The 144,179-nt window shown below is 42.9% G+C and overlaps 1 protein-coding gene and 1 non-coding gene across 2 annotated transcripts; one reads left to right on the top strand and one right to left on the bottom strand.

The window, feature by feature from the left end:
* Positions 1–27,145: 27,145 nt before the first annotated feature.
* Trnas-cga (transfer RNA serine (anticodon CGA)) lies at positions 27,146–27,220 on the bottom strand. The gene has a single exon. It is a non-coding gene; the product is annotated as a tRNA-Ser (tRNA).
* Positions 27,221–52,901: 25,681 nt separating this feature from the next.
* Positions 52,902–141,223, top strand: LOC126195288 (threonine-rich protein-like). The gene is made up of 5 exons (XM_049933836.1): positions 52,902–52,997; positions 79,732–79,872; positions 97,459–97,742; positions 125,139–125,327; positions 140,830–141,223. The coding sequence occupies exons 1-5, from the start codon at positions 52,962–52,964 to the stop codon at positions 141,134–141,136; spliced, it is 957 nt and encodes a 318-aa protein (XP_049789793.1). The 5' UTR covers positions 52,902–52,961; the 3' UTR covers positions 141,137–141,223.
* The last annotated feature ends 2,956 nt before the right edge of the window (positions 141,224–144,179 follow it).

Raw genomic sequence — 144,179 nt, 5'->3', positions numbered from 1 at the left:
CTGAGATTGAGGTCGCACGTCTGTGTGGCCATGTCCATGAAGGAGATAGGGGTAACGATAACAGAACTATAGGTGCCAGACGGGAGAATGCAGGGTTTGTGACTAACCAGTCTAGCGAGCTACTGGGTAATGCACCTTTTCCTTTATCTGGATCTCTTGGACAGCCCACTCATCAAAGTACGCAGGACAAACCAGAGAGGAGGCGGCATGGCCGCCATTGCAGTTGATACAGCGGGGAGAAGGAGGCAGGCAATCGCCCTCGTGCACATTCCTGCCACAGGTGACACATTTGGCTGTCTGTCGACAAGACGTTCTAGTGTGGTTGAAACGATGACACTGGTAGCAGCGCATCAGGTTCGGAATGTATGGCCGACTGTGATAATTTCATAGCCTGCTTTGATCTTGGATGGAAGCACCATCCTATCAAAGGTGAGAAAAAGAGTGTGGGTGGACACTAAGGAGGAATCTACATTTTTCATTACACAATGGACAGCAATGACACTGATCAGAGAGGTAAGATTGGATTTTGGCCTCGGTTAAACCGTCGAGCAGCCTGGTGTAAATTACACCGCGGGAAGAATTCAGAGTTCTATGGGCCTCGACACGAACAGGGTAGCCGTGGAGAAGCGAGGCAGCAAGTAGTTGTTGTGCTTAAGAATCAGAAGTAGTCTCTAAAAGCAAAGTGCCATTCCGTAAACGAGAGCAGGATTTCACACGGCCGGCAATTGCATCAACACCTTTCTGAATAATAAACGGATTTACCGTGCAAAGGACTGACCGTCTTCAGTATGTGAGAACATGAGGTGCTGCAGGAAGGGTCTTTGAATCAGTAGCCTCATTACGTTTACGATTTGTTGACGTTGATTGGGAAGATGACTGACTCAGTGCGAGAAAATCCCCCATAATTGCCAGCGTCTCCGATGCTGCACTCCTTCCAACTGGGGCCCCCCTCACAAGGGGGCGCACCCGCCTTAGGTAATTGTTCACACCTCTTGAACGCCTGACAGAGGACCAATCGTCAGTTTGGGAAGGTTGCAACTCAGGCAGTCACCCCTCCCTGGGCCTGGCCTGTATCAAAGGGTACGTGCGAACCCTACCTGTCGATCCGGGGTTGAGAATTACCCATTACCCAGTCACCTGTTACATGTCAAACGCGTGGGCCGGCTTTCAGGAGCGCACAGGGAGGAAGAAGAGAAAGAAGAACCTCAAACGCCGAAGCGGAGGAACGAGAGGAGAAGGGAAACAAAGAAAGGAAAAGGGAGCGAGAAACAAAGGCGAGACTGTTCTTACGTCAGTGACAGACATTCCAGAACATTCGCAATAACATCAAAGACATGTTCCCCAAGTGAGGGGAAGAAGAATATAAAGGGGATAGACATGCAGCACAGAAGGGAAAAAATGCTGCAAAGGCTCCCGTGGTAGCCAAGCACGAACTCGCCGAAGAGTGGCGAGCCCCCTGGGGGCTTGGTCTCTGTGGTTGGGCTATGACGCGACCAGCATAGTCGGCCACTTCGGAAATATTATTAATTTGAGCGTACTCGTGAGGTTAATGAACGAAAAATGACTTTTGTAAGCGTTACGCAAAAACTAATTACTTTGACAATTCGATCCAAACTTAATCCTCACAATGACAGTGGTTATGTAGTCAGAGGGCCTGGCGAATACACGAAATTGTTTGGTAAAATTTATACAAATGTCAAGTTTACAGTCTTTAAGTGCTCGACTAAGCCGGTGGCGTAATAAGGCCAGTCAATGAAGACAAAAACAGGTAGAATGTGAGAAATACGTTGTGCAGTCGCAAATTTTTATACAGGGGTAGGACGGAATGTCATGAACAACATACTGTGTAGAAATCCTGACTCATGCGGGCTGCGTGTGGAATGGGTGTGCACCTGAAGGTCACTTTTGTATGTTTTTGTTGAATAAGTCGAAAAATACGGCCTCTAGCGAAAACGTGCGAATCGTGCAGAGTACGAACGGAGGAGATCTCTTCCGAACAGCAGGTTGCAAGGCATCCTAGATATACTCAATAATGTTCAATTCTGGGGAGTTTGGTGGCCAGCGGAAGTGTTTAAACTCAGAAGTGTGGAGCCACTCTATAGCAATTGTGACCCTGTGTGGCGTCGCATTGTCCTGCTGGAATTGCCCAAGTCCGTCGGAATGCACAATGGACATGAATGGATGCAGGTGATCAGACAGGATGCTTATGTACGTGTCACCTGTCAGAGTCGTACCTAGACGTATCAGGGGTCCCATATCACTCCAACTGCATACGCCCACACAATTAAAGAGCTTCCACCAGCTTGAACAGTCCCCCTGCTGACATGGAGGGTCCATAGATTCATGAGGTTGTCTCCACACCCGTACAAGTCCATCCGCTCGATACTATTTGAAACGAGACTCGCCCGGCCAGGCAACATGTTTCCAGTCATCAACAGTCCAATGTCGATGTTGACGGGTCCAGGCGAGACGTAAAGCTTTGTGTCGTGCAGTCATCAAGGGTATACGAGTGGGCCTTCGGCTACGAAAGCCAATATCGATGATGTTTCGTTGAATGGTTCGCATGCTAACACTTGTTGACGGCCCGGCACTGAAATCTGCAGCAATTTGCGGATTGCAATTGTGTCAGGCTGAACGATTCTCTTCAGTTGTCGTTGGGTCGCAGGGTCTTTTTCCGGTCGCAGCGATGTCGGAGGTTTGATGTTTTACTGGATTCCTGATATTCACGGTATACTCGTGAAATGGTCGTACGGGAAAATCCCCACTTCATCGCAATCTCGGAGATGCTGTGTCCCAACGCTCGTGCGCCGACTGTAACACCACGTTCAAACTCACTTAAATCTTGATAACCTGCCATTGCAGCAGCAGTAACCCATCTAACAACTGCGCCAGACAGTTGTCTTATATAGGTGTTGCCGACCGCAGCGCCGTATTCTGCCTGTTTAAATATTTCTGTGTTTGAATACGCATGCCTATACCAGTTTCTTTGGCAGTTCAGTGTAGAACTGCGGATTGCATAAAACGACATTGGCAGGGACAGTTGATTTGCAGTCCATCCTGGTGTTGCAGATATAACGGCCAGCAGTATAGTATGGGAAGGCTACTTAATGAAAAGTGTGAGCAAGATCGGTTAGAGAAAAGTTTCCACACGTGTGACTTACCATTCATTAGGTACGCCACCCCCACCTGCCCTCTCCTTCCCTTCCCTCGTACACCTTCCCCAAATCTTGCACTTAGGTGGCCCTGATGCCCATCAGCTTGCGGCGTCAGGCGGCCTCTACTAATATTGCAATAGTTAACAGAGAATGGTTATACACTTTATAGAAATCTTTACAGCTGTGGCCCTCTCAATTTGGCGCCCCAAGCGACGGCTTCTGTCGCTTGGGCCTTCAAGCTGCACTGTTTGTGAGTAGCCGTGACCCTGAAAACTTCACACTTCTTTATTTACATTCGATTTGTACCGAAATAAAACTTCGTTAATCTGATATTGTTAGGCAGGGATAATACCACGGTTCTGGAAAGTATTGCGGGAAAGCAATTAACTGCGTAGTTCAACGACTGGTCATTTACTAGAAAAGAAGACTGACAGTTTTTCGATCGACTGTTTCCGTATTTCTCTCTGTCTCACGACTGTCTTACTGCGACTTACAAACTGTCACACGCGCTTACCGCGCACACTTCGCACCAGAATGCGTAGTTTGTTGCTTGCGTTCGCACTAAATCTGGTTATGTAATATTTGGTGTTGTTGTTGCATATTGATATTTGTAACACTTGAGCTAAACGATTCTTTCTTTGTGACGGTTAGGAAAAAATTTCTCTACCATTTTACATTAAACTTATTTTTGTATCCAATATTTTCAAATGTACAGGGTGTTACAAAAAGGTGCGGCCAAACTTTCAGGAAACATTCCTCACACACAAAGAAAGAAAATATGTTATGTGGACATGTGTCCGGAAACGCTTAATTTCCATGTTAGAGCTCATTTTATTACTTATCTTCAAATCACATTAATCATGGAATGGAAACACACAGCAACAGAACGTACCAGCGTGACTTCACTTTGTTACAGGAAATGTTCAAAATGTCCTCCGTTAGCGAAGATACATGCATCCACCCTCCGTCGCATGGAATCCCTGATGCGCTGATGCAGCCCTGGATAATGGCGTATTGTATCACAGCCGTCCACAATACGAGCACGAAGAGTCTCTACATTTGGTACCGGGGTTGTGTAGACAAGAGCTTTCAAATGCCCCCATAAACGAAAGTCAAGAGGGTTGAGGTCAGGAGAGCGTGGAGGCCATGGAATTGGTCCGCATCTACCAATCCATCGGTCACCGAATCAGTTGTTAAGAAGCGTACGAACACTTCGACTGAAATGTGCAGGAGCTCCATCGTGCATGAACCACATGTTGTGTCGTACTTGTAAAGGCACATGTTCTAGCAGCACAGGTAGAGTATCCCGTATGAAATCATGATAACGTGCTCCATTGAGCGTAGGTGGAAGAACATGGGGCCCAATCAAGACATCACCAACAATGCCTGCCCAAACGTTCACGGAAAATCTGTGTTGAAGACGTGATTGCACAATTGCGTGCGGATTCTTGTCAGCCCACACATGTTGATTGTGAAAATTTACAATTTGATCACGTTGGAATGAAGCCTCATCCGTAAAGAGAACATTTGCATTGAAATGAGGATTGACACATTGTTGGATGAACCATTCGCAGAAGTGTACCCGTGGAGGCCAATCAGCTGCTGATAGTGCCTGCACACGCTGTACATGGTACGGAAACAACTGGTTCTCCCGTAGCACTCTCCATACAGTGACGTGGTCAACGTTACCTTGTACAGCAGCAACTTCTCTGACGCTGACATTAGGGTTATCGTCAACTGCACGAAGAATTGCCTCGTCCATTGCAGGTGTCCTCGTCGTTCTAGGTCTTCCCCAGTCGCGAGTCATAGGCTGGAATGTTCCGTGCTCCCTAAGACGCCGATCAATTGCTTCGAACGTCTTCCTGTCGGGACACCTTCGTTCTGGAATTCTGTCTCGATACAAACGTACCGCGCCACGGCTACTGCCCCGTGCTAATCCATACATCAAATAGGCATCTGCCAACTCCGAATTTGTAAACATTGCACTGACTGCAAAACCACGTTCGTGATGAACAATAACCTGTTGATGCTACGTATTGATGTGCTTGATGCTAGTACTGTAGAGCAATGAGTCGCATGTCAACACAAGCACCAAAGTCAACATTACCTTCCTTCAATTGGGCCAACTGGCGGTGATTCGAGGAAGTACAGTACAGTACATACTGACGAAACTAAAATGAGCTCTAACATGGAAATTAAGCTTGTCCACGTAACATCTTTTCTTTATTTGTGTGTGAGGAATGTTTCCTGAAAGTTTGGCCGTACCTTTTTGTAACACCCTGTATAATCAACAGATTTTGCGTATCTTATCATGGTTCATCGACATGATATCATTTAAATGAGATGTATAGCTCTGTAAGTTGCTGATTGTAGTATCCATGTTATCAGTGCAGCTACAAGGCCACTAACGAATGAAAATTAAAAACATATGCATGATTAAATTAAAATTGTTGTGTAATGTTGACGTCGTTGGTACGTTTTTACGCACTTCTGGTGTGTCTCAATATCTGGACAAATATCCTCACTGGAATGACGCACTTGGTTGTGTTCCGTTAACAATACCAGGTGAAGTTACCTAATCAATCATACTGTCGTTGAAAAAAAAAAAAAAAAAGGTTGTGCATTCTACATCAGTAAGACTGCACTGCGATTCACGTTTAAGTGCCTAGCAGAAGGTTAATCGAACCAGCTTCAGGCTGCTTCGTCACCGTTCCACTCCCAGCGCGCGAGAAAAACGAACACTTACATCTTTCCGTTAGAGCTCTGAATTCTCTTATTTTAAAAGATGGTGACTGAAATTTAGTGAAAAGATCTCGTCACGACGAAACAAATTTTTGATGACGGTCATCCCATGTCGCGTATCACATCAGTGACAGTCCCCATTCGCGATAACACAAAACGACCTGCCCTTCTTTGTGCTTTTCCGATGTCCACCGTCAAACCTACTTGTTAAGGATCCCATACCGCGCAGTAATACTCCAGAAGGCTTTTGGTTCCTCGAGTAACTAATAATTGTAAGTAATACACAATAAAAAGTCGAGATGTTTCATAGACAAAGTTCACAACAAATATTTAGGTTATAATGTCTTATACGGTATTGCCAGCTGTTTAAAAATAAATTTTCTCCGTCATCTTGATGAATGATTATTTTATGACCTCCAATATATTAGACAATGAACGCATCGGGGCAACGACAGAGATGAAATTATACAGCCAGAATGCGTTCGAAACTATTCAGCGTAACCAGCAGAGTTTTTGGAAATTATCACTCATGTTAATAGTGGTTTAAATTCATACAGTTCTCATGCTGCGAGATTAGTTCTCGCGTGAGCGATTCTAATGTTAATGAGATTAAGTTGTTACTTCACGTTCCACGCCTAGAAAAGGAAGGATATATTCATTATTTGCTTCCCCATCCATAGATTTGTTCACTAGACAAAGCCAATGAATACAATCTTGCTTGCGCTGCACGCTTGGCAATGTGTTACGTCTTTTTTGTTCGATACCCTGCCTAGTATGACAGGGACTATGCCACGATGTTAGTCATTGGGAGATAAAATTCTTTAAGTTACATAGCAATCTTCCATTACGGGTTCGCAGCAGCTACTAGCGCTTGAGTTTACATTTGGCTATACGCTACCAATCATAAACGTAATTTGCATTTACTGCTGGCTGTGAAAAACCCAATTCACTTGGTCTTTAATTTCATTTGTTTTCTGAAAATATTACAGATGTACGCAGTTTCTTTTGGTTCTATCGTATGAATATCATTCGCTCTGCCCCTTATTTTGGCGTGTATATCAACTACAGACTGTTGAAATAATTGCCGGAAACTCGTGCTATGATAAGATCCCTACTTGTCCCAGAGAATTATGCAATACGCACAAAATTCCTTCGAAGTTACTTTTCTATTTGTTTCTGCACCTGTATTGGATTAACTTTTTTTAGACTAAAGTGGTAATGCCTTCTCCTATAATAAAAATTGATCTATAGTGAAGTGCATCGTAAAAACGGTGTCATTCTGCGATACGCTGTAATCCTTCTCTTATTCGTTTAAACATTGTATCATGATCTGTGTACTCACTGGCCATAATTAAAACGTCAGTTTCACTGACTTGAGGGTGCATTCAGTGGACATTCGTGTTCGCCATCTGGTCTTTCGTCGGCTCGAGTCACAGGTTTATACTCATCGGATACAACTTTATCTAGTGCTGCTCTAAATGCGTGAATCAATTGATTGTACTTGAGTAAAATCCTTTGCAGTTTATTATGATCTCCCACCTCACTCCGAAAAATGTTTGACTTCAGTTTGTTCGTCGCCAATGAAATACAGTTGCAACAATTTGTGAGATTAGTTTGGCACAGTGGCGGCTCGCGAGTATACATATTCACAAATTTTTAGATTCAGAAAAATCTATGCTTGTTTAATTAATAGCATCTGATGTATAATAATTGTGCTTATCAACAAGTTTATACAACTAAAGCCGCTGCAATAATAATAATAAGATTCATAACTTACCTGACAAAAGATCATCATCATCATACAAGGTCCCTAATAAATGTATTAGTTCACGAATACTTCCGGGCTGAAAATCAGATATTCTTATGCTGGAACCTAACAACAGCTTGTGCCAACTGTACACTTCTTTCTTAAATGTTCACTTGTAGTCAAGCTAATTTGATTTCGTCACTCTCTCAATCAAAGGATCTGTTCCTTTGCAGCTAATTTTTCCCGCTAATTTATTTTTCTCTTCCCAGAATAAGATATTTCACTCTACAGCGGAGTGTGCGCTGATATGAAACTTCCTGGCAGATTAAAGGTGTGCTCGAACTCGGGACCTTTGCCTTTCGCGGGCAAGTGCTCTACCGATTGAGACATTGAAACACGACGCACCACTCGTCCTCACGGCTTAACTTTTCTGTTAACATTTAAAACGGAATCAACATAGTTCATGTTTACATTGCCCACGAAAGCCGATACCCGCACAGTAAACAACCAGCTCCAAACACAAAGTGCCGTTTGTGGAAATGATTAAACACAATTAGTAATGTCTACCAGCACGGTCACTTGACTAGAATACAAATGAGGCTCTGAGATCCATGAGGGCCTGAAGCACATGGCGTCGATTCCACAATTTAGTGACTGTCAGACAAACCAGTGAAAACAGCTTTTAGTGAATTTTCATATAATACATTGTGGGCCTACAGCACAGGTAAACCTGACTCACCATAAGATCAATAGATTTCAGAAGCATGAATAATTGCAAGTGTTTCACAATCGACAGTGATGTGCTTTAGGCCCTTGTTGTTGTTGTGGTCTTCAGTCCTGAGACTGGTTTGATGCAGCTCTCCATGCTACTCTATCCTGTGCAAGCTTCTTCATCTCCCAGTACCTACTGCAACCTACATCCTTCTGAATCTGCTTAGTGTATTGATCTCTTGGTCTCCCTCTACGATTTTTACCCTCCACGCTGCCCTCCAATACTAAATTTGTGATCCCTTGATGCCTCAAAACATGTCCTACCAACCGATCCCTTCTTCTGGTCAAGTTGTGCCACAAACTTCTCTTCTCCCCAATCCTATTCAATACCTCCTCATTAGTTACGTGATCTACCCACCTTATCTTCAGCATTCTTCTATAGCACCACATTTCGAAAGCTTCTATTCTCTTCTTGTCCAAACTGGTTATCGTCCATGTTTCACTTCCATACATGGCTACACTCTATACAAATACTTTCAGAAACGACTTCCTGACACTTAAATCTATACTCGATGTTAACAAATTTCTCTTCTTCAGAAATGCTTTCCTTGCCATTGCCAGCCTACATTTTATATCCTCTCTACTTCGACCATCAACAGTTATTTTGCTCCCCAAATAGCAAAACTCCTTTACTACTTTAAGTGTCTCATTTCCTAATCTAATCCCCTCAGCATCCCCCGATTTAATTTGACTACATTCCATTATCCTCGTTTTGTTTTTGTTGATGTTCATCTTATATCCTCCTTTCAAGACACTGTCCATTCCGTTCAACTGCTCTTCCAAGTCCTTTGCTGTCTCTGACAGAATTACAATGTCATCGGCGAACCTCAAAGTTTTTACTTCTTCTCCATGAATTTTAATACCTACTCCGAATTTTTCTTTTGTTTCCTTTACTGCTTGCTCAATATACAGATTGAATAACATCGGGGAGAGGCTACAACCCTGTCTCACTCCTTTCCCAACCCCTGCTTCCCTTTCATGCCCCTCGACCCTTATAACTGCCATCTGGTTTCTGTACAAATTGTAAATAGCCTTTCGCTCCCTGTATTTTACCCCTGCCACCTTCAGAATTTGAAAGAGAGTATTCCAGTTAACGTTGTCAAAAGCTTTCTCTAAGTCTACAAATGCTAGAAACGTAGGTTTGCCTTTTCTTAATCTTTCTTCTAAGATAAGTCGTAAGGTTAGTATTGCCTCACGAGTTCCAACATTTCTACGGAATCCAAACTGATCTTCCCCGAGGTTCGCTTCTACCAGTTTTTCCATTCGTCTGTAAAGAATTCGCGTTAGTATTTTGCAGCTGTGACTTATTAAACTGATAGTTCGGTAATTTTCACATTTGTCAACACCTGCTTTCTTTGGGATTGGAATTATTATATTCTTCTTGAAGTCTGTGGGTATTTCGGCTGTCTCATACATCTTGCTCACCAGATGGTAGAGTTTTGTCATGACTGGCTCTCCCAAGGCCATCAGTAGTTCTAATGGAATGTTGTCTACTCCCGGGGCCTTGTTTCGACTCAGGTCTTTCAGTGTTCTGTCAAACTCTTCACGCAGTATCTTATCTCCCATTTCATCTTCATCTACATCCTCTTCCATTTCCATAATACTGTCCTCAAGTACATCGCCCTTGTATAGACCCTCTATATACTCCTTCCACCTTTCTGCCTTCCCTTCTTTGCTTAGAACTGGGTTTCCATCCGAGCTCTTGATATTCATACAAGTGGTTCTCTTCTCTCCAAAGGTCTCTTTAATTTTCCTGTAGGCAGTATCTATCTTACCCCTAGTGAGACAAGCCTCTACATCCTTACATTTGTCCTCTAGCCATCCCTGCTTAGCCATTTTGCACTTTCTGTTGATCTCATTTTTGAGACGTTTGTATTCCCTTTTGCCTGCTTCATTTACTGCATTTTTATATTTTCTCCTTTCATCAATTAAATTCAATATTTCTTCTGTTACCCAAGGATTTCTACTAGCCCTCGTCTTTTTACCTACTTGATCCTCTGCTGCCTTCACTACTTCATCCCTCAAAGCTACCCATTCTTCTTCTACTGTATTTCTTTCCCCCATTCCTGTCAATTGTTCCCTTATGCTCTCCCTGAAACTCTGTACAACCTCTGGTTCTTTCAGTTTATCCAGGTCCCATCTCCTTAAATTCCCACCTTTTTGCAGTTTCTTCAGTTTGAATCTGCAGTTCATAACCAATAGATTGTGGTCAGAATCCGCATCTGCCCCTGGAAATGTCTTACAATTTAAAACCTGGTTCCTAAATCTCTGTCTTACCATTATATAATCTATCTGATACCTATTAGTATCTCCAGGATTCTTCCAGGTATACAACCTTATGATTCTCAAAAGGGAAACGCTCCATCGCATCCCCCTCAGATTTAGCGGTAAGAGGCCCCAGTAGACAGCCCTTCAAAAACTGAACACAGATTAAGCATGAAAACAGGAAGAAGGTGTGTCGAACTGTGAAAAACCAAAGTAGAAACAGTGAACTGTCCAATTTTAGTAAGTGCAACATCGAGCGACGTAGATCAGCCACGGCGCCATGATTATGTGGTCACGGTGTTGGACTGCAAAGTGGGCGAGCTGTGTTCAAAGTTCCCTCGTGCCATTTCTTTTTTTCCCCCTGTCGCTGTATTCAAATTTGTGTCTGTGTCGTGGTGTAACGTCCTTTTGAATAAAGAAATTTGATTCTGCACAACTAGTCTATTAGCAGTCGAAAGGAAGTGGCTTTCGAAAGGAAACTGCAAATGTTTGATGACAAGGTGACAAGTCAACCGAATCCTTCACCTGGAAACACGTCTGGTGTGTTATACAAGGCATTAGTGACAATGCGTGTGTCATATGACAGAAATTGCTTATCGACGCAACTAATTTGTACGCCTGGTGAGTGAGTGAGATATGCCTCGTTGCCCGATTTAGGTGTTCATACGAATGTGATGACTGCCAGGGAAATGATGAAGACATAATAGTTTGTCATCTAAGCTGCAACAAATGAAGGCAAGAGTTTCACGATCACACAGTTTTCCCCGTTTCTATCAAAATACGTGTTTTTAACGTTTTTAAAGTTGCCTATTGGAAGTTTTGACTCTTGAATTCGTTTGTTCAAATGGTTCAAATGGCTCTGAGCACTGTGGGACTTTAATATCTTAGGATCTGAGGTCATCAGTCCCCTAGAACTTAGAACTACTTAAATCTAACTAACCTAAGCATATCACACACATCCATGCCCGAAGCAGGAATCGAACCTGCGACCGTAGCGGTCGCGCAGTTCCAGACTAAAGCGCCTAGAACCGCTCGGCCACTCTGGCCGGCCGAATTCCTTTGTTTTAACATAGTCCACATCCGTTTATTTGTTGTTTTCATTTCTGTGGGACGTCTATGTGGTGTCTCACCTGCTCTCACTATTAATCACATTTACTTGCAACGGTAATACGTTCTTACTACATGACTCATATTCTACAACCAATGGATAGTATGACAACTGCCAAGACTACATAAAGAGAAAAAAAATTTTCAATGACCGGATGAACAGTTCATCATGTTGTGAATAAATAGCAGTAGTGAATTTTGAACGCAGCTCATCCACTTTGCAGTCTAACATGAGGACCACTTAACCAGGACGCCATTGCTGTTCCAGTTTGCTCAATGTTGCACTTGTTGCGCTGAGCTTGGACCGTTCACTGTTTCTATTTTGCTTTTTTCCACAGTTCAGTACACCTTCTTCCTGTTTTCATGCCTGATCTGTGTTCAGTTTTTGACAGGCTATACACTCGGCCATCTTACCACTAAATCTGAGCGGGGTGCGATGGGGAATTTCCCTTGTCAGCGCCTCAAATGGACTACTGTATGATAATATTCACAACTTAATATACTATAACTCCTTCAGAAACCCACAAAATAGGTTTACTGCCAGTACAAGTTTAACGTATACTGACGTCCGATTTAATTTTACTACAGTATATAGTGAATGAATTAGCATGTCTGTACATCTAGCAGGATTTACTCCGAGCGAACGGGGATAGAAGTCTTGCGCAGTGTGCTACCATCTGGCAGCTCTGACGTAAACTTCTAGTTGAGTGGCTAGGGGTAGCTGTGCACATCATGAACCATGCACGTTGTTTATCGAATCCGTATGTATTTGGCCCGTAAGGCAATTACGTCATGCGAGTTGCACAAGGGCAAAAGCACCTTGAAACGTGCTCAACTGAAACTGTACTCACGACCATGATGCCAAGTTTCACAGAGTCTAGCGGAGCAGTAGCGCGGTAGATTTAAGTGCCACATCTTACAGATTGCAGCATGTATGTTATGTCTAATAGGATTCAAAGTAAAATAAACAATAAATCCGCAATGTGTCGAACGTTAGGGTGTTCTCATGCTCTTGCGCTCTTATGCATCAGCCACCACTGGTTTGGTAATTGTAACAATGGGCACTCTATGATAGACATGTCCTTTGATGGAAAACACAGGACTGAATTGATGCCCTTCATTTCGTTATCTTATTTATTCGGAAATTTCTTTGTGCTTGGATGTTGAGTGTCTCATTGGTCCCTCTTCTCTAACTTCATTTCGATCTTCGTCTGTTAAATTTTCTCTCAGTCTATTTATTCTCTTCCTTTATGAAGCTAAATTGCTTCTCACTGCTCATCTGTTTCATTTCTTCGTTGTTGTTTCTGCTTTGACCTTTCAGTTCACCACTGTAAGATCCTTTTAAATGTTAATACTACTTAACACACTGAAATTACCCTTAATACACTGTTTAGTATCTTCAGCAATCCACTTTCACTTCAGTTTTTTTCAGTTTCTATCTGTTTCACTTTTCCCTGATCCACTCTAATCGATTCCCGAAAGTTTGCTGACAAGTGCATTCGATATTTCGCTGGATAATATCTCCACGCCAACAGGGCAATGAAACAATCTAGAAACTTCTGGAAGATTCTGCAATGTTCTGGAACATTCTACAACATTCTCCAGTATTCTAGAAGGAAGACTCTGGCTAGTCTCTTGCACATCGCCATTCTATTTGTAATATCAAATGTCTCAGAAAGTGTTTTGTATCAATATTATTACAGTGTTTTACCTAACATAAAAAACGCCCTTGCAGTTCACTTAATGATATAGCCTCGTTAGTGTAATTTAATGAGTCTTCTTTTTTATCAATACATTGGAACTTTCTCCTTGTCCCTGATCGTCTTCCACCGGGATATTTCATTATAGTTGGACGCAAACACGACGGCTCTCTCTGAAGTAGTATTTAATAGAAAATATGCATTGCGATTCGTATTATTGTGTAGGCTCAGGAGGCGTAGAGACTATTGTACTTCGGCTGAATAATTAAACTGGTAAGCTTTCTTTGCAGTACTCATCATTTGTAGTTTAGATTACCGTCTGTCATTATTAATATATTTTGTTGAAGTCCCTCAATCATAGATGTCCCCCGTACAATATGAATTACGAAGCTGCGAGAAAAAACTGAGTAACGTATTTCGGCAGCACGCTTGCTTACCCGAAGAATGCGTTGTTTCTATAATGATTCTGCATTTATTACGTGATAACCCGAAATGGATAACGCATATGGAATTAGAAACAATTGTCATGTGTTTTAATTACATTTCTGCAGCTTGTTTGCTACTATTGTGAATACGGCTGCCCACACTAACGCGCATTACTTTAAGTAATCCGTCTGATTGTATTCTGATTCACTCAGGTGCACAATTTGTAAATAACAAATGAACTGTCAATAAGATCTCCCAATTTGTAAAGGGGAAATCACCGATTTACTGCCTCAGTCACTATTATTTTGAGTACTACTACACGTCTCAATGGACTTGTTGTCGTCATCATCAGATGAATTACGACATTTTTACACAGTGAACTTTACTTGTCACATGCACGTGTTTATTTCGTTGTTAAACATTCCAAATCCAGAATATTTTACAAATGTTACAATGCAAAAATGCCTCACGTTATCCAAGTTGGAGAGCGAATAAAGCGATCTTCACAAAAATCTTACCCTAGCTGTACTGATTGAAGTACCTACCCTTGCAGCAAGATAAGTGTGCTCAGAGGCATACGTTTTGATTCTAGACTGCTACAGGGACCTATTTTCCTATGAATGTCTTCGCTACTGTCACAAGACGAGTGTCGAACTGAGTTGAACTGTTCTATTGTATCTGCGGGGTTGCATTAAAAACGATGTTCTTTTAGACAGCCCTAAGATAATTCCTCAAAAGTTTTGCTTAATAGATCTGCTGCTACGAAACGTGAGATATGCGTTATCAAAGAAATCGTGAACTATTGCTACCTAGCAGGGCTTTACCAAATAAGAAACTGCTTTCCTCAAAACAATAATAATAATAATAATAATAATAGTAATAATGAAACGTGTGTCACTCGCAGGCACTTATTCTAAACAGTACGGATTTAATATTGTAAATAATCGCCACAGAATTGAAATGGTATCGTTCATGTCTACAGTTAGAGTCATTATTCATATATACATGCCGGTTTCGTTCAGCTTTGCATTGTTGGTTATGCACTATGGTAGAAGAAATGAGAAATGACAGAAGTACGCTCGAACATGAATTTCACATAAAAAGTAGGAATACTGTTGCGTGAAACTCTTACTGTCAACGACAAATACACTGTGTAAGTGCAGCAAGTTGCTAAATTTACTTGTAAACAAATACACTTTCACATACACCAGGCTTTCAGTCTTTTGCGTGACACATTTTAATCCAGAATTAAATCAAAAATATCTCCCACCCCTCGGTTATGACGAAGGTTTTCGGGAAGTCTCCCCTGACTGTATGGCAAATGGCGGAATCTAAACCTCTTCCCTCATTTCGCAACTGGGTCTTCGCGCCCTCACCATCACGTCTCCTAGTATTTGCCTGAAGAGTCCCTCACTCTGCGATGGGTCATTACTCAAACAGCCGCTCTGTCTAGAGAATGAAAAAAATAAAAAAAAGATCCAAGAAAAAGGGTGACCACCTGGATGGGAAGATTCTCTTCTTGGTTCTAACCGGCATCTTTCCTTCGAAAAGCCCATACGCCGTTTTCTGCAGATGACCGACTGGTGGGTGTGGTCTGATGTAGTGTTTATATCGTTGCTGACAATGGGAAAGTAGTGTCTAAGTGAATCTCAGTACAGGCGCATAGCTCACCCCTCGTCATTAGCACCAAACAGGCCGTCGAGTTTAAGAACCCCATTCGATGGACGGATCAGCACAACAGCTTCACAGTCTCACAATCCGCTAGACACTGCCTGGAACTCAACATACAGCATGGGCGTTCAATTTGCGGACCAGTAGGTACGCCACCACTTCTGCTGCTGTTGCTGGCCAAATTCCATCGGGTGAAAACATCCTCCGGCGCCAAGAATCGAACCACATGCCTCCCAGATAAGCGCAACACGAGGGTAGCATGACTTCAGAGGTGAGTGACAGCAGAGGGCAAGGCCTGTCACGGTTTTACGCGGGAGACACCACGGTAGTAAAAGCCCGTAGCTCTGACAAACGTTGGGGTCTACCATTCAGAAATGTTGTTGCGTTGTGGTCTTCAGACCAGATACTTGTTTGATGCAGCTCTCCATGCTATTCCATCCTGTGCAAGCTTCTTCATCTTTGAGTAACTACTGCAACTTACAGCCTTCTGAATCTGTTTAATTTATTCACCTCTTGGTCTCCCTCTACGATTTTTACCCTCCACGCTTCACTCCAGTACTAATTGGTGATCCCTTGACGCTTCAGAACGTGTCCTACCAATCAATCCTGTCTTCTAGCCAAGTTGTGCCACAAATTCCTCTTCTCCCCAATTCTATTCAGTACGTCCTCTTTAGTTACATGACCTACACGTCTAATCTTCAGCATTCTTCTGTAGCATCATGTTTCGAAAGCTTCTATTTTCTTCTTGTCTAAACTTTTATCGTCTATGTTTCACTTCCATACATAGTTACACTCCATACAAATACTTTCAGAAAGGACTTCCTGACACTTAAATCTATTTCGATGCAAACAAATTCCTCTTCTTCAGAAATGCTTTACTTGCCATAGCCGGTTTATATTTTATATCCTCTCTACTTCGACCATCATCAGTTATTTTGCTTCCAAGATAGCAAAGCTCATCTACTACTTTAAGTGTCTCATTTCGTAATCTAATTCCCTCAGCCTTGCCTGATTTAATTCGGATACATTCCATTATCCTTGTTTTGCTTTTGTTGATGTTCATCTTACATACTCCTTTCAAGACACTGTCCATTCCTTTCAGCTGCTCTTCCAGGTCCTTTTCTGTTCCTGACAGTATTACAATATCGTTGGTAAACCTCAAAGATTTTATATCTTCTCCATGGACTTTAATTCCTACTGCAAATCTTTCTTATGTTTTGTTTACTGCTTCCTCAATATACAGATTGTCTCACTCCCTTTGCAATCACTGCTTCCCTTTGTTGCCCCTAACTGCCATTTGGTTTCTGTAAAAATTGTAAATAGCCTTTCGCTCCCTGTACTTTAGCCCTGCCACCTTCAGTATTTGAAAGAGAGTATTCCAGTCAACATTTTCAAAAGCTTTCGCTGTTCTACAAATGCTAGAAACGTAGGTCTGCCTTTCCTTAACCCATTTTCTAAAATAAGTCGTAGGGTCAGTATTGTCTCGCGTCATCCAACATATCTACGGAATACAGAACGAACTTCCCTGAGGTCGGCTTCTACCAGTTTTTCAATTCGTCTGTAAATAATTCGTGTTAGTATTTTGCAACCGTGACTTATTAAACTGATAGTTTGGTAATTTTCACACCTGTCAACACCTGCTTTCTTTGGGATTGGAATAATTATATTCTTCTTGAAGTCTGAGGGTATTTCGCCTGTCTCATACATCTTGCTCACCAAATGGAAGAGTTTTGTCATAGCTGGCTATCCCAAGGCTGTCAGTAGTTCTAATGGAATGTTGTCTACTCTTAGGGCCTTGTTTCGACTTAGATGTTTCAGTGCTATGTCAAATTCTTCACGCAGTATCATATCTCCCATTTCATCTTCATCTACATCCTCTTCCATTTCAATAATATTGTCCTCAAGTACATTGCCCTTGTATAGACCCTCTATATACTCCTTCCACCTTTCTGCTTTCCCTTCTTTGCTTAGAACTGGGTTTCCATCTGAGTTCTTGATATTCATACAAGTGGTTCTCTTTTCTCCAGAGATCTCGTTAATTTTCATGTACTTTCGGTGTTATATTTGAAGGAGACGTAAAATTTTTTGTGCAACTCACTTTATTAGACAAACAGATGCTGTACGTTGTGGTCTTTGATTTCTGAAATCTTACAGCAACAACATAATAAGCGTTAGTGAAGGCATTGAAACTACTGGCCCTAGTTGTTGTTAATGGTAACATTCACGTAGTACGGAAATGCGCTGTTTAGACAATTACACAGTCAAATGTGATACCGTGTTTTGTGTCCTTTCCCAGTGGGAAAATTGGTAACGCGCTGAGGTAGTGAAAAAATAATATGTCAAGACCTTCAGACGGTGGGGGCGAACGCTGTCTCGATTCGAACCCAGGTCGTTCCGAGTCGTTTCCGTTGATCAGCCTCAATTACCCGCACTCTGATAGGTACTGGCAGATCGGGTAAGCTTTAATAGACTTTATACAAAGAGGACAAATACAAAAAAAATCACGTGTACTTAAGAACACTAATATTGTTTTCAACAATTATCATCATCCTGCAGATTTAATCATCAATTATCCTGTTTTGAAAAAAAAAAAAAAAAGAAAGAAGGACATTTGTAAAGAGGAGAGAGGAATATGTCAGATTCTGCATCTCTGCAATTAGAGTCATGAATATCAGTGTACTTATAAGGTATCAGCTCCTGCCTACAAATAAAAACTTATTCCGCCGCCTCTCACCCAAAACATAACTTGAAATTAAAATTTAAAAATTAAAAAAATGAACAAGCCTCTGCGTCATTCTTACGGCAAACAGTATTAAGTGAAAAATTATGACGGAGACCTAGACGACAGACTTTCTTAGAAAAAAAGCGCAAATAAAATTACCTCATCGTTCTTAGAAATGATTGGTTGGTTACAAAATTGTTAAGGCTTTCGTGGCCACTTGTTGACAAACTGCCTATTGGCTTCTGTCTCGGGTTCTTCGGCCGACGTTCATCTAATGATTTTTCTGACGTTTCGCCAGCACGAGTGGCTGGCATTGTCAAAGCTTCACCCTCCATTGGAGGCGAGCTCGCGGCCGCAGACTATATGTACCTGGCGCGCCAACGTCCGAGGGCTTCTCCGCGGTCATTTCCGGTGCGGTTCTCCTCTTGCTACCTGCGACGACCGTCATTGGTTGGTTAGTTGGTTTGGCGGGAGGGGACTAGACAGCGAAGTCATCGGTCTCGTAGGATTAGCAAAGGACGGGAAAGGAAGTCGGTCGTGCCCTTTCAAAGGAACCACCCTTCCTAAAAATGAAATCGTTCGCCAGCTAAGTAGATATCACTCTGTTGTCTACATTGCACAAGAATGATGTGTTTTCTGCTACGGTCGCAGGTTCGAATCCTGCCTCGGGCATGGATGTGTGTGATGGTGTCCTTAGGTTAGTTAGGTTTAAGTAGTTCTAAGTTCTAGGGGACTGATGACCACAGATGTTAAGTCCCATAGTGCTCAGAGCCATTTGAACCATTTTTTGAATGGTGTGTTTCCAGAAAACTGACAGTTTGCGTCGGGCCAAAGTGCAAAACTGTCATTCATTCTCTTGTCGAATACATGTGCCCAAAAGCAATGCTATGAAAACTTATTTATCTGAAAATATTTTAACTACACCGCGTATGTTTCATTTAGGAAGAGGTGATCGGGCAGAGTGACTGCAGGGACCTCAACTACACAGAGCCCTTAGCTTGTGGTGCTTCGATGAAGTGCCTCTGAAAGTGCAAAGTTGCATACAGTAGCTTTTATCGGACAAGGAAAGGCGGTTTAGAGCCAAACGTCTCCTAGGACAGTACTTGTTAAAAGATGATAATGGTAATGATGATGATGATGATGATGACAGATTTAGGGTGCTCAAAAGCCTGGTCATCAGCATCCTTACCACGTGGTTCAAAAGCGAATTTGCTGAGACGATTCCTCAACAACACACATTAGCATGTTTCTCTGGAGGGTTCGAGCCCTGATCTCAAGAGCTGATTGGCCTCCTCTTCCAGCGTTTCAGGTAGGAGGTCAGACGCCTCACAAAATTTGAAATGCTTATGACACAGGTCCCATTGTCAGCTAGGATTATAGACAGCTGAACGGTTCAAAGAAAACTTGAATCTCATTACAATAAGTGGAGACTTCAATCTACCCTCGATTTGTTGGCGAAAATACATGTTCAAAGCCAGTGGTAGACAGAAAACATCTTCCGAAATTGTGCTAAATGCTTTCTCTGAGAATTACTTTGAACGATTAGTTCACGAGACCACACGAATTGTAAATGGTTGCGAAAACACACTTGACCTCTTAGCCACAAATAATCCTGTTCTAATAGAGAACGTCATGACGGATACAGGGATTAGTGAACTCAAGGTCATTGTAGCGAGCCTCAAAACCATATCAACCAAAACCACTAAAAATAAACGCAAAATATATCTATTTAAAACAGCAGATAAAAATTCACTTGATGCCTTCCTAAGAGAGAGTCTCCATTCCTTCCAAGCTAATTATGTAAGTGTAGACCAGATATGACTCAAATTCAGAGATACAGTATCGACAGCAATAGATAGATTCATACTGCATAAGTTATAAGAGACGGGATTGATCCACCATGGTACACAAAATACGTCAGAACACTGTTGCAGGAGCAACGAAAAAAGCATGCCAAATTCAGAAGAACGTAAAATCCCCAAGACTGGCTAAGTTTCACGGAAGCTCAAAATTTAGTTCGGACGTCAATGCGAGATGCTTTTAATAGTTTCCACAACGAAACATTGTCTCAAAATATGGTAGAAAACCCAAAGGGATTCTGGTCGTATGTAAAGTACACCAGTGGTAAAACACAGTCAATACCGTCACTGCGCGATAGCTATGGAAATGTTACCGATGATGGTGCCACTAAAGCGGAGTTACTAAATACAGTTTTCCGTAATTCCTTCGCGAAAGAAGATGAAGCAAATATTCCAGGATTGGAAACCAGAACAGCTGTTAGCATGAGTGACATAAAAGTAGATATCTTAGGTGTTGCCAAACAACTCAAATCACTTAAGAAAGACAAGTCTTCCGGTCCAGATGGTATACCAATCAGGTTCGTCTCTGAGTATGCAGACACAATAGCGCCTTTCTTAGCAACCATATACAACTGCTCACTTGACGAAAGGTCTGTTCCTAAAGACTGGGAAGTAGCACAGGTCACACCAATATTCAATGAAGGAAATAGGAGTAACCCATTGAATTACAGATCCATATCACTGACCTCAATTTGCTGTAGGATTTTGGAGCATATACTGTACTCGAACATTATAAATCACCTTGAAGAAAATGACTTGTTGATACATAACCAACACGGATTCAGAAAATATCGTTCTTGTGCAACGCAGCTAGCTCTTTATTCCCATGAAGTAATCAGTGCTGTCGACAACGGATCTCAGATCGATTCCATATTCCTAGATTTCCAGAAGGCTTTTGATACCGTTCCTCACAAACGACTATTAATCAACTTGCGTCCATATGGAGTATCGTCTCAGTTGTGTGACTGGATTCGTGGTTTCCTCTCAGAGAGGTCACCGTTCGCAGTGATAGACGGCAAATCATCGAGTAGAAAAGAAGTGATATCTGACGTCCCTCAAGGTAGTGTCATAGGCCCTCTGCTGTTCCTGATTTACATAAATGATCTAGATGATAATCTGAGCAGCCCCCTTAGATTGTTTGCAGATGACGCTGTCATTTACCGACTATTAAAATCATCAGACGATTAATTCCAATTACAAAATGATCTAGACAGAATTTGTGTATGGTGCGAAAAGTGGCAATTGGCACTAAACAAAGAAAAGTGCGAGGTCATCCTCATGGGTACTAAAAGAAATTCGATAAATTTTGGGTATACGATAAATCGTACAAATCTAAGGGCTGTCAATTCGACTAAATACCTAAGAATTACAATTGCGAGCAACTTAAATTGGAAAGACCACATAGATAATATTGTGGGGAAGGCGAAACAAAGACTGCGCTTTGCTGGCAGAACACTTAGAAGGTGCGACAAACCCACTAAAGAGACATCCTACATTACACTTGTCCGTCCTCTGCTGGTATGGGATCCTTACCAGGAAGGACTGACGGAGGACATCGGAAAAGTACAAAGAAGGGCAGCTCGTTTCGTGTTACCGCGCACTAGGGGTGAGTGTGTCACTAATATGATACGCGAGTTGGGGTGGCAGTCACTCAAACAAAGGTGGTTTTCTTTGCGGCGAGATCTATTTACAAAATTTCAATCACCAACTTTCTCTTACGAATGCGAAAATGTTTTGTTGACACCGACCTACGTAGAGAGAAATGATCATCGTAATAAAATAAGAGAAATCAGAGCTTGAACGGAATGATTTAAGTGTTCCTTTTTCCCACGCGCCATTCGAGAGTGGAATGGTAGAGACGTGGTATGAAAATGGTTCGATGAACCCTCTGCCAGGCACTTAAGTGTGAATTGCAGAGTAACCCTGTACATGTAGATGCAGATGTAGATTTCCAGCCAAGCAGAAGTTTGCCCTTTTGTCAGCATATGAAATACAAGTTGTTCAGATATGTTGTGTTGACAGTGGTACTGCATCGATACATATTGGTGGGATACCCCGCTGCAGAAGGATTCTGTCTATCTGTGGATACTTTCTTATTTTCAACCTGGTACTGCATCGATACATATTGGTGGGATACCCCGCTGCAGAAGGATTCTGTCTATCTGTGGATACTTTCTTATTTTCAACCTGGTGAGGATCGCTTTCTTCCGTGTGTATGGCTGCCTTGAGGTTCGCCATGCCCGGGTGGTCGTTTTGATTGACTGCGACGTCTAAAATTTCAAACCTTCTTGGATTAGTGAAGGAAGATTCGTTATTGCAGATAACGCGTGGAACCCTGTCATTTCCTCAATCTGCTTCAGGAGAAAATGACAGAATCAGCCGATGGTCAGAGCCAAACCTGTGGACAGCTGTGTACCGCAGTTCCACCATCGAGGTTGTAAGGTGACTATAATTTCGCACCTTAAAAGCACTCATCCACATACTTTGCCGTGATCTACAACCACATTAGGTATTATTTGATGGGTAGTGCATCGTATATATGAATATTTAAAGTAGACTGACAGTGCCACATATGCCTTGTAAATAATTGTTAACGCTCATTGCAGGAAAGGTGACGGAGTGTCTTCATTATAAAAATGGCGTAATGAATGATTACCTATACTAGTAGAGGTTGGAACGCCAGTGGAGATGAAATGGAAGGCAGAACTCAAGCTCTGGGTGGAAGGCCCGCACAGGTGTTGGGCCTGCTTAAACACAGGAAGTAGCTAGACGGGCATCGTGACACCTGAGCTCTGGAGCACAATAGAGTCGCGACCGGCCGGCTGTGTAGCCGGACGGGAAGGTTTATACTTCGGAAACTACGAAAATCTTGGACGCAGCTGAGAGGAACGAGGAAGCGTCACCTCGGAAACCACGCGTGCTGATTTATTTCCAACGATTTTTACTCAGAAGTGTACCATTGTACGAGTATAGGTTTTTCCTTTCAAACTTTCCGCGTTGGACGACAAAAAGCTAAAATATGGTTGGTCAGCGTTCGGAAGAATCTGTAGAGAGGGAGAATATTCCGTGGTTTCGGGTGTATGATTCGTTTTCGGAGTTACAATGGTGGGGAGCCGAGCCTTGCTGGGAGGCCAGCGGTGGAGAGACGAGGTCTTCCGTTGTGAGCGCCCGTGTGTGACGGCCGCTCGATATCAGCTTTGTTGGTACAGACGGTCTTGCAGTCTTTGCTCTCAGGAGAGTTTATAGTTAGAACAGTTAGGCGCTGTACTGTTGCGAACCTATATTATTCTGGACTTCACCTCTGGGTTGGAAGACGTCGTTGAGTACTGTAATGGTACTTGAATTACGTAACCATTTCGGCACCTCACCTCAACCTCTCGATACCAGCAATATTCTACTGTGTTTCTGTAAAATAGTTAACATATTTCTGTGACAACATTCAGATTTCATGTCATTAATGTAGAGGTACTTTGATACATCGATATGTTTATATTGCAATGATTGTATTCTTATGTGTATTCTTTCTTTTGTCACTATGATCATTGACGTACTTGTAACTCTGAATTTTGGGCGCGCAAGCGGTTATTAGAGAGTCAAGTCTTGGTCATCATGTTGAAAAGATGCAGATTATAGTCAGTTTATGAAATGTGAACTTTAACAGTGGGGAAGATATTTTCAAGTATGTTTTATATTGTGAAGTGATGTTGCAACAAAAGTAATAAAAAAGAAGTGTAACTTAAATTCGGAGCGCTGATTACTTTTTTACATCACCATTGTCCTAACTTGCAAAAGTTTAATCTTCAAGAATGGCTTATGAAACACATCTATAAAACTTTTGAATATCGCAGAATAACACCTAGGCCTCTTTGCATCCGAGCTTGGAATCTTCACCACTTAGATTTTCGACGATTGAGCCATGAGTTCACAACGAGACCAGCGTGAGAAACACGAAAAGATGAGTGCCTAGTTTATCCATTATTTCATGAAATGACTTTATTAACTGTGCTCTAATGACACCTGCCACATAATATAACTTTGATGTTGCCCGAAAATGCAATATTTAGTAGCGTGAGCAACACTACAATCATAATTAATTTTTGACCTTTGTTGTGGTAGGGTTATTAGAGTACGCAGCGTTCAGTAATTGAGAGCACTTCCTCTGCCTATACTTACGTTGAGACGTTATCTGAACTAAGTCCTTGTGGCTGGGAGTTCGCGTTTCTCGTCTGTAGAACACAGAGAGGAGAAGACGCTATTAGAGTATATTAGTGAGATGACCGCCTTTTGCAGTCCTAGCGTTTAATAGAGTTTATTTGTGGCTGGAGCTCTTCTATCGTCGCAGACAAGTACGAGAACCATTACTTCAACGTACCGGACGCAGTACATACAGTGATATCGCAAATTGCTTCGGATTAATAGGACTATAAAAGCTAAACAGCTGTGATCACGTTAGTTTATTTCCACTGAGGTTTCACACCACCACAGATCATCTTTGAAAGTAGTGTCTTCTAGTGTTTGGTACGCAGATGATGTCAGTCATTTCGCGTTATTGAAATTAGATCGCGCAGTCATAATTAGGGGCAGAGTTGGGCAACTGATCAGTAATTTTACTTAGGAAATGTAAACTTTGCAATATAAAGGTTTTTTTTTTTTTTAAAATCTGCAATAAATATGTAAGCAGGAACAACGTTTATCATGTAGTAGGATTAGTTGCCTTCATCATTCATTTATGTTTAGATTGTAATTTATAGAATTAAGAGATCCTAAGATCTGCTTCAGGGGGTATTCAGACAGAGCCAGATCTTCATTTTACACCCGCCTGGAGTAGCATCTTGGAAGGTGCTGCCTGCAGTAATAATAATAATAATAATAATGTCGTGTGACGAGGGCCTCCCGTCGTGTAGACCGCTCGCCTGGTGCAAGTCTGTCGATTTGACGCCACTTCGGCGACTTGCGCCTCGATGGGGATGAAATGATGATGATTAGGACAACACAACACCCAGTCCCTGAGCGGAGAAAATCTCCGACCCAGCCGGGAATCGAGCCTGAGCCCTTAGGATTGACAGTCTGTCACACTGACCACATTTTTTTTTTTTTTCACTCAGCTACCGGGGGCGGACGCCGCCTGCTGTGTAGTGCGGTCAATCTGCCATCACTATCTTGACACATGCGTGGTATACACACAGGGCGGGACAGGGGAAGACTTCAGTCTTCGACGGTTCACTTGAAGATTACTCGCAGATTCCAGTCGACGTATTGTGGACTGTAGTTAACGACGACCGGCAGCAAACTGCACACTTCTTCATGGCCTTAAATTTTCGAGAAGTCGAGAACTAACACGATAAGAGAACGAAAACTTCTAAGTCCTTTAAACTTTTTATTGAGGTGTGCAGACCTCTTCACCTACGTCCATACTCCGTAGATCACCACAAGGTGCATGGTAGAGGGAACGTTACATTGTACCAGTTATTTTCCGTTCCATTCGCGTATGAAGCGCGGGAAGAGTGATTGCTTGAATGCCTTTGTGCGTGCTGTAATTATTCTATCCTAGTCCTTTCGATCCCTATGTGAGCAATAGGTATACTATTCCTAGAGTCATCATATAAAGCCGGTTCTTGAAAATTGGCACAACGCTAACACTTGCCAAAGTGACATATTTTATTACGCCTGCTGCTGCACAGAATATTGCGAAGAAGGCGAGTCACGCTATTGTGAAAGAAAGTATTTGTTATACGAGAAGATGGTTTTAGAAGAAACGAACTACTAACATCTACATGCTGCAGTACATGTCACTCCTGTCTCACACCGGGCGAGGTGGCGCAGTGGTTAGCACACTGGACTCGCATTCGGGAGGACGACGGTTCAATCCCGCGCATGGTTTAGGTTTTCCGTGATTTCCCTAGATCACTTCAGGCAAATGCCGGGATGGTTCCTTTGAAAGGGCACGGCCGATCTCCTTCCCCATCCTTCCCTAATCCGAGCTTGTGCTCTGTCTCTAATGACCTCGTTGTCGACGGGACGTTAAACACTAATCTCCTCCTCCTCTTCCTGTTTCACAGGACTGAGTTGGTGGAGTGACATCGGGCAAATTCGACGGGATCCATAAGGATGAAACGTCTCAGTAGATGACAAAATTTGATCGCCTGTTATCACAGCAGCCGGCGCCAAAGGAAGTAACTGCGCCATCAACTTCACGGAAAAAAAATTGGAAATTTTGATGATGAAAATGCACCTTTTATGAACTCTCAAAGTGATTACCACATATGGTGAGGTCTGGACTTCGTGGTAGCCTGAACACAGTACATGTGATATTCACTTTGGAGGTTCGTAAGAGGTGCAGGTTCAGAAAACGGTTGCAGAACCACCGACGACCCAAAAGTCACTGCAAAAAGAGCTCTTAATATCAATCCTCCGCAAAGCGTCGTTCAGAACCTGTCGGCGTATTATCTTTTGCCATGAGGGTTACAGTGCACAGACTGATCTTCTGGACAACAAAACTACTCTAAAGAACTGTTGTTATTCTTCTTTAGGGGTTTATGTTGATTACTACGGGGTGTTCAAAGCGTCTCACCGCTGTGCCGTATGTTTGTTAGCCGCGGGTGCCGTATGATTGTTCGCCTGCCTGGGTTACTTCCCTTCAAGTGGACTCACCCAACATTCCACTGCTTCGCTTATCTCACCCAGCGTCAGTAGTACCGTCGGTGTGTGTCGTTACGTGTAGACGTGAACGTTTAAGTTTAGTTCCTTTGTTTCGTTTTTGTCACTGTTAAAATGTTAACCATTGAAGAACGTGTGTTTTTAGTCGAACAAGTGTTCAAAGCTGGGGGTAAATACACAGTTTCAGTTCGCCGAACATTTAATTCAGTTTTCCCGGAGACAACACTTCCACATCGCGAAACTGTGCGAGACTTCCAGAATGAGATTTTCACTCTGCAGCGGAGTGTCCGCTGATATGAAACTTCCTGGCAGATTAAAACTGTGTGCCGGGCCGAGACTCGAACTCGGGACCTTTGCCTTTCGCGGGCAAGTGCTCTACCAACTGAGCTACCCAAGCACGACTCACGCCCCGTCCTCACAGCTTTACTTCTGCCAGTACCTCGTCTCCTACCTTCCAAACTTAACAGAAGCTCTTCTGCGAACCTTGCAGAAGTAGCACTCCTGAAAGAAAGGATATTGCGGAGACATGGCTTAGCCACAGCCCGGGGGATGTTTCCAGAATGAGATTTTCACTCTGCAGCGGAGTGTGCGCTGATATGAAACTTCCTGGCAGAGCACTTGTCCGCAAGGCAAAGGTCCCGAGTTCGAGCCTCGGCCCGGTACACAGCTGTAAGGAAAAAATTAGAACTTTTCCCATACAAAGTGACAGTCGTGCAAGAACTGAAAAATACTGATCATGGCAAGAATAAGTCAGTCAATGGTTCAAAAATTTCGTTCAACAAAATGGGATATTCTTAATGAAACGTTTTTCAGTGATGAGGCTTGGTTTCATTTATCCGGGTACGTGAACTCGCATAATTATCGTATATAGAGCACTGTAAATCCATTTTGTATTCATGAAGAACTACTTCATTCTGTGAAAATAGGAGTTTGGATTGCAATTTCCTAGACGTTGGATTGTGGGTCCCATATTTTTCAACGAAACGATAAATGCACAACGATACTGCAGTGATATTCTGTACCCATTCATAGGAGAACTTATGTTAAGTGAAATACTGAACGGTTATCTTCAACAAGATGGTGCAACCGAGCATACAGCTCGTATTTCAATGTCACTGCTTGCTGACGTTTTTGGTGATCGCGTAATTTCACAGGGACTTTGGCCTCCACGTTCGCCTGACCTAACACCACGTGACTTCTTCTTCTGGGGTGCAGCGAAAGCAACTGTCTATAAAAACAATCCAAAATCCATCGATGAATTTAAAACTGCAATATCCACTTTCACTGCTTCTGTTACAGAAGAAATGTTACAGCTTGTGTTTGGAAACATGATTAGACGAATTGAATTGTGTATTCATCAACAAGGGGGGACACTTTCAGTATTTAATGTGAAAATTTGTAAGTAAAAATGAATATTCAATAAATTAATAACGTGTATTTCACTGAATTTCAATTCGGCATATTCACTGCGGCATACGGCACGCGCGGCTAACAATCATACGGCACTGCGGAGAGTTTTTGAACACCCCGTATATGGGGTAACAGGACTTTGTGGCCACCCTGTATATTACTATACGGCTTGCAGCGGCCACAAAAATTTTGTTTATACCATTCCATACACTTATTAAAAATTTAAAATGTTATCATAATCTGCCCATTAAGACATATAATCTTCCGTTAAAGGCTTAGCAATAAAGCACATGTTAAAGCTTTTCTTGTGTATGATTTCAGGCAGTGTAACTACCAGCGCACAAATTACCCAGATTATCCGCACCCAGTATTTAATAATGAGAGCAACTTTCAACAGACATTAAACATAACTTCAAAACTTTTTGAAAATTTTTCTCGATGATCTGCTGCACAAAAAAGGGAAAAACTTACTCGCTTACTGCATTTTCGCTGTTCATGCAGTAAAATTTCAGCATCAGATACGAAATTTTAATGTACTGCTTCTTCACTACTAACTCTGTATGCAACACATTTTGCAGACGGTATCCACACATACTGCTGAATATACGTGCAAAATTACGTCGTTGCACAACACTAGTTCGGGAGATATGGCGTCATGAAATTGAGATGCTAGAAAAACTAACTTTTCTTAAAAAGGTGTGCAAATTACCCAGACTATATTCGTACAGACTTTGACAATGAGAGCACTAAGCGACTTCCAACAAGTTTCAAACATAATTTCAAACATTTTCTAAATTTTCATTGCTTTACAGCTGAATAACCCGAAACTAATGAGATCAACATACACTGGGGCCATAAAAGTCATGGGATACCTCCTAATACCGTGTCGGATCTCCATTTGCAGCAACTCGACGTGAAATGGACTCGCCAAGTCGTTGTGAATACTGATTGTAGAAATACTGATTGATTCTGCGTCTATAAGCTTCAATTATTGCGAAACTGTTGCCGGTGCAGAATTCCGTGCACGAACTGACCTCCCGAATATGTCCCATAAATGTTCGATGGAATTCATGTCGGGCGATCTGGATGGCCAAATAATTCGCTCGAACTGTATAGAATGTTCTTCGAGCCAGTCGCGAACAATTGTGGCGTGATACATGGCGCACTGTCATCCGTAAAAATTCCATTGTTGAATGGCTGCAAATGGTCCCCAAGCAGGCGAACAAACTCTTTCCAGTCAATAATCGGTTCAGTTGGACCAGAGGACCCAGTCGATTTCATGAAACACTGTCCACACCATTACGGAGCCACCACCAGCTTGCACAGTGCCTTGTTGACAATTTGAGTCCATGGCTTCGCAGAGTCTGCACCACACTCGAACCCTTCCATCAGCTCTTAGCAGCTGAAACTGGGACTCATCTGACCAGGCGACGAGCCCAGGAGAGGCGTTACGTCGGTCGTCGGCTGCAATATCCCATTAACTCCAAATTTCGCCGCACTGTCCTAACGGATACGTCCGTCGTGCGTCCCACATTGCTTGTCTGTTATCACTGACAACTCTACGCAAACGCCACTGCTCTCAGTCGTTAAGTGAAGCCCGTCGGCCACTGCGTTGTCCGCGGTGAGAGATAATGCTTGAAATTTGGTATTCTTGCCACTCTTTTGACACTTGGAATACTAAATTCCCCAACGATTTCCGAAATAAAGTGTCCCATGCATCTACAGGGTGTTTCAAAAATGACCGGTATATTTGAAACGGCAATAAAAACTAAACGAGCAGCGATAGAAATACACCGTTTGTTGCAATATGCTTGGGACAACAGTACATTTTCAGGTGGACAAACTTTCGAAATTACAGTAGTTACAATTTTCAACAACAGATGGCGCTGCAAGTGATGTGAAAGATATAGACGACAACGCAGTCTGTGGGTGCGCCATTCTGTACGTCGTCTTTCTGCTGTAAGCGTGTGCTGTTCACAATGTGCAAGTGTGCTGTAGACAACATGGTTTATTCCTTAGAACAGAGGATTTTTCTGGTGTTGGAATTCCACCGCCTAGAACACAGTGTTGTTGCAACAAGACGAAGTTTTCAACCGAGGTTTAATGTAACCAAAGGACCGAAAAGCGATACAATAAAGGATCTGTTTGAAAAATTTCAACGGACTGGGAACGTGACGGATGAACGTGCTGGAAAGGTAGGGCGACCGCGTACGGCAACCACAGAGGGCAACGCGCAGCTAGTGCAGCAGGTGATCCAACAGCGGCCTCGGCTTTCCGTTCGCCGTGTTGCAGCTGCGGTCCAAATGACGCCAACGTCCACGTATCGTCTCATGTGCCAGAGTTTACACCTCTATCCATACAAAATTCAAACGCGGCAACCCCTCAGCGCCGCTACCATTGCTGCACGAGAGACATTCGCTAACGATATAGTGCACAGGATTGATGACGGCGATATGCATGTGGGCAGCATTTGGTTTACTGACGAAGCTTATTTTTACCTGGACGGCTTCGTCAATAAACAGAACTGGCGCATATGGGGAACCGAAAAGCCCCATGTTGCAGTCCCATCGTCCCTGCATCCTCAAGAAGTACTGGTCTGGGCCTCCATTTCTTCCAAAGGAATCATTGGCCCATTTTTCAGATCCGAAACGATTACTGCATCACGCTATCTGGACATTCTTCGTGAATTTGTGGCGGTACAAACTGCCTTAGACGACACTGCGAACACCTCGTGGTTTATGCAAGATGGTGCCCGGCCACATCGCATGGCCGACGTCTTTAATTTCCTGAATGAATATTTCGATGATCGTGTGATTGCTTTGGGCTATCCGAAACATACAGGAGGCGGCGTGGATTGGCTTCCCTATTCGCCAGACATGAACCCCTGTGACTTCTTTCTGTGGGGACACTTGAAAGACCAGGTGTACCGCCAGAATCCAGAAACAATTGAACAGCTGAAGCAGTACATCTCATCTGCATGTGAAGCCATTCCGCCAGACACGTTGTCAAAGGTTTCGGGGAATTTCATTCAGAGACTACGCCATATTATTGCTACGCATGGTGGATGTGTGGAAAATATCGTACTATAGAGTTTCCCAGACTGCAGCACCATCTGTTGTTGAAAATTGTAACTACTGTAATTTCGAAAGTTTGTCTGCCTGAAAATGTACTGTTGTCCCAAGCATATTGCAACAAACGGTGTATTTCTATCGCTGCTCGTTTAGTTTTTATTGCCGTTTCAAATATACCGGTCATTTTTGAAACACCCTGTAGCTGCAACTACCATTCCGAGTTGAAAGTCGTTACTTCCCGTCGTGCGGCCATAATCACGTCGGAAACCTCTTCACATGAATCATCTCAGTGCAAATGACAGCTTCGCCAATGCACTATCCTTTCATAGCCTATATACACGATACTACTGCCATGTGTATATTTGCATATCGCTATTCCCTGAGTTTTTTTCACCCCAGTGTATACCATATACCATTCCATAAACCATAATATGATCGCGGACTCATTTACAGACGTCATGCCTTTAATTGATAAAACCAACATAATTACAGGTATACTGGCGCTGGTTCCAAGATGGCGTAAGGCAGTTGAGAGGGATGGAAATTATGTGGAGGAATGAAAATATTGTGCCTCCAACCGTAAAGGTTTTACACCTTGACGTCAAATATTTAACACAATAACTCATTTGCAAAGTAATCAGACGTTTGAAGCTATTTGGTACTTGGGAGTTCGAGTATGTAATCGCCGGATAGGGTAGAGGGCGGGGCGTCCATACGAAGTCTGTAGTAATTATGAGGGTCACTCCAAAAGAAATGCACACTGTTTTTGTAAAAATATAGTTTTCATTCTGCATGTGTGAAAGTTTTACAGTGTGTAGATGCATCCTTCCCGCTTCTTTTCAAACTTAGTTCAACCTGTTTCCGTGAGTGGCGCCGTCACAGCATGTCTTCAAGATGGCTGCTACACTTGACGTTCGTCAGAAGCAACGTGCTGTCATAGAATTCCTGTGCTGTGAAAACGAGGCAGTGGGAAACATCCACAAGAGGTTGAAAAAGGTGTATGGAGATCCTGCTGTCGATCGCAGCACAGTTAGGCGGTGGGCAAGCAGGTTACGTGGTGAAAGCGGGCACGGAAATATTGAGGATTGTCTTCGCAGCGGCGGGCCTCGTACTGCACACACTCCAGACAATGTGCAGAGAGTTAACGAACTGGTGACTGATGACAGACGCATCACAGTGAACGAATTGTCACGCTACGTTGGGATAGGGGAAGGAAGTGTTTGCAGAATACTGACAGTGTTGACTTTAAAAAAGGTTTGTGCCAGGTGGGTTCCCAGGATGTTGACAGTGGCTCACAAAGAAAAAAGAAAAACGGTATGCAGCGAACTTTTGGAACAGTACGAGAATGGTGGAGATGAATATCTTGGAAGAATTGTGACAGGTGATAAAACATGGCTCCATCATTTTTCACCAGAGATGAAGAGGCAATCAATGGAGTGGCATTGTGCAAATTCACCCAAGAAAAAAAATTCAAAACCACGCCTTCTGCTGGAAAAGTTACGGCTACGGTGTTTTTCGATTCCGAAGGACTCTTGCTTGTGGACATTTTACCAAGTGGAACCACCGTAAATTCTGATGCATATGTGACGACATCGAAGAAACTTCAAGCTCGACTGAGTCGTGTTCGACCACATCAGCAAATGGAAGCTATCACAAAACTGGGATGGACAACACTGAAACACCTGCCTTACAGTCCTGAACTGGCTCCATGTGACTATCATCTCTTTGGGAAACCGAAAGACTCTCTTCGTGGAACAAGGTTTGAAGACGATGACTCCCTTGTGCACGCTGCCAAACAGTGGCTCCAACAGGTTGGTCCAGAATTTTACCGTGCGGGTATACAGGCGCTGGTTCCAAGATGGCGTAAGGCAGTTGAGAGGGATGGACATTATGTGGAGGAATGAAAATATTGTTCCTAAAGGATGTATTTTCATACCGTACAACTTTCAAACATGTAGAATAAAAGATGGATTAAAAAAAATAGTGTGCATTTCTTTAGGAGTGACCTTCGTACATGCTGTGTGCTTATTGACAATGCAAAAACAACAGTAATAATAAACAACTTAAAAAACCAATGTCTTTTATTTACAAAGCAGTATGACGGAAAAAGAAGAAAACTGCATTGGTGCGAGTGTGAATGCTAAATCGGCCAGACCTAGAAGGCACAGGCCCATGGCAACGTACACTGAAGGACCAAAGAAACTGGTGTAGACATGCGTTATCAAATACAGAGATATGTAAACAGGCAGAATACGGCGCTGCTGTAGGCAACGCCTATATAAGACAACAAGTGTTGTGTGCAGTTGTTAGATTGGTTACTGCTGCGACAATGGCAGGTTATCGAGATTTAAGTGAGTCTGAACGTGGTGTTATAGTCGGCACACGACCGATGGTACACAGCATCTCCGAGGTAGCGATGAATTGGGGATTTTCCCGAACGACCATTTCAAAAGTGTGCCGTAATTATCAGGAATCCGGTAAAACATCGAATCTGTGACATCGCTGCGGACGGAAAAAGATCCGGCAAGATAGGGACCAACGACGACTGAAGAGAAACGTTCAACGTGTCAGAAGTGCAACTCTTCCGCAAATTGCTGCAGATTTCAGCGCTGTGCCATGAACAAGTGTCAGCGTGCGAACCATTCAACGAAACATCATCGCTATTGGCTTTTGGAGCCGAAGGCCCACTCATGTACCCTTTATGACTGGACCACACAAAGCTTTACGTCTCGCCTGGGCCCCTCAACGCCCACATTGGACTGTTGATGACTGGAAACATACTGCCTTGTCGGACGAGTCTCTTTTGAAATTGTATCGAGCGGATGGCCGTGTTTGGGTACGGAGACAGCCTCATAAATCCGTGGACCCTGCATGTCAGCAGGGGTCTGTTCAAGCTGGTGGATGCTCTGTAATGACGCTGGGCAGTTGGAGTGATATGGGGTCCCTGAAACGTCTAGGTACGACTCTGATAGGTGACACGTGCGTAAGCATCCTGTCTGAATACCTACATCCATTCATGTCCATTGTGCATTCCGATGAACCTCAGCAATTTCAGCAGGACAGTGCGGCTCCCCACATGTCCAGTATTGTGACAGAGTGGCTCCAGGAACACTCTTCTGAGTTTAAACACTTCTGCTGGCCACCAAACTTCCCAGATATGAACATTATTGAGCATATCTGGCAAGCCTTCCAACGTGCTGTTCAGAAGAGATCTCCATCCCCCTCGGACACTTACATATTTATGGAGAGCCCTGTAGGATTCATGGTGTCTATTCTCTCCAGCACTGCTTCAGACATTAGTCATGTCCATGCCATGTCATGTTGCGGCACTTCTGCGTGCTCGCGGGGGTCCTACACGATATTAGATAGGTGTACCAGTTTCTTTGGCTCTTCAGTGAATATGTATGACCTTGTGGCATTCCTAATTGTTATATTGAGCACTCTGAAAAATCATGCTTGCTTTCTGGTGCACCGCTATTCATTACTGGTAACCATACTATGTGGTCATTTAGCGTGTACGAATCGCACCATCCAGCGGCGAGACAGATAAGTTGATAGCTAACTTCCTGGCAGATTAAAACTGTATGCCGGACCGAGACTTGAACTCGGGACCTCCGTCTTTCGCGGGCAAGTGCTCTACCAACTTAGCTACCCAAGCACGTCTCACGCCCCGTCCTCACAGCTTTACATCTGCCAGTACCTCGCCTCCTACCTTCCAAATGTTTCAGAAGCTCTTCTGCGAAACTTGCAGAAGTAGCACTCCTGAAAGAAAGGATATTGCGGAGACATGGCTTAGCCATAGCCTGGGGGATGTTTCCAGAATGAGGACGGGCCGTGAGTCGTGCTTGGGTAGCTCATTTGATAGAGCACTTGCCCGCGAAAGGCAGAGGTCCCGAGTTCGAGTCCCGGTCCGGCACACAGTTTTAATCTGCCAGGAAGTTTCATATCAGCGCACACTCCGCTGCAGAGTGAAAATCTCATTCTGGAAACTTGGTAGCAGGTGCCGCCTCTACGTCACACTCCGCCAGCAGCATGGTGTTGTGTGGCAAGCTTTTGAGAATCGTATTCGGCACCAGCTTGTATGGATGGTACGATGATTTTGGCCGTGTGCTTTTTTATCATTTGTATGCACTTTACCAACTGTGTGTATCTTATCGACTGGACACTTATCAAGCCATGTACACATATCGTGTGCCTTTCATACTTTGACTTCGTATAACGTGACAATTTTATAGCAAGTTCCAGAAGATGCGTGGAATAATGTATATTTAAGGTATCTGTCATATGAATTATAGTCTCCCTCCACCTCCATTATTATCTTTGTCTTCCCAACAGATCAGATGATGGTAGCATAAGATTGTCGAAAATGGTCAACTTGGAGCAGTAAAATATCTACACTACGATCGTGGCGTATGAAATGGACTCGTTTTCTACCACACTCATCGCCCTACAGCACAGCATCTGTGCCTTAAAAAACCTTTAGATTACATTTACGAGCAACTTAAATTGGAACCATCACACAGAGAATGTCGTGGGAAAGGCAAATCAAAGACTGTTTTTTTGGCAGAACACTTAGAAGAGAAACATATCTACCAAAAACATTGCTTACATTACACGTATTCCTCCTCTTATTGACTATTGCTGCGCTGTCTGCGATCCTTCCCAGATAGGATTGACGGAGGACATTGACAAGTTCAAAGAAGGTTCAAATGGCTCTGAGCACTATGGGACTTAACAGCTGTGGTCATCAGTCCCCCAGAACTTGGAACTACTTAAACCTAACTAACCTAAGGACACCACACACATCCATGCCCGAGGCAGGATTCGAACCTGCGACCGTAGCAGTCGCGCGGTTCCGGACTGCGCGCCTAGAACCGCGAGACCACCGCGGCCGGCTTCAAAGAAGGGCAGCTTGTTTTGTATTATCGTGAATTTTGGGAGGTAGTTTCACAGGTATGATACGCAACTCGGTGTCGCAGTCAATATAACAAAGACGTCTTTCGTTGCAGCGAGATCTTTTCACAAAATTTCAATCGCCAGCTTTCTGCTCCAAACGCGAAAATATTTTTTCACATCCACCTACATAAAGAGGAATCTTCATTGTAATAAAATAAGAGAAATCAGAGGTCGAACGACAAGACTGAGGCGTTCATTTTTCTAAAGTGCTACTCGAGAGTAGAATGGTCAAGAAATTGTTTGAAAGTGGATCTAGGAAACCTCTGTCAATCGCTTAAGTATGAACTGCAGATTAGTAATCAGCTGGTTTAGAAGGCTAGTCGAGTTGCGATTGCTTGTCTGAGTTTTTGTGTATGTGTACAGTGTTATGAACAAGTTTGTTATCCGCATCGATACACCAACAACTTGGGCATCTTCACTCATCGTGAGGTCAAGGACTCGTGTCCTCTGCTCCTCGACTCATCATACTGCGTTGACCGCATAGAACCCAGCTGGCACACACACACACACACCGCCTTCACAGCATTCAGAAAGGAAAGCAGAAGGCGGCTCACTTGACTTGTATCAAGTCAAGCATTGTGTTCGATGCCATATTTAAACCGAGTAAGCGCGAAACGTTAGCTGTTTACTGCTGTGATGGTGATGATGTTTGGTTTGTGGGGCGCTCAACTGCACGGTCATCAGCGTCCGTACCAAGTCCCAATTTTTTCACAGTCCAATTTGTTTCACAGTGTAATCTAGCCACTGTCACGAATGATGAGGATGATGATATGATGAGGACAACACAAACACCCAGTCCCCAGGTAGAGGAAACTCCAACCCGGCCGGGAATTGAACCCGGGACCCCGTGATCCAGAGGTAGCAACGCTAGCCACTAGACCACGAGCTGCGGACGTTTACTGCTGTGGATCGCAATGGACGTTCTTGCGACACGGAGGTAATCTAACCAACTAAAGGAAAACTTTTACGAAAAAACACTCAAATCAAACAAGCTGTGCCAAATATTTAGTAAAAAAATTATAGCATAAGTTTGTACATCCTGTGAAGCTACTTTGTTTTGTAAATATCGTTTTATTCCTTGCAGTAATTTTATTTTACTTCTTAAGTTTTCTTTTATGGGACTTTGAGCTGATAAATCAGTTTCACTTGAGACCGATGCAGCTGTTATGGGACACCGCAGGAGTCAGTATTTGTATCAGTGCTGGAATTTTCATTCGTGTTTTCAACATGAAATTAACACTTGCACTTCTGGATGAACAGTCATTCGTGGCGATTGACAGCTATCCGAAAGCAATTCGAAAAAGAGTGGCGTGTATGGATGACCGAATTCTGGGCGTTTCTCCAGGATCGTCTCACTGCTTTAATGAGCCATTCGAGATATCGTCAATATTACGACAACTTTTTGGGTAGTGTCTTCCTGGATTCTCCCCGCATCTGGGGCTTGTCAGGTACGAGAAGATGAATTCTAGTTTGGTGTTATTCCGGAACTTCAATTGTGGAATATTAATTGCGGCGATGTGCCAGAATCACGCCCACTGGGACTACGGGGATCAACGTCAACCTACTCAACTCTCATTGGTATGTGGTCGCTGTTTTGTTTTGCCAGGAGGATGTTCCTATGTTAACTATTGTTATTTCTTGTTTTGATGATGTTCACAGTTCTTGATTGAACCCATTACATGTTGATAGCCCGATAAAAAAAGTAATACTGTTAATGGCATTGTAATAAATTCTGCAGTCATATGTGTGTGTGTGTGTGTGTGTGTGTGTGTGTGTGTGTGTGTGTGTGTGTGTGTGTGTGTGTATGTATGTATGTATGTATGTATGTATATGTGTGTCTGAGTGGTTAAGGCAATGGCTTGTGATAAGCGGGAAATCCGGGTTCGAGTCCGAGTTCAGCACAAATTTTCACGTCACTAAAAGGTAGATTATGTGTACCTAATAGGTATTACTGGTACCTTAAATGAAGTGTAGTGGACTGACAAGGCAGCCAGTCCACAGAGACGGGTAGCCGAAAGGCCACACGTACACACACGCCGACTGGCGCGAAGTCTGGAACAGGATACGTGATGAATGTGATAAAGAAAAGAACGTAGCTACTAGAACACTTAACTTTTATATCGTCCTTTGGTATACAGCATTCTTGATGATACAAGTGAGACTATCTTGAGATACATGCAATGGTACAAATGGCGCCTTGCTAGGTCGTAGCCATTAACTTAGCTGAAGGCTATTCTAACTGTCTCTCGGCAAATGAGAGAAAGGCTTCGATCAGTGTAGTCGCTAGCAATGTCGTCGTACAACTGGGGCGAGTGCTAGTCAGTCTCTCGAGACCTGCCTTGTGGTGGCGCTCGGTCTGCGATCCTGACAGTGGCGACACGCGGGTCCTACATGTACTAATGGACTGCGGCCGATTTAAGCTACCACCTAGCAAGTGTGGTGTCTGGCGGTGACACCACATGAAGGCTGCATTGAAATGTAACTTGTACAAATGTTCTGAATTAGATCCAAATCTATAAATTCGCTCTAACGTATTATGTAATATGAATTATATTTGTTTAATAAATGGTGATTAATAAGTTTTGCAAACAAACCTTTGTGAAGGTTGTTCTAAATGTGAGATGTATTTCAGCTTTTCCAATGTGTAACTGATGATGTGGAATGTCTTCTTCTTTATCACTTTGTTCCATCAGTTAACTACAACAATAAATCGTGATCACTAATTTGAGAAACGTGCGTCTATTTGCACTAACTGTTGACGACTGAGCTGTAAGGTACTTGCATGTCAGACACTGGGCGCAAATAAAATACTTTTAACTTCTATTTGCTCCATATTGTAGTGTGACGTGCCTTCCCTTCCAACTTTAAAAACAATTTCGATAGGTTAAATACATTTAGTGCACAGTAACATATCACCTATAATGAGCCAAACGTAACTCTGGTGGATATCGTTACCCCACAAAATCCAACCACTGGTGCACAGTCTGGATCAACAGCTGTTCAAAACCGTCGCACATATAGTTGTATCACCCCAGTTCTGGACATTACAGCACTCCTCCAAACATGAACGAAGGTGTGGAGCTTCCTATGCCAGGCCATAAATATTGTTCCTCATACAAGGACATCACAATCGCAAATCTGGTATCGAAAGAAGTGGAGCACTGACAAGACGCTCAACTTGTATTCGAGAGGATGGCGGTTGAGATCCCCATATGGCCATGCTGGGTTAAGTTTTACGTCATTTCCCTAAATCACTGAATGTGAATATCAGGATCGTTCATCTGAAAGAGCATGGCCAATATATTTCCCTAATCCGAGCTTGTGCTCCATCACTGATGACCTCGTCATCGATGGGACGTTAAACCCTGATCTTTCTGCCTTCATTTTCTCCCATTGTTGTGTCTGTCCATAATGTTCCTCTGCTTGTGTGGGAAACCAGTTTCTGTCCAGTCCAGTTTATGATGGGACTATATATACATACTGGGTGTTTCTAATTAAACTGATGGACTGCTGAGCGCTGCAGTGCAGGCTGCATACACTGCAGGTATGCTCATTAATTGCTGCGCTTGTGGAGTATGCTGACAAAAATAATAGTTGCACTTTCTGCCAAGTAGTGTAAACATGGCGCTGTAAGCAGTCAGAATGTGGTGTCAGTGCAGCGAAAGGGGAAAAACGGGCAAACACACGATGATGATGGTTCTGGCATGTTTGTGTTCAATACAGTCTCTTGATTAGCAACATGCTGCATCCATAACACGACATGGTCGACAGTTCAAAATGATTCAAATGGCTCTGAGTACTATGCTACTTAACTTCTGAGGTCATCAGTCGCCTAGAACTTAGAACTAATTAAACCTAACTAACCTAAGGACAGTACACACATTCATGCTCGAGGCAGGATTCGAACCTGCGACCGTAGCGGTCGCTCGGTTCCAGACTTCAGCGCCTAGAACCGCACGGCCACTCCGGCCGGCAGTCGACAGTTGCTCGCTGCATATCTAGTGTAATCATAGTGATATGAATCTGATGCTGACCTTCAGATCAGAGGTAATCTGGATACATTCCTGATAGACACAATCTTTCAGATATCCCCTCAATTACAAGTCACATGGATTCAGGCTGGGGAATCCAGAAGATCATATATCTTGGAAATGCCTATAGATGATGCGGTCATTATCGAATGCTTCCTCAAGCAAGTCTTTCATCTGGTAAACGATATGTGGTGTCATTCCATCTTACATGAAAATAGTGGTGTGGACAAGTTACATTCTTGTAAAGCCGGAATCACGTGTTGCAAAGGAGATCATTATAACACGCAGATGTCACTGTATACCTAATACATCCACGAGATATCATCTCCTCCACGATAAACAGACCGAGAATGAAGGAGATAGTGAAACCACATCACACAGTCACATAAGCTGAATGAAATGGATATGTCTGGACAACATGTGTCAGAGCAGAACGCCATATGCGACAGTTCCTTGCAGTCACAGCTATATGAAGAGTAAAACGTGCCTCGTCCGTCCAAAGAATATTCCCTGGCCACATGTCCTCCATTTCCATGTGTACCAAAACCGAAGGGCAACATCACGGCTTGTAGCCTCTCTTAGGGGCTTCATTTGGTGCATACTCTGAATCTTATAGGGATACCAGTGTAAAATGCGCCACAAAATCTTTTGAGCCGTTGACCAGAGGAGAGACAATTCCTGTGACACAGCTTGAGCACTGGCTGCAGAATTTGAGGCATATACTGAATAGTTGGCTATAGTTTCAGCAGCTTCATCAACAACTGCCATGGGAACGAGATGCCCCCTTCACCACGAATCACCACCTAATTCACCTGTTTCTTTAATTTTCTTGATTATATTCCTTAGTTCATTGATTGACATTGGATCTCTTCACAGCTGTTTCTACCGGCGATGTTGCCGCAATAGAATGCTGCTATTGGTGTCTTTATGAAAAAACAACTTTTTTCAATAGCCATTGCGTTTTGCACATAAAACATTAACCCTCTTAACCCTTTAACCAACAGTCACTTCACAAAATAAATCAAGATGCATCGCCAAGCGACTCACAACATACAGAAGTCAAAAGGAAACATTTCACATACTCACTGCTTACAATGCCATTTTTTCATCTAGTGGCAAAAAATGGAACTATTATTTTTTCCAGCGTAGTCCGCTATTGCACTGATTAACGACCATACCCTCAATGTTTCAGCTTCCTGAGACACAAGCAGTGCGCACTGCTGCACTCAGAACAACATCAGTTTAATTATAACCATTCTGTGTATACATTTATATAAATACATTTGTGTGTGGGTATTGAGTATGAACACTAAGTGATGACAGCTCAGCGGAGGTTCGAGTCCTCCCTCGGGCATGGGTGCGTGTGTTTGTCCTTAGGATTATTTAGGTTAAGTAGTGTGTAAGCTTAGGGACTGATGACCTCAGCAGTTAAGTCCCATAGGATTTCACACACATTTGAAATTTTTTTGATGACAGCTTGATGACAGCTTCCACTCTCACAGGCATACGCTCAGTCAGATGCTGGAAGGTTCCTTGGGGAATGGCAGCCCATTCTTCACGGAGGGCTGCACTGAGAAGAGATATCAATGTTGGTCGGTGAGGCCTGGCAGGAAGTCGGCGTTCCAAAACATCCCAAAGGTGTTCTATAGGATTCAGGTCTGGACTCTGTGCAGGCCAGTCCATTACAGGGATGTTTTTGTCGTGTAACCACTCCGCCACAGGCCGTGCATTATGAACAGATAGCGATCGTGTTGGAAGATTCAATCGCCATTCCCGAATTGCACTTCAACGGTGGGAAGCAAGAAGGTACTTAAAACATCAATGTAGGCCTGTGCAGTGATAGTGCCATGCAAAACAACAAGGGGTGCAAGCTCCCTCCATGAAAACCACGACCATATCATAACACCACTGCCTCCGATTTTTACTGTTGGCACTACGCAGCCTGGCAGATGACGTTCATGGGCATTCGCCATAAGCACACCATGCCATCGGATCGCCACATTGTGTACCGTGATTCAGCACTCTACACAACTTTTTTCCACTGTTCAATCGTCCAATGTTTACGCTCCTTCCACCAAGCGAGGCGTCGTTTGGCATTTACCGGCGTGATGTGTGGCTTATGAGCAGCCGCTCGACCATGAAATCCAAGTTTTCTCACCTCTCGCCTAAGTGTCTTAGCACTTGGAGTGGATCCTAATGCAGTTTGGAATTCCTGTGTGATGATCTAGATAGATGTCTGCCCATTACACATTACGACCCTCTTCACCTGCTGGAGGTCTCTGTCAGTCAACAGACGAGGTCAGCCTGTACGCTTTTGTGCTGTTCATGTCCCTTCACGTTTCCTCTTCACTATCACATCGGAAACAGTGGACCTAGGAATGTTTAGGAGTGTGGAAATCTCGCGTACAGACATATGACACAAGTGGCACCCAGTCACCTGACCACGTTCAAAGTCCGTGAGTTCCACAGATTACCCCATTCTGCTCTCTCACGATGTTTAATGACTGCTGAGGTCGCTGATATGGAGTACCTGGCAGTAAGTGGCAGCACAGTGCACCTAATATGAAAAACATTTGTTTTGGGGGGTGTCCATATACTTTTTATCACATAGTGGATGTGTGTTTGTGTGGAGGGGGGGGGGAGTGAAAATGGGGAAAGAGAGAGAGAGAGAGAGAGAGAGAGGGGGGGGGGGAGAACATGCACAGAAAGAGGGCACAGGAGGAGATAGAGAGGAAGAGGGAGCTGGGAAAATGAATAGAGAGAAGTGGGAGCACAAGACAGAGAAATTGAGAGGGTGAGATGTGTGGAGTATATGTGACACAACATACGTGGGCGAAACCGCGGGAAAAAGTCTAATGTATTATAAAAATGATATGTTAGGTAAGCAGGGCGTGGGCTTCTGGAATGGAACTACTGAACCGAAGTTGAGGATACAGGATAAATATCTTTTTTTTATTTGCTAAGACACTTTGTATGCTATACACTGTTAACATGCATAGAACAACTATTCACAATATGGTTTTACAGAGAAGCTTAGCAATCTGAGTCATTAAAATGGGGACTCAGAACAAATGTTTAAATAGACTTTCATTAAAACGAAACATTACTTGACTTGAAATCTAAGAAAACTATAAAATTTTTAGTGCAATAAAACTGAGAAAATTCAGATACCTGGAAGTACCCATGCAGACAAGATCCATATATTTACTAAAGATTCAACAACAGATGGTAGTGTGTGACACTTTTACAATACCAATGTTACGAGACTCAGTTTTTCGTGGGACATGATTCTGATGTTCTTCAACTATTTGCTCAACAGTGTTAAGAAAAGTGTATGACATGATAACCACACACAAACCTTTTCAAAATTTTAAGCAGATGTCCATCCTTGCTTAAATATACTCTAAGACACTTATAAGGGTGTGTAGAGGTCATTCAGTCCGGAGGCGCCTTTAAAGACGAATTAAAAAAACTTTTCAAACTTTTAAGGAAATATTCACAATGAAGAGTTACAGTGAACTCTCCTTTCAAGAGGAAATTATACCTCTCAATCTGTAAACAAGTGTTTGACACTAGTGAGACTCCACTGAACGACCTTTAAAGGTTCAAATGGTTCAAATGGCTCTGTGCACTATGGGGCTTAACAGCTGAGGTCATCAGTTCCCCAGAACTTAGAACTACTTAAACCTAACTATCCTAGGGACATCACACACATCCATGCCCGAGGCAGGATTCGAACCTGCGACCGTAGCGATCGCGCGGTTCCAGACTGAAGCGCCACCTTTAAAGGGGAGTGAAAACTTTTCAATAAACAAAGTTCACAACAGCAGCGTTACAATGAGCCACCTTCAAAAGGTGGACCCACAAACTTCCAGATCGTCTTTAGTTCAGGTGGCGAAGCTCCAGAGTTACTATTTCCAACTAATAATTAGGAAACAAGAAGCTACCTAGAACGTGACACACTGGAGGGGACTGAGAACGCTGGCACAACCAAGCCACATCAGATAACTACTATGCAGGCGTGGTGTAGGAAAACACAGTATTCGACCGGTAGGGGAGCTCTAACGGTAACCACTTACGGCGAGAACCGAAGAACAGCTTACAAACGAGTAACGTTCAAATAAGGTGGCTCACCACTGAGGGTGAGCAGCTCACACGGACCCAGTACTGCAGGCCGTGCCCCGACGACAGCCAGGTCTGCCACACGAGCCGCTGCTTCAGCGCAGCGTTCCGTCAGCAAGTGGCCACTCCAAAGTCTCCATTGCAGTGCGGCCGCACCCTTTGCCCGCGCTGCTCCGCCAAGCCCGACTGCCGCCTCACGCACGCGGCCATACTGCCAGCATGTGTCTTTATTTACGTGTAAGTTACGAGAGGTATTGCGGATGTGCTTATTTCAAAGATATACTTTGGCTGAAGCACCTGGGTGAGGCCATATTGGATTTCGTCAAGCTCGTATTTGGTGCGTTTTATATTATAGCCAACTTATAACTTTACGACAGTACTGGGCACTACCCATAGAAAATTGAATAGTTTGGCTCGAACCCCCACGTGGTGTGGGACGAAAAAATATACCGGGTGATCAAAAAGTCAGTATAAATTTGAAAACTTATAAATCACGGAATAATGTAGATAGAGAGGTAAAAATTGACACACATGCTTGGAATGGCATGGGGTGTTATTAGAACCACCCCATATTGCTAGACGCGTGAAAGATCTCTTGCGCGCGTCGTTTGGTGATGATCGTGTGCTCAGCCGCCACTTTCGTCATGCTTGGCCTCCCAGGTCCCCAGACCTCAGTCCGTGCGATTATTGGCTTTGGGGTTACCTGAAGTCGCAAGTGTATCGTGATCGACCGACATCTGTAGGGATGTTGAAAGACAACATCCGACGCCAATGCCTCACCATAACTACGGACATGCTTTACGGTGCTGTTCACATTATTCCTCGACTACAGCTATTGTTGAGGAATGACGGTGGACATATTGAGCATTTCCTGTAACGAACATCATTTTTGCTTTGTCTTACTTTGTTATGCTAATAATTGCTATTCTGATCAGATGAAGCACCATCTGTCGGACATTTTTGAACTTTTGTTTTTTTGTACTAATAAAACCCCATGTCATTCCAAGCATGTGTGTCAATTTGTACCTCTCTATCTAAATTATTTCGTGATTTATTCAGTTTTCAAATTTATACTGACTTTTTGATCACCCAGTATATTTGTTGCACTTAGTTTGAGTGGCCCAGAGATGTGGCTGGTCTCAATGTTTGGCTACGTATTCCGTCATAGGGTGTCACCTCACATTCGTCTTAAACTGAGTTTTTAAGCTGAAATAAAATATAACAAAACAATGCAGGCAGGTACTGCGGTGAAATTTAAAATATTAAGTCACTTGCGTTGATTTATAATCTGAGCAAGTACTTTATTTTTCTTCAAAATATTCACTTAATACATAAAATACAGACTGAGGGGCTCTTACGTAAGGGCGGCCGTTAATAACTGATGCTACAACACTTCACTATAAAATTCATATGTCGCAATCACGGCACTCGGCAGTCTGCTCACAATTCACAAAATACACTCTTGTCTGCTGTTCTAAACCCCTATATTGCGCTCAGCTTGAGCGTTTTCAAACGTCGCTACATACATACTTGTCCCCGAACGTGGCTACCAACCCACTGCTACCCCACAGATGGGCGACACGTCTGTCTCTTAGCGTCGCTCAAACCCAACTGACATCAAAGATGGTCGCCCTATCGACTTCCGAAGCGAATGCCTAACTCAAAACAATGATTGACACAAAATTACGAATATTCTAAAACTAAACACAAAACGCATATGATACATTGAAAAATACGGAAAATTTCCAGACAATAACAATTTAAGGTTCAATTTTCTGTATCTGCCACCGTTCTTTCACAAATAATGTTCTTGTGGCGTGATATTGCTTTTCCTGTATTTTTGATACTTGGCATAAATAAATAAAAATACATACTTAATTATTCATCTACCTCTTTAAACTTTAGAATGCTGCCGCTAGTTTCGTCTCTTTAAATGTAGGTATTACCAAAAACACAGTTCTTCTACGTCGAATCCCATACTACGACCTCTAATTAAAAAATAGTACAGATTCTGCAAAATCGGCTGTGATTGCTACTAGCCGCATCCGTAGGCATTTTGTTTATATTAATCGGCCAAAGCACTGCCGAGATATTAGCTTTTGAAATTTCATAAATTTATAATTCTTAAGACAACTATAACTTTTAAATTATTATATATTTTTGTGGCGCGTCTAGATAATTTAGTTTTACATATTTTTCTGTCCATGAGTGCCAACTCGTACCTCCGTGTCACTCTTAGTTCTATTTTTATCAAATTTTCTCTGGCATATAAATTGCTCCAAACGCGCAAACACGGTCATATCCACCCCTACCTAGCTCCGGCTCAGGTTTTTCCAAGGCCGCGTAACGCTAGCCGCTCGCCATGGCCCCATAGCAACCGCCAGACACGTGCTCTGCGGCGGGAACCTGCCGCTCTAATATCACCCGACAGCTTGTACGCTCACAACTTGTTGTTGTCGTGGTCTTCAGTCCAGAGACTAGTTTGATGCAGCTCTCCATGCTACTCTACCTTTGCAAGCTTCTTCATCTCCGAGTAACTACTGCAACCTACATCCTTCTGAATCTGCTTAGTGTATTCATCACTTGGCCTCCCTCTACGATTTTTACCATCCACGCTTCTCTCCAGCACTAAATTGGTGATCACTGGATGCCTCAGAATGTGTCCTACCAACAGATCCCTTCTTGTAGTCAAGTTGTGCCACAAATTGCTCTTCTCCCCAATCCTGTTCAGTACCTCCTTATTAGTTACGTGATCTACCCTTCTAATCTTCAGCATTCTTCTGTAGCACCACATTTAGAAAGCTTCTATTCTCTTCTTGTCTAAACTATTTATCGTCCACGTTTCACTTGCATACATGGCTACACTCCATACAAATACTTTCAGAAAAGACTTCCTGACGCTTAAATCTATACTCAATGTTAACAAATTTCTCTTCTTCAGAAACGATTTCCTTGCCATTGCCAGTCTACATTTTATATCCTCTCTACTACGACCATCATCAGTTATTTTGCTCCCCAAATAGCAGAACTCATTTATTACTTTAGCGTCATTTCCTAATCTGATTCCCTCAGCGTCACCCGATTTAATTTGACTACATTCTATTATCCTCGTTTTGCTTTTTTTGGTGTTCATCTTATATCGTCCTTTCAAGACACTGTTCATTCCTTTCAGCTGCTCTTCCAGGTCCTTTGCTGTCTCTGACAAAATTACAATGTCGCTGGCAAACCTCAAAGTTTTTATTTCTTCTCCATGGATTTTAATTCTTACTCGAAATTTTTCTTTTGTTTGCTTTACTGCTTGCACAATATACAGATTGAATAACATCGGGTATAGGCTACAACCCTGTCTCATTCCCTTCGCAACCACTGCTTCCATTTCATGCCCCTCGACTCTTATAACTGGTTCTTGTACAAATTGTAACTAGGATTTCGCTCCCTGTATTTTACCCATGCCACATTCCGAATTTGAAAGAGAGTATTCCAGTCAACATTGCCAAAAGCTTGCTCTATGTCTACAAATGCTAGAAACGCAGGTCTGCCTTTCCTTAATGTATCTTCTAAGATAAGTCGTAGGGTCAGTATTGCCTCGCGTGTTCCAACATTTCTGTGGAATACAAACTGATCTTCACCGAGCTCGGCTTCTACCAGTTTTTCCATTCGTCTGTAAGGAATTCGTGTTAGTATTTTGCAGCCGTGACTTATTAATCAGGTAGTCCGGTTATTTTCACACCCGTCAACACCTGCTTTCTTTGGGATTGGAATTACTATATTCTTCTTGAAGTCTGAGGGTATTTCGCCCGTCTCATACTTATTGCTCACTAGATGGTAGAGTTTTGTCATGTCTCGCTCTCCCAAGGCATTCAATAGTTCTAATGGAATGTTGTCTCCTCCCAGGGCCTATCCATTTCCCTTTTTATATTTTCTAACCTACCTACCCAATTGTGCGATCTGACATTCCACGCTCCGATCCGTAGAACGCCAGTTTTCTTTCTCCTGCTAACGATGTCCTCCTGAGTAGTCCCCGCCTGGAGATGCGAATGGGGGTCTATTTTATCTCCGGAATATTTTACCCAAGAAGACGCTATCATCATTTAACCATAAAGTAAAGGTTACCCTGTAAGTGAATGCTGTTCCAAAAACACCAGCACATTGAGCATCTTTCGATAAGGTACAATTTATTAATATTAAATGTCAAATAATGACTTTCCGGCGTTTAAAGGTTTCAGTTGCTCTACGACACAGGACAAAGTTACTACATACGTATCACCACTGAGATGCAATGGTTTACATCATGAGTGGAGGTCGAGACGCAAATGTCCCAATTTTGGATCGCGTCGTGCCGTCTGTAAAAATTTTATAATTCATCTTCACGTTTCTAACAGCTTCTTCCGTGGCTTGTCATTGCCAATAATTAACAAATTTAGAGTGAATATTCAAAACAAGTTGATTATCTAGTAAGAAAAACTACCACTCATCGTCAGAACGAAAAACATAGAAAAGGCTGCTGACAAATGTGAGAAAGAATTAAAAGGTGACTTATTATCACTATTAGCAGCCTATAATGTATAAAAGAAAGTTTACAAGCTAGTTATTTTAGGAGACTTATTTTCCATACAAGAATGTTTCCAAACTAAGCACATATGCAGACTTGGTACTGGTGTGGAAATATTTCTGCTGGTGTCTTTTTTAGTTGTTTCAGTTACTTTCAATAGGAAAGGAAGAAGTTTACTTTTCTGGAGGTGAATTGTAATTTTCCGCGCAAATTAGAACATACTTCACACAACCAGTAAATTTATTTACTAGTAGGTGAGCTTCTCCCTAAGTACTTTTTGTAACGCTTACCACTACATAAATAACAAGTGTGTAGTTGACAGGTTCTCAGTTTCAAAGAAGAAAATACAGTAATAGTTGTACATTTTCTAACAAATTAGAACACACTTCACGCAACCAGCACATTATTTAGCGTTGAGGAAGTTTCTCAAGTACATTTCCTACTACATGCAGCTATGCGGATGAGTATGAAGTGGGTACGCGGTCACTTTCTGAGAAACAAAAACAGCAATAGTTTCCAGATTTGCAGTGAATGAATTAGCTGCACATACAAAGAGCTTCTGCTTTAATTCGTCTGATAGAATGGCTGACACAGTCTCGAAGATTCCGTGACAACAGAGATATCTATGGAAGCCTTCGAGAAAGCCAAAGTATATCTTTGAAAGGAGGTCAGCCATAATCCCTCCCTTGATATGCATACAAATAAAGGCACGTAGCACTGGCAACCAGCCCTGCCCTCTGTGTGTCGCTGGCGAACACCGACTGTCCCCCATCTACCTCTCCAGACTCTCAGCATAACTCCACGATGGCTGCCACTGAAGATCCCAGCAAACCAAAGAACCGACGCGTTGTTGGCTCCGGTAATTGAATAAAATGACAGGATCTGTGAAAATCGAATTAACAGATGACTACAGTTTCTTTTTCACTGACCAACGGAGCAACTGCCATTGTTGATAGTAGCGCGTTCTTCCTACTGCATTTCATACGCATCTGAAAGAATGCAATAATTTCGAAATAAAATAGGGTCCTGAAGTTTTCGGCGTTTACGTGCCGTAGTAATGTAGTACTACCATTAGTTCTCTGAGGCATGTACCTGACAGAAGCGAAAGCAGCAGATTGGCGGTTCAGAGACAACAGTCAGGTCATATGAAATTTGTGCTTGCTCAAAATGATCGCCAATCACTGTTAAATGATCCACAAATAATATCAGCGACGCTGTTTGCTAATAGCAGAATGAAATCAATGGCTGAACGCGAAATGCATTCGGCACGTTGCGTGTCTGTACCACGAGGTGCTGAGCTCGCAGTTCCAGCTGGCTTTTCTGAAACAAATATTACAAAAATCATAAATCATACACCACTTAATAATTGCGAGTAATACATTTTCCTTTAAATTGAACATAAATGTAACCAGTTTTTAACATATTGAACTATAAATCGAAACTAATTCTACTACAGAGAGACTTACATAAAATACGCCTACTCAGTCGACAGAGACAAGAGAAAAGAATACTCTGACTATTCCGCCGGTTCTTAGCAGAATATTTTATACATTATGAATGAAATACACACAACACTGGTGTAATATTCTACAATATTTATTATTTTGTTCAGCCACAACTTTAAAATATGTCACCACAGTTTACTGTTCAGTTATTTTCTTCTGTGTACAACTGTTGTAATTTGTCTAATCTTCAGAAACTAATGTATCACACATATCATCTTAGTTAAATAATCTTACATCGCATTTATTCCTAATTCCAACATTAACATTTTCATCTCTGGAGCAGCCAAAAACAAGTTCGTATAGAAAATTACACCAGTGTTGTGCGTATTTCATTCGTAAAGAAAAAAGTACAGTTTGCTGAGAGGAGCTTTACTCCTCCCTTACATTAGGTTGTAGAACAATTGAAAATACAATTCCTCCGGTTAGTTTCAACCACAGGCTGATTTCTCTGATGTCTTTGATCTGAGTTCATTCTTCATATTCGTTGTATTACATTTTTCAAAGACAATATGAACCATTTTCTTAAGAAAAGAACGCACATTCGCGCAAGAAAATCATTTTTAAATATTTGTTATATTTAAAAAGAGACGGCTTTCTTCAAGTAATGCTTTAGAGCCCAGTATACGGAACACACGTATCAGCACATAATACGTATGTTCCACATCTCCTTGTAAACCACTGTATCGATTTAAACCAGACTGAACACATACCACTTACTACCTGGAAAGTCCGCCTCCGGTAGCTGAGTGGTGCCAGAACGGTAGCTCAGCGTGTTCGGTCTGAGGGTTACGTGCCCTCTGTAATAAAAAAACTGAGTTAATCGATCATCAACGAACTTAAACGGTTGTCTTACGACGTCCGCCCCGAGCAGACGCAACGAACAAAATGAGATAAAAAAAATGTGGTCAGCGCGACAGAATGTCAATCCTAAAGGCCCGGGTTCGATTCCCGGCGGGGTCGGAGCTTTTCTCCGCCTAGGGAACTGGGTGTTGTGTTGTCCATATTATCATCATTTCATCCCCATCGACGAGCAAGTCGCCGAAGTGGCGTCAAATCGAAAGACTTGCGCCCGGCGAACGGTGTACCCGACGGGAGGCCCTAGTCACACGACTTCTCTTCTCTCTACCTGGAAAGATCATTGGTGGGCTAAAAACCACCTGCCTCCCACAGGGACATGTGTGTGGGCGAATAGGGGGCGCTATGGAAGCATAACTCAGCAAGAGCTAGAGCCATTTCAAACAAATTGGGTATAAAATTGCTGAACATATTTAAAAAAAATATAGTGACAGTAATATACCCCTAATATCGCTAGTGGGGCTGAGAAGCCGGGACATAAAAAAAGTTAGACAACAAACGATGTTAGTATCGAATCCACAGTTTTCAGGATCATAGATACACTGGTGATGGCCCTGATGATGTTTCACACCTAGGGGCGGAAGGGGGGGGGGAGGGTGGTTAGGGAAGTGGGGCAAAGGGCAAGGACAGTGACATTTTGGCATATTTCTGTCATGCCTGAATCAGTTTATGCTGAAACTGACACATGTATCGCTTGTTGTCTGGCAGTAAAATTGCTGTGAAAGTAGTACAACCCCTTTGGGCGAGGCTGGGCGTGAAAAACTATTGACATAAAAGCTTAACTCAGAAACGCATGGAGCAGTTTCAGCCAGATTTGGTAAATACACGACTCATTATATGTTCAAAAATGATGTGGGGGTAAGATATTCCTACTGACACTAGGGGTGGAGTCGGAGACTATATGGGGCGACATATAAAAATGTTCAAAGACGACTTATTGGTATTTCTGCCCTGTACTTAGCTGGCTTGAAATAATTTAAAAGTACGAAGCACAATCTGAGTCTTATTACAAGGTACTAGTGGCAGAAGTGCAGATACTGTGATCTTTTGTACATTAATATTTACTCACTTCATTGTGTTAGTTGCTATTTATCTGCATCTAACAGTCTTCCCATAAATATGTCACATAATTTACTACCTGATGTTTTCTGCATCGTCGTAACTGCAGCGCTAAGTGGACTACGCCTGTAAGTATAGACGAACTATTTTGCGTCCACACTTCAACTGACCTTTTTGAGGGGAAACTTGTCGTTTGTGGGGAATAATGTTCTCGAAGTGTCCTTGACTGCGCCACCCTATACTTCAGTACTACGAAGAAGCAACTTTTTTTCGTAAGTGACTGTTATAATGAGTACTTCACATGTCATGGCAAATGTGGAACTATATCTCTAATTATATCAGATCCGTATCAATATAGAAATTCGATAACATGATATCGATTTGTCAGAAAAGAGCCCACTGTTCTGGAGAAGTGTCGTGGAGAACTAATTAGCTACGTAGTAAATCGATTGGTCAGTTACTTCAACGGAATCAGATAAATTTTTCCATCGAGTGTTTAGATATCATTCTGTCTCATCACTGCCTTATTATCGCACACATACTGTCAAGTGCTCGTGGGTCGCACACGCTGCAGCAGAATGCGTAGTTTGTTGCTTGCCTTCCCACTACTTCTGGTAAGCAGTATTTGCTGTTTTCGTCACGTGTCTACATTTTTAACACTTGGACGAAAGTCTCTTTCTTCTGAACGGTAAATGTGAATTCTCTGTTTCTATTCACGCCAAACTGATTACTTTTCTGCCTAAAATTGTGTAGTGTGAAATCGACGTGATGAGCTTCACGGTTCTGTGAGTTGCTAATTGATGTATCCATTTTTCCACTGCGACACTCGGCCGTTAATACATTAAAGTTAAAAGAACGGATTTGTTGATAAATATCGCCAAAGTGGTCACATCACGCTCACGTAGATCATTCTTATACATTTTTGCACAGTGCTAAGAAGTCTGAATATTTTGAGAAATGCTCTCATTGTAATTATACACACAGGAGAACAGTGGTTCCTAATCAAAATGACACCCAGGTAGGCAAACTTTATTAAGGCTTACAATTCGAGCTTTCAAGAAAAGTGTCGCCTATTATATTGCGATTCACAATAAATTAATGTGTTTATGTATATCTAAAGTACTAGATAATAAAAAGAAGTAGGTTAAAAGACCTTTCAACTTGCGGTCGACTGAACCTCTGGACTGAGATATTCCGTAAGAAAGATCTAGATCCTTCCTTATAAAATTTTGATAGAAAACTTTATCTGGCAATTTCTTTTCTTTCTCAAATCTGTGAAGCAATTTTAAATTTTCGTGCCAAATTCAAGCCAACGTTATAAACTCAATCCTAGTTAGGCCCATTAACCTGTAATCTAAATCTCTGATGTGTACTACAAATATTTCTTTCTAAATTTCTTCAAATGTTCATTTGGAGAGCCGGCCGCGATGGCTGTGCGGTTCTAGGCGCTTCAGTCCGGAACTGCGCGGTCGCAGGTTCGAATCCTGCCTCGGGCATGGATGTGTGTGATGTGCTTAGGTTAGTTAGGTTTCAGTAGTTCTAAGTCCTAGGGGACTGATGACCTCCGATGTTAAGTCCCATAGTGCTCAGTGTCATTTGAACGATTCATTTGGAGAATCCCACCGGGGATGTCGTAGATGTCTGCTGATTCGCTACAACGACTTTAATCTCCTTTGAAGTGTGGTTCTAGGAACAATAAAACGACGTGCAGCAGTCCTTTCGATCATATCGGTTTCCAAAGGACTCGAAACCGCGTGCTTCATTGCAGTCGCCGTTAACTTCCATCGACCCCCACCAGCGGGCCACTACGCACTAAAAGCAAAACAAAAATATAAGTTATATGGTCCATACCACCCGACTTTGGTATGGCCCATACTATCCGACTAACACTGCACATTAAAACTTAGCGCAAACAGAAACCGGCTTGAATGAACGGAATTTCATTATTACGATACAATCTACATTAGGTTACTTAAATATTAAATAGTATTATGAAGATATTATTGCTTATCTTTGAAAGCATAAAACGATACTGAAAATTACATCGTCACTCAAAAACAAATAAAATTTAATTGCTCCACAAACTCAACTGCTACAGCTCTCAAGCTGTAGCAAATGGCAGAATGATGTCCGCATTTCATTCCAAGCACTGCATGCTTCCGCTGTTCTGGCAAAATCGAGAAACACCAGGTGGCTCATACTACACGCTGGCCCACACTAATTGCAGTTCTCCTGTTTTTACTGTTCCCTTTAAGATGAGCAGCTGAGCTTACCTAATACTATTTACTCTAATTTGTAAATGTCACTTTCCAGGGCTGAGGTTTTGGTTGCTTCATTAACAGATAATCGGATGTGATGTGCATTCCAGTGATTTCAATTAATTTGAATTTTTATTTGGCTCTGTTGAATTAGATTCTGTACAAAGATTGTACTAAAATGTAAGACAAGTCAATGAACACAATATTACATGGGCAAAAGCAGAAGAAATTCACAATATTGTGAACAATACAAATACAAGATGTACAATATTACAACCAAGTTTCAAGAAAAACCACACCACTGCAGACAATATACGAGTACATACAAGACATACAATACTACGTATATTAGCACACAAATTGTGTAATTCGTAATATAATACTGCTTCTATAAAACTTACAGCTGCAGAAATTCATTTAAATTACGTGCATTATGATTTATGAGGAGTTGTTTCACTTTCCTCTTGGATATTTGAGGGTTTTCAATGTCCTTTGTTATATTCAGTGGGAGCTTATTCAAGCCTGGATAACTCCTTTTTGAACTGAATAGAGAGTATTAAGTGAATCTTCCGTCGGTTCTTGGTAGAACAACATTATAATAAATGAAAACCATCAGTTTGCTTTTGTTCTACAATATTACTTTTATTGCTAACCGGTTTTCGCCTTACAAGGCCATCTTCAGACATTTACTGAGTATTATCAACAAAGAAGTTAAATGTTAGCAGACAACATTGGAAGAGAAGTAACACATCTAGACTGAAGTAGAAACATACAGTAAGTAACATCTTTGCAATGAAATAGTAAAAACTGAAAAGTACATAAATAACAATGGAGTTGACAAGAAACCCTTTAGCACAAAATAGGAATAGCATGCCTACATAACAGTTTCTATTAATAAACAAAACTAATAAAATAAGATAAAATTAGTAATAGACAAGGTTGCATCAAGGTTTCATACCTCTTGATGCAACCTTGTCTAATACTAATTTTATCTTATTTTATGTTTCTACTTCAGTCTAGATGTGTTACTTCTTTTCCAATGTTGTCTTCTAACATTTAACTTCTTTGGTGATAATACTCAGTAAATGTTGAAGATGGCCTTGTAAGCCGAAAACCGGCTATCAATAAAAGTAATATTGTAGAACAAAAGCAAACTGGTGCTTTTCATTTATTAGAATACAGAGTAACTGAAGGCTTTGCTTCTGACTTGTGTAATAATTGTGAACATCACAGTTAGTTTGAAACGTTTTAGTTGTTCAGTACAAAAAACGTCAGCGAGTAGACGTACTGACTTGTGAGCGCCAACATCCCAAGTGTGTTGAATAGGTGTCTACAGCATGTACGATTTGAAACACCACAGCTCAACCTCACAGCTCGTTTTTGTATTTTAAAAACTTTTTCTAGTTTTGCAGCATCTCCCCAGAATATTATACCATACGAGATAAGGTAGTGGAAATATTTGAAGTATGATACCATTATTGTCTGTCTGTAAACATAGTAAACATAGCGCAAAGAATGCGGAGCTTTCATTCCATCTTAATTTATTATTCATTTGTATTCCTAGAAAACTTAGAAGTTAAGTTTCATTCATTTTCTGACGATTGATCTCTATTTGAAGAGCTTTAGCTTGTCATTTGCTGTCTAAAAACTTTATTAAATTTATTTTTGAGAGAATGCTTGCTGTAAACCATTTGCTTACTTGTTGCGTTATTGTTTTAGCTGTAATCTGTATTGAGGATTTCATGCCTTTGATCGAGATACTTGTATCATCAGCAAACATTACGATCTTTGCATTGTTACTTATTGATGCTGGTAGGTCATTAAGGCACCCTAAGGAGATCAATGATTCAAGAATCGAGCCTTGCGGAACACCGTTTTTAATAGTTCCACACTCTAATTTTGTTGTTTCACCTGAATCTTTTAGCACAGCTCTTTGTTTTCTGTTATGTAAGTAGGATTCTACCTAAGCTAATGTTGGTGTTTGATGCCAAAGTGTGAGATCTTCTGTCCTAATGTGTTATGTTTTACACAGTTAAATGCTTCAGTGATAGCAAAGAAAATCACTACAGAATACCTTCTACAGTTTAGTCAAGAGATATATTATGAATAAGGTTTATTCTTAACTTACAGATTTATATCCTACAAGTTAATGTCAGTAGTCTGAAAACCAAATATTTCTCTCATTTGGATGTGGGATGTGTGTTGTCAACATTTTCACTGTTAAGGTATTGGAGTATTGGCAGAACAAGAGAAGTTTCACGAAAATATTCAGCGTAAGAAGCAAATAATTTTTGGAGGCTATCACTGCTCCTAATATTCGTTTGAATTCAGACTCAAGAAAGTTCTCATGCTGTCAGCTTAGCTCTCACGCTAGCTACATTAATCTGTATAAGATCGAGCTGTATGAATTCAGCTTTCACATCTACCGAAGGAGGGAAACTTATTATCTGAATCCCTATACCAGCATTTTTTGACGAGAAAAAGGAAATAGATGGAAGGTAGTTTGCTTGTCTTGCTTTTTCACAGGTTACGTATTTTTGGTTCGAGACCCACCTAGAACGCTTTGGAGATTCTACGGTAACGGCCAGTCTCTGTTGAAGCAGATGCAGAAAATTCCAATGGAAAACATTGAGGAACAGATTCTTGTTTCACTCATGCACGGGTGTGAACATTCATGGGATAAGGAAACTTCGTAATATGAAGAATAATGGTTGTCTTTGTACACTACAGTTCACTACGAGTTGCGTATCCTGCAACAGCTTCCAACAATAAATGCTACTATAGTACTAGAACTTCAGAAGCAGGTGCCACAATAAAACTTCCAGAAATTAACACATTCCTAATACTGGATGGTTATAATTAAACTTTCCCTATTTAATACTGTATAACACGGAAACTAATTACCGCACGAGTACGAAACTTGGTAGATTAATGTCCAGAATACGGGGTGCATGATTTCCACGCGTCACAGCACCACCGTTCTGTTCCAAGTATGGCCACCAGGTGCCGTGATCAGTCATCGTGATTCATAGTCTTAAACACCTGACCAGTCGCAGTGCACTTGTTGACGTGTCAACATGAGCTTGGACAAAAGGAGCAGTGGTGAAGCTCTATTATCAAAACAACAGTAACACTGCAGCTGCACTTTGAGAATATCGTCGTCTGAAAGAATTAGGGAAGGGTCCTACTTGTCCACCTGCTGTGCGGAGCATGATGAAGAAGTTCGAATCAACTGGAGAACTGAGCGTCGCTCTGGGAAGAGGCCGACGACCGGTTGCACCATAGGTGGTTGATGAAATAGCTGTTGCTATGGTAGACAACGCTGCGCGCAATTTCCGATAGTCAGGCAGTGCGTGTGCTATGTCACGACAATTGAACATCCCGTGGTCCACTGTACGGAAGGTGCTTCGAACCACTCTCAAATGGTATCCACTCAAGATCCATATCGTACAGCAACTTGCACCACAGGACGCACAACGTCGTGTTGACATTTCTCTTCACTTTCTCGAAAGGATAGAAGTTGACGAGGGCTGACGCTGGACCATCCTATGGACAGACGATGCTCAGTTTTCTCTGACAGGTGAGATGAACTCACAGAGTTCCCGAGTATGGGGTTCTTCAACTCCATTCACTGCGCATGAAGTTCTTCTGTATGGTGAACGTGTCACCGTATGGTGCAGCTTCACGGCTACGTTCGTCATTGGACCATTCTTTTTTGAACAGGCTGGCGCTCAAGGATCACAGATGTGCAGTGTGACTGGGCAGCGTTACTGCGATATGCTTCGCCAGCATGTCATACCCGCCCTACAGGAGAGGGACGCTTTGAACTCAACAGTTTTCATGCAAGATGGGGCCACACCGCACTTCGCTCATGAAGTTCACCTGCTTCTCCTAGACACATTTGGAGACGATCGAATTATCGGCCGATCGTTTCCAAATGCTTGGCCAGCACTATCACCCGATCTGACTCCCTGTGATTTGTGGTTGTAGTGCTACCTAAAGGACAGGGTTCACCAGGGGAACATTCACACACGTGCTGATCTGAACCCCAACATATCAAGAGAGGTAGCCAGCATACTTACGGCCATACTTCGTTTTGCTGTGCAGAATGCAATACCTGCACTTTGAGACTCTTTTGGTCACTGATGGGCGCCATATTGAGCCACTTTTGTAGCAGTAATGGTACGGGTATGTAATGGTATGATGTACCGTAGGAGCACGTTAAAAGTGTTCAACTGAATTGATTCTGCATTATTTCTCTTCCCCATGTCCCTGACATTAAGGCTACCATGTTTGGTACTCGTATCTTAATTAGTTTTCGTGTTATAACGTGTTAAATAGGGAACCTTTAATTATCACCACCCGGTTTGTTCGCAGGATCCGCAAATGAATTCAAGAGGAAGATTTCACTTCTCAACAAGATGTCCATTTCTCTGTTACCGAAATGTGAGCGGAAATAGAATTAGAATCTGTCAAAAAAACTAGGGAGGATACACAGGCAAGAGGATAACGTGTTTATGCGGCGGACGACTTCCTCTGTAGGTTTAAGCCTTTAAAATCCGTGCCGCCACATCTTGGTAATGGCTCTACGTCCCTCAACGACTTCCCAACACACACGCTCTTCGCAGTAGCGTAAACGAATATTGATACTCTGAGCGCCTTGTCAGTACACAAGAAACAGCTGGGAATATGCCTCTCTTACAACGTAAATTTTCGTTCAAGTAATTCATTTACTGAATTTATTTAAAATATCGGTTATCAAGAAAACATTTCTTCCCACTTCTTGCGAGGATCCCTTGTTCTAAAATAGCCTCTACCGAGTCCCGTGCACTGTCATAGCCACTTCGGGTTTTGTAAAGAATGATGTGGGGCTTCTATACTGTGCCAAGCAATTCGATTTTTCACCACTTCCACAGTCTGTGAGCAAAATTTCTCTTCTTATCCAAATAATTTCTCATTTGGTCTCGCAAGGTTGTGTGATACCCGTTCCAGAATTTCTTCCACAGAAAAATCTGAAATGGTCATCGGCAAACGAACTACACTGAAGCGCCAAAGAAACTGGTATAGACATGCGTATTCAAATACAGAGATGTGTAAACAGGCAGAATACCACACTGCTGTCGGCGACGCCTACATATGACAAGTGTCTGGCGTTGTTGTTAGATCGGTTACTGCTGCTACAACGGCAGATTATCAAGACTTAAGTGAGTTTGAACGTGGTGTGATAATTGGCGCACAAGCAATGGGACACAGCGTCTCCGAGGTAGCGATGAAGTGGGGATTTTCCCGAACGACCATTTCACGAGTGTACCGTGGGATCCGGTAAAACATCGAATCTCCGACATCGCTGCGGCCGAAAAAAGATCCTGCAAGAACGGGACCAACGAAGACTGAAGAGAATCGTTCAACGTGACAGAAGTGCAACCCTTCCGCAAATTACTGTACATTTCAATGCTGGGCCATCAACAAGAGTTAGTGTGCGAACCATTCAACGAAACATCATCGACATGGGCTTCCAGGGCCGAAGGTCCAGTCCTATACCCTTGACGACTGCACGACACTAAGTTTTACGCCACTCCTGGGCCCTTTAACACCGATAACCTCATGAATCCTACGACCCTGTATATCAGCAGGGGACTATTCAAGCTGGTGGAGGCTCTGTAGTGGTGTGGGGCGTGTACAGTCGGAATGATATGAGACTCCTGATACGTCTAAATACTATTCTAACAGGTGACACGTACATAAGCATCCTGTCTGATCACCTGCATACATTCATGACCATTGTACATTCCGACGGAGTTGGGCAATTTCAGCAGGACAATGCGACACCCCACACGTCCTGAATCGCTGCGGTGTGACTCCAGAAACACTCTTCTGAGTTTAAACACTTCCGCTGGCCACCAAACTCCCCAGACATGAACAGTACTGAGCATATCTCGGATGCCTTGCAGAGTGCTGTTCAGAAGAGATCTCCACGCCTTCGTACTCTCACGGATTTACCGACAGCCCTGCAGGATTTATGGTTTCAGTTCCCTGCAGCATTACTGAAGACATTAGTCGAGTCCATGCCACGTCGAGTTGCGGCACTTCTGCGTGATCGCGGGACCCTACACGATGTTAGGCAGGTGTACCAGTTTGTTTGGCTCTTCTGTGTCTATTACTGCGAAGTACATTGGCTAAGTCAAGGGGCATGCCTGGAATGATTTTTCGATTTAAATATCACTATTGTTGAATTTATGAAGGAAAAAGGAGTGGAGGAACGAAAATGAGAATATCTGGAATAGATTGCAGACTTCGTATTTTAGGTGGACCTGATTACGCACTACCCACAGTAAAGCATTGCAACTTAACTTCTTTCTGATTTGATGGGGATGCATTTAAAAAGAAAATCGTGTTTGCGAAGGGACACGTTCTGTCAAAACCAATCCAGTTTCCTAAGTTCACTGGCGTTAAGGAAACAGTGAGGATTAAAGAATTCATTGTGGTCTTGCAAGAATTACAACGATAGATTTATAAAGATTTGAGGACACTGTCAATGTTATATCTGTTTTCGAGCTGTTTTCGAGACCGTTTGCTGTTTCACTTGAAAGAAAGCGCCCCTGTGCATGTGCAGTTGTAACTGGATGACTTTCAGGGTAATTCCAGTTTTAATAACAAATTTTTTTTACGTTAAAACTGTCCAAGGTATCTACATTACTTTTCTTAGGTAGATTTTCCAAGTCTCCATAATGTTGTTGCAAAAATGCTACAATATTTCGATCGACTAAATGAGCCACGATTACGTGGCAGCTTGAGTGCGAAACTCTGTAAAACTGTCTGCGTCTGTTCGTATGCCAATAGTTTGTACCAGGTAACAATTATACCACTTCTTCAGCCCGTAAAAATTATGAATACTGAAAACTTGTTTGTGATCTTTGTTGTTGAGAAATGTGAAATCGTATGCAGTATTTCTGTTCTGCCATTTGAATGCAGCATGTTCGCTGCTTTCCCCTCTTCCACCCAACCCCCCCCCCCCCTCTTCTCGCACACAGACCGCACGGCGTGGCAGTGGGGGAAATGTGAAGCGAGGCTGAGCGCTTTGACACTTGGCCCGGGAATGGTCCATGAGCCAAAATCTTGGCCAACTATGGTGTAGGGCCTACACAGGCAGAAGATGTACTTTATGATCATTACAAAAGATTTTAAAAAATACAGATTTCGTTAATGATCGATAAGTTTCATTCACAACATACTTTTTAAAGATACACAGGTGTTAAGAACATGTAAGGTATTGAGGACAGAACAACAACTGTGTAAGCTGTAAATATTTTTGGTTTAATGTAGCAATCTGATCACAGAATACACGCTTTTACATAGTTTATAATGTGACAATGGTACAAGAGTTGTCAAACTAACGCATCTCTTTCTCAGAAATTGGAATATTCCTAAACACAACAATGGTAAATTTTAACTAGAAGCTTCTTTACAAAATTATTCTTACAACTACGTCATGATGTTGGCCAGTACTACGATAAATCATCCGATTCCGATTCAAAGTTTGGTACTATTTAGGATGATAATCAAGTCTACGGAGTATGGTTACTTTTTTGTGACAAGTTGAGCAAACGATTACCTAAGGTCGCTCGAGTTTACAGTGGTTGCAAGCTGGTGAACGAACAAGTTTACGCCTCTGCTCGCAGTATTTAACTTAGTTGCGATAAGCTGTCGTCTACATGGCTTCTCTCATCCTCTGAAATTCCTATGAAAACTAATTAAGTCTTTGCCGATTTTTCCAGCAGAAATTCTCCCTATGTTTCTCGTTATGTGAGAAAACACGTACTCATTCACAAGCTTGGAATATGGCGATATGCTCGTGCATGCCTGGAGCAGCATGCATATTAAAATGCCCTCTCAGTCCTCGCAAGAACAATTAACTAACTGGCTGGCTTATTTTTCCACAGTTGGAGCTCAACGATGCTACAGCTAATATCTAGATGAATGTCAGCTGCAGTGAACACAGTGTTCACACAAACTTCTCCTGTGTATCACACAGAGCGTTATGCGCCCCATTCTGCACTGGACGCAATTTCAGAGAAGAGTCCACGAAAATTTCACTCTCATCTTTCTCGTAGCCGAACTGTCGCTCCATCTGGGTTCTTTCGTTCCCCACGCCATAGCTGTTTTCGACCAATAGGAGCGTTCCTCTTATTCTGTGGAAACTCTGCCAATCGCAAAGGCCTTACCATTAAACTGCGTCGAAATCTCGGCACTTTACACCTTACTAGTTCGTTTCCACCAATCGGACGTTTTGTGCTCACTCCAGATGCCTAAAAGTTACATTTGTACATCACATGTGTACCACTCACTGTTCACGTGATCGACTGCGTCACTGATTTTTTTCGTATCCATTTGGAATTACGAAATGCAGTTTTATAAAGCTTCTTTCTGTCCTACTTCTGGTGACCCGTTACTTGCTCTCTAGTAAGCGTCACCTGCCCAGTCACTGACTCACACCGTGGGACGCCCCCTAAGAGGTTTTCGTGGTGCCTCCCGTGGTGCGGCCAATGCTTCTGCCCACGCCTGCTTCCGCATAATACGTTTCCTCTCGCTGTTTGTTTCACCTTCTGCTCATTGACATGCATTATATAGGAGTGGTGTGTTAATACTGTCGATTCAGTGTGATCCCTTTTGCATTACAGACTTTTAGGCAAATATGCTCATTACCACCGAAGTAAGTTAGGTGACATGTTCACCTACCCGTTACGATGTGTGAAGTTCTCATGTAAGGTGCGAAATTGACCGTCCTTTAGTCTGCTACCTTACATATCCTGCTCCTTGCACGTTCAGTTTTGAGCTGGGTCAATCAATGGTTGAGAAATTGATTGAAGTCAGTGCAAAACTGTTTGCAACTCCTTACTGTAGCAACTGACATGTTTACTGACTAACTTCCTATTTCGATATTTTGTACGCCTTAATCATTGGTTCGATCTAGTCTTCTTATCTTTTTTTTTTTCATTGTACTTGATTTCATGTTTATGGATCTGAGCTCTTAAGTTATGTACTTTTTTCTGTCAAAATTTAACATTCTTCCTAATTTCCTGATTTTTATACAATTATATTTAACTAATCTAAGGTCCTTTTCTTTCAATATAGTTGTATAAATTTCAATTTTCATTTATATTCAAAGAATTTGAGCTTATCTATCAATTTTTGTCATCCCTAAAATTTTAACTTTGAGACTGATCTGTTTTTTGATTACCTAATTTATGTTAAATGACGATGGATATGTATTGAAGTTGAGGAACCCTTCATTTAACATTATCGTCTCATTTTTCACTGTTTTTCACTTTATCTCCAGCTTTCATAACAATAATAATTCAAGAAAGTTTCATTTCTTACAATAAAGCTTTATGATCTATATTAAACTCAACCGAATCATTCCCATGACTTTACAGGCATAATCTTATTCATAAACGTGTTTATATTCCCCCCAAAATCTTAAATCTACGCTTTATAACTCTACAAAAATTTCCAAATTACTCTACAAAATTTAAACTGACATCATGGAATACCTAAACCCATTCATATGTATGTATCCTCTATTTATGACAAACATATCACACATTAGAATCTTAATCTCCTAAGAAATGTTAATATTAGGTTTTCTTAATTTAAACATGTTGAAAAATTTGAAATACAAGGAAATATTGTTGATATGTCAAGATTAAAGTTTTAAAAACATCGATAATAAAGATCTTTTACTAACACCTAAATGTCTTCATTTTTTTTTTTTGTTTGGATAGTAATCTGTCACAGACAGTTCTTTCTCCTACATCTTTAATATGGTTAATTGAAATTGTCACTTTTTTTCATGTGTTTCGACGTGCGTCCGTCGAACATGGAATGACGGTCGGCCGTGTGCCTCGCCGCGTCTCCGTTGAGCATAGAATGACGATTGGCATGCGCCTCACCTCGTTTCTGCTGAGCATGGGGTGATGGTCGGCAGAGAGAAAGGTTGCTGAAGGTCTGAGCGTGTTGTGAATGAATGGTTGCCTTTGTTCCATTTTTCATGTGCCCAAGGTGACGTTGTATTGGTATTCATACGAGTAGTCATCTCCTATTTCTCGGTATGACATCTGAGGATGTTTCAATTTGCCATAAGGAATATCGGATAGTTATACTGCTAGAACAGTTAAATTTGATTCTCGTTGTTAGTTAAATACAATAACAGTCTTGTATGGGAAGGGATTTGAAAAGGTTTCTTGATCTCTTCTGGTCCAGGCTCTTCCTTCTTGCTCTTCCTTCTTCCAAATCTTCTGCGTGGCATCTTCTGTTCTTGGTGCACCTTACTGTCTTCTCACTTGTGTCTTTGTTCTTCTCTGGACCGAATTGGGATTGACAACTTGTTTAATCTCGTTATCGATTAATCCATTCTTGTGGTGTCTACTTTGAAATTGTTGTGTATTCTTTTATTGTATTCGGTTGTTCATCTAGATAGATTGGACAGCCTTCCGTCATTTTCTTGGTTCGTCCCAAGAGTACTTAGGGGAATTCCGTATGGTCTGATAACAGTTTCAGCTATTCTGCACATTGAGTTACAGAAACGCGTCTCTTCTTCTTCCTGTGGTGAATTTAAACACCCGTTCGTCCTTGCTGTAATATGTTCGCCTCCGTTCCGGTTCAGTGGACATCCATCATCTCTCTATATGCTGCTTTAAACAGTTCGTGATGGAAGTGCCAAGTATCTAACACTTTCGCAAAATCATTGTTATAACGCTTGTATGTGGCTTTCGTATGAATAAAGCTCACGTCAGGGTACATGTTGATTGTATCCAGGATGCGTCGTAGCTCTCCAAACTTTTTCCAGAAGTGTTTTCCCCTTGGACCGTTGCTTCCACCAAGGCCTCTTCTACTGTCATCTTGTAAGGTGACGTACCAGGCACTCGCAGTCAGACTCCCTTCCCCTCGTGCCTAACCCCTCTCCTCAGTCCTGACATCGATCTGGCCGCAATGACGCTGCACCTTGTCTGCTGACTTCGTATCTAATACAATGTTTGTCCCTGAATTGATTATCTTACTTCTCTTATATCCTCACCTATTCTCTATTTCATATGACATCATTATCTATATTATTATAACCCTTTCTCCCTTAATTTACGCTACAACTTCACAAACATTAAATTTTTTAATAAACTTTACAAAAATTACCATTTACTCTATAAAAATGTTTTTCTTATCACTGTTTTTATTTATTCATCTCTTCTCCCCATTCTACTTAATTTTCGTAATATACAGGTCATGGTTTCCTCATCTTCATCACGATGGATAGTAAGAGTGATATTGATGGCGATGATGGTTAGTAAGTTAGTGAATTCCTTCCACCACCTCATTTTATTATTCTAACTACAAGTACTTCATATTATTTTTGAAAACTTGAAACCTTGGCTCCGACTCCCGCGTCTTTTTCTCTGCAAGCTCTTCGTTTTGGCATTAGCTGTAACAGAAATTCAAAGTACAAATTACATCTCCCCTCTTTTCCTTTTCTTTTCAAAAATGTTCTCTATAGTTCTATTGAATTGTTTTAAAGCTTAAATTTTTTTCTCAGTTGTACTTATCCCTTTCTCCTCTTTCTCGATAGTAAACATTTATGTTCCTTCATTTTCCCATCACACTCTTCCTTATTGAAATCCTTTCTGTGTTAATCTTACTTCCTACTGTTTACCTCCTTCCACGAAATAACATGTTTCTTGCTTAGCTTAATAATTCAATTCTCTTTCCTGATTATTACCTCCTAACGACTTCTTATATTTATTTCCCTCATATCTTTATTTCAGTATCAATTTGTGGTATCTTCCACAAATCATATATGCTTCACATATTTCCCCTAAATATCTCCTCAATTATTTGTTCACCATCCTCAATGGAACAAATTAGAAATGACTATCTCCTTCTTACCTAATTCTTTATTTCCTTCCTACTTCTTTACTTCCTTTCATCCACAAAACTCAACTTCATTCTTCTTTACACTACGTCTTTAAGAGAGAATCTACTACTATTTCGTCCAACTATCCACATGCTGATCTCTATCTTCCTCCTATCTTTCTACTCTTTCCCCAGAACACATTTCATTTGCAGAAGAGTTATTTTAGTTGTTACTTTCCTGTCTTTTCTTCATAATATCCTTTTACCTTCCTATGAAATTTACTTTATTTATTTAACGGAGATAAGTACAAGTTAAAAGTTTTATATGTGTGCATTTTGTTATCTTTCATACTCTTTGATTTGTGGACATTTAATACAACTAAATTCTCGTGTGGAGTCACTCTTTTTTCTTTTGTTTACTCTTTACACAATTTCAAATGATTCACATGATGCAAACCCAATGACTTTCCTGTTTTTGGATTAATCAGTTCGACTGCATTATCATGGACTACTTTACTCACTTCCATGGGGCCTTTGTATATAGAAAAGAACTTATGGCTTTCGTGTTTTTTCCTGCTAGAGAGATGGCGGGTTTTTACTAGTACCTTTCGTTCTAGTGCAAATATTCGTGAGTTTGCTGTTCTGTCAACTCGGTTCTTTCTGTTAAATGCCGCATTCTTCAAATTGTTCAGTGCTAATTTTACTAGATGCTGATGATGTACTCTGGGTACTGGTGGGAACTTAATTATTTCTCGGATTTTATATGGTGCTGGTTTATTTTTAAGAATGGTGTTTGGAGGTAATAACGTATTGCTACATGGCATTTCGTTTATAACATTTTAGAAATCAGACAAATGTCTGTCCAAAGTGTTTAGCTGCTTGCTATGATACAAACTACAGAGGGTTCTAAAATCTTTCATGGTTAGTGCAGCTGGGCTGGCGCTTGGCTTTTATCTGGAAATATAAATAGGTTTAATTTTATGTCGCCACAGCATGTTTTGCCATTGTGCCGAACGATATTGTGGTCCATTGTCCGATAGCATTTTATCAACCCTACCAACTTGTCGAAGGAAATCTCGTGTCAGCACTTTGCTTATGCTCTTCCCCGTTGCTTTCTTCAAGGGTGTAGATGTCACGTATTTTGACGTTAATTCTACAGCTACGAAAATGAATACATGGCCTCTCTGCATATGGGGTAATGGACCCATGAGATCTGTTGCTGCTATGTGTCTCAATTTCTCCGGAATGATAGGGAACATCAATGGTCTCGTTTGAAAAGTTACATGTTCAGCTCTCTGGCATCTCTTATGTTTAGCTAGAACCTGTCTGAGTCTTCGCTCCATATTTGCAAAGTGACAAGACATCTTTAATTTTAAAAAGCATTCCTTAGGACCAAAATGGCTGTTACTCAGATGAGTGTACCAAATGTATTTATTTATCAGTTCCCGTGGTATACATGCTACCCATAAACTTTTATTTGTGTTATGTCTGTAGAATAAGACATTGTACCTTATGAGATAGAATTGTCTAATGTCCAGTGATTCCCTGTTTTTTTACATACTTTTAATCTTGGCTAGGTCTGGGTCTTTGTCTTGTTCCCTGCCTAACTGTTTTAATGTATTGGTGACGAAATTTTCAAATGGCACATTTTTTAGGTAATATATGAGTACTTGCTCTTCTTCCCTTATTGCTCACTCTGCTTTTGTTAACTCCTTCTGGCAATCGGGAGAGATATCAGCTTTGACATTTGATGGTCCAGGCTCGTAAGTGATTAGAAAATCATATTCCTGCAGCGTTAACATCCACCGACCTAATCGTCCTGGCAAACGTTGGTTTCTCGTCCAAACGAAAAGTATCTGAATCTATGAAACCCCCATACTACTGCCAACGCTTCCAACTCCGCGATTGGATAATTTTTTCACATTTAATAAGGACTCGACTAGTGGAAGCTATTGTCCTTCTTATCCGTTGTCCGTCATCCTCATATTGTTGAAACAGCACCACACCCAAGCCTGTTTTCGCACTGTCGGTTGCCATACAGAATTCCTTTATTAAATTGGGATGGGCTAAAAGTGATGCCTTTACCAGTGACTTTTTTTAGTAGCTGGAACTCCTGTTCTGCTTGGTCATCCCACACCCAGGGCATCTTTTTACTAGTCAATGCACCTAAACGTGGGGTAGCAAGGGATCCTATCCAAATGAATCTATTGTAGAAGTTAATGGGTCCCAAGAAGCCACACAACGTCTTTCTATTATATGGCCTACCTATGTTTTGTATCGCTTGCAGTTTTTTAGGGTTAGGTTCAATCCCTTGTTTAGTGATAACATGGCCTAAAAACTCAACCTTTTTATTCCCAAAACTGGATTTCATTATGTTTACAGTTGCTCCATATTCTTTTAATGTCCTTAGCAATTTGTCAAGCTCCTCATTATGGAGTTCCCATAATGGTTCAAAATGGCTCTAAGCACTATGGGACTTAACATCTGAGGTCATCAGTCCCCTAGACTTAGAAATACTTAAACCTAACTAACCTAAGGACATCACACACATCCATGCCCGAGGCAGGATTCGAACCTGCGACTGTAGCAGCAGCGCGGTTCCAGACTGAAGCGCCTAGAACCGCTCGGTCACAGCGGCCGGCTTCCATGATGGCTCTGCTACTAAAATGACATCAACATAACAGGTGAGACGCTGTTGGAGTTCTCTGTCCAACACAGTCCCTAAACCTCTTATAAAAGCAGCAGAGGGTATGTTCAGTCCGAAAGGGAGTCTTTTGTATTGATAACTTCGTCCAAATGTGATAAAAGCCGTATACTTTCTGCATTCAGGTATTAGTTCTATCTGCCAAAAACTAGCTCTCAGATCAAGGGAAGAGAAAATCTTAACTCCAAAGAATTTTTGTAACAGCTCTTCCAATTTTTCTGGGAGGTCGTTCTCAGGAATGATAATGGAATTTATCTGTCTTGCATCAGTGACTATCCTAATACTCCTATCCTTCTTATCTACAATTTCCAAGGGACTGTTGTATCTTGACGTTGAAGTTTCAATAATCTCATCTTCTATCATCTTGTGTAATTCGATAAATACTTGTCTTCGGTAACACAATGGAATAGTGTAAGGTGGTACTCTAAATGGCTTCTGTTCTTTAACCTGGAATTAATATTGAAAGTTCTTAATGGCACCGGGTTTTGATAGAAACACCTCGAAATTATGTCGTAATACCCCTTCTAATTCGGCTTTGTCTGTTTCTGAAATATCCCTTTCTTGTCGCAAATTATTATCGCTCTCTTGATGAATTTCCACAATTACCTCGTGATCTAAAGGTATTGTTTCTTTCGCCCTCCTATATCGTGGTTGTCCCTCCTCCGATTGATACACATCCATTTGCATAGTCAATTGTTTGGAAGCCCCTGGCATCTCTTCATGCCTGAGTTCCTCTTCAAAATTAAGACGCACCTTCCCGAGCATAATATACCCTTCGTCCATATTGAGTGTAACTCGATATTGACCGATGAAATCTGCTCCTATGATTATAGATACAGAAAGTTTTGGCACAATTACCATGTTCGCTGCTGTTTCATGCCCCTGACATGAAAAAGTTACACGCGTTTGTCTACTAATTACCGCTGACGCACCCATGATCGGTCCTTTCACTTTAACACGTTTTGTCCGCAACACTGGTAGTGCCTGTTCAGCGTTACATTTCTCAAAAAGTTCTTCCGAAATCGCTGTCATTTCGCTTCCCGTATCAAGAATGGCGTCTACAAGCGTGCCACCTACCTCAGTCCGAACGATCGGTTGCACCTCATGAGGAGCTTTAGTTTCATTTTCATGTATTAATGCCTCCTCGTTCGAGTCATAGGTTAACCAGTCAATATGTCTAGTGTGGTTCTCCCATTGGTTTGTTATCGTTACTTTATTCTCCTCATTTCTTTTAACACCTCTCACCTGAATGCTTTGTGATGAAGTTATTTGCCCATAATCTTTATTAAACGCCTCTATTACTTCTTCATATGTGCCTTAGGTATCACTATTAGTGTTATCAATGGTGCTTTATTCTCTTGGCAGACTATTTCTCTCTCCGTTTCGTATAAATGAGCTACATCTTTTACAATTTGGTCATCGGTTTTTGTACTACTGTCTATATTCACCGTTAATAATTCCTGTTCCTCATCATCGGTCGAGTCCCAGTCAATTGAATCCCAGCATGTTGGTGTTTGTATCTGATTACCCCCTAAACCTACTTCAGAATCTTGCTGATCAAAACTAAGACTATTTACGTGTTTAATTATATAATTAATCATTTTGCGATTGAATTACTTGTGACTAGTCTTCGTACCGTTCATCTCGTCAATTGTGTCTTTTACCTGGGTTTGGTGGCCTCAACTCGATTTCCTGTACCGGTTCATTTCGCGTGTTTTGTCCTGCTAAAGCATGAATTTACCAATCTTCTAACATTCTGCGTGGTGTCTGTTTGTTCTATATTGTGTCTCCCTACCACTTTCGCACAACGACGCTCTGAGCGTGTTTTTTAGGGAATTGACTAGTTTGAACCTGGGACCTGTTGCTGGTAAGGAGACGCCAGACCACACATGACATGTAGAGTTCAGAAGAGTTCAGTGAGACTAGCGATGATATAACCAAATATTTAATGATTTCAGCGTCAGCTCCACTGCACTCCCTGTAAAAGAATCTTAATACTAACTAAATTTAGTGGAAGGGGTTCAAGGCTTTCCTATTTTTAGTTAGATGGTAAAATAACGTCGAAAAAGCAGTTAAGTTAACCATTGGGAATTTTATTCTACTCACAAAACATTGTTTATAAATTGCACTATTGATAAAAGGAAATGTTTTAATACTGGATGGTAAAAACCAACTGCGTTCTACAAAAATGTGAACGAATATTCCCTGAATGGGTTTCCAAGTTCTACAATGGATCGAAGGATGACCTATGCCATATCACATCTATAATCTAGGTTTAAATTAAGTTTCACAAAAGAGAAAACTATCAAAATGGTCTACAGTGACCCTCAATTATCTTTAATTACTCATCTAACTTGTCGTAAATTACAGTGACTGATGTGGCTTCTCAATAACTATATAACAGAAAAATCATTGCGTTTCAGATTTTTACTTCAAGTGGCAAATGTGAACACCATGAGCTTTAATTGACGATCGACACTAGTATTACGCAAAAAGGGGGTGTAACAGATGAGACTTCTGCAGTTCTGAGTGAAGCTTTATGCACTGTTATTCGGCATCGCGTGCGTTCATTACCTTGTCGGTGTTCGTCAGGGGGCGGCGGGCAGCACAGCTCCGCTCACCTCGCCGTCTCGGAAGCAACTCTCTCCTAACTTCTCCATACTACAATTTTACCGAAGTTGGTTTAAAAAAACTATCTGGCTGTGTTTTCATCTGACCAATCAGGGTCTCAATGTTAACCTTAAGCTCCGCCTACAAAAATTCTGTCTATCCAATGAGAAACGTTATACTTTTCGTGGTGGGGCAATGTTTTTAAAGTTTGCAACGTAACAGAGACGCGAAAAAGTTTCACGCTAAAACTTGCAGCTGGTGTGGTCCTTTTAGTGTTATCGTAAGATCTATACTGTTCTTCTGGAGGTCTCTATCTTTTAACATGGGCTGGGGGGTGGTCCTGACGTAACAGAGACGCGAAAAAGTCTCACGCTAAAACTTGCGGCTGGGGTAGCTCTTTTTGTGTTATCGTAAGATCTATACTGTTCTTCTGGAGGGCTCTAGCTTTTAACATGGGCTGGGGGGTGGTCCTAGCGGTTAGCTGGCGACGTGGGTGTCCGTTCCTTATCGCCTTCTAGCTTAACACGGTTCTGCTCTCGGCTTCTGTTCTCGTTTCTCCGCTCGGAACTGCGTCTGTCTCACGGTGGGAAGGTATAACATGCATTTAGGCATTCTTGTGATAGTCTGTGGTATTCCATTTGCTCACTCGTTACTCGTATTACTTTGGTTAATTTAATGTCACGATTTATTCGGAGCTATGTGACATACTGCTGGATTTACTTATAATGTCAGGGTTTTCATGGAAGGTGTTGGATTTGCCTGACACCTTACAACCTTTCTGCTTTCTGGCCATTCCATTTCCAAATGAGTAACCTGGATTTTGTTGTTGAAAACCTCTAAATCTTCCTGCCTCGTTTACACGGTGATTATATCTCGGATCATAGTTACCACCGTAGTTTCTAGGACCAAATCCATTATTGTAATTCCACGGCCCACCAAAACCATAATTATTATTCGACCTCTTTGAATTTCCAAAACCATAGTTATTATTGTCATCCCATGGGCGATTACTATTCTTTCCAAAATGATTACCTCTTCCTACGTTATTATTGCCATTGTTATTATTATTAAAGCCTAGTCAGTTGCTATTATCCCCCCTACCGTTGTTTTCTCTCACTGTACATTGTTTCTTCGCGTCATCTTTACTGAAGATGAATTCAAGTTCTCTTAACATCCCTTTAAATGCTTGTATATTATCTCCTGCCCTACCAACCAATGACTGCTGGTAACGTAACGGTAACTTCATTGTGCACATACGTATCAGGTCCCCATCACTGTATGGATTATCTAAACACTGATTCTTTTTTGTCATTTCTTCGACAAATCTAGCTGGTTTCTTTTCTCCTGAATTTTCGAATAACTCTTTCCGTAACAATCCATACTTTATTCTATTTTGGGTTTCCGTGGACCAATATGGCTCCAAGAATGCGGATTTAAATTCCTCATATGATTGACAGTTTGCAGCTACTCTTTGCATGGTTTCCGCTATTGCGCCGTCCACATGCCCACAAATGAAGTCTAGTTTATGTCTAAGTGGCGAATGCTCTGGTAAACCGATCTGGAATTAATTTATGAATGTGCATGGGTGTAAGCCGTTCCCGCTTTCTTTGTACTGTTGGAATTTACTGACTGTCAAAAAGTGATCATTGTCAAATTTTTCTATTCCTCCATACGGCGTTAATGTTTTCACAACATTATCCGTTCCTTTCAACTGTGTCATGTTTTCTTGTTTTCGTTCTACCATATTTGGGTTCTAAGATGACAGACTTACGTCCCATCTAGCATCGTGTCTACGCAGTGGTGTACAGTTATCTAAACCATACCGTTCCTCGTGTATCGGACTGAAAGATTCGTTTAAATTTCCAGTAGCCGGCCGCGGTGGCCGAGCGGTTCTAGGCGCTTCAGTCCGGAACCGCGCGACTGCTACGGTCGCAGGTTCGAATCCTGCCTCGGACATGGATGTGTGTGATGTCCTTAGGTTAGTTGGGTTTAAGTAGTTCTAAGTTCTAGGGGACTGATGACCTCCGATGTTCAGTCCCATAGTGCTCAGAGCCATTTGAACCATTTTTTTTACATTTCCAGTAACTGGATCAGTGTTTTGTCTTCCTATTTGATTCATATTGACTCTCGGTCTATAACCTGTTGCACCATAACTTGGAAACTGAGAAAGTGCTCCATGTGTCGTCGCTACTTGCTCTGTTCTCGTGTCACTCGCGTACGTTCGGAGGGTAGGCTGCCGTTCTGTTGGAATGCGCGCGTTTACCGGTTCTCGCTCCATTGTCTGTTGTGACGGTGCATTACCTGCTTTGCTCACCTGTGTTAACTGTTCTCTTCCCATTTGCTTCTGTTTCGTTTCGGTAGTTATTGATGAAACCTCTTGTGGATATACGACTGGAATCTCAAGACTTTTTGTGTTTCCGCTACTGCTACCGAGGATTGCACAAGTGACTTGTTTACTTCTGGATTTCTGTCCATCACTATGTCGGATAATACTACAGATTCCGATGCCTCACTACTGATTTCTGTACGGTTCTCGATACACTGTTTCAGTTCTGTACGAAGCTGTTCACACTGTTTCTGATTTTTCGAGACGACGTTTTCAATGCGTGTATCGATCTTTTTAATGCGGCTCGCGTGACACTTTTTCTGACATTGAGCTCATTCACGATTTGTTGCGCCTTACCAGACGTCTTATGTACTAAATTATCAACTCTTTGATTAATAGTAGACACTGCATCCTGCACCTGGTCAACGTCAGAACGCATCTTTTTCTGGTCAGCCATTACCGATTGTATAAGCTCGCGCGGGTCTCTCGCCTCTCTCTGGATTTTAGTAAGCTGTTCATTAACTTCTGTTCGTAGTTTTTGCTGATCTTCGCGGATTTTTTCGAATTCAGCATAGGTTTCAAATTTGACACTATTTAAGCCAGCATTTGTCTTTGTTTTTAAATAGGCTAACCTTGCGTTTGTTTCAGTTTTTAAATCTGCTAACCCCGCATTTGTTTCAAAGTTTTAAGTATGCTAACCCTGCATTTGTTTCAAGTTTTAAGTCTGCTAACCCTGCATTTGTCTGCTTTACGACCATAGTGAGTTGCTTCAATATTGCGACCACACTATCTGACTCTTCGCCATCGTCACCTGTCACTATTTGATGTAAATTTTGCAGTTCGCGTCTTTCACGTGGCGTCTCAACGACTTCCGTACATAGTGCGGACGCACTTACACACATTCTTTCTGTTGGAAACTGTCCCGTATGATTTAGAATTACTATATTTGGTTCAACGTACTGAAGTTGCTCGTCCTCTGATTCTACTTCTGACCCTATAGATCCGTCAATTGTTTGTTTTTGTGCATTCTCAGACTGTGATACCAATCGCGAAACTACCACCATGCCCTCTGCACTATAACTACGTTCCGTTCCGTGACTCGCACTCGATACTTTTTGTTGCACATCAATCTCTATCCTGTCAAGATCTTCAGTTTTCCCCGTCTGTGATAATCTCTGTTCTTCCGGCATCTGCGATCGTCTTACTAACCTCTGTCTTTCTCGAACTGCACGAGCCTGAGCTCTCGTCACATCAAGTTATATTACACGTTTTCAAAATATCATAGAAAGTTTCTTAGACTATGTACACAGCATTAGCAATGCCGTTCTGTTTATAGAAATTCAAACCAACTCAAAAAGCCGTGAATAGCTTCACGTGCGACAGAAAGGTCATGGACAAGCTACTTTTACACCAACATAATCTTATTTATTACTGCAACTTTTCTACACTTTGGATCACACATTTACTGTATTCTGACCACTATACATACGCATACATTGGATAATATCATCACAGAAATAACAAAATAAAAGAGAACTTTTTTTCAATTAAAAATTTTAATTTCCCTTTCTAATTTGAGTAATTGCCATCCAGGCAGACCAACTGCCATCCTGGCAGGGTCGCCATTCTGTAAGGTTTTGAGGACAGAACAACAACTGTGTAAGCTGTAAATATTTTTGGTTTAATGTTGCAATCTTATCACAGAAATACACTCATTTACACAGTTTACAATGTGAAAATGTTACGACAGTTATCAAACGAACGCATCTCGTCCTCAGAAAGTGAAATGATCCTAAACACAACAATGGTAAATTTTAACTATAAGTTTCTGTACAAAATTATTCTTACGACTACGTCATGATGTTGGCCAGTACTACGATAAATCATCCGATTCTGATTCAACGTTCAGTACTATTTAGGATGACAATCAAGTCTACAGAGGATGGTTAGTTTTGTGACAAGTTGAGCAAAAGATTACCCAAGGTCTCTCGAGTTTACAGTGGACACAAGCTGGTGAACCAGCAATATCATGCCTCTGCTCGCGGTATTTACCTTAGTTGCGATGAGCTGTCGTCTGCATGGCTGCTCTCATCCTCTGAAATTCCTATAAAAACTAATAAGCCTTTGCTCATTTTTCCAGCAGAAACTCTCGCTATGTTTCTCATTATGCGAGAAAACATGCCCTCATCCCTAGTCTTGGAATATGGCGATTTGCATGTGCATGCCTGGAGCAGCATGCATATTAAAATGCCCTCTCAGTCCTCGCAAGAACAATTAACTAACTGGCTGGTTTATTTTTCCACAGTTGGAGCTCAACGATGCTACAGCTAATATCTAGATGAATGTCAGCTGCAGTGAACATAGTGTTCACACAAACTTCTCCTGTGTATCACACAGAGCGTTATGCGCCCCATTCTGCACTGGACGCCAGTTCAGAGAAGAGTCCAAGAAAAATTCACTCTTGTCTTTCTCGTAGCCGAACTGTCCTTCCACCTGGGTTCTTTCATTCTCCACGGCATAGCTTTTTTCGACCAATAGGAGCGTTCCTCTTATTCTGTGGAAACTCTGCCAATCGCAAGGGCCCTACCATTAAACTGCGTCGAAATCTCGGCACTTTACTTCTTACTAGTTCGTTTCCGCCGATCGGCCGTTTTGTGCCCACTCCAGATGCCTAAAAGTTACATTCGTACATCACATGTGTACCACTCGCTGTTCACGTGATCGACTGCGTCTCTGCTGTTGTTCGTATCCGTTTGGAATTACGAAATGCAGTTTTATAAAGCTTCTTTCTGTCCTGCTTCTGGTGACCCGTTACTTGCTCTCCAGTAAGCGTCACCTGCCCAGTCACTGACTCGCACCATGGTACGCCCCCTTAGAGGTTTTCGTGGTGCCTTCCGTGTTGCGGCCTCTGCTTCTTCCCACACCTGCTTCCACACAAAATGTTTTCTTTCGCTGCTTGTTTTACCTGCTTATTGACATGAATTGTATAGGAGCGGTGTGTTAATACCGTCGATTGAGTGTCATATCTTTTGCATTATATACTTACAGGCAAATCTGCTCATTACCACCGAAGTAAGTTTGGTGTCATATTCACCTTCCCGTTATGATGTGTAAAGTTCTCATGTAAGGTGCGAAATTGACCTTCATTTAATCTGCCACTTTACGGACTGTCCTGAACTTGAAAATATGAATATGAAATTTCTTGCAAAATGTCACATTTATTACTAACTTTAAATTTTTGGAGTGATGTTTCACTGAAAATTTTAAACTAATTATGGAATCTGGCATAAAAAGCTATTAAATAATACATATTTTGTCAAAATTATAAAATATGAGATAGATCAATAGTCAACAATATTTAGAAGAGATGGGCGTAAACGCACTCCTCCACTTCTCTGCCTCTCTGGTGCTGTGAGGATTAATACATGATATTTTGTGGCAGCGATATCTCGGGTGCTTGGCCTTTTGCAGATCTGAATCTGGTGGAGCTTTCCTTACAACTTCACAGCTACTACTGCTGTGCTAAAACATAATCTACGCCCATTTGTTCATATGTTACATATAACTCTGCCCCTCATACAAATTACACAAGCTCGAATAAAGCAACCTTTGAAGACATACAAATAGAGGGCGTTTCAAAGTGAATATAGCGATTACAAAGGGCTATAACTATTTATTGGATATCGAAACATCGATGCCAATTACAAGGAACGTAAAACAAAGTTCAAATTTTCGATTGTTGCCCAAGCGCAGTGAATCAGAAACCGGCGGATGCACTGTGATGTGTAAACGAATACGGCGGTTTGCATACACTGGCGCAGAATTTTTTTCCCTTACACGATTACCTTGGAGCTTTTATCTCTCTGCCCTAAATTGAGCTACTCTTCAGCCACTTTTCGTCCATTTTCTATCACCTTCGTGGGCCCGTGTTGGTGGATAACCCTACCCAGACGCACTGACATCACCATATATCTTCATCCTGTGAATTCCTCGATCATTACTAACAAATAAAGGAGCGGTGGTAGATCTTCTGTGATGGTCACTGCGCCTGTGCCCTGTGTGGGGGTGGTTGGGCTCCAGATTTGGTTTCTTTTAAAGGTATCTGGACACACATTGTAATGAGGATTTGACCACTAGGTGTACAAGGAGGCAAATCTGACAGTATAAAAAGGAGGGGAGGGAGTATTTTGTTGTAGGCAGTAACGTCAGAGTGAGTCAGTCAGGAGAGCTTAGTGAAATCGGATGTGGACTGGTCATTGGGCGCCACCTCAGTGACAAATCCATCAGGGAGGTTTTAATCATTCTTAAGCTGCCCAAGTCCACTGTTGTGGATGTGACTGCGAATTGGAAATACGAAGGAAAAACAACAGCCAAACCAAAACCAGGCGTACTGCACGTACTGACTGACAGCGACCAGTGAGCACTGTGAAGGGTGGTTGTAAGAAATCGGATGAAACCAGTGGGAGGAATCACTCGTGAGTTCCAGTGTGCTACCAGGAGTCCAGCTAGGACAGTGACTGGCCGGCCGAAGTGGCCGTGCGCTTAAAGGCGCTGCAGTCTGGAACCGCAAGACCGCTACGGTCGCAGGTTCGAATCCTGCCTCGGGCATGGATGTTTGTGATGTCCTTAGGTTAGTTAGGTTTAACTAGTTCTAAGTTATAGGGGACTAATAACCTCAGCAGTTGAGTCCCATAGTGCTCAGAGCCATTTTAGGACAGTGACTGTGTATTGGGAATTAAAAATAATGGCGTACAATGGTCGAGCAGGATCTCATAAGCCGCATGTTGCTAAGCAACGCTTGAGGTGGTCTAAAGAAGGAAAGCTGCCTGACATGGAATGACTGGAAACGAGTGATCTGTGGTGGTCGAAGCACGTTGTACCTTTTGACTATCTGATGGCAGGGTTTGAATTTGGAGAACATATGGAGAACATTACCTGCCATCATGTGTAGTGCCAACAGTGAAGTGTGGAGGAGGTTATGTTACAGTCTGGGGATATTTTTCGTGATTAGGTTGTGGCAACCTAATTGCACTTAAGAAAGCGCTAAATGTGGAAGGATATCAATCACAGTCAGCAGCATTGTGGTAGAGTGTATGGTAGAGGAACAGTTAGGAGTCAATGACTGTATCAGTATACGAGCACACTATCATAAAGCAGGGTGTGTGAGGCAGTGGTTTGAGGACAATAACATTCCTGAAATGGACTAGCCTGTCCAGAGTCCTGACGTGAACCCACTGGAACACTTTTGGGATCAGTTAGCGCATCGGCTTCACTCCAGACCCCAGCGTCAAACATCACTGCTTTCTCCAGTTTCGACTATTGAGGAAGAGTGAGGTGCCATTCCTCCACAAACATTCAGACACCTCACTGAAAGTGTCCCCAGCAGGATTCAAGACTTAATAAAGGCGAAGGTTGACACAGTCCTTATTAATGTCCACTGATAGGTGTCTGGATACTTTTGATCAGATATTGTATTCATTTTGAATTTCGCTATTTTGTTACAGTAATTGCTGCGTTTTAACTTGCCTGGCTGTGGGCCCGTGTTGCAGGTGACAGCGTCCCTGGTCGGCGCGTCGCCAGCCCAGAGGTCGCTGCGGGACTTTCTGCTGCAGCTGGGCCACGCGCTGCCGCTGGCAGACTCCCCGTGCAGCCAGGCCGGGGAGATTGTCTGTGCTACGGGCTGCTATGGGGTAAGGAGCAACTAAGCACCACATATCCTGCTGCTCACAGAACAAGTTTCTAGGTCGAGAATCTCTTTTCAGTCTTTCGTTTGCCTCAGAGTACACAAAGAGGATGGAAAAAAAGTTATTCTCCTCATGTATGCACTGATTTCATCAAATAGTTTTGTGACCAGTTTCACGTTATTGTACACTGTCTGTGCGAGTAACTTAATCCGTGGAAATACGGGATTTTGAGAACGATTACTCTGATTTCACGAGCCTATATCTCCCACATCAATGAAGATAAAAGCTTTGTAGTCCTGTGCGTAAGTTAAAATTTACCCAAAATACCTAGTTTAAAAAGAATCGATTTTGCAATATTGTATCTATGATATGCACACGTGTACAACCTTGGGGCACTGTTTTACAATTACGTTTACCTTTACCTTTTACAAATGATGTCACTGCTCTACAGGAGATGAGATGCGCTGTGCTGCAGAAAGATATCGTGGAGAAATGTGAAATTATTTTAAGTTTTCTCCAGCTAGCACTGAGCCAAGCAGAGACAGGCTGGCAAGCCGTGTCACAATCAGAATGACAAACAGGCAGAGAGCGGACACTGCAAATAGTGTAGCACACAGCCGAAGCTATTGGTACACCTTGCACGAGCAAGAAATCTGAATCATCAGTTCAGCAACGTGACCTCACTGAAGAGGGAACATAACGTCGTTCTGACAGCACAGAAAGGTGCCACAACAACGAGTAAATTTTACACAAGAACGCCTATCAGTCCACTGACATGGCGGAAAAGTACTAAGGTGAAGCACTGAAAGAGAAAGTTGTGACACTGAGGTGCAGTGAAGAACGCCGATGAGATGGGAAGAATAGGCCATATTCACTCGTCCCCAATAAGACGTAATGGCAGTGGCTCAGACGGGTTGCTACAAGTTCTTGGACTTCCAAGTTCTTTTCCTGTTCAGTTATACGAAGTCAGCCACCCTGCGGAGCCTGTCATGTGCTGCCTACCATCCACCTGATGACGTCTACCTTGGAGACTGCGGCCTGCCTTGTCTTCTGAACTTGGCTGCTGTGAGGTGCCGACGTCTCGTCTACTGATGTGAAGACTTGGAGTCTTCTACTACCGGCTTGCTGAGAGCCAAAGTGATGGTGTCTGTCACACCGTCAACCTGTCTCTGTACTGCCGAGGTGTGGTAGCTGCTGCTGCCCTTCAACTTGCATCTGTGAGCATAGGCTGTGCATGTCTAATGGAGAGGCCATGCTGAAATCCTGGACCAACACCTTTGTCCCATGCAGAGCTGGTGGAAGTTTACTGCAATACCCACTAGTGTGCCCTAGTAACAGGGAGTTGATGACTTCATGAACACCACCATCAGACAAGCTATGACTGCTGCCTGTTCAACCAGCTACCTGCATGACATCGCACCTGCTATGTGAGCTGTCATAGCCAAGCAGATGGCACCGGGAAGACAGGCAATGCGTCATGTTCGAAGCCTGAGTGATGTGTCCACTGTCTCACCACTGTCGCAAAGATTATTCAACTGTAAAACCTAAACTAATATATGTATTATTTGCTAACGTCATTTTTAGTACACAGAGTGCCTGATTGGCCTTCACGCTGTGCTTCGTCATCCTGCAACTGTAAGAGTCCCAGTAACAGGCTTTGTAGTCAGTGAATTGTTGCACAAGTGGAACAGTTATACAGAGTCACCATGTGGCACAACATACTGTATTTGAACGTGGGTGATCTGGTTTGGTAATGAGAAGCAATGCGTTCTTTTATATTGTTCGCATTTGTGCACCCACAGTGCAAATTGCAAGAGCTAAGGTGAAGGATGATAAGTAAAATTAAACAGGAGATTAACATGACTCTGCCAGTATGCAGATATTAATTCTAATTTATATGTGTGGGAAGATACTGCACCTAGATTATTTTTATAATTGAAATACAGCAGTTCATTAATAACTTCTATAATATTTACGATGCAAAAGCAATCAAGCGCTCGAATTATATATTTCAGTAGTGTGAACGTATTGATCTACTCACACGTTTCACATCTAAATTAATTAATCCGTGTGAAACTTCTTAACTGAGCTTTAATAAAAATCTACATGTAATTTAATACAAGACACATACAAGTGATCAGTTTGGTTTAGAATATTAGATCGCAGCTCATTCAAATTTGTGATATCATTTAAGTAAAAAAAAGTTGTGAATGAGGCTGGCGAAAGTACAAAGTTATTAAGCGATGTAGATGCAGCGTATTCCCGTGGAGGAACACTCTTAAAAGGTCATGGCCATCTTACAGCTTAGTATGATGTTGAAGAGGCAAGATCTATACTGATATGAGTGGTGATCCAGCCACGCACGGTTTCAGTGATAGAGTTCTTTTGCTTTGTCAGTCGTGACACTTAGAAATATTTTGTGTGAGTTTTTTGAAACTTAGAATTTTGTTACAACAGTCTGGGAAGTGGTCAAGTTGAGTCAAATGATGTCTGAGAACTTAAGAACGATGTATTTTCAGCGGGGACAGCCATTAGCCAATGGAAAAGCAGACAGTAACGGAACACTACGGGAGTCAAGTGGTGACTGGGACCGTTTCGAGTGAAGGACTCAAGGAATCGATTTTGGACACTTCCACGTGAGTTCTGAAACGAGGCAGACCTGCCTGTGGTAACGAGTGGTATTCGATGGTGGAGGCGTTTGGTTCTGGGTGGTGAATGGCCGCTAACATACTTTAACTTCTTAAGGGACTTTATACTTGGAGAGGTCTGAAAGTGCTCCTGTATAGGACTCTAACTTTTTCCAATTGTGTCACGGAACTGAGGACAGACAGAATACGAGTTACTGTTCTTTGTATCATGTGTGATAATTTGTAAATCGTCTTGTTAAACACTGAACCGTTCTGAGATGGTGTATATTTCGTGTATTGTGATTACGAAATGGACTTAGTTATCGTGTATCTTTGGCGACTGTTGGAGCATTTTGCTACCAGACTCGTAACGCTCTCAATGTAACTTTTCTACTTTTAATAAGGGTATTTTCTGTCTATATTTTAATTGTATATCATAGGACCACTTCCCATTTATTTGAGATGTCATTTTTCATCATAATTCTCTATCGCCTACATCAATTGCAGACGTTAGAATAGAGCCCTTGGTATTAAATCATTCATGTAACTTTCATTTTGTATTTCTGTGTGTTTTATCAACTCGCAATTGTAACCAGTGCGTAGACTATTTGACTCCAGCAAATTAGTTGAGGGGCATGAAAGCAGACGTGAGCGGCTCGACCCTACGACCGTATCGAGCTATTCTTTTTAAACTGAGCCGTACCTATACCAAGTTCTTAAAGTACGAGTAACCACATGTAAAGACGAAACTGGTTTAGTCGTATGGGATGCTGTTTGGAAGAGCAGCAAAACTAGCAGTAACTCTTAGGTACCGTCGCATGAGATTCGTGTTTGCTCTGAACCATGTATTTTCACAGGATTATATCATGGCTCGCTTTCGATTTCACTCAAACTACGTGATGTATTTAGATTCCGATTAACCTATAGTTGCCGTTCCATTACGTATCTATTTTTTAAATTGTGGACATGTTCGGCTTTGAGTGTCACCTCCTCATTAGTCTGTTTGATTACTATATCACAGTCGAATTCATTAGTTTACCTTATTTAAAAAAAGCAAAGAATAATTAGACGAAGACTGTATATCATCCCCGAAACAGACAGCGAGGAGCCATTATTGTCTCAGCCGTCAGGCATAAATACGGAGATATCACACTAGTGGATGCGCAAGTACCAACAGGAGGTAGTGAAGAGGACGAGGAGAATGATTCTTATCAAGAGTCAGAGAGAAGTAGCTATCGTTTAATTTCTGTTCACTGTTTTATTGTTATCGGCGCAGGGAAATACTGTAGTTGTTAGGGGCCACGCAACGTATATCGCTCACTGTCTGGTTGGAGTCCAAACAGCGAGCAACGAAATCTGCGCTCGACATCTAGGAAGACAACCAGCCACACACACACAGTCACAGACAGACAGACACACACACACACACACACACACACACACACACTTTTTTTTAGACTGAACGAAATACACTACTGGCCATTAAAATTGCTACACCAAGAAGAAATGCAGATGATAAACGGGTATTCATTGGACAAATATATTATACTAGAACTGACATGTGATTACATTTTCACGCAATTTGGGTGCATAGATCCGGAGAAATCAGTACCCAGAACAACCAGTTCTGGCCGTAATAACGGCATTGATACGCCTGGGCATTGCGTCCAACGGAGCTTGGATGGCGTGTACAGGTACAGCTGCCCATGCACCTTCAACACGATACCACAGTTCATCAAGAGTAGAGACTGGCGTATTGTGACGAGCCAGTTGCTCGGCCACCATTGAACAGACGTTTTCAATTGGTGAGAGATATGGAGAATGTGCTGGCCAGGGCAGCAGTCGAACATTTTCTGAATCCAGAAAGGCCCGTACAGGACCTGCAACATGCGGTCGTGCATTATCCTGCTGAAATGTAGGGTTTCGCATGGATCGAATGCGAACACGGGTCGTAACACATCTGAAATATAACGTCCACTGTTCAAAGTGCCGTCAATGCGAACAAGAGGTGACTGAGACGTGTAACCAATGGCACCCTATACCATCACGCCAGGTGATACGCCAGTATGGCGATGACGAATACACGCTTCCACTGTCCGTTCACAGTCATGTCGCCAAACACGGATGCGACCATCATAATGCTGTAAACAGAACCCGGATTCATCCGAAAAAATGACGTTTTGCCATTCGTGCACCCAGGTTCGTCGTGGAGTACACCATCGCAGGCGCTGCTGTCTGTGATGCAGCGTCAAGGGTAACCGCAGCCATGGTCTCCGATCTGATACTCCATGCTGCTGCAAACGTCGTCGAACTGTTGGTGCATATGGTTGTTGTCTTGCAAACGTCCCCGTCTGTTGACTCAGGGATCGAGACGTGGTTGCACGATCCGTTACAGCCTTGCGGATTAGATGCCTGTCATCTCGACTGCTAGTCATACGAGGCCGTTGGGATCCAGCACGGCGTTCCGTATTACCCTCCTGAACCCACCGGTTCCATATGTGCTAACAGTCATTGGACCTCGACCAACGCGAGCAGTAATGTCGCGATACGATAAACCGCAATCGCGATAGGCTACAATCCGACTTTATCAAAGTCGGAAACGTGATGGTACGCATTTCTCCTCCTTACATGAGGCATCACAACAACGTTTCACCAGGCAACGCCGGCCAACTGCTGTTTATGTATGAGAAATCCGTTTGAAACTTTCCTTATGTCAGCACGTTGTAGGTGTCGCCACCGGCGCCAACCTTGTGTGAATGCTCGGAAAAGCTGACCATTTGCTTATCACAGTATCGTCTTCCTGTCGGTTAAATTTCGCGTCTGTAGCACGTCATCTTCGTGGTGTAGCAATTTTAATGGCCAGTAGTGTAGTTAAGAGTACCTTCAAGACGACAAAGACGCCATTATCAGCACCTCACTGAATCTGAACGAGGTCATGTAATAGGGTTACGAGAAGCTAGATGTTCCTTCTGTGATACTGCAGAAAGACTTGACAAGTATGTTGTCACTGTGCATGATTATTGGTAGCGGTGATCACGAGAATGTACGGTCGTAAGAAGGCCGGGCTCTAGACGACCATGTTGCATTATTGAGAGGGAAGACCATCGTGTTCGATGTATGCCTCTGGCGCATCCTACTGCATCTGCAGCACCAATTTGAGCACCTGTTGCCACCACAGCGACACGACGAACTATTACAAATGGGTTACTTCAAGGACAGCTCCGAACCAGACGCGCTGTAGCGTGTATTCCACTGACCCCACGCCACCGCTGTTTGCGCCTCCAGTGGTGACAAGCGAGAGCTAATTGGAGGGCAACGTCGAGGTCTGTAGCGTTTAATGATGAAAGCTGGGTCTGCTTCGATGCCAGTGATGGCCGTGTTGGTTAGAGGGTTGTCAGTTGAGGGCCTGCACCAACCTGCCTGCATCCTAGACGCTCTGGAGCTACACTTGTAGTTATAGTCAGGGGTTCTGGGGTGCGGTTTCGTATGACAGAAGGAGCACTCTCGCACCCTGACTGAAAATTAGTTCGTCGATTTGATGATTCGACCTGCTGTGCTGCAATTCATAAACAGCATTCCCGGGGACCATATAGTTGTTGTAATCGAACATGCTATAAAGAATGTTGACATGTTGTCTCGGCCTGCTCGATCAGCAGATCTGTCTCCAGTCGAGCGCATATGGGACGACAATTCCACCGTCATCTACAAACAGCATTAACTGCCCCTGTATTGAATGACCAAGTGCATCAAGCGTGCAACTCCATCCCACAAGCTGACATCCAGCAGCTGTGCAACATCATGCATGAACGGTTGCATGCTTACGTTCAACGGTTTGACTGTTACAGTGGTTATTAATGTACAAGCATTTCATATTTGGAATGCCTCACCTCGCGCTTGCATTAACCTGTGATCTTGCAATGTTAATCACTTAAATATATTACCTAGACAAATATATTCCTGAAATTTCATTACTCTGCGTTTTTTGGGGCTGCGACTTTTTTCCTGCCAGTGTAGTTTCGATGGACAGGTCCCAATCAAAGTTTCCAGGAAATTATTCTCTGTTGTATACATAGGCTGGAGCTGAAAATGCCTGGCAAATAAACTGTTAAAAAAGTTGGGCATAAACTCCATATCTGTGAAAGAGTATGAACACTTTCATGTGGCGCAGGGAATGAAGGGATAAGTCTTATACAACTAAAAAATGTTGTCCTTCGAAATACAAACGAATCAGTAATCGAAACAGTGGCAGTTTCTTCGAAACTGCGTATATTTGACTGCTCGAATGGGAGCTTTCCACACATATAAGGTAATAGATGTCTACGCACAGGTCATCCAGTTCCCTTAAATTATTGACCGCTGATTTGAGGGCGCGCATTTTGTGCCCGATAGCAATCTAGATGTCTTCCATGGGTTTCAAATTAAGCGAATTCGGTGGCCTGCACATTATGATCCTCAAACCAAAATGGTACGAGTCTGGCCTCGTGACACAGTTATGCTACTGCAAGATGCCATCGCTTTCGCTGCACCAGTGCTGTACACCGTCGTCTAACCTGCTACCGACCGACGCCTATCCTCTTTTACAGAGTGGGCCGACCTCGGACGTTCATGTTCTGTGATGAAGCGTAGACATCCGACATCTTGTTGTCTGCAGAATGAACCTTTCGCTTTGTAGTAGTGTGTGCACTGATATCAAAGTTCCTGGTAGATTAAAACTATTTGCTGGACCCAGACTCGAACCCGGGAGTTTTGATTTTTGGGGGAAAGTGCTCTTGTTCTAACAGCTGATATACCCAAGCACGAATCATGATCCGTCCCCACAGATTTCCTTCCGCTACCTCCTGATCTCCTACCCTGCAAACGTCTCAGAAGTTCTCCTGCATAGCCTACGGCGCTAAGCCTCCTAGAAGAAAGGATATTGCAGAGACATGACTTAGCCACAGCCTGATGGATCGCTTCCAGAATGAATTTCTTACTCTGCAGCGCAATAAGCGCTGATATGAAAGGTCCTGGCAGATTAAAGCAAATGGGACTTTAACCTGGGACTTTTGCCTTTTATGAGCAAGTGCTATTCCAGTTTTTCCTTCCTCTCCTTCAGCCCATCCTTCCATTCACCAGGCTTGTCTTTTCGGCCTCTCTTCAATGCCATTTGCTTATGATGAACTTGCATTTTGGTAGAATCATAAACAATAACTGTCTCTGTTTCTGGTTCGTTTTTTTCCAGATGACCACCACTGCAGGGGAACACTTTCAGCTAAGTTCGTAGATTGGTTTCCAATTTATTTCACAATCTCTTCATGATTTATGTTGTGCATCGGTTTCCTGAGGCTTGTTTGTTGAGTTTGGCTTCTCTTAACTATGAGCACGCCACTCGCCAAAAGCTCCGTACTGCCGTCTTGGTTGCTCCAGATTACGATGAATGTATCACCGAACAGCAGAAACTGAGTTAATCGCTTCTTCTTGTTAAAAGAAATGTTTACATAATCTTTTAAAGAAGAAAGTATATATACCACTTCGTGTGATGTGAGGATGAAGTTCCCCTCTGAGATTTCTTCAGCATAAAAATAAGGTACTTCCGATATTTCTACTTCAAAATAAATGTCTGTCACCTTTCCAGAAAAAAACTGTACCACGTATGAGAAGAAATAAGTCAACATACTATAATTATTTTGTCCTTGAGTTTGCGTCTTTTTCGATTCACTCTGTTCACTAAATTTCACAGAATTGTATTTTTATTAAATTGCAAAGAATTATATACATTTTTAAAAATTTTCCAATGTTTTCTGGTAGTCTTTTGTCTTCATCGTGCTATGAATCTGAAGTGCACGACTATTTTTTTCTTTTTTTGTCGGGAGGTAACGTATTGTATGGCCATTAGCCAAGCTATGGGACACCTTTTTGTATATGCATATGGCTCTTCATTGGGATTTCGCAGAGCAGTGTATGCAGTTGCAATAGTTAGGAGGCACATCAGGTGGAACAAACGCATATGGTAATACTATAGGTTTGTGGGCCGCTCAACATCGCAGTCACCAGCGCCCATATAAGTTCCCAATCTTTCCAGTTCCAATCTCACCACTTCCGAATGATGATGACAACACAAACACCCAGTCCCCGGACGGAGAAAATCCCCGTCCCCACTGAGAATCGAATCCGGGACCCCGTGATCCAGAGATAACAACGTTAGCCACTAGACCACGAGGTGCGGTTGAATAAACACAGATGCTCAGTCTTGGGCAAAGCAAGTGGTAGACTTCAGTTCACTGGCAGGATACTGGGAAATGCAATCAGCCTATAAACGATTGCAGTCATTCTTCCTGCAGCCAGTACACTAATGGAACAGGAGGAAATCTTAAGAAGTGGTTCAGTGGTAAGTATTCTCTCCCATGTGCTTCACAATGATTGGCAGAATGTCGACGCGGATGCAGATGCAGATATGAGTCAGTGCAGTTTAGAAACGCACTCCGTTTCTCCAATCGTGAAAGGGTCGATGAGACTTGTGAACAAAGTTAAGTTTGTCGTCATGACTCAGAAGGTCATTTCACGCTTAGATCGTGCGTCAACTATCATTTTACAGAAAAAAGGATGTCTATGCTGGAAGCTTCCCTCCAAACAGGCGTGTACCATCGCGATCTCATTCGAGCAATCAATTGCTATTGTGAGGCACAAAACACAGCTCTCAATGATAAGAGCTGATGTCGGCCTTCTACAACATTTGGTTCGTAGGTGGAGAATTCAGCAGCATCAGTTCGGCGTTTATCTGACCGTTACGAGATTGGCTGCAAAGTCCCCCTCAGCATCGAGGTATGCTGAGGAGGTGATCTGAAACCTAGGTCTTCACTGGCACACACAGGATCTGAATTGTAACAGTTCTGAGACTAAATGTAACAGTTCTGCTACTAAATGTAACTGGGTTTTCTCTTTTGATGCTAGTCAATTTTCAGGATGAGCTTTACTGCAATGGGCATTTAATTCTAAAGCATTATGTCAGGGTGAAAATACTAATTTTTCTCTTTTAACAACATGTGGGCGGGGTGGGTTCTTTCTTGGCTCGGGTATGGGGTATAATGAAACAGCATTTTTATATAAGATAACTTTTATTGAAGATTTGTACAACGGTTTTCTTACTGGACTGTTCTGGCTGGGAGAACGGCAGCTGTGTCGTCTGCGAAGCCTTCTGCTGCGGCAGCGGCGGCGTCTGATTACGCCCGGCGGTGTGTATCTCGTGTCGCCATTTCGCCCAGTTGACTGGAGACGCGCCCCGTGCGGTGGCCCGTTTGATTATTGAGAACAAAGTCGTGAATCGGACGGTGATACCGTGGATGTGAAGTCCCAGTGTTTCTCTTTTCTAAGCGGCCGCGTGTGTTGTGCGTCGGCCAGCGGAGCGGCGCGGCGGGGAAAGGCCAGTGTCCCGAACTCGAACAACGGACTCCCGCTTGCCAGTCTTCGCCTGTCAGATCTTCATCCCAGCTCACAGGTGACTGCTGATGTGAGGCCGTCTCCTTCCCGTCCTCACGAGTCACCCGGGTACGTAAAAGTCAGACTTAAATACCTTTTAACTTCTGTCTTCTGGCGCCGAGGCTGCTGCTTGCTATTCCATTAAAGTGGCGGACTTGATGCTTCTGTGTACGAGGTAGTCTCTTCCTGCATGACGGTCTTCAGCACCGAAAGTGAACTGAAAACTACTCTTCTTGTCGGGCCCACTGCGTCTCGCGTATTTATTCACTTCAGTTCGCTGGAGGTGAACGACTTCACGGTCATTGCCTCTTCTGTCACATTGAAAAGCTTCTCGAAGAATCTTCTTAAACGTCGGTCATTGGCTCTTGGAATGTAGGCGAGCGCCGTTGATTACATGTGAGAATTGAGAAACACGTGAGCCGGTCGGGCGATGCCCTGACGGCTGAATCGACAGCGTCCGCTTATGTGGGGAGGGCGATGGCTTCTTCTGTCACGTGAAAAGCTTCTCGGAGAATCTTGTTGACGTGAGCCGGTCGGGCGATGCCCTGACGGCTGAATCGACAGTTTCCGCTTCTCTGCTGAACGTGCCGACTTCAAGCGCCGGCCGTTGCCACTGCTGCTTTGCCCGCTGCTTGCCAGTGTGTAATTCTTCTACACTAAACTAAGTTTTTTATTTATTTTCTAATTTCTACTTCACTTCACACACAAGACTGTGGATCAATCTTCTTATAGTGCATTGACTGGAGCAACATGGTGTTGAATGTTACGCAACACCACAGTTTCTTTTGACAGATTTACAAAGATACGCAATTTCGAACAAACTGCCACTGTTTCAATTGTTATTTCGTTTGTATTTCGAAGGACAACTTTTTTTTTTAGTTGTATAAGACTTATACCTTCAATGCCTGCGCTACATGAAAAAGTGTTCATATTTATTCAGAGATATGAACGTTGTGCGCAGTTTTTAGCCGTTTATTTGCCAGGCATTTTCAGTTCCAGCCAATTTATACAACAGAGGAGATAGCCATCGATATGAATTCCTCTGAATATAGGCAGCACTGAATTACACAAGATATACATGAGCAAAATATTTCCAGTCGTAAAACTTGCATATTGCCGGTACCATATATAACATTAATATAAGAACGATAAAATTAATAAACACGGAAATAAGAATTCTATTTCAGTCCCTCTCATTAATCGACTTCAGCCGCCTTCCTCCAGTATCTTTATTTAAATGCTTTTGGGCTGAGGGATTGGATGCAGCCTCTTTTCCTACCTTTGTGCATCTAGGGTCTTTGCTACATGGACGGAATATACGATACAGAGGGAATTTTTAGCACACAGTGAACCGTACTGAAGGCAAAACCGCCACACACGTTACATCAGTATGTTACAGGACTCTAGCAACGCCTCGTCGATGCAGCATAGCACTAATCTGCCGTACACGCTATCGTAGCCAGACCGCGAGTGTTACACTACTGGCCATTAAAATTGCTACACCACGAAGATGACGTGCTACAGACGCGAAATTTAACCGAAAGGAAGATGATGCTGTGATATGCAAATGATCAGCTTTTCAGAGCATTCACACAAGGTTGGCGCCGGTGGCGACACCTACAACGTGCTGACATGAGGAAAGTTTCCAACCGATTTCTCATACACAAACAGCAGTTGACCGGCGTTGCCTGGTGAAACGTTGTTGTGATGCCTCGTGTAAGGAGGAGAAATGCGTACCATCACGTTTCCCACTTTGATAAAGGTCGGATTGTAGCCTATCGCGATTGCGGTTAATCGCATCGCGACATTGCTGTTCGCGTTGGTCGAGATCCAATGACTATTAACAGGATATGGAATCGGTGGGTTCAAGAGAGTATTACGGAACGCCGTGCTGGATCCCAACGGCCTCGTATCACTAGCAGTCGAGATGACATGCATCTAATCCGCATGGCTGTAACGGATCGTGCAGTCACGTCTCGATCCATGAGTCAACAGATGGGGACGTTTGCAAGACAACAACCATCTGCACGAACAGTTCGACGACGTTTGCAGCAGCATGGACTATAAGTTCGGAGACCGTGGCTGCGGTTACCCTTGACGCTGCATCACAGACAGGAGTGCCTGCGATGGTGTACTCGATGACGAACCTGGGTGCACGAGTCGCAAAACGTCATTTTTTCAGATGAATCCAGGTTTTGTTTACAGTATCATGATGGTCGCATCCGTGTTTGGCGACATCGCGGTGAACACACATTGGAAGCGTGTATTCGTCATCGCCATACTGGAGTATCACCGGGCGTGTTGGTATGGGGTGCCATGGTTACACGACGCGGTCACCTCTTGTTCGCATTGACGGCACTTTGAACAGTGGACGTTACATTTCAGATGTGTTGCGACCCGTGGCTCTACCCTTCATTCGATCCCTGCGATGCCCTACATTTCAGCAGGATAATGCACGACCGCATGTTGCAGGTCCTGTACGGGCCTTTCTGGATACAGAAAATGTTCGACTGCTGCCCTGGTCAGCACATTCTCCAGATCTCTCACCAATTGAAATCGTCTGGTTAATGGTGGCCGAGCAACTGGCTCGTCACAATACGCCAGTCACTACTCTTGATGAACTGTGGTATCGTGTTGAAGGTGCATGGGCAGCTGTACCTGTACACGCCATCCAAGCTCTGTTTGACTCAATGCCGAGGCGTATCAAGGCCGTTATTACGGCCAGAGGTGGTTGTTCTGGGTACTGATTTCTCCGGATCTATGCACCCAAATTGCGTGAAAATGAAATCACATGTCTGTTCTAGTATAATATATTTGTCCAATGAATACCCGTTTATCATCTGCATTTCGTCTTGGTGTAGCAATTTTAATGGCGAGTAGTGTATTTATACATTATACACGCTGATAAAGGCGCCAGGAGTGTTCCAGGTAGCGCCAGTAACCAAACGACCGCCATGCTGCCGGACGCCCGCTGAATCCTCCGTACAGCCATTGTGGTTATCGGCTCATACGTTGAGGTGCTGACTCAGAGGTACTGAGTGCTGTGGACCATGCCAGCCAGTCCCAGTGGAGCTGCGAGGCCCGTGCACAAGCAGCCGTCTCAGCACCACCGAGCAACCACGTTGCATCGCTGCACGAAGTGAGCCCTTCAGCCTCATCCGAGTCTACTGTGCACGACGGGATACCAGTTCGATTCTACACAGAGTACCCGAAAGAACTCGCCCTGCTTCTAACAGCCGTGTACCGCAAGTCTATAGAGGAACGGAAGGTTCCAAATGTATGGAAATGAGCACAGGTAGTCCCAGTTTTCAAGAAGGGTCGTCGAGCAGATGCGCAAAATTATAGGCCTATATCTCTGACATTGATGAAATGAAATGTGTTGCAGAATTTTAGAACATGTTTTTTGCTCGCGCATCATGTCATTTCTGGAAACCCAGAATCTACTCTGTAGGAATCAACATGGATTCCTGAAACAGCGATCGTGTGAGACCCGACTCGCTTTATTTGTTCATGAGACTCAGTAAATATTAGATACAGGCTCCCAGGTAGATGCCATTTTCCTTGACTTCCGGAAGGCGTTCGATACAGATCCGCACTGTCGCGTGATAAACAAATTAAGAGCCTACGGAATATCAGACCAGCTGTGTGGCTGGATTGAAGAATTTTTAGAAAACAGAACACAGCATGGTGTTCTGAATAGAGAGACGTCTACAGACGTTAAAGTAACCTCTGGCGTGCTACAGGGGAGTGTTATGGGACCATTTCTTTTCACAATATTTATAAATGACCTAGTAGATAGTGTGGGAAGTTCCATTCGGCTTTTCGCGGATGATGCTGTAGTATACAGAGAAGTTGCAGCATTAGCAAACTGCAGCGAAATGCAGGAAGATCTGCAGCGGATAGGCACTTGGTGCAGGGAGTGGCAACTGACCCTTAACATAGACAAACGTAATGTATTGCGAATACATAGAAAGAAGTATCCTTTATTGTACGATTATATGATAGCGGAACAAACACTGGTAGCAGTTATTTCTGTAAAATATCTGGGAGTATGCGTACGGAAGGATTTGAAGTGGAATGATCATATAAAATTAATTGTTGGTAAGGCGGGTGCCAGGTTGAGATTCATTGGGAGAGTTCTTAGAAAATGTAGGCCATCAACAAAGGAGGGGGCTTTCAAAACACTCGTTCGACGTATACTTGAGTATTGCTCATCAGTGTGGGATCCGTACCAGGTCGGGTTGACAGAGGAGATAGAGAACATCGAAAGAAGAGCGGCGCGTTTCGTCACAGGGTTATTTGGTAAGCGTGATAGCGTTACGGAGATGTTTAGCAAACTCAAGTGGCAGACTCTGCAACAGAGGCGCTCTGCATCGCGGTGTAGCTTGCTGTCCAGGTTTCGAGAGAGTGCGTTTCTGCATGAGGTATCGAATATATTGCTTCCCCCTACTTATACATCCCGGGGAGATCATGAATGTAGATGTAGAGCGATTCATGCGCGCACGGAGGCTTTCCGGCAGTCGTTCTTCCCGCGAACCATACGCGACTGGAACAGGAAAGGGAGGTAATGACAGTGGCACGTAAAGTGTCCTCCGCCACGCACCATTGGGTGGCTTGCAGAGTATAAATGTAGATGTAGATGTAGAATCGAGATGCCTTTGGTCGACGCCAGGCTGCACCCACAAGATGAGGCCACGCACCTCTCTCTGCTCCAGCCTCGTGAATAATGAAGAGTTTTCACGAGCTCTACCTTGCTGTGGCCATCTTCACCACTGACAGTCTCCTGTCTCTTTCACCAGCCCATCGTACCCATAATGGCTGGGTAGGTGAGCAGCCACACTAACCTGACAAGACACAAAGAAACTGAAGACACTGGTTGGTAGTTGAGCTTTGATTTATGTCAATGGGGCAAATTGAAAATTTTTGCCGGACAGGTATTCGAACCGAAGTCTCGTGCTTACTAGGCAGATGTGCTGACCAGTATGCCACCTGGACACAGTGGTCACCACAGCCACATGGACTACACTAGCACGCCTACCGACAGACCGGAATTATCAACTTATACCACATGCTTCTGATGTAGTGCCCTGCTCATCAGCCTCGCTACTCAAGGCATCTCCTCCATTCCTGTAAGAGTTCGAGCTTGCTGTGCATCTGCACGATCATTGCCCATCATCATCTTAATTATACAGGGTGGTCCACTGATACTGATCGGCCCAAATTTGTCACGAAACTCGTCTAGCTTGAAGGCGCTACGGTTGGCCCGCTACATGGCGCTGCCATAGGTCAAACGGATATCAACTGCGTTTTTTTAAATAAGAACCCCCATTTTTATTACATATTCGTGTAGTACGTAAAGAAATATTAATGTTTTGTTGGACCACTTTTTTCGCTTTGTGATAGATGGCGCTGTAATAGTCACAAACGTATAAGTACGTGGTATCACGTAATATTCCGCCAGTGCGGACGGTATTTGCTTCGTGATACATTACCCGTGTTAAAATGGACCATTTAACAATTGCGCAAAAGGTCGATATCGTGTTGATATGTGGCTATTGTGATCAAAACGGGCGTGTGCTATGTATGCTGCTCGGTATCCTGGACGAATCATCCAAGTGTACGGACCGCTCGCCGGATAGTTACGTTATTTAAGGAAACAGGAAGTGTTCAGCCACATGTGAAACGTCATCCACGACCTGCAACAAATGATGATGCGCAAGTAGGTGTTTTAGCTGCTGTCGCGGTTAATATGCACATCAGTAGCAGACAAATTGTGCGAGAATCTGGAATCTTAAAAACGTCGGTGTTGAGAATGCTACATCAACATCGATTGCACCCGTACCATACTTCTATGCACCAGGAATTGCATGGCGACGACTTTGAAAGTCGTGTACAGTTCTGCCACTGGGCACAAGAGAAATTACGGGACGATGACAGATTTTTGCATGCGTTCTATTTAGCGACGAAGCGTCATTCACCAACAGCGGTAACGTAAACCGACATAATATGGACTATTGGGCAACGGAAAATCCACGATGGCTGCGACAAGTGGAACATCAGGGACCTTGTCGGGTTAATGTATGGTGCGGCATTATGGGAGGAAGGATAATTGACCCCCATTTTATCGATGACAATCTAAATGGTGCAATGTATGCTGATTTCCTACGTAATGTTCTACCGATGTTACTACAAGATGTTTCACTGCATGACAGAAAGGCGATGTACTTCCAACATGATGGATGTCCGGCACATAGCTCGCGTGCGGTTGAAGAGGTGTTGAATAGCATATTTCATGACAGGTGGATTGGTCGTCGAAGCACCATATCATGGCCCGCACGTTTCCCGGATCTGACGTCCCCGGACTTCTTTCTGTGGGGAAAGTTGAAGGATATTTGCTATCGTGATCCACCGACAACGCCTGACAACATGCGTCAGCGCATTGTCGACGCATGTGCGAACATTACGGAAGGCGAACTACTCGTTGTTGAGAGGAATGTCGTTACACGTATTTCCAAATGCATTGAAGCTGACGGACATCATTCTGAGCATTTATTGCATTAATGTGGTATTTACAGGTGATCACTCTGTAACAGCATGCGTTCTCACAAAGGTACATGTATCACATTGGAACAACCGAAATAAAATGTTCAAACGTACCTACGTTCTGTATTTTAATTTAAAAAACCTGCCTGTTACCAACTGTTCGTCTAAAATTGTGAGCCATATGTTTGTGACTATTACAGCGCCATCTATCACAAAGCGAAAAAACTGGTCCAACTAAAACATTCACATTTCCTTACGTACTACACGAATATGTAATAAAAATGGGGGTTCCTATTTAAAAAAAGCGCAGTTGATATCCGTTTGAGCTATGGCAGCGCTATCTAGCGGGCGAACCATAGCGCCTTCTGGATTCCCCCTTCAAGCTAGACGAGTTTCCTTCTTTGTAGTTTTTTCGTTTGATGCTTATTTCATGAGATATTTGGCCCGGTCACTATCAATGGACCACCTTGTATATGTGGTGTTTTCTCTTTTGGACATGTCTAAAAGAACAGGCACCACTTTGATTCTGCAGCCACCATGAATCAAAGGAATTAAAGAGATAAGCTGTCAGTGGGTGTTGATTTATATCAATGGGGCAAGCTGAAAATTTGTGCCGGACCGGGATTCGAAACCAGGTCTCCTGTTTACCAGGCAGATGCTGTGCCGAGTGGCAACTAATTTCTTTAATTCCTTTGTGTCTTGATTCATGGTCGATGCAGGATCAAAATGATGTCTCGATTGGTAGTATCTGCATGATCAAATTGGTGTCTGTTCTTTGGTACATGTCCGAAAGGACAGTCATCACATATACTATCCTGACAAGCTGGAGGAATGGCTCTCCACCCCTCCGTAGTGGTCGTATCGCTCCGGACCGCTACGAGAGGAATGTTTGATGTCAGTAGATTCAATCTGGTGAAGAAAGCTTTCCTTAGCTGAAAGGAGCTTTTGCGCCTTTTTCTGCACATAGGTGATCCTCTGCGTGTCAAATGGCCAGGGAGGCTTCCAGGAGGTGGTGCTGGAGACGTGCACGCAGGGCACCACCAGGTGCAGTGCCGAGCAGGGGACCTGCGTGGCTGGCCCCACGGCCTGCGGCGCCGACACGACCGGCAGCATTCCCTGCCACGGTCTCGGGTACTTCCCAGACCCGTACAACTGCAGCGTCTTCCACTTCTGCCCCGAACTGAACATCAACTCCCAGCGAATGGAGTGCGCTGCCGGCCACGCCTACAATCCCCTCACGAGTGACTGCAGGTAAGTTTTAGTTGTTACACGACTGGGACAACCTTCGTTTTAGAGAACATTCAGCTAGCACTGTTGTAGCGTCCCCTTAGCAAAATTAATGAATTACTGTGCTGATAAACCCCTACGTTATTTGATTTTCAAACAGCTGAGCAAAACTGAACGTACTCAGACATTCACTAAAGTGGCACACAATATTTTTAGCGCTACGCAATCTGACTTTCAGTAATCCCTACAAAAGAATGGCCCTGACTAACAATAACCTATACCTTTCATGAATTCTTACCTCACAAAAATCTTCATTACTCGAACTACTGCAATACAGTGAGCGCCAATACTGCTAGCTAAATAAAAGATTCAAACTACTGAAGGCACTAACTACTGATAGGCATAGTTAGCAAATGAAAGATTTTGATAGAGAACAAACAATGTATTTACCTTAATAGTGTTCAAAAGTCATTATATATATATATATATATATATATATATATATATATATATATATATATATATATCAGTTCATGACATCCAGTCTTACTAATTTACTGTCTCTGTCCAGATCATCCGCTCTCAAAACTCCGCCATCTCACTCCCCACATCCACCACTGCTGGCGGCTCACCTCCAACTGCGCAACGCTACGCGCTGTTCACATCCAGCTGCCCAACACTACACTAGCCAACAACAATGCAAACCAACCACAGACTGCACACAGCACAGCCAGTGATTTTCATACAGACCGCTACGTGGCGTTACCAATAAAAAAAACCCAAACAACCTACTTACACTGACACCCTGTGAAATAAGTACATGCACGATGTAGAAGTTCGGTACATACCCGTCCAACCTCTGGCAGTACGTACACGCATAGACAAAGTATTCATTCAGAGTCGTCTTATACCTCCACATTACTGCGACGAATAATGCTAGTCTACTCGTGATAACACGTAACACAGCATTTCTGTGTATTGAAGTAACTATCCCATATATTATCAAATTCTCTTGCACTTCTGAGGTACATACAAAAACATGGGCTATAAACCAAGGCGATTGAATGTATGATTCGATTTCGTTGTGCAAAGCAACAGACTGCTAATAACGAACCCCGTAAGTCTATAACGCGACGTAAAAGTGAAACTATAGAATAAAATTTCTTGTTTCATCTCAAAGCATTTGGCCTGGGTCAGTAACTTGGACTAGATGCTACACATCATCAGCCATTTGACATCCACTGAACACTCCTCTAAACGCATCGCTACGTCACAGTCTCCAGCTATACACATGCATTTGGTTACTGTTTCCTTTGGTCCATATATTACCTTTATTGTTTGCATACATGTTTTGCCCGCCACTCGTTTGTATTTGCATTCATGTCATAGCTACGTTTTCCTTTTCACTGTGTTCCCTGATTATTCGCTCGTCGTCTTGTCTATTCTATTAATGGTCATCGTGAATTTTTCTCCACTGTTCTCTCAGCGACCATCAGTTTGTGAACAGTTTCGTACTGGTAGCACATGTATGGCTGCCATAAGTCAAAATTGGTAGTACATACAGATTGTAAGCATTCATTGTCAAACGTATAGGAAACCTAGCTTTGCAACCCAGCTAAGTTTACAAAAATGAGTCCAGCCCAATTTTACTCTTTCGTTTCCTCTTTTCCCTAACAGTCCACTTGCCTTCAACTGCCATCGATATAAAAAACCATCAGTTGGTTCTATGAGTTTGTAACATCCCAATTTAAATTAACAATAAAAAATTCGGAATACCCCAGCAGTCTAACCTTTCGCCCAAGTAAGAGTGTCTTAATGGTTAAGGAACATCGGTTTCGCCACAAGAGATGTTACAACGAGTTACGGCTGCTCATGAACATCATATTTGGGAAATATAAGTTCTACCGTTATCAAGGTCACTATGAGTTGGCAGTGTGTAAAGCATACATGGAGGGAAAGATTCGAGCACTCGGACTTCGCAGAGTTATTCCTCATGTCTAGCAATTCAAAAATGTCTGTCACAAAATTTCGTCGTGGGCATGTTTCCGGCAGTAAATGGACGTTAAAGATGGGCAACCCGGCAAAACTGTAATCAAATTTGCGGTAACTACCTCTATCAGCACATAGCCCTTTCAGACCTGAACTTTTCCTGGAGGAAGAAACTTTTTCTTTTTTGCTGTAGTCCCCTTAGGTGATGTTTTAGGGAGTTTAGATGCATGACTTATACAAAAATACGCACCTGTTCTAGGTATATACTTTGTACGCTTAGCTTCTTTTTATGGACTAAAATAACTAATTTTGAAATATTCACTGTTGTAATAATTAAACAGATCATTTAATAATTACCATGCAATATAACAATAATAATAATAATATTGATTTATGCAGTGAAATATAGCTAAGCAACTACTTCCAGTATCCTGGCAGTCACAAATTGCTATGTACTGCTACAGTGACTAATTGATATATTTATAGTGAAGCCCAACAGTTGCGAGCACTTGTACATGATAAGAAAATTGAACATTCACAGTGGGGAAAATTATTCCTGTCCATCTAAGAGGCAGTATAATTTAATGTACACAACTGTAGCCAGTGGGTGTGAAAGCCATAGGAATAGTGCTGTGCAGTTGGTGAAGTGGACAGTCAGTTAGCATGCGCGTGGTCGAGGGTCCGAATCTGGGTCGAGGTGTATTTGTTTTCATTTGCTAAATGTAGTCTACAGTATCTGGCGTCTCAATAGTCATACAGCAATTACTGTGGATCTTCTACAAAACATATGCACTTACATGCTACGAACACAGAAAAGGAAGTACAATCGTTTCCATTGGGCAGCATTTAAAAAACCGTTTGCACGTCGTAGACGAAAATTGTTTCACACCATATACTAGATTATAAACCTGTTTTCCTGAGTACCCTCCAGCGATGGTCCCATCGATTAGTATCGACTATTATTCATGCCACATTCAGGTCTATTACATTTTGTTAGTGCCTTATGTCACCAGTAGGGCTAGCAACGTGCTTTGCAAATAATTTCCAAACTCGGTTACCATTTCAACACTACTGGCCATTAAAATTGCTACACCACGAAGATAACGTGCTACAGACTCGAAATTTAACCGACAGAGAATTCACGCAAGGTTGGCACCGGTGGCGACACCTAAAACGTGCTGGCATGAGGAAAGTTTCCAACCGATTTCTCATACACAAACAGCAGTTGACCGGCGTTGCCTGGTGAAACGTTGTTGTGATGCCTCGTGTAAGGAGGAGAAATGCGTACCATCACGTTTCCGACTTTGAGAAAGGTCGGACTGTAGCCTATCGCGATTGCGGTTTATCGCATCGCGACATTGCTGTTCGCGTTGGTCGAGAACCAATGACTGTTAGCAGAATATGGAATCGGTGGGTTCAGAAGGGTATTACGGAACGCCGTGCTGGATCCCAACGGCATCGTATCACTAGCAGTCGATATGACATGCATCTAATCCGCATGGCTGTAACGGATGGTGCAGCCACGTCTCGATTGCTGAGTCAACAGATGCGGACGTTTGCAAGACAACAACCATCTGCACGAACAGTTCGACGACGTTTGCAGCAGCATGGACTATAAGTTCGGAGACCGTGGCTGCGGTTGCCCTTGACGCTGCATCACAGACAGGAGTGCCTGCGATGGTGTACTCGATGACGAACCTGGGTGCACGAGTCGCAAAACGTAATTTTTTCGGATGAATCCGGGTTTTGTATACAGTATCATGATGGTGGCATCCGTGTTTGGCGACATCGCGGTGAACGTACACCGGGCGTGTTGGTATGGGGTGCCATTGATTACACGTCTCGGTCACCTCTTGTTCGCATTGACGGCACTTTGAACAGTGGACGTTACATTCCAGATGTGTTACGACCCGTGGCTCTACCCTTCATTCGATCCCTGCGAAAGCCTACATTTCAGCAGGATAATGCACGACCGCATGTTGCAGGTCCTGTACGGGCCTTTCTGGATACAGAAAATGTTCGACTGCTGCCCTAGCCAGCACATTCTCCAGATCTATCACCAACTGGAAACATCTGGTCAATGGTGGCCGAGCAACTGGCTCGTCACAATACGCCAGTCACTACTCTTGATGAACTGTGGTATCGTGTTGAAGCTGCATGGGCAGCTGTACCTGTACACGCCATCCAAGCTCTGTTTGACTCAATGCTCAGGCGTATCAAGGCCGTTATTACGACCAGAAGTGGTTGTTCTGGGTACTGATTTCTCAGGATCTATGCACCGAAATTGCGTGAAAATGTAATCACATCTCAGTTGTAGTATAATATATTTGTCCAATGAATACCCGTTTATCATCTGCATTTCTTCTTGGTGTAGCAATTTTAATGGCCAGTAGTGTATATATTACCACCATGGAATCACTGATCCAGCATGGAGACTGATAAGCACATGCTGCTTAGTAAGTATGCCCATGCATTACTGTTATTATTATTATTATCATCGACGAAATGTGGAAACATCAAGCCCGTTACCATTAGGGAAACAGTGCAATTCGAAATCGATCATTTCAAACTTAGCAGCGTCGGGATGAATGATGCAGAGCAAAAGCTGCGAGAGGTGATGCGCGTTGGGTAGAATAGCACTCTGCGTGTTTGTACTCTGTACTCTGTTCACCAGACGTGGGCTAGTTGGTAGTGGAGTAATGCCACCACGAGAGACTCCGCGTCCATTCCTTCACATATGGCATTTTCTCCTTGTGTTATTATAAAACAGTGTGGCAGACGCACGGCATACACAAACGGTGAATATGTGGATATGATTCTGATAACCGGGCTGGTGTTGTCGCTCGTTAACATGCTGCTAGGTATTTTGGTCGATGTCATCCAAATAAAAATGTGTTTCGTTGTGTGGAGCTTCGCCTTCGGGAGACAGTCTCTGTCCTTCCACCATCGCGTGACAGAGGTCATCCACAGACTCGCCGTTCTGCAGCTAATGGGGAAGCTATTCTGGAGGTGACGCACCAAGAACCCCAGCGAAGCACCTGTAGGTAGCAAGGTAGCTGCGGGTCTCGCAACGCACAGTCATTGACGTGCTGAATATGCGCGGGCTGCACGCATATCATTATTCTTTAACGCAACAGCTACATCCTGCAGACCGCCGTCTGCGGATGCAGCTATGTGAATGCTTCCAGCAACAACAGGTAGCCAACGATGATTTCATAATCACTGTAGTTTACTCGGATGAAGGAGCGTTCACTTTTGAGGGCGTCTTCAATATGCACAATGCCCTTCATTGGTATGACGTTAACCCGAGCGTCACACGCGACCGTGGATATCAAGTTCGGTTTGGCATCGACGTCTGGGCCAGAATATTGGGAGACAGGAGTTTGGGTCCCTACTTATTTGCTGACGGTTGACAGCACGAGGGTATCGTGAACTCCTCTCAAACGATTTGCCTGACGCACTGGAAGATTATCCCCTACATGTTCGGCATAGACTGTGGATCCCACATGGTGTTGCAACTCCACACTTTGGAATTAATGTGCGACAGTATTTCGACAGAATATTTCCAGGAAAATAACTCGGAAGTGGAGGGCCAGTTGCATGGCCTTCGCTTCCACCTGACCGAAATCCCTCAGATTTCTTCCTGTGGGGACACTTGAAGGATCGCATGTAATTTTCTCTGCCGGTACATATGAAAGAGCTGATAACAGGTATTCATGCTGCTCTTGTATCTGTGGATGCGCCCATGTTGCGAAGAGTCCAGAGCCGTATGATCCAACGGGTCGCGCAATGCTTGGAGGTAAAGGGAGGCCGCTTTGAGGATCTGCTCTGAGGACAACGTATTCTTTTGTAAACGTCATGTGGTCATTAACATAGAAATTATTGTTGTCACTGGTTGCTGATGTGTTACAGCTGAGTCGATGTACGGCATCTGGTATAAATGACTAGTAGCTGAAGAGTTGTTTAACTGTGCAATCATCTTTAACATCTGGAAACTAATATTGTTTTTGTAGTTATTCTGTCCTATGACAGATTATTTGTTTAAACTGTCTATTTATAACTTGTCTGACGACGTTTTTGTTGTGTTCATCGTTACAAAACACTGTGATATGTAGATGTCGGATACGTGTAGCTTAAGAAACTGTGTATACAAGAGTATTATATGACAGAACGAAATTGGCAGATAAAAACAAATACGCGTCGATCCAGAATCGAACCCCCGATCTTCTGCAAGCCAACCAAAAACGCTACCACCTGCACCAACTACACTGCTGACAGAGGTAGTTACCGTACATGCGAATACAGTGTTGCTAGACTGCCAATTTTTAACTTTCATTTACTGCCGGAAATATGCGCAGGACGAAATTTTGTGAAAGGCATTTTTGTATTGCTAGTATGTGAAGATTCGCGCTGTGAAGTCCGAGAGCGCAAATCTTTCTTCACCCTGTGTATTGTCATTAAACACAATGGGAGACAGTCACTACATTCGTCTTACACATTTCCTCGCGAGTAATCTCAATAAATAAAATGTTCTCGGGTTTCCAACCACGTCAGTTGCTTAAAACTACACGAGCTTTCGGCCAAGCACCTCTTGGCCATTGTCAAGTGGTATCAATGCCAGCGGGTTGTTGGTGCGCCCTTATATACGCTAGCTGCCGGCTGTGACGTCACTGGTAACATTGCCATATGGGCATGTTTTGAGTCGGCGTTCGATCCTCTTCAACCGCGCGATCGCTGGATCCCATGCAGCGCTGAGCTGCAAGCCACCGTCTCTATTCAGGGTGTTTGCGGTAATTTATATTTCAATAGCTTCTTTATTCAACTGTCCCAGAAGCCGTTAGTGCGAGCCACGACAGAGGTATCGTCAAATTTTATGTGGTGACCGTTTTCTAACGCATGCTCAGCTAATGCAGATTTCTCTTGATAGCGTAGGCGATAATACCTCTCATGTTCTTTCCTGCGCTGTTCCAGAGTGCGCACTGTTTGTCCGATGTACTTCTGGCCACACTCACAAGGTATTTCGTAGACTCCAGGTGTTCTGAGACCTACTGCGTCTTTAACTGGTCTCAGTAATTGACGGATTTTCGTTGGAGGCCTGAAGATTGATTTGATCTTGTGTCTTTTCAACAGGCGGCTTATCTTGCCCGACGCAGAGCCGCAGAATGGCAGCAAAGCAAGTTTCTTTTCCTGCTCTTCGTCGGTGGTCTTATTCTGATATTTCCCAGAAATCACTTCTTCCACTTGATGGGCGCTGTAGCCGTGTGTAAAAGAAGTTTAATAAAGGAAGCTATTGAAATAAAAATTACCGCAAACACCCTGAATAGAGACAGACGGTGGCTTGCAGCTCAGCTCACCTCTCTCAGTATTCGACAATCGATCATTTACCTGTTCGCAAGCTGTGTGAGCGACATGAATTCCTTACAACTTCACTGTTCGTTTGTGCAATTTTCGTTTTGGTATGTTATATACAGGGTGGTCCATCTGAAGTTTCGGAAGAGATTATCCCGAAAACCATACATCATGTAAAAATAGTGGGTAAGACAAGTTCGTAAGCTCAAAGGGGGACATCAAATGATACTACACGTGACCCGTTGGGTGGGGCGGGGGCAACTTTTAAATCTTAATTGGAAATCCCCATTTTTTTATTGCAGATTCGGATTCTCCATAAAAAAGTAATCAAGTTTTGTCTGAAACATTCTTCTGAATCATTGACAGATGTCGCTGAAATCGAGAAAAATTAAAATTGGGGAGAAACCCCGATTTCTTTACAATGATCCGAGAAGAACGCACCAAATCGATACAAAATGTGCATCAGTTCTTTCATTACACCAAATTAAGCTATTAGATAGGATAGATTAGCTATTAGATAGGATAGATTAGATAGGATAGATTTTGTAAATCTATCCTACCCGCCACAGTTGTTGATGGAGGGAGGCAGAATGGTATTAAAATCTCGTTAGGGAACTCTTCACAGTTGCATTACTCATCCGACTGTGACGCTACCGTGGCCAAACTGCGAACTATGGCTCAGTATAAAGGTCAGTGTCAGTGCAATGCGATCAGACGTCACTTCACTTTCAGATTGTGAACCGTAATCGTGATCTGACGAAAGTTAATTATTTTTTAGCGAAACATGGCTCACTATCCTCCTACAGAGATTGTTGATATGATGTTAATTTTAGGTGAATGCCATAACAATTACGCTGCAGCTGCACAATGGTATGCGCATCGTTTCCCAAACAGACGACATCCAAGCGAAAACATTATTCGAAATTGCACTCAACGAGCTTGAAATGGATACATGCACCGTCCACCTCGTCATCGCGAATACAATGAAAATGATGGTCGTAGCCTTGCGTACTCGCCTGTGTTCAACTGGATCCCGATATGCAGTCGTGCGATTCAGCGACAAACTGGAATATCGACATGAACTTTTTTGAGGATTTTCAAGGCACATAAATATCATGCGTGTCATATCACACTGACACAGGCATAAACGCCGAAAGATATGCAAATACGCGTGCATTTCTGCCGATGGGCCTTGGAAATGATAAGAGGTGACAATGATTTTTTTAGATACGTTATGTTCGCCGATGAACCCACATTCAAAAACAATGGCGAATTAAAGTGTCATGTTTGTCGTTATTGGTTCCCTGTCAATCCACAATGGCTCAGACCTTGACAATCAACAAAAATGGTCATTAATGGTCTGGTGTGGAATTTTAAACTATCACTTGATACGACCGTATTTTTTGACCGAAATGTTACTGGGGAATCTTATTTACAACTTCTCCACAATGATTTGTTGGAGCTAATGGAAGATGTTGGTTTAGAAACTAGGCAACGAATGTGGTTCCAACAGGACGGAGCAGCTCACCGTTATGCTAATAATGTGTGGAACGTTTTAAATTTACGGTACCATGGTCGGTGGATAGGATGCAGCGGACCAATTTAGTGGCCTACACGGTCACCAGACCTTACAACTCCTGATTTTTCGTGTGTGGTTATTTAAAAAATGTTGTTTAATTCTGACAGCCAACAACCCGAAACGATATGGAGCAACGCATTCGAAGAGCGTGTGCAGCCATACCACGGGATGTGCTGCTCCAAACTGTATACAACTTTCGCAGTCGATTGACTTTATGCATTGAAGCAAATGGGGATTATTTTGAACAATTTCTTCGTTGATAATTTCATTAATTAAGCACCCAAAATTGTGGGAGGCAAGGGCACTCACACTAATGAAGCACCCCAACATGTGAGAGACAAGGGGACTCACACTAATGAAGCACCCCAACATGTGAGAGACAAGGGGACTCACACTAATGAAGCACCCCAACATGTGAGAGACAAGGGGACTCACACTAATGAAGCACCCCAACATGTGCGAGGGAAGGGGACTCACACTAATGAATCACCCCAACATGTGAGAGGCAAGGGGACTCATCCTAACGAAGCACCCCATGGAAAGTCCGCCCCGGTAGCTGAGTGGTCAGCGTGACAGACTGTCAATCCTAAGGGCTCGGGTTCGATTCCCGGCTGGGTCGGAAATTTTCTCCGCTCAGGGACTGGGTGTTGTGATGTCCTAATCATTTCATCCCCATCGACACGCAGGTCGCCGAAGTGGCGTCAAATAGAAAGACCTGCACCAAGGGAACGGTCTACCCGACGGGAGGCCCTAGCCACACGACCCCATGGAAACATCATTCTACTACGTCCATGTCGTTGTTCCTGGGTAACGCTAAAAGTTGGATACAGTACATTTTGTACAAAAATAGCTTAATTTGGCGTAACGAAAGAATTGGTGCACATTTTTTATCGATTTGATGCGTCTTTCTCTCATAATTCTAAATAAAACAGAGTTCTTCCCCAATTTTACTTTTTTCTCGATTTCAGCGCCATCTGTCAATGGTTTAAAAAAGTGTTTCAGACAAAACTTGATTACTTTTTTATGGAGAATCCGAATATGCAATAAAAATATGAGTTTCCATTTAAGATTTAAAAGCTGCCCCCCGCCCCACCCAAGGGGGCGCGGCTAGGGGTCACGTGTAGTATCATTTGGTGTCCCCCTTTGAGCTTACGAACTTGTCTTACCAACTATTTTTACTCGATGTATAGTTTTCGAAATAATCTCATCCGAAACTTCAGATTGACCACCCTATGTACATTATTTTCCTATTATTTTGATTGTTTTTTATGGTTGCTTAACTCTATAAGTCCCTCCGCTTGTTTTTGAAGCTTAACTGTCTTACAAGTAAACAGTAGATTGTCAGCAAACCAAAGAATGTGGTTCGAACATCATCCTTCAGAGCGTTTTCTTTCTTCATGCTCCTAATTGAAGGATCTGAATATTTCCTCAAGGACAGTGGTTACCAATCCTTCTTGGGTCATTACCACTGAGTGCAATCAGATATTAGCTAGTAACCTCCCTCCCCCCCCCCCTCCCCCCTCCGTCCCCACACCGTCATCAGTGTTAGCGCTAATTACACTTTAAAATAAAAAATCAATTTCCCTGAATACTTTTATTTTTAAAATGATGGCAAATAAGTTATATTTAGTTAAGGTAGGTGTTTTATTAAGCCTCAGTCTAATGAGACATTTAGTACTGCTTATTTATAACAACCTTTTTTTATCGAATGATGAAATAATTCTCACTGCAACCTACAACTGCTCCTCAGAAAAGACGTTGAAAGCACACACTTGTTACAAAATGTGGTTTGTGTGCACTACTCCTGTCCCTAGTGACATTTTCTTCACCCTCATCAAGTACCCTATCCAAAATCAACCAAGCTAAAATGTCTGCACTATTCTTATTATCTGTAATGACTTGTTTTTTGTCACGATTCTGCCCTCTACCCTGTCACATGCCCAGAACACAATTTCTTCCTTAATATGGCTCTACTTCACTTAGTTGCGGCACAGGTATTCAATATTTGGTTTTAAAACATTTCATTTGACAATAAACATAATTTCTCACATTTGAAGCAACGTTTTAATAATATGCAAATTTTCAGTTTCCTGCACCACTCTATTACTCCTAGAGTCAGTAGTTTCCGATTTACTCCAGAGGAACGTGAAAAAGTGACCTTTGAATGTCCTCACCGCCGCCCTGCTTATTCTCCACCGGTCAGGATTATTAGCATGTTGTTCATTGTCCTCCCTGCAACGACCGTACGGAAATTTTTGACCGATTGGTCTTCATTCACTGGACAAAATGATTTCTTCCTCAGAGGCCGTTAGTACCGAACTGAATGTTTTCTCAAAATCAGTATATTGCAGACAGAGTGGTAACTCATACTCATTGGTCTGTTGCGTACTTTCTGTAATGAGTGAAGCACCACTCTTTGCCGACACGATGAACAGTGCCCTTTGATACAGCAAAAAATGGGACAACGCTACTCAAAGTGTGATTACCCGCACGTACAAACACGGCAGTTGGTTCCTACTACTCGGTCATGCCTGAGCGTCGACCAACCTTACAGCAGTGGTTCCGCACCCAACACACCATACACTGCTGTAACTACTCCTTTCTTAGTGTATCTGTCTTATGACAGGTTTCAACTGAAGGCTCTCCATCGTGTCCTGTTGTGAGCGTCTTCCTTCATACGCTCGTAATTTCGTCCTCTTCTAATGTTGTCCATCATTATTGTTCTCTCCCTACATCTTCCTCTCATTTTTTCTAATTTTCCCTACATAATTCTTTGAAGGAGACAGTTTCTACGCAGATTTCTTCCTCTTTCTGATCACTTACAACGATCTTCTATCTTACCACATTTTCTTCATTAATTCTTCATTCTTAAGTCTGACAATTTAACTGTCTATAGATTACTGCAGCATAACACTACACTCAAGACATAAAATTTAGCAATCTCAATTCGACTGGATTTCTTCTAGAGTTTACTGACCGCTTCACCCTTCCAAAAGCTGTCTCTACAATTGATATCCTCCATCTTACTTCTTGTACACAGATTCCGATCCGTGCCAACAAATTTACCACGTACAAGAAAGATTTTACTTGTTCTGTATTTTTCCCATCAAAGAATACATTCATTACCTCTCCACAAAAGTTTTCAACCATAACTGAAATCAGCTGAACACCAAAACTTTCAACCATTCTCTGACAGCTATTACATTCATATTCAACATTCCACAACTCACACTGAATAACCACAATCACCTCCACCCCACAAAAAAAAGTTCCATGCATATACTCTCTCCCTCCCTCTCTTTCATACACACACGCACTTACAGATATAAACATAACAGAAATGAATAAATGCTAGTTTTCAGCATATATTTAATTAGGTTGGCAACATGTATGTAAACAAACCAAACAGGATGGAACACATAGTGAACTCACAGTAGTTACGTCTTGAAATCACAGTTTTAGATCAAATATCTATAAATAGTGACAGAAGACTAATAGTGCATCACAACAATAACAACAAACAAGGTGAAAAGTGGGAAGAAGAAAGTTATGAACATAACAACTTGCCTTTGTATCGTAAACAGACCTGTAGTGCGACCTCCAGCATGTGACCAGATGAGAGGATACGCAGATGCAACCAAAAACGCGAAACTGTAAGCAATCACTTACGTACATAAAAAAAATCTACAAATAACCCACATAAAAGCCAATATGTATCATTCTAGACCCCAATGATGATGTCTTAGGGTGAAAAAAGCGAAATGCGTCTGGAAGAAATAAAATACAGTGCAGCAAGAAAATGCTGTTTTTATTCACAAACAAAAAAACAACATGTTAATTGGAGCTTCATTGTTGCTTACTGTACCACTTTTGTCTTTCCTGTCTTCATCTTCATCCCACACTGCTCGCCCATTCGTGCAATACTCTTCAACATCTACTGTAGCTGCTCTTCTGATTCCGCTAACATTGCTTGATCAACCGTGTACATTATAAACTTTATCCTTTCTGCTCTAATTACAGTGCCTCTTGCCTCCTCTGTGGCCCTACCTGTCAGTTCTTCTTCATTTATGGATGTGGCAGGAAAGCTGATTTGAAGCAAAAAACTTCATACGGAAATGTGTCCTATTACGAATGGCTTTCGAGATAGAAGACATGTAATGCACATTTATTTTGGGGCGAATGCGTGCAGGTATGCGTCTTAGCCAGTTAACCTCTTTGACATTTTATTCTAGCCCAACCCACCCCGGTCCTTTCAACCTCGTTTTCGCAGATGTCTTCCTGCCTTTAAACTGGCCCGCTGAACACGAAGTTGTCCACGGTGGGTTACGGGTGAAGTAGTGCGAGGGACTGAGAGTGTATCAGAAGGAAGGGTCGAGGTCAGATCCAGAGTGCCCTCTCCAACGTGCACCGCGCTCACACTTTCCAAGTTGAGCCATCCGTGATCCCAAACATTGTCGAAAGTTCCAATTGGCGGCGGCCGCGGGGTCATGCTCCACTCTTAAGATTCAAGGTGCAGTGGAAAATCCCACTAAACTAACGAGTGACACATACCCATCCAATGGGCTCTTGTGCCGCCAATTTCAGGACGAGGCTCTCTGACGTCACAGAGCGTTCACTATGCGGTGTCCAATCGATTACCTACATCTACGCTGACGTGGGGAAATAGTCTCGCACCCCGCTACACACATAAGATCAAAAGTTCATCGAACTACCGGTGCCAGAGAGTTGCACCCAGCGGCTCGTCTAGCGTCACCCTTTGGGAAGGTCGGAAATGTTACTCTCTGGTGGCGTCGACCAAGTTAGGCCAAGACGCCAGACTGTCGAAATCATTTACACCGGTTCCGGACCGTCGCCTTCCCAATCGCTTCACAGTGTGTACATTAGGCCGGAATGGAACTCGGGTCGCATGCGCAGACTGACGGGCCGGCCGCTATTGTCTGCGGATCCTAAAGAACCCAGTGCTGCAAAGGAAACGTGCAGAGTCCCACACCAAGAGTGATTACAGTTGTCAGTACTCACTGCATTGCCCACAATGATTTTTTTCATTCTTCTCTCAAAGAGACACAATAAAAATGATGATGAAGACGGCAAAAGTGAGAGGTGACAGGTCAGAAAAGGCATGTAAAAGTTATGTCACCTCTCATGCTAACCTTTGTATATACAGGGTGACATTTATTGAACTCTGTTCGGATTTAGGTTGTGACATGTTCGATATGACTGCCTTCATTGGCGATGATGTGGCGCAGACGAATAGCGAAATTCTGCATGACCCGCTGAAGTGTCGGAACATCGATGCTGTCAATGACCTTCTGAATGGCTGTTTTCAGCTCAGCAATGGTTTTGGGGTTATTACTGTACACCTTGTCTTTAATATAGTGCCACAAAAAGGAGTCGCATGTGTTCAGATCCAGAAAATATGGTGGCCAGTCGAGGCGCATGCTAGTGGCCTCTGGGTACGCTAGAACCACAATACAGTCCCCAAAGCGCTCCTCCAGGACATCTAACACTCTCCTGCTTCAACGGGGTCGAGCTCCGACTTGCATGAATCACATTTTGTCGAAATTAGGGTCACTGTGGATAATGGGAATGAAATCCTCTTCCAAAGTCTTCATGTATGGGTCGTTAGTCACCGTGCCATCAAGGAATATCGCATCGATTATTCCGTGACTGGAAATTGCACACCACACAGTCACCCACTGAGGGTGAAAAGACTTTTCGATCGCGAAAAGCGGATTCTCAGTCCCCCAAATGCGCCAGTTTTGCTTATTGACGAACCCATCCAAATGAAAGTGGGCTTCATCGCTAAACCAAATCATGCATGCATGGCCCCGCGGCCAACCATGCAGTTTGAACGTCCTAACGCAAACCGTTCAGAATTTGTGACTATTTTATTTCATATAGTTCAATAATTGTCACCGTGTATGCAAATCTAACAATGTATTGAATAATACGAAAAATCAATAATTCGGAATAGAGCATATGAAATTTTTTGCTTCAAATGATCGTTGCTGTCATATCCCTGAATACCGATCATTTCTTCTGGGAAACCCTGTGTATGTCTCGTTGTTCATCTCTAACAGTTTTCTCCAGTCATCATCAAACAACGCATAGCATCTCTTTTTTTTTTTACCCTTTCTGAACCTGAACTGGTCTTCTCCAGTACGTTCCGCATTTTTTTTTTTCATTTCTTCTCAGTAAGACTCTCGTTACAGCCTGTGAAACATGATATAAAATTAATTGTCCTATAATCTTTGCATTCTTTTGCTTGTACTTTTTAGGTAGTAGGTACTATGATAATCTTAAGCAGATCTTGAGGCGAAATTTCTGTGCCGCAAATTATGTTTACTACCTCGGTCGATCAGGCTATTGAATTTGTATTTAAGATCTTCAGTGCCTCAGATGGCATTCTATCACAGCCCAATGCTTTATTTTCGCAAAGATCCTGGATGGCTTTATACAATTCCCATTTCAATATCTTAGGACCTCGGTGTTCTTCATGTTGTTCCAGTTCATATTCAAAAACCAGCCTGGCGTTATTAACCTTGCACTGTATAACTCTTCCGCATAACCCCTCCAAATTTTCTTCTCGTCTCCTGTACATACCGTGCTCTTCCCATTTTTATTTAGCCTTCCTAGTTTCATTATTTTCCTTAATTCTCTTCTTATTAAGGATTCACTATTCTGCACATGTCTTCCGATTTTCCTTTCGATTCTGCTTATTCTAGTTCCTCACACTGGTACATCATTCAATCCTCTCTTGCTTGGTCAGCTCAGTTCCTCAATTCATTGTTCGGATTTTTTAGTACTTTCTTCTGCTTTCTTCTCAATTGCCATTTTTTCAATTCCCGCGCTCATCCATTTTATCCAACATACGTCCTATTTGACGAGCTACACTACTGGACATTAAAATTTCTACACCAAAAAGAAAAGCAGATGATAAACGGGTATTCATTAGACAAATATATTATACGAGAACTTACATGTGATTATATTTTCAAGCAATTTGGGTGCATAGATCCTGAGAAATCAGTACCCAGAACAACCACCTCTAGCCGTAATAACGGCTTTGATACACCTGGGCATTGAGTCAAACAGAGCTTGGATGGCGTGTACAGATACAGCTGCCCATGCAGCTTCAACACGATACCACAGTTCATCAAGAGTAGTGACTGGCGTATTGTGACGAGCCAGTTGCTCGGTCACCATTGACCAGACGTTTTCAATTGGTGAGAGATCTGGAGAATGTGCTGGCCAGGGCAGCAGTCGAACATTTTCTGTATCCAGAAAGGCCCGTACAGGACCTGCAACATGCGGTCGTTCACTATCCTGCTGAAATGTAGGGTTTCGCAGGGATCGAATGAAGGGTAGAGCCACGGGTCGTAACACATCTGAAATGTAACGTCCACTGTTCAAAGTGCCGTCAATGTGAACAAGAGGTGAGCAAGAAGTGTAACCAATGGCACCCCATACCATCATGCCGGGTGATACACCAGTATGGCGATGACGAATACACGCTTCCAATGTGCGTTCACCGCGATGTCGCCAAACACGGATGCGACCATCATGATGCTGCAAAAAGAACGTGGAACCATCGAAAAAATGACGTTTTGCCATTCGTGCACCCAGGTTCGTCGTGGAGTACACCATCGCAGGCGCTCCTGTCTGTGATGCAGCGTCAAGGGTAACCGCAGCCACGGTCTCCGAGCTGATAGTCCATGCTGCTGCAACCGTCGTCGAACTGTTCGTGCTGATGGTTGTTGTCTTGCAAACGTCCCCATCTGTTGTCTCAGGGATCGAGACGTGACTGCACGATGCGGTACAGCCATGCGGATAAGATGCCTGTCATCTCGACTGCTAGTGGTACGAGGCCGTTGGGATCCGTATTACCCTCCTGAACCCACCGATTCCATATTCTGCTAACAGTCGTTGGTTCTCGATCAACGCGAGCAACAATATCGCGATACGATAAACCGCAATCGCGATAGGCTACAATCGGACCTTTCTCAAAGTCGGAAACGTGATGGTACGAATTTCTCCTCCTCACACGAGGCATCACAACAACGTTTCACCAGGCAACGCCGGTCAACTGCTGTTTGTGTATGAGAAATCGGTTGGAAACTTTCCGCATGTCAGCACGTTGTAGGTGTCGCCACCGGCGCCAACCTTGTGTGAACGCTCTGAAAAGCTAATCATTTGCATATCACAATATCTTCTTCCTGTCGGTTAAATTTCGCATCTGTAGCACGTTATCCTTGTGGTGTACAAATTTTGATGGCCAGTAGTGTAACAACCTAGATTATTCCTATGATAGACTGAAGCGCCAAAGAAACTGGTATAGGCATGCACATTCAAATACAGAGATATGTAAACAGGCAGAATACGGCACTGCGGTCAGCAACGCCTATATAAGACTACAAGTGTTTGGCGCAGTTGTTAGATCGTTTACTGCTGCTACAATGGCAGGTTATCAAGATTCCAATGAGTTTGATCGTGATATTATAATCGGCACACGAGCGATGGGACACGGCATCTCCGAGGCAGCGATTAAGTGGGAATTTTTCTGTACGACCATTTCACGAGTGTACCGTGAATATTAGGAATCCGGTAAAACATCAAATCTCCGACATCACTGCGACCGGGAAAAGAAGATCCATCAACAACGGTACCAACGACGACTGAAGATAATCGTTCAACGTGACAGAAGTGCAAGTCTTCTGCAAATTGCTGAAGATTTCAGTGCCGGGCCATCAACAAGTATCAGCGTGCGAAACATTCAACGAAACATCATCGATATGGGCTTTCGGAGCCGAAGGCCCAGTCGTGTACCCTTGATGACTGCACGACTCAATGTTTTACGCCTCGTCTGGGCCCGTCAACACCAACACTGAGCTGTTGATGACTGGAAACCTGTTGTCTGGTCGGACGAGTCTCGTTTCAAATAGTATCGAGCAGATGGACGTGTACGGGTATTGGGACAACCTCATCAATCCATGGACCCTGCATGTCAGCAGGGAACTATTCAAGCTGGTGGAGACCCTGTAATGATGTGGGGTGTGTGCATTTTGAGTGATATGGGACTACTGATACGTCTAGATACGACTCTGACGGGTGACACGTATGTAAGCATCCTGTCTGATCACCTGCATCCATTCATGTCCAATGTACATTCCAAAGGTGTTGGAAAATTCCAGCAGGACAATGCGACACCCCACACGTCCGGAATTGCTACAGAGTGGCTCCAGGAACACTTCTGAGTTTAAACGCTTTCACTGGCCACCAGACTCCCCATACGTGAACATTACTGAGCGTATCTGGGATGCCTTGCAATTACTGTTCCGAAGAGATCTCCACCCTCTCGTACTCTTACGGATTTATGGACAGTCTGCAGGATTCATGGTATGAATTCCCTCCGGCACTACTTCAGGCATTAGTCGAGTTCATGCCACTTCGTGTTGCTGCACTTCTGCATGCCTGCGGGGCCCTACACGGCATTAGGCAAGTGTACCAGTTTCTTTGGCTCTTCGATGTATGTACATAATGTCATATCAGTGTATCAGGAACCAATGCCTAGGACGAATACGGAAATTTCGAGTTTTACGTAAATTTATGTATATCATCAACTACTCCAATTACCAACTCGACACCTAAATAGCGAACTACTATTACTATTTGAAAGCGGTGGATGAATTTCTAACTCAATCTGTGTACTGAAAGCAGAGAAAAATTAATCCACAGCCTGGTGTGTGGCTTAGTGACCTGATACACGATCGTGCAGATGGCGCACATAAACAACAGTGTGGGACAGAACTTATAATACAACTCTGTGTATTACTAATTTTTTTCCTTTCGATTTTGCTGTTGTGATGTGTCTCTTTCTGTCAAACAGAGGTTGAATTAATTGTGCTAATATTTTTCTTATGTAATGCTGAAATATTGTACTGTTCCCTATTATAAAATTGAATGAAATGTATTTGCAGTTGCAAACACGGACAACCGTCAGCTGTGTAACGGAATGACTACAGCGAAAAGTTGTGGGTGACTGGGACTCGAACCCGGATTTCTGCTTTATGCGAGCAGTCGCCTTAACCACTTTACCTATTCGTGCACGTCTCACGGATAGACCCATACTTCCAGATGTCGTTCCTACGTCACACCCTGTATTCGTACACACAATATGTAATTCCCGTTCAGGGGAGGATATTTTAATTGAAAGTCGCTGTGCAGTATCGACGGGTAAATACGAGGGTCACTCCAAAAGAAATGCACACTATTTTTGTAAAAATAAAGTTTTCATTCTGCATGTGTGAAAGTTTTACAGTGTGTAGGTACATCCTTCCCGCTTGTTTTCAAACTTAGTTCAACCTGTTTCCGTGAGTGGCGCCGTCACAGCATGTCTTCAAGATGGCTGCTACACTTGACGTTCGTCAGAAGCAACGTGCTGTCATAGAATTCCTGTGCTGTGAAAACGAGGCAGTGGGAAACATCCACAAGAGGTTGAAAAAGGTGTATGGAGATCCTGCTGTCGATCGCAGCACAGTTAGGCGGTGGGCAAGCAGGTTACGTGGTGAAAGCGGGCACGGAAATATTGAGGATTGTCTTCGCAGCGGCGGGCCTCGTACTGCACACACTCCAAACAATGTGCATAGAGTTAACGAACTGGTGACTGCTGACAGACGCATCACAGTGAACGAATTGTCACGCTACGTTGGGATAGGGGAAGGAAGTGTTTGCAGAATACTGACAGTGTTGACTTTAAAAAAGGTTTGTGCCAGGTGGGTTCCCAGGATGTTGACAGTGGCTCACAAAGAAAAAAGAAAAACGGTATGCAGCGAACTTTTGGAACAGTACGAGAATGGTGGAGATGAATATCTTGGAAGAATTGTGACAGGTGATGAAACATGGCTCCATCATTTTTCACCAGAGAAGAAGAGGCAATCAATGGAGTGGCATTGTGCAAATTCACCCAAGAAAAAAATTTCAAAACCACGTCTTCTGCTGGAAAAGTTACGGCTACGGTGTTTTTCGATTCCGAAGGACTCTTGCTTGTGGACATTGTACCAAGTGGAACCACCGTAAATTCTGATGCATATGTGACGACACCGAAGAAACTTCAAGCTCGACTGAGTCGTGTTCGACCACATCGGCAAAAGCAGGATGTTTTGCTGTTGCACGACAGTGCACGGCCACATGTCAGTCAAAAAACCATGGAAGCGATCACAAAACTCGGATGGACAACACTGAAAGACCCGTTTACAGTCCTGACCTGGCTCCATGTGACTATTATCTCTTTGGGAAACCGAAAGACTCTCTTCGTGGAACAAGGTTTGAAGATGATGACTCCTTTGTGCACGCTGCCAAACAGTGGCTCCAACAGGTTGGTGCGGGTATGCAAGCGCTGGTTCCAAGATGGCGTAAGGCAGTTGAGAGGGATGTAGAATAAAAGATGGATTAAAAAAAAAAAACTAGTGTGCATTTCTTTTGAAGTGACCCTTGTACGATACTACAGTGCCTATGTTGTGAGGAAGAACGGTCCAATGTCCCTTCAGACATTCATTCATGTCAGAAAGTACAATGCATCGTACTTCTAAAACAACGCAGGCACAGTAAAATCGTATTTATCCGCCGATAAAAGGCAGCGACTTTCAATTAAAATTTCCTCCCTCTGAAAGGGAGTTACAGGATGTGTACGTGTGCAGGTTGTAACGCACGAACGACGAGTTTGGGTGTCGTTGTGAGTCGTGAATGCATGACGAGAGAGGTGAAGGCGGCCGCTCGCGTAATGCAGGAAATGCGGGTTTGAGTCCCGGTCTGGCACAAATTTTCATCGTCATTCCATTATGCAGCTGAGGGTTGTCCGTATTCACAACTGCGAATACATTTCGTGTATTTCTTGCCGCAGTGCCTATGGCTGCCGCAGTGCCTGTAGTGACCGAAGTCCTTGTTCCTTCGGACTTGCACGTACGAGGGTTCTCCAGAAAGTAAGTTCCGATCGGTCGCGAAGTGGAAACCATTGTGAAAAGCCTGTAAAGTTTTGCACAGATGTGTTGGGCAGTGTCTCTAGTATGCCCGTCGATCGTGTCGCGTCGCTCTTTTCAGTTTTGAGTGAACAGTGAGCACGTAAAGTCTCCCGCCAAGTACACTCCTGGAAATGGAAAAAAGAACACATTGACACCGGTGTGTCAGACCCACCATACTTGCTCCGGACACTGCGAGAGGGCTGTACAAGCAATGATCACACGCACGGCACAGCGGACACACCAGGAACCGCGGTGTTGGCCGTTGAATGGCGCTAGCTGCGCAGCATTTGTGCACCGCCGCCGTCAGTGTCAGCCAGTTTGCCGTGGCATACGGAGCTCCATCGCAGTCTTTAACACTGGTAGCATGCCGCGACAGCGTGGACGTGAACCGTATGTGCAGTTGACGGACTATGAGCGAGGGCGTATAGTGGGCATGCGGGAGGCCGGGTGGACGCACCGCCGAATTGTTCAACACGTGGGGCGTGAGGTCTCCACAGTACATCGATGTTGTCGCAAGTGGTCGGCGGAAGGTGCACGTGCCCGTCGACCTGGGACCGGACCGCAGCGACGCACGGATGCACGCCAAGACCGTAGGATCCTACGCAGTGCCGTAGGGGACCGCACCGCCACTTCCCAGCAAATTAGGGACACTGTTGCTCCTGGGGTATCGGCGAGGACCATTCGCAACCGTCTCCATGAAGCTGGGCTACGGTCCCGCACACCGTTAGGCCGTCTTCCGCTCACGCCCCAACATCGTGCAGCCCGCCTCCAGTGGTGTCGCGACAGGCGTGAATGGAGGGACGAATGGAGACGTGTCGTCTTCAGCGATGAGAGTCGCTTCTGCCTTGGTGCCAATGATGGTCGTATGCGTGTTTGGCGCCGTGCAGGTGAGCGCCACAATCAGGACTGCATACGACCGAGGCACACAGGGCCAACACCCGGCATCATGGTGTGGGGAGCGATCTCCTACACTGGCCGTACACCACTGGTGATCGTCGAGGGGACACTGAATAGTGCACGGTACATCCAAACCGTCATCGAACCCATCGTTCTACCATTCCTAGACCGGCAAGGGAACTTGCTGTTCCAACAGGACAATGCACGTCCGCATGTATCCCGTGCCACCCAACGTGCTCCAGAAGGTGTAAGTCAACTACCCTGGCCAGCAAGATCTCCGGATCTGTCCCCCATTGAGCATGTTTGGGACTGGATGAAGCGTCGTCTCACGCGGTCTGCACGTCCAGCACGAACGCTGGTCCAACTGAGGCGCCAGGTGGAAATGGCATGGCAAGCCGTTCCACAGGACTACATCCAGCATCTCTACGATCGTCTCCATGGGAGAATAGCAGCCTGCATTGCTGCGAAAGGTGGATATACACTGTACTAGTGCCGACATTGTGCATGCTCTGTTGCCTGTGTCTATGTGCCTGTGGTTCTGTCAGTGTGATCATGTGATGTATCTGACCCCAGGAATGTGTCAATAAAGTTTCCCCTTCCTGGGACAATGAATTCACGGTGTTCTTATTTCAATTTCCAGGAGTGTATGAGGGTCTGGCTATAGATTTCGCCTGTGTCATGCAGCCCACATAACACAACTGTCGAGCCGTTCCTTCTTCTTGCCAATTCTCAGCCGCTCACTGCAGGGGCAGTGAAGACGCTCCAGCAGTGTTTCGGATGAGAAGTGTTTCATCTCCCACAATACAGTCCGTAATTGTCTCCCCCTGAGTCTAATCTCTGCGCACAAGAACCGCTAGCTATGAAGACAAACTTTTTCCACAGACAACGAACTGCAGACCAGTGCAGATAACTGGCCGAAAGCACAGGCGGCTGCTTTCTATGACGAGGATATTGGAAAGTTGATACAACACTACGACAAAACTCGATGTTGGAGCGGCGACCGTGTAGAGAAGTAGGTGGAAGTTGTACCTAACTGTTACAAACAAAACGTTTCTGGTTTTCTCTGTGGTTTCCATTTCGCGACCGAACGGAACTTACCTTCTGGACAACCCTCGTATATCAGCGGGAGCATTGGATTGTACTTCTTAATAACACAGGCAAAGCAATATCGTATGATAAACGTAAGCTAGTTGTACGTAGACACGCTGGTTTGTTCAGTGTCATACGTTGTTATCAAAGGGTATAGTGGAGTTTCGATCCAATTAACGCTGAGCGTGCGAGCGCACAGGCAGTACACTGTAGAATGGTGTTGAGATGTTAAACAGTCTGGTTGAACAGTCATGTTGCGTGCAGAGAACGGTACAGAGAGTAGCGATACGGTGTGTTTGCTGAGACGTGGTCGAAAGCCCGCGCTTCTGAAATATGGCTGAACAGAAGTTTGGTGTGGCCCGGCACAGTCTAACGCATTAAGCGGGTCCAGTACAATCACTGCAGAAGGATACCTGTTAACGCGAAGAGTACTGCGCATTCAATTTTATTTATTGTTTAGCTGTAAGAAGAGCCTGTACCAAACACTGACAACGAACAATGCTTTACATACACCGACAAGGACTCAACACGAAGTAACATCCAACCAATTATCCGATTAGCCTTGTATACGACTAGCTAGCGTCCTACCTAATTTTGTGACTCGATAATAGCAAGATTGCTGCAGAGTGGCTGCAGGAACACTCTTCTGAGTTTAAACACTTTCACTAGCCACCGTAACTCTCCAGACATGAACATTATTGAGCGTATCAGTTCTACCTAAGACAATTTAGCAAAATAGACTCATTTCTATCCATTACTCCTGACCTGCAAAAGACCTAATGAATGAGAAGCATTAGCTATGTTTTTCTATAAAAAACTGAAGTCAAATAAAATAACTAAACAGTGAGTAACTTTTTGCAATGCTGAAACTAGTAACAATAATTAAAGTTTCAATTGTTTACAAAGACAGTAATTAACCAAAGTGACTACGTCTGGTAATTTGAACAGCACTTTCAAAAACAGTGCTTAACAGAATAAAATTCAGTAAAAGATATTATTTGGCTATTTTTTCAACGATAAATTGGTTTCATTTTACGCAACTGCAATCACTTAGAATTGTTTGTTAAGTCTTGAGTAAATTATTGTAGTAATCGTATAAAGCTGTTTTCAGTAACTGTTAATAAGCAACAGTGAAAGTTGCAGTTATGATGAGATCAACAACTCAGTGAAGTCATTTCTCGAATTTTATATACACTGATCAGCCAGAACATTCTGACCACCGATCTACTATGGATATAAACCCATCCAGGCAACAGCAGCGTCACCTGCCGAAGAATGACTGCTAGTCTGACACACGCAGTGTTAATATAGTATCAATGAGCGTGTAGAATGGCGAAGGCGCACGATCAAACTGAGTTTGGCCGAGAGCAGATTGAGATGTCACGGAGATTCGGCACAAGCATTTTGGAATGTGCGCGGCTTGTCGGCTGTTCGAGGAGTGCTGTGGTGAGTGTCTTCAACACGGGCCGAACCCAAGGTGACACGACGCCCGCACGTCGTGCATTGGCTGGCCACTCCTCATTACGGATGTCGGACGTCGTAGGCTCGGCGGACTACTAAAACAGGACGGCCGGCGAACTAACATCAGACTTTAATGCTGGGCAGAGGACAAGTGTGTGTGTGTGTGTGTGTGTGTGTTGTGCAGGATTTGATTAATGATTCAGAACGAAAAGAGTATGAAAAGGAATGAAGGTAATATGTTTTATTTATTGACACTGCAGCAGCGCGTAGTTACCATTCATCGTTGAATGAGACATCCATATTAGGAAAGTTTAGATTTTTCGTTAAAGATTGAGTAATTTTCAATGTAAGGTATTTTTCGTGTTTATTAATGATTTGTCTAACATTTGCGAGCGTAAGAATTTGTCAAAGTTAATGAGTGTTGTAACATGAATTGCATACAAGTAATAATACAGGGTGATTCAAAAAGAATACCACAACTTTAAAAATGTGTATTTAATGAAAGAAACATAATATAACCTTCTGTTATACATCATTACAAAGAGTATTTAAAAAGGTTTTTTTTTCACTCAAAAACAAGTTCAGAGATGTTCAATATGGCCCCCTTCAGACACTCGAGCAATATCAACCCGATACTCCAACTCGTTCCACACTCTCTGTAGCATATCAGGCGTAACAGTTTGGATAGCTGCTGTTATTTCTCGTTTCAAATCATCAATGGTGGCTGGGAGAGGTGGCCGAAACACCATATCCTTAACATACCCCTATAAGAAAAAATCGCAGGGGGTAAGATCAGGGCTTCTTGGAGGCCAGTGATGAAGTGCTCTGTCACGGGCTGCCTGGCGGCCGATCCATCGCCTCGGGTAGTTGACGTTCAGGTAGTTACGGACAGATAAGTGCCAATGTGGTGGCGCTCCATCCTGCTGAAATATGAATTATTGTGCTTCTTGTTCGAGCTGAGGGAACAGCCAATTCTGTAACATCTCCAGATACTGTAGTCCAGTTACAGTAGCACCTTCGAAGAAAAAGGGACCAAAAACTTTATTGGCTGAAATGGCACAGAAAACGTTCACCTTAGGCGAGTCACGTTCATACTGAGTTGTTTCCCGCGGATTCTCAGTGCCCCATATACAGACATTGTGACGGTTGACTTTCCCGTTAGTGTGGAAAGTTGCTTCATCACTAAACACTATCTTTGAAACGAAAGATTCATCTGTTTCCATTTGAGCAAGGATAAAATCACAGAAATCGATTCTTTTAATCTTATCAGCTGCAGACAGTGTTTGAACCAATTTCAGACGATAGGGTTTCATAACTAACCTTTTTCGTAGGACTCTCCATACAGTTGATTGTGGAATTTGCAGTTCTCTGCTAGGTCTGCGATTCGATTTTCCTGGGCTGCGAACAAATGCTTGCTGGATGCGTGCTACATTTTCATCACTCGTTCTCGGCCGTCCAGAACTTTTCCCTTTGCACAAACACCCATTCTCTGTAAACTGTTTATACCAACGTTTAATACACCACCTATCAGGAGGTTTAACACCATACTTCGTTCGAAATGCACGCTGAACAACTGTCGTCGATTCACTTCTGCCGTACTCAATAACACAAAAAGCTTTCTGTTGAGCGGTCGCCATCTTAGCATCAACTGACGCTGACGCCTAGTCAACAGCGCCTCAAGCGAACAAATGTACAACTAAATGAAACTTTATAGCTCCCTTAATTCGCCGACAGTTAGTGCTTAGCTCTGCCTTTTGTCGTTGCAGAGTTTTAAATTCCTAAAGTTGTGGTATTCTTTTTGAATCACCCTGTATATCAGTTTAAAAAACATTTTCTTAAAAGGATATTTCACCTAAGAGCATTGTCCACATCCTCGATCGAAGTCATTTTTTATTTAAAAGAGTGTCTAACTCAATGATGTGTAAAAAAGGTTTACTTGTTGTCTGGAGCATTGCACTAAGCTTTCAGCAAATGTAGTTAGTAATTTGCAGCTGGCGCACAGAGAACAGCAATAACCGTGTTTGCAAGCAATTACATTACAAGGTAAGACATTTTCATTTCAGTATCACTTTGCTACGAAAATTATCAATGCACAGGGGCAATTTCATCAACAGCATTAGTAGGCAGATCGTTAACGCATAGGGACCACTTTGTTTAATTAGAGAAATTTATAGTAAATTTCAGGATTTAATCAGTTTGCACATTTTGTTAGAAAGATTATAAAACAGGTCCAAATTCATGTTGCATTCTCGCAGGCAAACATATTTGGTCTCTGTCGCAGTTGGAAACGCAAAAAGTCGTCCAAAGCTAACCAAGAGCAAAGCTACAACCAACCAAGCAAGCCAGTACGAAATCTCAAATCAAATGAAGAGAATAATATTAATAAAGGAAATTTTCGAATTTTTTTCGTTCTCTGTTTATTACTAAGTTGTTTCTAGGCTTTACAATGTGACTGAAAAATATTTGCCCACTGTGACATATGCATTTGAAACTGTTCTAATGTAATAATTAACAATATCGTGCTATTTTCGCCTGATAAAAAAACAACTATTCTTACATAAATTTACCAGTAATACAAATCACAGAATACAAGAAGAGCAATTTTGTTTTTTACGTATTGAGCTGGCGACCGTTAATTTTCTTTATTCGTTTGCTAAATTCACAAAATTTTTCCAATTTTTACTGACTACTGTGATTTCAATTAATTCTTTATTTTCTTTTAACTTAAACCGAACATTCTTATCGCCATTGCTGAAAGCACAGAGGATTGGCGATTCGTTTATTGCGTGTCTTACGTTTCACAAATTTCATTTATTCTTCTGAGTAGATATCTTCCCTGCGCAACTGGGAACTTTGGATACGCGGCTCATTTAAATCCTGATTAGTCGGAAGTGTAAAGGGCTGTTTAAACTCCCATTCTACTCTGCGCAGCATGCTTACGGACGATCAGTACAGCCCCGTACTAAATGACTAAACACCGCTGCGCCACTAGTGGTTCTGGGCGGCTTTCTCCATAGGCTGGTGCGCATTCTGTTTCAGCTTTCTGACGTCGGATCCAGTCTGCACGAGCGGTCCCCCCGTCCCTGCCTGTGCCAGTGTGGGTCAGAATGGAGCACTGGCCACCAATCCAAGCATGTACTACGTCTGCACAGTCGACGCTAATAACGTACTGATCCCATCGCTCTACAAGTGCGACAACGGTGAAATATATGACGCCCCAACATACACGTAAGTTGCCAGTCAAACAGCTTACAACAGTCAGTGCGAAGCTAAGATAAAAAAAGATGCCACTGATACTAATGAAATTTTTGGTTTTTTGGCAACAAAGTTTTCTGTAATAACAGTCGTGTACAAAATTCTCTCGGCCTTTGACCTGTGTCACTCCACCTTTCGAAGATTAGCACAGTCTTCATCTTCTGATTTGCCTCATAGGAACTATAGCATCTCCCAAGCACTATTAGCGTTAATTATTGTATTTTACCATTCATTCCAGTCGAATAAGCGGCCTAATTATGTCAGCATCTAGGTATAAGGTACACAGAGCTAAGATGAAAAAGAGAAAGAGCCTGTCGGTTTGTTGATCATCAATACTTACGGAGACACTGTAACAGAAAAAGTGAAGATATCTATTTCCTCGGCAGCAGGCTGTAGAGAATAAAAGTAACGCAGTTTATTGAACTTTAAGGAAGCTTTTTCAGCATGTAAATTCGACTGCTGAATAATGAGGAGATTCAATGCTGGAATTACTCCTAAAAAGTACAGATGGAACGCAGTATGGTATGAAAGTGAAACCTGAATCGTAGAAACAGGAAGTTCTTATTTCGTTGCACAGAAGGAACCGAAAAAGTTCCATACGAGGTTAAGAGGTATTATAAAGAATAAAGGGAAAAAAAGAAATCTTTGGGAAGTCCCTACCAGAATACATGACAGGTTACTGGAACCTTCGAAGTAATTAACCTGGCTCTGGTATGGAAATTTCTTGTGGCTAATATTGTAGTACGGGTGAAAGAGATTATTGAGCTATGTAGATAAGTAAGTGTTATCACATGTAGAAAAAGCTGCAACGTAGCATTAAAGTTGTCGAAAGAACAAAGATTATAAAAATATCTTCTCAGTGAAGAGAATGACGAGATGCAACCCAGCATGTAAATCATCTTTATATCAGTAACACTAAATTGAAAGAACTAACGATTTCTGTAACTGTAATCGAAAAGTATCGATAAAGTTGTTTGTGCACCGTATTTGAATATTAAATTTAGTATTTTTCAGTCGTTCATCCAAATATTAGCAGTGTGCTTGTATTTCGTAGCGTGTAGTTGCAACTGTAGCGATTCTTAAGTCCAGACAAAGTTGTTTGTGCACTGTTATTCAGTTATTAAATTTAGTAGTTTCAACGGTGTCTCGTGCTGTTTCTGGCGAAATAACGGTTTAATAAACTTTCGCCCACTGTTTTTTTTTGTAGTTATTTAGTGTTGAAGCCGTTTATTAAATTTAGTACGTTAGTTTTCAGCTGACGTTTCTTATTGTTTGTAGTGAAATATTTCAATAAAACGAGTTTAGTTTCGTTGAGTGTTCAAGTGGTCGCTTGAATTTTTGGTTTTAGATAAGAAATTGTGTTAAGTTTTTGTTGTATTGGTATTAATTGTGGTTTAGTAGTCTTAATCAAAAGTAGTTGTTTTCATAGTAGAGAACGAAATTCGAAATCACTATGGTTGGTTCTTTAAATAGTTCTGCTGTTGTAACAGAACTTAGACAATGTAAATAGTACACCCCACATTGCTGGTTGCCTATATCAAGGGCAAGTATACATTCAGGGAGAAACATATTGTTCTCCTTTGATTGACAGGTCGTTAACCTATTGTTCTGCTAAGAGGATTAAGACCCCCTGGGGATAACCCATCCTTTTGATTGACAGGTTATGACACCATGGGGATAATCCTTCCTTTTGACTAACAGGTCCTTAACCTATTGTAACCCAACCCCTTCCTCCACCTCTCCCTCCACCTGCTCCTCCCCTATCCCTGTGGGAATCGCCTCGCCGGTACAACCACACTTTTGATATCAATTTGATTGAATACTTAATTAAATTGATCAATTAATTAACTCCTCCATCTCCCCTCCACCACGTGGAAACTTGTGGGAAAAAGACCCAGTTGATCGACCATTTGGTGAGAAATCAATTGCAGTATATGGAATATTGTTTAAACAATTTAGACAGTATGTGAAATATTGTTTATTTATTTATGGCAGTGTATCAAATATAGTTTATTTATTTATTTAAAGAATTTCGTGTGAAATCGATTGCAGTGTATGGAATATTGCTTAACAATTTAGACAAGGCGCTGTTTGTTCAAATGGCTCTGAGCACTATGGGACTTAACATCTATGGTCATCAGTCCCCTAGAATTTAGAACTACTTAAACCTAACTAACCTAAGGACATCACACAACACCCAGTCATCACGAGGCAGAGAAAATCCCTGAACCCGCCGGGAATCGAACCCGGGAACCAGGGCGCGGGAAGCGAGAACGCTACCGCGGTGCTGTTTGTAATATAGTTTATTTATTTAGTTAAAAAGTTTGTCAGGAAATTGACTGCACTGCATGGAGTACTGTTCATTTAAACAGTTTGTGGGTGACAAGGCAATATGGAATATTTAAACAATTGCGGCGCTTTTTTATTCTGGTCACGTATGGAAACGCTGAGCGGGCTTAGTTAATAGCCGCTGCCAGAGTCATGGATGTTAAGGCTCTTGGTTTTTACTTTCCTCACTTTTTTAAGCACACTGGTGTCCACGTACAGACGGGAAAATGTGAACAATTACGTAGCAATACCACCACCACCACCATCACACTTGAACACAGACTCTGGTGGAAAAATTTCGCGACACAGTTGTGAAACTGTATCAGAGACACTTCGCGCGCTTTTGTGGGAACTATCTTTGTCTTCGAGCAGGAGCTGCTTCAAGAGCTACTAAATCCAATTAATATGTCTCTAAATGATCGCTGCACAGTGGTTTGCTTCAATTTTGCCATGTATACCGCCACACTTGAGCATGGTCTCCAAAAAGAGATCGTCGAACACTTGTGAAACCTCCCTGACATACTTCACACACTTTGGTGGGAACCTGGTCCCGAAACTAGTATCAGCTGAAATATCTGATTTTACACACAGAAACTAGGATATAAGGAGGTTGAAGGAACTATCTCTGTAATTCTAAACAGCATGCTCACCATTTTTCGAGTTTTAGCTGTTGGTTTAAAGGTACTGCCAGAGACAGAAAAATTTCTGAATCTTACAGCTGCTGTGGTGTTCATCACTTTTCTGAAACGATGATTGGGCTTAGTTTTATATTTGCTGCTGCTGGAGTCAGGGATGTTCTTTTCCTCACTTCTCGAAGCACACACTTGTGTCTAAGCACAGATGGGAAAATCAGACCAATTAGAAGCACTGTCCTACAGACGAGAAAAGGGCTGGAATTTATGGTGAATTTTCGGTGTCCTACAGCTGCTGGTCTGGAGATGCTCTGAAGCCACAATGGTGAATGAGGGACAACATCACTCCAGAGATGGATGGTCTGCTTGGACATGTCTTTGAATGTTCAAACAAAGACGACATCAGATTACTCTCAGAGCTTTCCATTGATACCTTGCCCCAGCCTTGTCCAAACAAGAGACTCCTATGCCCTACACAGTTATCTTGCACTGACAGTTACACCCTGCAAAAATGGTCTACAGATCATGAAATACTGAACCTACCTACAGAGACACTTTCTCAATTACAATGCTCTGCTACCGTCGATGAATTTTTCAGCTTGAAACAGATTTCCAACCGGGGTATATCACCACATACACATTGATGTAGTAAACACACAATTCGTATCCTGCACCATACAAAACCACTACTCCTGCATCCTGCATATAGCTATGGATCACCAGACACTCATACATATACTGCAAAAACAGACAGATCCCAAAAAACACAAGCACATGTAATCCCAGAGTCTGGAGACGGCTGTAGAAAGCATGGCAGGAAGCAAGCAGGTTGGAGCTGGAAACAGTAACACCTTTGTACCGGGGGGTAGTGGGGGGGGGGGGGGGGGGGGGGAGGAAACCAGACCAGCCTTTGTACAACAGTTCTAGCCCTTGCAGCATTAGATATTTCCTGCGAGGTCGCTCAGTCATCCACCACAGCCAACAGTCACGAGTCAACTGCCCCCACACACATGTTGCCCCGAATCACGACCAAAGAACCCTCAGCAGTCGGTGGCCACTCTCCGAACAGGTGTACAAGGGCTGGGCTGGTTCCCCCCCCCCCCCCCCCCCCCCCCCCCCCCCCCCCCCCTCTCAACTGCGGTACCAAGGTGTTACTGTTTCCGGCTCCGACCTGCTTGCTTGTTGCCACGCTTTCCACAGTCATCTCCAGACTCTGGGATTACAAGAACATATGTATTTTCACATGGTTTGCCAGAATATCATAGCATTTACACGATAGTTCTCGATATTAGCCATGTAGTGGTTAGCTACTGATCGCTTCCGCAGTATAATTCCGATGATAGAGATTACTCTAGAAACACGAAAATTTATCGAGGTGAAGTGAAGGAATGTGCTGCAAACCACCGAGTGAATAGAAACTTATCTTTACATGAAAACTTGAAAAAATAGAGGAAAATGTTTGTTCCACTCGCGAATACCGATGTCAGTGATATAACAGATTCCAAATCATCATTCTAATTTACATAGTCAACTACGGTGTTTCTAGAGAACGAGCAAACATCTCTTACAGCTGTCTTTCAGGTGCACATAACACACACGACAATCGATGTTCTCTCAACCAAATAAAGACGAAAATATGTAGAGGCAGTCAACCGGACAATCAAACAAACGCCCATATTGAATCTTCTCAAATTTCTATGGAGAACTCACGCGATCACGAAGGGTGCCCAGCACATACTGAGCATTAGTTCGCTATTCACCCGTCTAGAGGGTGACAGGGTTAGATCAGCTACATCCCTGTACCCTAGCCAGGATCTCCAGTCTAGACGGCTCCCACCGTAAGCCGGAAACGTCAATCGTTCCTCACTTCCGCCCTGAGTCCCGCACCCCAGACAGAACGTTCCTAGGAAACAAGCCACATATATATTATCACTGTACTTACAGTTAAATATTAAGATTACTGCCTCAATTGACGACATTCGACAGTGAGAAAAGTGTCGGAAATACCCCTCCTGACGATGGTACTTCTGGAAATATCAAAATCTGTAGCATTCTTATGACTGGACATAATTTTCCACATTAAAAATTTTTTTCATTCCCCTTACAGATATCGCGCTTTTCCATGTAAAATCCATACCGTCCTTATGACAGGCCAAAGTAATTTTCTTGGCACTTGTCAGAACACTAACCACAGTACACAAAAGTCGGAGAGCGCTATATCTACCACCATCTGCAACCAGTGTAAAAACACAGTGAGCTGAGTTAGATCGAAAGGACCATGTTTTGACCATTCGGTGGAAATGTGAACATGGTGTCGTAGCTCCACCAATAGTGTACAATGTGTAAGGCCAACGCCTACGAAGCATTCTCCCCAACACAAACACTGCATGAGTTTATATGAAGGCAGTCACAACATATGAAAACTGGAAGAGATTTACAACATTGTTGAGCTTCTCCAAAGGACAAGAATTTTGCTACCGCATTGCGGTGCGTCTCCTAACTACACGCAGGCACTGCAGTCCAAACCAGATCTGCTTCCCTCAAGGTGCATACAAGTATGTCACCCAAACTTTTTCTCTATCATCCTTATTTTGCACCATCCAACAGATAAAAATAAAAATAAACTACGAAATATAAAAACTTCCCTTACGTCATCTGATGGAGAACACAGTAATTTTTACCACGTCTCTGTCTTCCGATCAAATATCGCCTGTGTCATGGCTTCGAGCACATGTGCCACCCTCCAATAAATATACAGGTATTGATATACACTCAGTCGCCTGCAGAGACAAGTGTAAAGTTTCGTCGCCTGTACCTTAGGAGGAGGACCATATCCCACAGACTATACCATCAAGCGCAAGAGGTCACTGTGTGCCTGCATTGTTGTTTGAAACATTGTCTTTTTTTCTGTTGCAACATGTCCAAGCAATGTATGACACAACTTTGTACAACGCCATACATTTTTTTAACCATGACTTCAAAGTCTGTGTCAGTCGCTAAACTGACAACACGTCTCCATCAATGGCCCTTACAAAAAACTAGACATGGTGTAAATTTTGTTGCTGCTGCTCCCAAAATACCCACACTGGATGAATGAAATAACAGACAATGGCTCAGTGTTCTGTTTCGATCGATTCCTCATATTGAAGTCATGTACGCAATTCCTAGTTCAGTGGTAGCCATACCCGGAAGGCGTTTCAGCTCCACCAAGAGTCTTTGTTCATTTCAAACAAGCCAGGTCAGTCAATCAGTATGTGGTAATCAACAGCATACCAGCGGACAGAGGGAATCGAAAAGACAACACCAGTGTACTGTAATAAGCATCACAGATGATAGTGCTATTAATTTTAACAATTTTCCCAGTTAGTTACAATGCCAATCAATCCCACGGCGGCATGCTTCCCAATTTCCTTATCATCACTAAACTGCCCCTCCTCTACTTAGCCAGTACCATTGAGAATGCAGATAGATGACTGTGCAGTACGTCCATTCATTGTTAATTCTCGAACATATACACCAAAGTACACCAGACAGCGACCTACATATTTCTAGCACTTGGATCATAGTACGTAATTTACGATCTTTCCCTATGCAGATGGGAGTCACAGTGCATTCTCGCATTCTTAGGATAAAGTTAGAGACTGAACGATCTCCTTGCATTGTCTTTGACCAACGCTCCCTGCAACACTGCCACCGATTTAATCTGCAGCTGACCAGAAGTAGACCATTACATTCCACGTTTCGTGAAGAAACAGAGCGAACTGAGTCCGTTACTGCTCGTCCCGCACCGATCCAAGAGCACAAGATTTCTCCAGATGCGCGCATGTCAAGGACGTTAGCACCCCTTATCGGTGTATAATAGATACGAATATGCTGTGATGTAACATCAGACGTTTAAGAAGAAGAAGAAGAAACTGGTGTTTTTATGCATAATGGACTTCCAGATGGACGGTGTTTGAAGCATTTTACGTAAATGAGTTCTACTATCAATTCTAAAAAATTGTTCTAATGTCTGGTGGTTAGTACCAAGAGGTATTGGTAAGAGAGAACATAAACGTATTCACTCTACACGGTGCTTCACTTCAAATATGCTTAATGTTCAATCTTTGCAGTTGCCAACCTATTATTCATGTGGACGACACCGCTGTTACTATCCCAATGTAAGAAATGTATTTCCAGCACCTGACATACATTCTCTTTTCAGGTTTCTCAACGATAAACTATGATGACAAACTGTAAAATGAAAAAAAAAAAAAACTACGCCAGCCGCGTTGGCCAAGCGGTTCTAGGCGCTTCAGTCCGGAGCCCCGCGACTGCTACGGTCGCAGGTTCGAATCCTGCCAGGGGCATGGATGTGTGTGATGTCCTTAGGTTAGTTAGGTTTAAGTAGTTCTAAGTTCTATGGGACTAATGACCTCAGATGTTAAGTCCCATAGTGCTCAGAGCCATTTGAACCATTTGAAAAAACTACTTCCTTAAAACGTCGATACTTTTTGATACATGCACAATATAGCCTACCAGAAGTGTATAGCGCCCACTGTTCACACCTGATCACGGTTTAGAAATTATACTATGCTTGCAACAGTCCTATAAAAAAAGATCGATGGTAACGGAGTCTTCATCTTACAAGAAAACAGCCAAACGCATATCAGCGGTGTTTGACATGGGAAATTACAAGTCATGCCGCCACTAACTCCATAAACAGGACTTCTGTCAAGCAGAGGCCGGCCGTTGTGGCCGAGAGGTTCTAGGCGCTTCAGTCCGGAACCGCGCTACTGCTACGATCGCAGGTTCGAATCCTGCCTCGGGCGTGGATGTGCGTGCTGTCCATAGGTTAGTTAGGTTTAAGTAGATCTAAGTCTAAGGGACTGATGACCTCAGATGTTAAGTCCCGTAGTGCTCAGAGCCATTTGAACCACTTTTGCCAAGCAGATGTGCACATGGGGATTGCAGTAGCTCACAAACAATTGTCGCTAACTTAGAATCACTGTAGTTATGAAACTGAAGACTCCATTTTATCCCCAATATGCGGCAAGGGAATGGAGTACGTTGCGTAAATCCTTGTTCGTCTCTTTCGAAAGTGCTGAAAGAGGATTGACAAGCTTCTCATCATCACATAAGAGATGATAGTCCTCTGATGACTGAGAGGTTTGCTGTTAACGGTCGCAAGTAAATAGTGCTCTAAGTCACAGACAGAACATGCAGTTGTATACAAGTCGAACACAGGTTATGCCACACAACTGATCCTCCCCGACAGAGCAACGGAAAAAGAAAGCGTTAAATGACCTGCAGAAACATCTCCCTCTCTCTCTTGAATCCATAATCAGTCTCCCATTAATTAATACCTCATTACAACTCCGTCTCAACCGATCACTCCATCCACTTTCTGTCATTCTTCAACGCATATGCAAATAAGTTTAGAGGCAGATGGTTCTCTTTTGTGCAGGAAAGCATCAACTCTCGTGTATCACTATTACCTTAATAGCAGTACAGTAGAATGTTGCCATACAGCAACGGTTTGCTAGCTGACATCGCAAGATAGTGATCGGCGGAGAGTACAGAGAACCATATTGTAGATACTGTTTGTTAGGTTTTAAAACACCTAATCAGTCCTGCACACGGTCAAACACGCTATCGATTCTGTAGTTGTATATTGCAATCGTCCCAGCTCGTAATACAATGTCCTTTAAGTAAACTTACTTTATAAATATTTATAAGGCGATTGCCGATAACTCTGGGGTCAAACCTGTGCTTGGTGCAGGACAGTTCTTGTATGTGGCAGCAAGATGAAGGCCTGCATGTATTCTCACATTTCGGCGCATTGCTCCCTCAATTTATACTGTTCTACAAAATTTTTTCGTAATTTGATGTCACTTACGCCGTCATGACGTCAGTTCGCGCCACGTATTCTAAAATTGCTTGTAAATGTTGTAGTACAGTCGTCAACACGTACCGCAAATACACTATTTTTTCTGGTCGGACGGTATATTATAGCACTGTTCTGGAACGCAGCTGCACTGCATTTGCTCTGTTTTCTGTATGTCTGTGTGTCTCGGATGGTTCGGGGAGGAAGAAAGAGTGGCTTCAGCTCTGCTGCCAGCTTCACGCGGTCACAAAGAAGGAAGGCTGAGGTATTCCCCGAGAGACAGCAAGTGTTGCTAGGATTAGCGCCTGCCCGATCGTTAGCCCTGACCGATGTCGCACGGCCCGGCAAAAGACGCGTGTTGCAGACGATGGGACGCTGTGTGTCCTTAGCTAAAGAGCGTTGAATTACGAGTTGGGATGCTACAGAATGGCTACAGAATGGATTGCGTGTTTGACCCTGTGCAGGAATGATTAGGTGTTTTAAATCCTAACAAGCGGTATCTACAATATGGTTCTCTGTACTCTCCGCCAGTCACAGCCTTGCAGTGTCAGCTAACAAAATTGGTTCAAATGGCTCTGAGCACTATGGGACTCAACTGCTGAGGTCATTAGTCCCCTAGAACTTAGAACTAGTTAAACCTAACTAACCTAAGGACATCACAAACATCCATGCCCGAGGCAGGATTCGAACCTGCGACCGTAGCGGTCTTGCGGTTCCAGACTGCAGCGCCTTTAACCGCACGGCCACTTCGGCCGGCTTCAGCTAACAAACAGTTGATGTATGGCAACATTCTACTGTACTTCTATTGAGGTAATAGTGATACAGGCGAGTTGACTGCTGTCTTTGATGATTTCCTGCACGAAAGAGAACCATCTGCCTCTAAACTTATCTGCATGTGGGTTGAAAGATGACAGAAAGTCGATCGAGTGATCGGTTGAGACGGAGTTCTATTGAAGTACGAACTAATGGGAGACTGATTATGCATTTAGAGAGAGAGGGAGATGTTGTTGCAGGTCATTAAACGATTTCTTTTTCTGTTGCTCTGTTGGGTGCTTCAGTTGTGTGGCTTGTATACAACTGCATGTTCTGTCTGTGACTTAGAGTACTATCTACTTGCGGTAGTTAACAGCAAACCTCTCAGTCATCACAGGACTTCCATGTCATATGTGATGATGAGAAGCATGTCTATCCTCTTTGGGCACTTTCCTCTAGACGAACGAAGATTTACGCAACGTACTGCATTCCCTTGCCGCATCTTGGGGATAAAATCGAGTCCTCAGTTTCATAGCTACAATGATCCTAAGTTCGCGACAGTGTTTGTTAGCTACTGCAATCCCCATGTGCACATCTGCTTGACTGAAGTCCTGTTTATGGAGTTAGTGGTGGCATGACTTGTAATTTCACATGTCAAACACCGCTGACATGCGTTTAGCTGTTTCCTTGTAAGAGGAATTCTCCGTTACTAACGATCATTTTATACAGGACTGGTGCAAGCTAGTATAATTTCTGAACCGTAAACAGTGGGCGCTATACACCTCTGGAAGGCTATATTGTGCATGTATCAAAAAGTATCGACGTTTTAAGGAAGAAGTTTTTTTCATTTTACAGTTTGTCACCATAGTTTATCGTAGAGAAACATGAAAGGAGAATGCATGTCAGGTGCTGGAAATATATTTCATACATTGGGATAGTAACAGTGGTGCCGTACACATGACTAATTGATCGGAAACCGCAAAGATTTAACATTGAGCGTGCTTTAAGTGCGGAACCATGAAGACTCAAGAGTGCATATGTTTATGTTCTCTCATACCAATATCTTCTTGATGCTGACCCCCAGACATTAGAACAATACTTGAGCACTGATAGCGCAGTTAATTTATGCAAAATGCTTCAAACACCGTCACGCATAAAATCACCCGTTTCTTCTTAAGCCTCTGCTGTAACATCACAGCATTTTCGTATCTATTATACACCGATAAGGGGTGCTAGCGTCCTTGACATGCGCGCATCTGGAGAAATCTTGTGCTCTTGGATGGGTCCGGGACGAGCAGTAACGGACTCAGTTCGCTCTGTTTCTTCACGAAACGTGGAATGTAGTGGTCTACTACTGGTCAGCTGCAGATTAAATCGGTGGCAGTGTTGCAGGGAGCGTTGGTCAAAGACAATGCAAGGAGATCGTTCAGTCTCTAACTTTATCCTAAGAATGCGAGAATGCACTGTGACTCCCATCTGCATAGGGAAAGATCGTAAATTACGTACTATGATCCAAGTGCTAGAAATATGTAGATCGCTGTCTGGTATACTTTGGTGTATGTGTTCGAGAATTAATAATGAATGGACGTACTGTACAGTCATCTATCTATATTCCCTATGGTACTGGCTAAGTAGAGGAGGGGCAGTTTAAAAAATGGCTCTGAGCACTATGGGACTCAACTTCTGAGGTCATTAGTCCCCTAGAACTAGTTAAACCTAACTAACCTACGGACATCACAAACATCCATGCCCGAGGCAGGATTCGAACCTGCGACCGTAGCGGTCTTGCGGTTCCAGACTGCAGCGCCTTTAACCGCACGGCCACTTCGGCCGGCAGGGGCAGTTTAGTATGATACAGAAACTGGGAAGCATGCTGCCGTGTCGTTGGTTGGCATTGTGAAAAACTGGTAAAGTTTCTAAAATTTATCGCACCATTAACTGTGATGCTTATAACAGTACATAGGTGGTGTCTTTTCGAATCCATACATCCACTGGTAAATTGTTCATTACCACATAATGATTGACTGACCTTGCTTGTTTGAGATGGACAAAGAGTCTTGGTGGATCTGAAACGACTTCCAGGTATGGCTACTACTGAACCAGGTATTGCGCACATGACTGCAATATGAGGGATCGATCAAAACAGAACACTGACCCATCAGCTATCCTCTCATTGTGAAAAACGAATTTAAATGTAGAGATCATCAATCGCCTTCGGACAGCTGTTTGTAAATGCTCCACAATGCTGCAAAATCTTCCTGTTTCCATAAGTTGTGACTGTCTTATTTCAATCATCCAGTGTGGGTGTTGTGTGAGCAGCAGCAACAAAATTTACACCATGCGATATCTAGTTTTTTGTGAGGGCCATGGATGGAAACGTGTTGTCAGTTTAGAGACCGACACAGACTTAGAAGTCGGGGTTAAAAAAAAAAGTATGGCGTTGTACAAAGCTGTGTCATACGTTGCTTGGACATGTTGCAACAGAAAAAAAGACAATGTTTCAAACAACAATGCAGGCACACAGTGACCTCTTGCGCCTGATGGTATAGTCTGTGGGATATGGTCCTCCTCCTAAGGTACGGGCGACGAAACTTTACACTTGTCTCTGCAGGCGACTGAGTATATCAATACCTGTATATTTAATGAGGGTCGACACATATGCACGATGGCAGCAAACAGACAATATTTGTTTTTGATATCTACATCTGAAGATAGTGACGCGGTAAAAATGGTATCGTGTCCTCCACCTGATGACGTTAGAGGAGTTTTTATAGTTTGTAGTTTATTTTTACTTTTTTCTCTGTTGTTGTTGTTGTTGTAGTAGTCTTCAGTCCTGAGACTGGTTTGATGCAGCTCTCCATGCTACACTATCCTGTGCAAGCTTCTTCATCTCCCAGTACTTACTGCAACCTACATCCTTCTGAATCTGCTTAGTGTATTCATCTCTTGGTCTCCCTCTACGATTTTTACCCTCCACGCTGCCCTCCAATGCTAAATTTGTGATCCCTTGATGCCTCAGAACATGCCCTACTAACCGGTCCCTTCTTTTTGTCAAGTTGCGCCACAAACTCCTCTTCTCCCTAATTCTATTCAATACTTCATCATTAGTTATGTGATCTACCAATCTAATCTTCAACATTCTTCTGTAGCACCACATTTCAAAAGCTTCTATTCTCTTCTTGTCCAAACTATTTATCGTCCATGTTTCATTTCTCTGTTGAATGGTACAAAATACGGATGATAGAGAGAATGTTAGGTTCAAATGGCTCTGAGCACTATGGGACTTAATATCTGAGGTCATCAGTCCCCTAGAACTTAGAACTACTTAAACCTAACTAACCTAAGGACATCACACACATCCATGCCCGATGCAGGATTCGAACCTGTGACCGTAGCGGTCGCGCGGCTCCTAACTGAAGCGCCTATAACCGCTCGGCCACACTAGCCGTCAGAGAAACGTTAGGGGTCAGATGTGAATGCAACCTGAGGAAAGCAGATCTCCTTCAGATTGCAGTACCTGTATGTAGTTTGGAGACGCACTGCAATGCAGTAGAGAAATCCTCGTCCTTTGGAGAAGCTCTACAATGCCACAAATCTCCTCCAGCTTCCATATGATGTGACTGTCTTTATTTAAAATCATTCAAAGTGTGTGTTGTGGGGGAGAAAGTTTGATTGTCGTTGTTCTTAGACAGTGTACACTACTGGCGGAACTATGACATCATGTTCCAGTTTACACCGAATGGTCAAAACACAGTCCTGTCGCTCTAACTCAGCTCATGTGTTGCAGAAAGTGGTAGATATAGTGCTCTCCGACTTCGGAGAGGGGGAGAGGAAGTGAACAGAGATTAGGGGAGGAGAAGATGGACAGAGGGATGGGTGAGCTGCCGATGGGTGGAGAGGGGAGCAGGAGGAGATGAACAGAGTGGTGGTGGAGGAAGTGGACACAGAGAAGCTGGAGAAGGAGAAGACCAGTGAGGGGGGCGGACAGAGGGAGAGGCAGGAGGAGATGGACATCCCACTGGTGGGGGGCAGGGGTGGGCAGGGAAGAGGAGGAGGAGGAGATGGAGGTAGAGGGGAGGAGTCAGAGAAGGTGGCCACAAAGAGGGGAAGGAAGAGACCGACTAATAGAATTAAAATGAATATACACCTGACCAACGCCAGTTATTCATCTAGTATGGCAATATAATTGTGCAACTGCTTCCCATTTCATATTTCAGAGAATGATAAAACTATTGCTTATAGAAAATCCTTTCTACTCAGTGAACACAAATGAAAATACAAGTACAATGTAATAGACATAAAATGTATATAACCAGATGGGTCATAAATAGAAGAAGATATAGTTATGCATGTGTAATAGAATTAAAATGTATGTAGGGAGATTGTAAAATACACAAAATATGTGTAATTATGTGTGGTGTTATTGTAGTTAGAAACATATACCCATGATAATTAAATACTGTATGTGCTTATTATTTTGTAAGACTGACAATGCAAATATATACTGGGATCTAATCCTTATACCTGGTGTCCAGCTTAAACATATAATAAAAAGAATGTAATAACTCGAGACATAGGAGAGATATTTTTGGCAGTTTGCTTCTACATGCATGGTACCTTGAAATGTGTTCTGTGTGCACTCCAGGCAGTTGGTACTGCATGCGCATGTACGTCACTGCTTTATTAACGTAAACATACATCAGAAGCCATGTGGATTCCACAGCTGAAGGTGTTCTGTGTGCTTACTCTCGCAGAGCTGAAATCCGTCATTTGCAGCATGGACTGGGACTAACTGATGACGTTCCCACTTGTGTAAGAAATGGAACAAGTGGCTTCCAGAAACTGGGAGTTTGTTTCAGTGTTGGGCCACTACTCGAGCACGCCGTTCCACAGGATACTGTTGAACTAATCCGTATGTCCTTCCAGTGGAGTACTTGCAAGTCAACCCAACTAGCAAACAGTCAGTTACAGTTACCTCGTTCAACAACACACCATGTTGTACATAAAAGGTTGTGCCCACAGGTGTACAAATTGCAGCTTCATCACAAAATCAAGCCTGGAAGGCATTCGCAGAGACAGTTCTGGTGAAAATGGATGAAAACAAGGCATTCCTCGATTTCTTCTGTTTTTAGAATGAGTCTACATTCTATACTTCTGGTACAGTAAACATGTACAGTTGCTTCATGTGAGGAACTGTGCCCCGACCCCCCTTCCCCCTCTCATCGCCCCTCCCATACAGTGATAGGGTGCCAACGTGACTCTCTGAAAGTGAATGAGTTGTGTGGATTGTTGAAGGACAGGGTTATATGCCCATTCTTCTTCGCAGACCCTACTGTTAATGTGACAATGTACATACACATGTTGGAGCCGTATGCTGCGCCTCAACTTACTCATGATGTGATGTTTCAATGACATGTTGCACCACACCATTTGCGAACATTATAGAATTTTCTAGGATCGTGTGTTCTCAAATCGCTGGACTGTGAATGTAGTCCATCGATTGCTTGCTGCCCTAGAAGCCCAGGCATTACACCAATTGATTTTTTTCTGTGGGGGTTGATCAGGAATCGAGTGTACCAGACACCAGTTTGTTCTCTACAAGATCTGCGCCATCGTATCCATGCAGCTATATGAAACATTACGCCTGCAGTACTGCAAAACATCTGGGGAGTAGTTGAATATGGATTAGATGTCTATAACGCCACTAATAGTGCACTTATCAAGTTGTATTAGGTGTGGAAAAAAAACATTTTGAGTTAACATACTTGTACAAACACACAGTCAACAAATATCTCAATTACTTCTCACTTTATTACATTTTATATTCTTATGCGTTTAACCAGGATACCCTGTATGTACATCAAAAGCTGCTAAATAAATAAATATTTCATTTCAGCTGTGTCGACCCGAATTCGCCAACATCCAGCACAGGAGCGGCCACGACCACGACCACGACCACAACCACAACCACGACCACGCCAGCCCCTCCCACTCCCACCCCCGCTCCCACCAGCACCACCACATCCAGCTCTGCCCCCATCCCAGGAACCCCCTGCTCGCCACCACTGGTCAGGGTCGCCGACCCGGATGACTGCACACGCTACTACGAGTGCAGCGAGAACTGGACGTGGGTGCATGCTGCCTGCACCTACGGCACCTACTACAACCCCGTGCTCAACCGCTGTGAGTTTGGCTTCTGCTAATGTGGAGTCAACTGTATCTCTGGAAGACCTCTCTAGTTCTTCACAATCAACATCATGCTTTTACGAATAAAAACATTCTAAAATCTGTTTACATTTCTCATATTGCACACCTATCCCAAAGGGCATCCGAAATGAAGCAATGCTGTTGTTAGACTTGCTGAAATATTCCATGCTATAATTCAGTGCTCGCATGAGTTTACTGTTGAAATCCAACGTTTTGTCCCCATCTGCGGAGCACATCTTCAAGAGACGTTATTCGAAGATCTTATCCACACCCTGGCTCGCTACTGACTGAAATATAATCCCTTTCTGTGTGATCCCATGCAGATGCAGACTTTTCGAGTTTTGAAAACTCATGTGCAGTTTGCTATTGTCGGCTGCTGTCGTCTGCTGTTGCCATTACCCCATGGTGGAAGGCTGACACACGTCTTCAGCACTGAATCCAAATACCTTCTAGTTTCACACCTTCTTCCTTCCGATTAAAAACATTGCGGTGTTCAGTTGTCTCTATAACCTCCCCGTACAGCCATTAATGGTATCCCCTTATGGCTGCCAGTACCTGAGTCTTATCAAATCGAATCCGCCAGTCTCCTGACTGGAAAGCATGTTCCACAACTGGTCCATCTTTCTGTTTCTGCTCTTCTGCAGTTGCTCTTGTGTTCTTCTAGACGTTTTTCGACCATTCTTGTGGTAGTACTCTGGTACACCTCTTTACAGCTACATGGTATCCTGTAAATTCGTGCTTTTTTCAGCGGTTTGTGAGCAGCCTTGGTCGACTGTAGAAGTTCCTGCATGTTTCGGGTGGGAATTTACATCAGAGCAATCTAGTATTTCGCCAAGATCTTTGCTATACTGCCAGTAACGTCTGTAATGAACGGCAGGAAAACCTTGGGTTTTGCTGATGCCAGTACATCGCTATGACTGTCTTAACGCAATGTTTAGGTTTCTTTTTTTATTTTTTTCTTGATCCAAGAGCTGTCGGAATATTTTTCGAAATGTATTCGCTGAATTGAGAATATTTTTAGCATCTGCTGTACTGGGTATGGCTATACTATCGGCGGTCGGCGTCATGTGAACATCTGTGCTGGACTGGGACACCAACTCGGCTTTCCCACATGTGAATGGTCGCCTTACCACTTGGGCTAACTGAGCACGATTACCAGGCCAATCTTCCACATATCACAGTGTCTATCTAAAGTCTACAAGTAATGTTGAGAGCACTAAGGGATGAACAGATTGGACTGCGACATAAGGAGGTAGATAGTGTGACACATAAAGGTTTGTGTAGGTCCGGGGAGCATGCTCGGACAGCCTAAGTGGTTAAGCCGAATTCTCGCGATAAACGGGAAATCCGCGCTTAAGTCCCTGACGGTTACAAATGTTCATAGGTCACCAATGGATAGCATTGCTATACCCAATACAGCTTGTGCTGAAGGAATTCGCAATTCAGCGAATATATTTCGAAAAAGAAAGTACTTTTGTGGTTTCCATATCCCAATTGGTAAAAACGGAACTCTTATAGGATCGCTTCGTTGTCTGTCCGTCTGTTTGTCTCTCTTTTGTCTCTCTGTCTTTGTGTCCGACTGTTGAGACCGCTTTTTCTCTGGAACAGGTAGAGGTATCAAATTTAATTTTATTTCACATCTAAGGTCCAAGGCCGATGACGTTTTGAAAAATTTAAGCTTCTAAGCTAGAGCAATCAGAAGACACGGACATTTTTTGATAGAAAATCACTCGTGAAAACGTATGTGGTACTTCTCGTTGTGCTAGAATCTTGAAATTTGGCAAGAAGCATGGTTTCACAGTACGAGCAAAAGAAAAAATTCGAAAATTGTTCATTTGAAATGATAACTTATAATTTTTATGTCGTTACAGACTTACACTGCATTCATATTCCATGAAAAGTCTCTGGAACTACTGTCGGGGTTTTTATTTGATTTTCAGTAGCAGGTAAAGTGATACACGAGATAAGGTTTGTGTACATAAATTACAAACATTTTGTGCTAATTCGTGAGCTGCCATGAAGTGGAGTTCCTTGCCGCTGTGAAAATGATGCCCTTGGGATAATGAATTATAGTTTTTGAATTAGAAATGTTTTATGACTTTTTATTGTGAAGTTATAAATGATAGTTAATGAAATGCTTTTACGGCCAGCTGACGAACGGACACCATCAAACATATCTGAAACAAACTTTCTAGGAAATTTAATAGCAGATGTTCTTAGTTGTATATTCTTCTCAGAGGAAACCTACCTCTTCTATCTGCTGCTATGGTCGTTTCGAATGCAGCCACAGCATAAGTTGCAAATTGTTGGCAGGTTCGCGTAACGAAAGAAACTCGTATTTCGATGAGGTCGGATGAACTGTTTCTCAAATAAATAGACAACACTGTATTTTAATTGACGTTTTTTATATTAACCCAAAATCCTATATTATTAACAACACTCTTACAATAGGAGGAGCGATAAAATGTTTGCGGCTTCTCCTAATCAAAGACACACCACAGACGCCTCTTCTTACGCCGACTTAAAAAAAAAGTGGCAGTCACATCTCTCTTGTCTAACAGCGTCTCTGCTGCAGCGCAGAGCTACCTTTTTATTTTATTTATACCTCTTTGGAAACCTCAGCAAGTGCCATTACAAGGCGTAAGGTCACCCGACCCTGAGCCAACCTGGTGCTGGTACCACAGGTCCTTTACAGAAGTCACACTGACAATGACACTTCCCAACACAGAAGTATAAATGTGTTAAGTGCAGTGGAAGTGCTGTGCGCTAAAGCTCAACACATGCTCGTGGAAGACAAAGAAGAATGCAATAAAAAAAAGAAACAGTGCACAAATAAAAGTATAAAAACTGTTTGTAGCAATAAGTAGAGCACGCGAACTACTAATGATCATAACAAAGATAATTGTAAAAGAAAAGGACTATATTGTTACAGTGACCACTTGAAGATGCTTTAAAATAAATCGACACGCATCTGATCTTTATAAGACTTTTATTACAGTTGCTAAATATAGCAATTGACCTACGCAACTTGAGTACAGT

Source organism: Schistocerca nitens, chromosome 7, assembly GCF_023898315.1.
Source record: "Schistocerca nitens isolate TAMUIC-IGC-003100 chromosome 7, iqSchNite1.1, whole genome shotgun sequence".
Classification (NCBI taxonomy): Eukaryota; Metazoa; Arthropoda; class Insecta; order Orthoptera; family Acrididae; genus Schistocerca; species Schistocerca nitens.
This window is presented reverse-complemented; position numbering and strand designations above follow the sequence as displayed.

What these genes read in the sequence shown, in the direction of transcription:
- LOC126195288 (XM_049933836.1), top strand. Translation starts at nt 52,962, where the DNA reads ATGCGTAGTTTGTTGCTTGCCTTCCCACTACTTCTG. An exon ending in GTGCTACGGGCTGCTATGGG is followed by an intron (nt 79,873 to 97,458) that starts GTAAGGAGCAAC and finishes TTCTGCACATAG; the next exon opens with GTGATCCTCTGCGTGTCAAA. An exon ending in TATGACGCCCCAACATACAC is followed by an intron (nt 125,328 to 140,829) that starts GTAAGTTGCCAG and finishes ATTTCATTTCAG; the next exon opens with CTGTGTCGACCCGAATTCGC.